General features: G+C 41.8%; 5 protein-coding genes across 5 annotated transcripts in view; 3 read left to right on the forward strand and 2 right to left on the reverse strand.

The window, feature by feature from the left end:
• The first annotated feature begins 2,951 nt into the window (after window positions 1-2,951).
• Window positions 2,952-75,218, forward strand: ITGA1 (integrin subunit alpha 1). Its single transcript, XM_053407661.1, has 30 exons — window positions 2,952-3,234; window positions 20,377-20,497; window positions 20,919-21,031; window positions 23,429-23,517; window positions 24,542-24,656; window positions 29,228-29,355; window positions 32,613-32,761; window positions 33,873-34,023; window positions 35,002-35,167; window positions 39,930-40,003; window positions 41,208-41,352; window positions 41,544-41,686; window positions 48,167-48,310; window positions 49,577-49,834; window positions 50,335-50,465; window positions 51,715-51,878; window positions 52,760-52,896; window positions 54,534-54,644; window positions 55,609-55,694; window positions 56,207-56,342; window positions 57,478-57,558; window positions 62,689-62,765; window positions 63,575-63,664; window positions 64,775-64,877; window positions 65,738-65,851; window positions 66,538-66,642; window positions 68,036-68,140; window positions 69,845-69,937; window positions 70,871-70,987; window positions 72,097-75,218. The coding sequence occupies exons 1-30, from the start codon at window positions 3,165-3,167 to the stop codon at window positions 72,139-72,141; spliced, it is 3,561 nt and encodes a 1,186-aa protein (XP_053263636.1). The 5' UTR covers window positions 2,952-3,164; the 3' UTR covers window positions 72,142-75,218.
• On the forward strand, window positions 9,943-14,797 carry PELO (pelota mRNA surveillance and ribosome rescue factor). The gene is made up of 2 exons (XM_053407662.1): window positions 9,943-10,971; window positions 13,210-14,797. Exons 1-2 carry the CDS (start codon window positions 10,246-10,248, stop codon window positions 13,639-13,641), a joined length of 1,158 nt encoding a protein of 385 aa, XP_053263637.1. The 5' UTR covers window positions 9,943-10,245; the 3' UTR covers window positions 13,642-14,797.
• A 5,035-nt stretch (window positions 75,219-80,253) lies between the features above and the next one.
• On the forward strand, window positions 80,254-135,791 carry ITGA2 (integrin subunit alpha 2). Its single transcript, XM_053408238.1, has 30 exons — window positions 80,254-80,737; window positions 99,268-99,391; window positions 102,370-102,479; window positions 103,709-103,800; window positions 109,641-109,755; window positions 109,868-109,995; window positions 110,332-110,480; window positions 110,769-110,919; window positions 112,112-112,277; window positions 112,542-112,615; window positions 112,868-113,006; window positions 114,416-114,561; window positions 114,783-114,926; window positions 115,716-115,919; window positions 117,037-117,173; window positions 117,488-117,627; window positions 118,352-118,503; window positions 119,500-119,610; window positions 121,191-121,273; window positions 121,690-121,831; window positions 122,083-122,175; window positions 123,089-123,165; window positions 123,301-123,384; window positions 124,064-124,166; window positions 125,425-125,535; window positions 125,875-125,979; window positions 126,945-127,058; window positions 129,748-129,837; window positions 133,743-133,859; window positions 134,590-135,791. Exons 1-30 carry the CDS (start codon window positions 80,659-80,661, stop codon window positions 134,677-134,679), a joined length of 3,570 nt encoding a protein of 1,189 aa, XP_053264213.1. The 5' UTR covers window positions 80,254-80,658; the 3' UTR covers window positions 134,680-135,791.
• A 3,070-nt stretch (window positions 135,792-138,861) lies between these two features.
• Window positions 138,862-141,106, reverse strand: LOC128423360 (molybdopterin synthase catalytic subunit-like). The gene is made up of 4 exons (XM_053408437.1): window positions 140,986-141,106; window positions 140,317-140,470; window positions 139,918-140,041; window positions 138,862-139,290 (listed from the first exon to the last, which is right to left on the reverse strand). Exons 1-4 carry the CDS (start codon window positions 141,104-141,106, stop codon window positions 139,222-139,224), a joined length of 468 nt encoding a protein of 155 aa, XP_053264412.1. The 3' UTR covers window positions 138,862-139,221.
• Window positions 141,107-142,929: 1,823 nt separating this feature from the next.
• LOC128423361 (molybdopterin synthase sulfur carrier subunit-like) overlaps window positions 142,930-144,179 on the reverse strand; it is a 6,976-nt gene continuing 5,726 nt past the window's right edge. Inside the window, exon 3 of the mRNA XM_053408439.1 lies at window positions 142,930-143,056. Within this exon, the coding sequence (XP_053264414.1) occupies window positions 142,930-143,056 (127 nt within the window). The remainder of the gene's footprint in view (window positions 143,057-144,179) is intronic.

Below are 144,179 nucleotides of genomic sequence, written 5' to 3' on the forward strand. Positions count from 1 at the left end.
CGCCAGTCCCCTGAAATGTATCTTTGTTCCAGTCGATAACTTCTCGTTTGTCTCAAAGGTCAGTTTATCATGATTCTAACATACCCCATTTAAACTGGGTTGGGAAGGGTTGTGTTCACCCAGTACTATTCCCTTGATGAGCTTTGGCTTCTCTTCACTTTTGTCCTTTGGCTGAATAGAATTGTTGTATGCTTGTGTGTGATTCCTGATGCTTGGCAAATGATCTCTGGCTACATTTCCATCATAATCATCTAAAAATTCCAATCACATTCTTTGGTCTTTGCCAAGGTCTCCCATCATGCATTGCAGCAGGCATCTCCTTATGCCCAAAAATCACAGGACTCCTCTCATCTACTCCAAATAGGGTACCTCTTTCTTTCTCCTGCTGCTCCTGAACTGATTCCCAGGCCAATCTAACTCATACCCTAAAGCCAACTGTAGATCTAAGGCAGCCTTCTCAAAAACTGGTGTGTCCCCCAGATGTTTCAGCTACAACTCCGATCAGCTCCTACCAGCATAGTCAGGAATGATGGAGGTTGTAGTCCCAAACCTCTGACATGTGCCTTGAACAATTCCTTGCCCCAGGGTATGCTGTGCCCAACTAGCAGGCCAGGTCCATTCTGTCCAAGCAATTGGAAGTAAACTCATTTTCTCTCCATTGTCCCAGTCCCTATAGGGGCAAGGGTCTCTGCTGAGGAAGATAGGCTTTGGGTCCCATTATTCTTGCAAAATTCATGATTACACAAAGGAGAGATACCAGCTCAGTCCTATTCAGAACTGCGCTACTGAAATCAATTGCTTAAGTTATTTAAGTCCATTCATTTCAGAGGGTTTGCTCTGAGTATGACTGGCATTGGATATCACCCTGGGCACCTGCCAGTATACATGAGTTTTAGGGAACTGATCCCACACACTAAAATACTCATAGGAAACAACTGGATTTTTTTAATAAAAAAAACTCTATATGGTCTCTTTCTTCAGCCAGGTCTGCAGTCTGTAGCTCAGAACTTGTGGCTCTCCAGATGTTGCTAGACTATAATCCCCATTGTCCCTGACCATTGGACATCCTAGCCAGAGCTGTTGGGTGTGAATCCAACAACATATGGAGGGCCACAAGTCACCCATTTCTGCTCAGCTGGTCCCTTCTTCCTTGCCATTCCCTTAATGAGTGGGCTGCTAATCATTTATCTCTTCCTGTAATTTGATTTCCTAGCAGCTTCCATTTCCTGGGATTCTTCCACCACCTTTGCATTCCCACCACTGTTGGCAGTCTCCTGATTAGATACTGGCTGTAATATTCCACAATCCAAGCCTATCAGTTGCTGATCCGCCTCCTGGAATTCCCCAGCCAGGCACAACTGGAATCTCTCTAGCTTAGATGTTCACCCTTCTCTTTAATCCCTCCCCCAATCTCCTTCACTTTTATTTTAGGTTCTTCCTCAAATGCCTTACTTGCTTGGTTTCTCAAGGATGCTCAGATTTATGTTGACTGCTGTGATTCACTCCATCCTGCCTCACACACCTGCTCAGTTACTTTCCAAGGTTCCAGAGCTATGTGATCCACAATCCCCAGTGGTAAGAAGGTCTACGTTGCTTGTTTTGAATTATTTACGGATACAGTATACAAGCAGTACATATTGGAAGTGCATACTATCCATGTGCCAGATTTCCAGGCAAAGATTCTGAAAAAGGCAGCTGTGTTGATCCATGAGGGACTCCACCCCCACCCCAAAAAAATCCATAGTTGGCCCATATCTTTATTAGGTCCAACAAAAATGTCACACAATAGTGAGCAAGTTTTTGAGTTCACCAGACTTCTTCCTCACATCTAGCCTCAGGAATAGATCTGGACAGTTCAGAAGCCTGCTTGCTGTTTTGGTTGGTTCCTTAATCCCAAGGCACTTCATCTGAAGGCAAATCACACCTCTCTGCCCATCTCTCTGCCAAGAGGGTGCCACCTTCACAAACCCCAATGTGTTTTTCATTCTAGGCTGTGCAGGGACTCCCAGCTGTCAAAGAACACTGAAGCAATACAATGGCAAAACCAGAATGACAAATTGGTACAGAAGTGGATCGAATGTTGCTGGTCACTGAACGATTCAGAATATATGGGCTGTCATGGGGGGTGGGATAGTCACCAAACAGGAGACTAGAATTTTCATTAATGATATAGCACTTTACTTGGTCTCACTATAGCTCTCTGAGAACTGTCTCTGTTATTCCCAATTTACAGCTAGGGTAACTGAGGCTGAAAGATAGCAGCTGGACTGCAGATTTAAAACTGTATGTGGCAAGGCCTGTAGAGCAATTTATGCTAACACGAATGATCCAAATAAGCAGTAGGTGTTAATCTTAAATACAAATTGCATGAGAGAATTTGCAGTCTCCGCCACTGCCACCGCCTTCTACAAAGGCTTGATTTAGTATATATGCTACAATACAGAACAGAAACATTTTTAAAGAGTGATGTAAGTGGAGGAAAAATTAGACCCACAAAGGGCAGCTTCAGCATGTAAGTGTCTTGAAATCTGAATTTGACACACACACACTTCTTAATAGGGACCTCTGCAGTCTTGCAAAGAAGAGAGTATTATTTAGGACGGCGGTTTGGGAAGGAAGGTGGGGATGGAGGGAGAGAGAGAGGGAGAGAGAAGAGGTTGTTCCCAAAACCTGCCTTCTCACTGTCAGCATTTGGTAGAAGCTGGCTGGTAGCTAGAGACACCCATTAATTATAAGCATGCAGATGTCCCTTTAAGGTTTGCTTCGCAGCCTGCCGACTTCAGCCTAAACACGAGCTGTTAAAGATCTGACTTTATTTGTACATGTCTCTGAGCTCCGGGATCCAGCCACGTGGGGGTTTCAAAGGCTCAGAGCCCACTTGGAGCAGGAGAGGGAGGGGGGCTGGGGAGAGGGGGGTGCAATTCATCTTGATGTGTAGGGGGAAAGAAACTTAAAGGGCTTGAACAACAAACAGGAAATGCCTGGCTGGGCTGCCGCTGCTGCTGCTGCTGCTAATGCAGAAGGGACCAGAAGCAAGAGCGGCAGCGGCAGCAGCAACAGGACTGTGAAGTTAGCAGCCGAACAAGAGAACCCCTGTTGTTAACAAGCTTGCCTCGTTTCTTTCTTATTTTTCCCCTGCACGGGTTCCTTTTGCAATTGCAACCATGGGCTCCTGCTCCCTCTGTCCCAGCGGCAGCATTCCAGGTGTTGCTGTCCCCTGCTTGGTACTGACAGGTGAGAACATCTTTCTCTTCTTTCCGAGGGCTCCGCATCTGCCAAACTCTCCTTCTGCTTTTGGATTTCCCCAGAATTGAGCAATTCGTCATTTCCACTTCTTTCAGTCTGTCTGCTTTTCAGCCAATTCCACACACACCCCACCCCGAGTTTTAAGTCAACTTTACAACCAGCGATTCAGTGATTTTGGCTGACAGAAGCCTTAAAACTAAACAGAAAGATGCAAAGAAAGAGGAAAGTGGGAATCATAGAACTAGGCAAGCAAGGAAAGGGGCGACCGGGTTGAAATGTACTGTTGTGCAAGCTTGATTTTCACTTTTGCAAATCATTTTGGACAGTGAAGCAAATTGCGCCCCCTTAACTGCACAGGAGATAAGGGAGCTGATTTACTCTTACTTAGCATAACACTGCCAATGAAACATGTGGTGTTTCCATTTCAGGATTCCCTGTTCTCGAGGATTTCTTAGAGCACCATAGACTCAGGGGAGTTCAGCTTTTCCTGACACAAACCATTTTCTGTTTTGGGGTGGTGGAATGGGAGGAAATGGAAATGGAAGTGGGGGTGGAAGAGGAAATGAACACAATTGCAATTGCTCAATGCTTTGTGGGTCTCGGAGGGATGGCTTTGCTGAAGTATGTGGGCGAAGCAAAAAAAATAATAAAATAGTGGGGAGGGGAACATCACATTGACAAAGGCTGAGAGTAGCCAGGAAATCTTATAGTAATCACCCCAAGGGGAAATGAAAATATTATTTTCTGTTGCTTGTGTCTTTTGTAATGTTTGGTTCTAGTTTGTAACTCACTTTCGACAGGCTGGTTTTATTTATTTTTAATGAGACAACTTTGGGATGAGTGGTTTAAATTTTCAACTTTTTGTCTTTGCTTTGGGGGTTGTTCTTTGGAAATGTGCACTGCAGTTGCAGCAATGCCTGATTATAGTGATCCCAGCTTACCAAGCAATGGCAGCACAAGTCATATGATTATAACATCCAAAAATTATAGCATGGTTCTATTCTCCTTCCTATACACAGTGGTGGCGATGTTTAAGGATGTTTTTCATACAGATAATGAACTGTTTTGTTACTCCGTTTCTGGATTTCTTTTTCAACAAGCTCTGCAACACCTTCCAGCCACTAGTAGTTGAATAATTTACTGTTGAATTTACTCTAAGCTCTCTGAGCTGAACATCTAAATACAAAGGTAGGCCACTTGGTTGAAAGGAAGTATTGGACCTGTACAACAGCAGATAGTCAGTGCATAGATTGTTGGTCATTAGATACCATCCAAGCTCCTGGAAGATAGCAGAGAGCAAACACAGGGTGGAATATTCCATTATTGCTTTAGGTGGTTGGTTATTTTCCTCTTCAGTATACAGTGGTACCTCGGGTTAAGTACTTAATTCGTTCTGGAGGTCTGTTCTTAACCTGTAACTGTTCTTAACCTGAAGCGCCACTTTAGCCAATGGGGCCTCCTGCTGCTGCCGCGCCACCGGAGCACAATTTCTGTTCTCATCCTGAAGCAAAGTTCTTAACCCAAGGTAATATTTCTGGGTTAGTGGAGTCTGTAACCTGAAGCGTATGTAACCTGAAGCATATGTAACCTAAGGTACCACTGTAGTATCCATTTATGTTGTTGTTGAAGACAGGATGGAAGTTAGAATTTCTAAGAATTGTGAACTTCTAAGAAGTGTGAGGTGCCGCACGCCATGCCCTTCTCATCACTTGATTCGTCAGTTCTTGATAACTTGCAAGCTGGATGTCTGAACTGTTTACCAGATAATGTTTAACATAATGTGAATACAGAAATTTAGGCTGGTGTCTTGTCTCATTCTTACACGCAAGAAGCTGCAGGCTTCAACTGATGAACAAAAGTATGAATTGACCTTCAGGTTAATTTTTTGCTTGTTTGTTTTCTCTTCTGATGCTTTGCCTGGGTTCAGTTTTTACGTTCCTTACATGTAGAACCGAAACTGATCTAGCTTGAACATACTGAGTAAGAGATGGATATAGGGTAAAGGAAGTATAGAGCAAGATACCCTTGTTGATCATACTGAAAGACAAAATCTGATAAAAGCCAGCTCTTATCAGACCATCAGCTCAACAGCAACATCATAGCCATTGCCAACATCTAACTGAACAAGAGTTGAAGCTAAGATTACAGATCTAAGAATGCTTCATAGTAAGCGGGTCAAATATGTCTAAGGATTGAGCTATAGGCCTGATAGGGCCACTGCCTTCCAATTTTCCTCCCCCTTTTTGGAAACCGAACAGAATATAAAAGTTAAGGATTTGCAGGATAATTCTGCATACTTGCCATGGTAGTTTCTGAACTGAAGCTAAGCAAAATATAAACATGAACTTTAAAGATTTTCAAATGTGACTGAACAGGAAAGGGTACACAGCAGACATAAATGAAACTTTTTTCATAAGGCCAAATTCTGATCCCAAATACAGAAACCCCATTGTGTCTTTTATTAGGCCAAAATTATAGTCCAGTAGAAATCAGCTATTTGGCATTTTTGAGGATTTTATTTAAAGTTCTCCAATTCTTTCTTTTTAACGTAGGCTCATCAACTTGGTATCTTTCTCAGAATATTTATTTCCCTTTTCCCTGTGCATGTGAAGAACTGAGCTACAGGTGATGAAAATCTGTGTTTTTCTGTACTGAAATAGCATATTGTTGCAGAGGTTGCATGCCACCCCCAATCTCTGCTGAGCAGTAGCCAGATTCCAGGGGGTTCTAGACATTTACCCAGGGCCATGTTTCCATTGGGAATTCAGGCTTGTCAGAAACAGTAGTGTTTCAAGATGTATGATTTATTTTACACCTATATACACCTGGGTCTAGGTGGAGGAAGAGAATTCACAGCATTATATCTCGAGAGGGGCTTGTTCCCCATAGCAGCATAGCATTGGGGTCCAAGGCATTTTGTACACCATTACTGTGCCTCTAACCCAGCCTGTTAAGATGGTTCTACCCCACATGCCCTCTGCCTCCAGTTCTAGCACTTATCTTTCTCCCTCCCAAGAACCTTTGCCCAAGAACCTCCCTCCCCTTCTCCAAACCTGTTTCAAAAGGGACACATTTTTCCTGTGTGGCACCACACACACCCCGTAATGGCAACCCCCATTTTGCACAGACCCAGGGTTATTTCTTCAATGTGTTGATGACTCACCATTGCTTCATCACCATCATAATTTATTACTTGTACCCCACCCATCAGAATGGGTTGTCCTAACCACTTCCAACAGAATACAAAAAACACACGATACATCAGACATTAAAAGCTTCCCGATACAGGGCTGCCTCGGTCCAGTATACCTGAAGGAGCGTCTCCACCCCCATCATTCTGCCCGGACGCTGAGGTCCAGCGCCGAGGGCCTTCTGGCGGTTCCCTCATTGCGAGAAGCAAAGCTGCAGGGAACCAGGCAGAGGGCCTTCTCGGTAGTGGCGCCCGCCCTGTGGAACGCCCTTCCAGCAGATGTCAAAGCGATAAACAACTACCTGACATTCAGAAGACATCTTAAGGCAACCCTGTTCAGGGAAGTTTTTAACGTGTGATATTTTACTGTATTTTTGGTTTTTATGGAAGCCGCCAGAGTGGCTGGGGAGGCCCAGCCAGATGGGCAGGGTATAAATAATAAATTATTATTATTATTATGCCTTCAGATGTCTACGGAAGGTTGCATAAATGATTATCTCTTTTGACATCTGATGGGAGGGCATTCCACAGGGCGGGCGCCACAACCGAGAAGGCCCTCTGCCTGGTTTCTTGTAACTTCGCTTCTCGCAATGAGAGAGCTGCCAGAAGGCCTTCATAACTGGATCTCTGAGCGGAACAATGGGGGTGGAGATGCTCCTTCAGGTATACAGGGCAGAAGCCTTTAAAGGTCAGCGCCAACACTTTGAATTGTGCTCAGAAACATACTGGGAGCCAATGTAGGTCCTTTAGAACTGTTATTATATGGTCCCAGCAGCCTCTCCCAGTCACCTGTCTGGCAGCTTGCATTCATCTAGTCTGGCCAGGCTAGTCTGTAGGAGAATTGCTGAAGCTTGTATATTCCCTTCAATATCCCAAGTTTTAGCTAAATTCTGACATTCATTAATTTATAACATTCACTGACTTCCTAGAATTATGAGCGCCTTTGCACCCCCAGACTTGTTTTAATAAGTATAGGTGGCTGAACTGCAGAAAATGTTACAAATTTCTACCGTAAGACCATCTGTTTCTCAACAATCTCCTTTCCTATCTTATTTGCTACTTATCAAGTATTTTCTATTCCTATACTGTATAACAAAAGAATAGTCTAATAATTTGTTGCTATTTCTCCCTCCAGCAATTGTTTCCAAGTTTGGGTTTCAATTGAGATAATATCATGATGTATCTCCATAATAATGGCAATAGTATTTCATATTAAGCCTCAGTACTATTATTGTTTTGAAAACACGATCCTCTACTTCTGCCTTTAAAAGCTGTTTTTTTTAAAAAAAAAAAGTAAGCTAAATGACAAAAATGGCTTTTGAAATGGCTGACGTTACAGCTGTAAAATAATGCCATCAATTTAAATATTTGTCAGACTAGGAGTTATAATAAAAAGTGGTGAACAAAGGGGCTGCCATATACTGCAATGGAATAGCTTCACTGTTTATTACCTGTTTTTAAAAAGAAAAGATGTTAAGGCACATCATTTTCTATTCAAATGTTCTTAGAACTGAAAAAACAACGACTTGCAATGAAACCAATTACTAATATATTTTGAGACTGTTGTTTTCAACTGAGTCCTCTTTTGCATAGCTGGTTTTCCTAATAAATAAACCAAAGTTATTGCAAAAGTATTTCCTAATCATTTTCTGAACATTGCACAAGGGTCAACTGAACATCTTCAACTGAAGACTGCATAACCCACTTCTTATTAAAAAAACAACCACAATTTTCTGGGTTACAAAGTAGATCAGAAACCTAATCTATTACCTTGAACAGGAGGGCTAGTCCTGCAAAAAAAATTTACTTATTTAGTTTTTATCACAGATTGTTGATTGCACCATTCTAAGAGTTAGAATGAAGTCACTTGCAGACTACCTGTTTACTGGGCACTGATCCTGATTTGTTTGCACAAAGTTTGTGGGGAGGTTATATGATGTCGCCTCAACTACCTGTCTTCCCACACTTTCCCATGCATTCATTGCTGCAAATGTCTGTTTTTAATTTTTTAAAACAGGATCCGTTGTGCAAGAGCCCAAATCTATTTTAAATGCACAACCTGAATTTGCGGATATGCGTGGAATCCCACTAGCAAAAAGCAAGTCAGGAAGCACACCGAGACTCACATAGAGCTTCAGTTCTGGCTTTCAAAGTAATTTATATAGGTAATTTATAGCACAGGATGCTTAAGACTGGCTGTTTCTATTGCCTTTATATGGCAAGCAAGGCACTATGCAGAAACAGTGGCTCTGCCTCAGTGGTTCAGCAGGTTTCCTACTAATGTCATATCTTCCCACAAGCAGGATCTGAGCACACTGGAAAGATGGTGCAAAGCATACGGCTGCTGTGCATATAACATACATTTAAAGCACATGGCTTCTGCCCCCTACCAAATTGTAGTTTGTTAAGGGTGCTGCGAATTGTAGCTCTGTGGTGGGTAAACTACAATTCCCACAATTCTTTGGGGGAAGCAATGTGCTTTAAATGCAATGGTGTGTATGCAGACAGTTTTTCCAGACCAGCGGTTAACAGATCATTTAAATATGGCAAACAGGATACTGGAAACCAGTTTTGGGTTTTTTATGGATTTTCCATAGAAAGGATGAGGGGGAATATGGTCTAAGTTTGATGCTATCAAAGTCACGCGGACACTGTGAAAAACGTGCATGCATGAGCAGCAACAATCCCTTATTAAATACCAGTCTTTAAGCATCCAGCGGCACTTGAACCAGCTCCATTTAAATGTTTTGCTGTTCAGGGGCTGTTAAAGCAAGAGATCAGGAGCTGGAAATGTACAATAGTTCCAAAAATTGAAATCGGGTTTAAGACATAGCTGTCAACGTTCCCCTTTTTTTAAGGGAAATTCCCTTATTCCGAATAGGATTCCTCGCAAGAAAAGGGAAAAGTTGACAGCTATGGTTTAAGAAACAGCTATGCTAGGAGAAGTGCCGAACAGCTGAAAATCACCTTATTTTAATCATCTTTTTGGGAGGGGGGGGTCACAGCCCGCTTCTCCTGCGCATATTTGCGCGCAAGCAATTCTAACTGAATAGGGCTTACTCCCAGGAATGTATGTATTGCAGAAACAAAGTCTTTCTGGAAATTATGAGGCAAGAAGAAACTCCACGGCATGTAACGGGATCCACTCGCCTTGTGGGCGAGCAAAAGCTCGCAGTGTCACGCAGCTCGAGCGCATTTCACTCTTAAAACTATTAAAACCAGAAATTTGCGCGGCGGTGGGCAAACGACGCGCATGCGCTGTATAGCACAAACTCAGCGAGCCGCTCCCAACTCTGCTGCGACCGCGATTCCCGGGCAGAGCCGGCTGGCTTCTCCACGCATGCGCCGCGGGGCGCAGCTGGCGGAACGTCCGGCCGCCTTGCCAGCCGGCGACTTTCCTCTGCCGGATGACGCGACGCGAGGAGCAAGGCGCAGGCGCTCCTAAGGCGGCGGGAGCGCAGTGACGCCTACGCGCGTGCTCGGAGGGAGGGGAGGAGGAAAAGCCGCCGACTCTTGGCCTATCAGGACCCGGCGGGCGCGCAGGCGCAGGGGAGAAGCGGCCGGAGCGCGGCTGTTGGGCCGCCGATGCTGAAGGGATGGGTCGCTGAGGGGAATTTTCTCTCACACGCCGCATCGGGAGGCCTCGCCCTCGGCAGCCCAGTCATGAATAGCTGACCCCCCCCTCATCGTTTACACTCACTGAGAGGAACCAGGCCTCTGAGGCGGAGGCCTGGCGTGTTCCCCTCTTCCCGGGGTTTGAGCGGCGGGTGCGGCAGGGCCGCCCGCCTGCCCCCTGAGGCGCCGGCAGGATGAAGCTGGTGCGGAAAGACATCGAGAAGGACAACGCCGGGCAGGTGACGCTCATCCCCGAGGAGGCCGAGGACATGTGGCACGCCTACAACCTGCTTCAGGTCGGGGACAGCCTGCGGGCCTCCACCATCCGCAAGGTGCAGACGGAGTCGGCCACGGGCAGCGTGGGCAGCAACCGGGTGCGCACCACCCTGACGCTGTGCGTGGAGACCATCGACTTCGACTCGCAGGCGTGCCAGCTGCGCGTCAAAGGCACCAACATCCAGGAGAACGAGTACGTCAAGATGGGCGCCTACCACACCATCGAGCTGGAGCCCAACCGCCAGTTCACGCTGGCCAAGAAGCAGTGGGACAGCGTGGTCCTCGACAGGATCGAGCAGGCCTGCGACCCGGCCTGGAGCGCCGACGTGGCGGCTGTGGTGATGCAGGAAGGGCTGGCGCACGTCTGCCTGGTGACGCCCAGCATGACCCTGACTCGGGCCAAGGTGGAGGTGAACATCCCTCGGAAGCGGAAGGGAAGCTGCGCGCAGCACGACCGGGCGCTCGAGAGGTTCTACGAGCAGGTGGCGCAGGCCATCCAGCGCCACATCAACTTCGACGTAGTCAAGTGCGTGCTGGTGGCCAGCCCGGGCTTCGTGAGGGAGCAGTTCTGCGATTACATGTTCCAGCAGGCTGTGAAGACGGACAACAAGCTGTTGCTGGAGAACCGCTCCAAGTTTTTGCAGGTAAAGCTCAAGGCAGCGTGTTCCGTTTAAGTTCAAAGGAGGGGTGATCGTTATTCGATAGTAGAATAGATTATATATATATATATATATGGGCGGGTGTGCAAACATGGTTTTCCAGAACATGCAAAATATCAGCACGTGTCTACATAGAACTAGGTGAATGCATCTAAGACAGCCACACACAAAAATGTTCACAGTACGTTAATAGCCATCCTATAATATTCACTTGTTTTAAGTAATGGTAATAATAATAATAATTTATTTATACCCCACCCATCTGGCTGAGTTTCCCCACTCACTCTGGGCTGCTCCCAATCAAGTGTTAAAAACAGTACAGCATTAAATAGTAAAAACTTCCCTAAGCAGGGCTGCCTTCAGATGTCTTAAAGATAGGATCCAAATCCTTTCACAAATGCTTATTCAGCCAACTTGGGCATCCCAAGTTCAATACTGTGGGTTGGATGTGGATGCAGGCTTATCTGGGAGTAAGTACCATTCATTTAATGGGGCTCACTTCTGAACAGATATGCATTGGATTGGGCAATTATTTAAAGTAGACCTGTCAAGATAAATGGGACTTAAAGTCCTTTGAAGACTTTCTTCCCATCCACTTGGGATAAGTATCTGTAAGACTGATGCTTTGAATCCCTTTCTCTGAAGGCTTCAGCCCTAAGCATGGTTACTTTTAGGTAAGTTGACTGGCTTTTGTGGAACTTATTTATGAAAAAAGCATGTTTAATCGGCTGATATACATCAGTTTCAGATGCCAGTCTAATACAATCTCATCTTGTTACTTTGGTTGCAGTCCTGTGTCCCTTTACCTGGGGATAAACACCATTAACCTTACTGAGACTTACTTTCTCAGTTGACATGTGTAAGATTGCACTGATAATCACTTCTCCAGACCTTTTCCTTTTTTGATGCCAGTTCCCTTGGAACTTGTATTTAGTGTACATTGGTTGAAATAACCAGAAAACCAGTTTGTGCCTAAAGCCCTGTCATGAATGATGTAAGGAGACCCACTCTTCAACATTTATTTGATACATAAATCTGTAATATTTATGCATGCTAATATAAGTTGCATTGCATTATTAGATTGCTCAGATTTATTAATTTCTGCTATGCAGTATTGTAATTGGTAAACTTAATATCTTTCAAACTGTATGCATGGTCCTCTGGAAATTAATGTACTTGTAGGCTTACATGACAGAGCTGAAACTTTTGGTATAAGAAGTAATAAGATTAAAACAGCTTTAAAGCATGGCTGAATAAATACTGCTCAACGAAAAGAACAAAATCTGGTGGGTTGTATGTAAATCCATCAGAAGTATTATTTAACTTTACATGTAGCTTTTGGAAAGGAGAGGTGCAAGCATACTTCTAATGCCAACGAAACCTTCCCAAAATTTAAGATTCTTTAACTATATATGTGAAAGGAGAGTGGCAGTATTAAATACCAGTTTTTTATTCTATATTTTAAAAATGCCTGCATGAACATGAAATGTTTGAGCTTTTTGAGGCAAATTCTCATGCTAATGAAACTGTGTCCTATTGTGCTACTTGCACTTAATATCGAGGATGTGATTAAGAACTCTTCCTAGCGGGCCATAAAGTTTGTGAAGTAGTGTATGATCCTACACAAAAGTTATCCTAAGTTCAATTGCACTTAAAACTAGTAAGCATGCTTAACATGGCAGTCCTTCTGATGGTTGTAAAAAGTGAAATGCTCTGCAACAGTGTTAGAGAACCTGCCACCTTCCAGATATTGTTGAACTACTATAGGCCCAGCCAGCATTGCTAGTGGTCAGCTTGTGATGGGAGGTGTCGTCCAGCAACATCTGAAGGGCCATGCATTTTCAACCCTTACTCTATGTGGTATGTGCGTCACTGAAATTTGTTCACAAAACCTTATTTGTAGGAGGAAGTCACCAGTAACACTGTTGTTTTTAATATATCTAGCAAAACTAAGCATAGGGCAGTTACAAATGGTAGGATGTAATCTCACAACTTTCCAGTAACTCAACATAAAAACTTCCTTGAATGATGTAAATAGTTATCATTATCGTCAGTCATCATGTCTCACCACAACAGACAATTCTGTAACTTCAGGGGCTTTTGCCTGACCTGTCTTTACCTGACCTGAAAACAACTCAAATTTAAGGAATTCAGTTTTCAAGAGAAATAAAAGTCATTATCAAAGTTGTTTCTTTCTTTTGTTTCTTTCTTTTTTTGTTCTAGGTACACTCTTCCTCTGGACATAAATATGCATTAAAAGAAGCTCTGTGTGACCCAGCTGTGACTAGTCGACTTGCTGATACTAAAGCAGCTGGTGAAGTCAAAGCCTTAGATGATTTCTACAAGATGCTACAACATGAGCCTGACCGGGCTTTTTATGGTCTCAAGCATGTGGAAAAAGCCAACGAAGCCATGGCTATTGATACCTTATTGATCAGTGATGAACTTTTTAGGCATCAGGATGTGGCTGCACGCAGTCGTTATGTCCGGCTAGTTGATAGTGTGCGTGACAACATGGGCACTGTTCGCATCTTCTCCAGTCTTCATGTGTCTGGGGAACAGCTTGGACAACTAACAGGTGTGGCTGCCATTCTGCGTTTTCCTGTTGCTGAGCTCTCTGATCAGGAAGAAGATTCCAGTTCTGAAGAAGATTGATGATGGTGTACTCATTCACCCTTCTCATGTAATGACTGCTTCAGCAGGGAAGGGGGTGTCTTTGTCCCAAATATTTTATGCTTCTGTACCATGCCTTACCGAAAAGAAAAAACAATGGGAACACTATTTTTTTAAGTGACTGGTAAGGTGAGCATTTAGTGTGCTGCTCTAGAATATTGCATATTTATACATTTTCCTTGTGTGAGTGGTAATGATTATGATAGTTCTCTCTTAGCAAAACTGGACTGACATAACTAATTGGAAAACATTGCTGGTGCTTTGTGGAACATGTGGAAAACCAATAAACTGAAACCATGAAAGAAGAGAATGTTTTGCTCAAGTATTTTCTGTGTTTTGCACACACACAAAAGTTTCTCTCCCCTCCCCCCTGTTATCATGGGAACTTGTTTAAATGCTAGGATGTTATAACTGAGTGTTGTTGAAGTGTTTATTAAGTTGAGTTGGTGTGACATACTGTAAGTGTAATTGTGTTTTATTGTGTCTGAAAGATTGTGGCTGATTTTGCACAATCCTTTCAACTTACCACTGAGATGGGCACAAGCTACAGGCACTCACATGTAGCTGTTTTATTCCTTTCTTCACATGAGTGACAAAACAAAGGTTAATAGCTTCCAAACAAGCCAGTATACAAAGCCACAATTTAAAATGGTTTGGAAGCCATTAATTATAGATTCAAGTAACAGGAAGCTATGGGTAACTGGATTCCAGTCTTGTTTCCTAACTTACATGAACAGAGAAGTGAAGTGGGAGCAAAGGGGCTGGATATGGGTGCATGATGCTTGCGTATATATTGCTTATTAAGTTGTGATTTGATCATGCCAACACGGCCATTGATTTACTCTGTTGTTGAATTGAGAATTTTAGTTGCAACAAACAACTATTTTAAAAAATGAAAAGCAAAAATAATACTTGATTTATTAAAAAAGGATTTTAAGCAGAACTCCCATGGACACTGTTAATGCATAAGTGGGTCATGTGTGGCCTACCCATATTTTATTAAATACTGTTATTGCTGGGTTAATCATAACAATGGCACATTTCTCATGGCCACCTAGATCATAAAAGGCAGTTTTCATAGAATAGCGTAATCACTAAAAAGCTAAAACATATGTTTTAATAAAATGTTGGCAACAAACTTATTTTGTGAGGATTTTACTAGTCTTGCTCATGTGTCCTATTAGTTTGTTTTATTAGGAAGTAAGCACGGATTCAGTAAGTGAACAGCTAAACAAAATCAGTGAAAGAATGAGCTGGGAGGTGGTTGGGTTTGGGGAACCAAGTCTTTGTTCCCAGTGTGCAGTCTACTGATCTAAGGCCTCAGTTCTAGGCACCTTTCTCTAAAGATAAGTTCCATTGAACTCTGTGGGCTTACTTGCAAGTCAACATACATAAGATTGGGCTGTTATTCAGGAATATTTTCTCCTCCTTGTGGGATTGGATTCTCCAATCCCAAAACTTGTTATTGTGTGTGTCTAATCTTCTGGATTTGGGATTATAGTCTCTTTACTTGCGCTCTAGACCTAAGACCACCAGAGGAATACTGATAGCCATTTCCCTCTCTAAGATGGGTTCATTTAAATATTCCCACAGTATTGAGTATTTTCAAGGACCAATTAGTGTTTTTTATGAGAGATGAAAACTTTTACAACACATAGTTAGCCCCTTTGGACTAGAACAATGTTTACCTTGTGCTAGGTGAGTTTTCACCAACTTGGCACTTTCCAGATGTTTGGGATTACAACTTCCATTAGCCCCAGCCAGCCTCAGTTTGGTAAAGACTGGGCTAGATTATAAAGAAGGATGTTGCTGTGCCAGGTCCATGATATTTGTATTTAGCTATATTATTTATATTACTTAGCAATTACTGAGGTCTTAAGTTAGTCATAACTACTGATTTCAGTGGGCCTACTCTGAATTTGACATAGTTGATTCCTGTAACTTGTGGATGTTATTGCAGTTAATGATCAATTAACAAACATACTAGTATTTTAAATGAAATATCTGTGAATGCAAGACCACATGCAGGCTATGCTAGTTGCGTTAGCATGACAAGATAGTTGAGATACGGCTAGAAGGAATAAAAACAGTATGCAAAATATCTTCCTAACATTTTGTGCAAAACAGGTATTTGCTAAATATTCCCAAATCTTTTTTACTTTGATTTTTGGGGAAATAGCATTGGGTTAAGAAAAAGTCTAACTTAACAAGGCTGCTTTTTGTGGTCCTTTAAATTTAATAACCTGTCGTTGAGGAAATCCTTAATGAATTTACACTCTGGTGCATTTATTCTTTGATGTATACATTCTTTGATGTATTCCGTATTTATTAAAACTTATTTGCTGCAAGTAGTTGGATATGTGGAAGGTGATGTAGGCCACAATCCAATGCACACCAGAGGGAGAGTGGTCTCCATGGAAGGAACCCTTGCATGGCTTAAATTTATAATTGATATTTATTTATTTTGCAAAAGCACTGTTAGATAACTGCCCTTAACCTCCGCTTTATCTCTTTGATAGTTATCCATTTATTGTTGAGGCGTATACTTGTATCAGTTTCTCAAAACAGTTTTTCAGATAATTCCTTCCCTTATTTATTGCACTTGACCACCTTGCTTTTAAGGAGCTCAAGACAATGTCTCATAATTTTTCTCTGCTCCTCCCAACCTTTATATACCTTTAACAGCTCTGTCATACAGTGTTCATCACCTTCATGCCTTCCATCATCCTTGACTATTGACCATCCTGGTTGGACCTGATAGGAGTTTTGGTCCAAAACATTTGGAGGGCCACAGGTTGGGGAAGGCTGGTATAGGTCAAGAGACTGGTGAATATTCAGCTAACTTCATTGCAGAAAAGCTTTCTTCACTGGCTTATACTGTTATTTGCACTTCTCACTGCTCACCAATGCTTTGTTAAACTGATAAATGTACTAAATCAAGTCTTTGTATCTTTTCCCAAGCTGAGAAAACTGGGAGACTTGTTTTGTGGGGGGCAAAGGAGCTCAAGAAAATGGACTCAATTAACTGTATACCAGGGCAGTATGACCTAGTGCCTTTTACCAGTTGCTTGACACCACAGGAGAGGAGAGTGCTCTTGTGCTCTGTTTCTGCCTGCAGGTTTGCCACAGGCATCCGTTCAGTAACTGTGAAGATAGGAGGCTGTACTACACAGGCCACTGGGTTTATGCAACAGACTCTTAGGTTGAGATGAATTAGAATTAAGGTGCCCTGGGTTTGAATTCCCATTATTTGCTGTATTTGAACAAAGCCTAGTGTTGGATCTGAACAAGTATTAATTATGAAATCTGAGTCATCTGCAACATCCTTAGCTCTGTTTTGCTCTAGTAGACAGTTGTCTACTTTTTTACAAACAGCATTCTAATTCTTTTGTATAGTTTACTGGAAATTCTCCAGAATCTTAGTTTATTATTCTGCAAAGGTTAAAGATTAAGACAGAGAAGCTTAAACAAAAGTTCTTTTATGGTCTTGGGGGCGGGGGAATTGGCAGATTTGAATTCTGAGCTAGAAAACTGAAAGATTTGTATAAGGTTTTACCTGAAATACTGGTGTTTAGTCACAAATGAAATTAATTGCCATATGAATTTCAGTTGCAGCATTTTGAGAGAGTGGGTGTGGCATTTGCCCTCCTAGGTGTGTGACATCATACTGGTTTCATAAGGAAAGGATTAACTTACTGTAAAATGACTAACCAATGGGAACCCCAGGGGGCAGAGTTAACAGCGTATAAGGTTTAAGCACAGAGGGTTTTTGGAGGAGTTAAGAGTTAGGGTGGTAGAGAAGACAGACTGGAGTTAGAAGAGACAGAAGATAAGTCTGTGGGTTGGGCTAGTCTGGTGTGAGTGAGGGAGAGAATTTGTTAAGAAGAGTCAGTCAGACAGTCTGGTAAAGAAACTAAAGTTAAGATACTGACAGGAATATTATCTGAGAAACCATAAACTTGTTAATGTTTGTATAATAAACTTGGTTTTTTGGTTCACTTTTAACAACTGTCTGGACTCAGTGTTTTACCAGAGAGTAACTGGTTGGTGGCAGCGGGGAAGCGAGCACAGTGGTGGCACAGGGATCAATAGACCGTTAAACGTCCAGGGACCCTGTGTAATTGCCACAGTGGGGGTTATAAGAGCTCTGAAAAATGCACATATTCTGTATGTGATGTACATTTTGCTGGAGGAAAGCTGGGGTTAGAGTAATATGTGACAACACAGAAATGCTTGCTGTTGCATTATTGCATGTTGAGCATCCCGCCCCCCCGCCCCCCCCCCCCCCCGGAACTGCAGTGTGCTGTGAAGTTGATTGTATCAGTGGTGCAGTTAAGGACTGGAAGAAGAATTAATGGTTTCAGTGTTTAGGAGATGTGTGGATGCCAGGTGTAACAATGAAGGAGTAGATTTAGTGTACAGGAGAAGGCCAGAGCTCAGTAGTACAATATCTGTTACACATGCACAAAGTCCCAGGTTCAATCCCTAGCATTTCCAGGTAGTGTTAGGAATATCCTGTTTGCGACTGAGTAGTTGGGTTGAGCTAGTGCAAACAACACTGTTAGATGGACCAATTCATTACTGTTGCTAAAAAATAAAAATCCTGCAGATGTCCCTGGGTGGACACACTGTTGCCCAGCTGACAATTGCAGACGGCCCTATCTTTTATCCCTGGGAACAATAGTTTTTCAGTATGAAGCAGGAAATTCCCTATCCAGGCATGGAGATAAGTTCCTCTCCCCTTTTTATATCATTGTCTTTTCTTCGCCCTTCAGGTTGCTCAAATCCATTGCCTCCTCTCACCCTTTTGACAGTTCCCCATGTGGTGTCTCAACATCTCATGCCATTAAGTTCTTATGCAGCTGTTTTGGAAGCTCTACCCCAAGGGGATTTCTTCAAATATATATGTGTGTATTTCTGAACACCTTAAGAATACCCCAAATTTGCCGATGCTTCCATCTTGTTTTGGCTGCATAAGCATTGGTGCTTGGGGAAAATTAGTTGGCAATAATATATAAGTAACAACAAGAGACTTCACTTTTTCAGTGGCTTTTTCTCTCTAATGACAATAGTTTTCTTTGCATTCGGGTTTTTACTTCTACAGCCTTCTAGCGGGCTGCCACCTGAAAGTATTTTGTTAGAGAATACAGTAAATAACACAGCAGTGTGATTCATTTTCCTTTTATTTATTGGTCAAAAGAGCAGAGCCAACAAAACGTCTCTTCCTCTCTCCTTTACTGACATTAACTTTTAAAACTACTTTTTTGCTATTTTCTGGGGATCATAAGAGCACTAATGGAAGCAACGAGACTTTTACAAGCAATAATTCTGTTCTTTTTATCGACTTCAACTACTGTAAAAGGCACTGGAAAGCTTGATCATGGCCTCATAAAATGCATTGTGAATCCTAGCATCACTTAATTATCAACAACTTTTTATGAGATGCACTCTTCTTCTCCAGAAAACATAACCTACAAGAAACACCTTCATTACAAGGCCCATTAAAAGTAAAGGGAGGAGCAAAATAAACGTGATCATACTCCTTTTGCATCTCTTCTTCATTTTATTTTGGCTTACATAAGACAGGGCCCTTTGACTCTTAGCCTTTACTTGAAGATCCTGTAGTCCTCTAGAAGTTTTGCACTACAACCCCAGAGAACCAGTGTGGTATTGTGGTTAAGAGCGATAGACTCGTAATATGGTGAACTGGGTCCGCATCTCCGCTCCTCCACATGCAGCTGCTGGGTGACCTTGGGCTAGTCACACTTCTTTGAAGTGCTTCAGCCCGACTCACCTCACAGAGTGTTTGTTGTGGGGAAGGAAGGGGAAGGAGAATGTTAGCTGCTTTGAGACTCCTTCCGGTAGTGATAAAGCGGGATATCAAATCCAAAGTCTTCTTCTTTAATCAGCAAGGCCATCATTTGAAGATTGTAAGAGTTGCCGTGCAAAACATCTGGAGGGCACCAGGTTGAGGAAGGTAGCCACTGAAGAACAGAGTCTGTTGTTTAGATAAAACACCATGTTAGGCAGTGTGGTCTTACTTTGTTCCACTTGGATCAATCCTTGGAAACCTATGATGCTGAGCTTCTCCCATCAAGCCCCTCCCCGCCCCAGCCTCATGCTGTTTTCCCACTGGGTAAATGAAGCACTGGGCTTTGGGAAAGGGATGTAAGGGCTCTGACAGTCCTAAAGTCCTTCATCTTCCTTCCAAAGCCTAGTTAGTGCTTTCCCAGCTTTGAGAAGGAGGTAGAAAAGTTATAGGACTCAGACATGCCCTCACTTAGCCAGCTTTGGGAAGACAGCATGAAGGTTGGTGCGGACACCAAATTTTGGACTCGCTTCCCCCCTTCCGACACGACAAGGCAGTGTGCAGCCCACAGGTTCCATGTTGAAATACTCTTGCAGCCCACTTGGTATGCAATGTTGGACCACCCTGGTCTAGCCACTCGATAAAACTGGCCATAGGCTGTCAGAAAGGCAGAGTAATCACATTTGCACATACACTGAACACACCATGTGTCATCTGGTTCCATATCCTGCTCTCATGGTGGCCAGCTGTGACTACGATGACTGTGGGAAGCCACCAAGCAGGACATGAGCACAACAGCCCCCTCTCTACTTGTAATTCCCAGGAACTGGTGTTCAGACATTGACCCCAACAGTGGAGTCACGGTGATTCATATTCTCTCCCCTACATTTTTCTTTTCTTTTACACAGTGCTGCTGCATCTTGTTCTGTCGTTCAATGTTGATGTGAAAGATACAATGACCTTCAGTGGCCCAGTGGAAGATATGTTTGGATACACTGTTCAACAGTTTGAAAATGAAGAAGGAAAATGGTAAATTTTGGTTTTTTGGGATTCTTCCCCTGCCAGAAAAACATACACACACATACATAAACATAAACCTTTCTCACCTATGTTTTACTCTGGGAACTTAGCTCTGCATATTATTTGTTCTGTGCAACTGATCACATTTATTTCATTTTATTTAACCTATTTATACACTGTTCTTCATCTGAGCAAAACCAGAGCTGTTAACAGTATGTAAACGTAAAACAACAGCCCCACACATATTAAAATATTTAAAGCCACATTAAAATTACTTCCATTGTGACACAATATATATATATGAAGCTAAGGAGTTGCAGTCCAGAAATATCTTCAAGACCACGGACTCCCTGTTCCTGCTTTATAGGGAACAACAGTAAAATTACCTGCTATATTGAAAAGATGACAGGCTCTTTTTTTGTTTTTTCAGGGTGCTTATTGGTTCTCCTTTAGCTGGCCAACCTCAGAAGAAAACAGGTGATGTTTATAAATGCCCTGTGGGACAGGGCCATGGTTTGCCATGTGTAAAACTAAACTTACCAGGTAAGAATGTAAGTGGCTGGCAGAAATTTGGAGTAGATCCAACATAGGAATGTTTAAGACCTTGTCTGTATTTTCTTTGTAATTCTCTGCAGCATCGCAGGGTTGCGTCACGTATGGCATTCTTCCTCGATCTATATTTATCCATGGAAAATATTCTCATGTGCATCACTACATGTAAAATATGATGTGAATGTTTCCTCTCTCATGCAGGCCCATGTTTGTTTTTAAGGCCGGTTTGCACCTTGTCATTTTCCCATACACATGCAGATTATCTGACGTTGTGAAAAAGTACAAAGCAAAGCATTATATGGGATGAACCAGAGCAATTTGTGGAATGGGGTAGCTTGGGGATAAACGCAGCTAAGATTACAGAGGAACATCTCCATGATGCTGCAGTGTTAAAACTAATGTGCCTCCTTACATTCAAGCACCTGAATACAATAGTGTGGAGAAAAATAAGCAGGCCTTGAACTAGTCTCTATGAGATACACACAGTATAAACAAGACATTTTGTGGTTCGTGCATTTTGCTCTCCCTTTGTTAGATCCTTACTTTAGTTTCTGTAAACAACATGCTAAACCTTACCTTAATACTGCACACAACTGCTGAAACAAGCCTGAGCAAAGCTTTGGGCTTGTGTGTTCCCCTTACTTCTCACGGGCAGCTGGGAGAAGCACTTTGGCAAAGTTTAGTTTCAGTTTTTGCAGAATCCTGATGAGGTTCAGTGAAAACAGAACACTGAAAGTTCTCGCTTAATACTAACGGGCAGGGAGTTCCAGAGCATAGGTGACACCATACTAAAAGATCGATTCCCTGCAAGTGCAGAAAGAATATTATATGGAAGTTGTAAAAGTGCCACTTCAACATATCAGATCAGTCCAGTGGGTACGTATGGTGTAAGGCGATCTTTTAAGTAAACTAGTCCTAAGCTGTTAAGGGGTTTATATACAAATAGTAACACCTTGCTCAGCCAATGCAGATCTTTGCATAGAAGTGTAATATGCTCTGTACCCTGTTGACAGTCCTGCTGCACCATTCTATACTAACTACTTTGGCCTTTCTTCCAGAGTGTGAAAAACGTTTAGCTATCAGGCAGGCCTCTTAGTTTTCAAATCATACATTAAATTGCTGCCTGTTTCTTTTCTGGAACGTTTGCAAAGCTGTTGACAGTCCCGACTTCACAGGACTTTTATGACTGCACCGTTATACATAAAAGCAGGAGCAAGTGTTTTGGGTTTTTTTTAAAAAAAAACTTTTTGACACCTTTATACATACCTGGCTCTAGAGTGAAATCTGAATCAACTCTTGTGGAGGCTCAAAAGGCAGATTGCTTACTATGCTTTCAGACTGCTCCCGCCAAAACATGGGGTGCCAATCAACTAATTCTTACTAAGTCCTACTCTTAATTTTAATGATCATGACTAAGTGGGGTCCATTTCAATGGGTCTCCTCTGGGTATGATGTCGTTGAGTCCAACCCATATGACAGCCAGATAGTTGCATAATATATGTGGGCCCAGCACAGGCTGAACATCTTAGAAATACGAATTTATTCTATCCAGAGCTGAAATCAAAGCTCTGGCTCTCCATCCCAGATTCCATTAGCCTGGAGGCTGTTTTCTCCTGGACATAATGTCATTAGCACACCACCCTCTTCCGTGGATTGAGAACAAAGACTCACACAAAATGGATGCTCACAGATTAACATATGCATAGGGCTGAACTTCAGTCTTTTTCATGTGACTTAAGTTAAACACCTTGTGTCAGAGCAGCAGAGATACATTAACGGTCAATAATTAACCTGTTAGGCGCTCTGCGAGATTTTGTTCAGCTCAATAGATGTTTCCATTTTATCCCTCTAGCAGTACACACACAGTTATTTTCCATTTCAACGTACAATTAAACAATCGTACTTAAGTGTGTCCTTACATGAGTCAACTTACTAATAGGGGGACCGGTGTGAATTCCAATACATTTCCTGTCCAATAACTATTTCACCTTTCTACCCATTGAACTGTCACGAATGCTGCTGACCTTTTAATATCCTATCAAATAATTTAGTAGTTTTACAAGAGAGGAGTTGGAAAGGTTTGATTTGTTCTCATTTGTAATGTATGTGAATGCTTGTCTCCTTCTGTCACTGCATTGCTGTTTTGACATCCTCTTTGAGGATCAAGAAAACTATGTGAAGCAGTGTCCCAGACAAAGTTTCTGGGATGAGGGCCAGGCCTTTGACTTGTTCATCAGAATCTGAATCAAGAGGGAGGAGGAAGGGGAACAGAAAAAGACTGTGTTTTATATATAAAAGGTTGGGTGTTTTAGTTTAGAGAAACTGCTACATGATTTAACGTCTTGCTTGCACGTTTCCACATATTTTACATTTCTGATCTATTTATAGATGACATCTCCATTCCTCACGTTGCGGAAGTAAAGGAGAACATGACCCTTGGAGCAACTTTAGTGACTAACCCAAATGGAGGATTTCTGGTGAATGAATAAAGTATTTTAAGGAAACAAGTGACCAGCAGCCTCATACCCAGCATTGCTTGGCAATTTTGAGCGGGGGGAAATCAGGGCAGTTTTGAAATGTTCAGTCTGCCATATTTATTCAAAATGGTGTCCAACTGTATAGACGTATAGATGAAAATCTACTCCTTGATCTCATGAACCCACAGACAAAACCTTGTTACAGTATCTTAAGAAGTACCCAAATGCACCACAACCAGAAAACTGCTTTCCAAAATATTTCGTAGATGTGTTTATATAATGGCTTGGACCAGCAGAGTCCTTCTATTAATGGAGGGGGTCATTCAACTTAAAGAAATGTCCCTTCTCTTTGCAGCATGGGCTTGGATCCAATAGAGTTTCTGCAAAAAAAATATTGGAAAGAGGCAATTTTCACCAATACTCTCTTCCCCCTGCCCCCTTTGTCACCTCTGCGTGGTCCCCCAGCCCAGGGTTAACTGTGTGATACAAATTTGTTTCCTTGTGCATATTAATAAGCTAGCCTAGCAGGTCTGTTGACTTCAGTGGGTCAGTCTGAGTGAGGCAGATACAACTCAAAGCATAGAACATCTGTTTCTTACAAGTTGAGTTTTTATATAATGTTGCTGGTTGTGTTTCCCTTATAAAAATCTGGTAGAGATAAGAGGGTTCCAAATTTTGTATATATATTTTTAAAATTAATTTTATTTTCACAAATTGTTATGGGGAACAGATCTGATTCATGGGTTGTCTATTAGCCAGTCCAGCTGTAGTTAAGGTCATCTCTGCCTCGCAATTACATTTATTTTATGTTTTCATATACCATTTTTCATCACCAGAAGAACTCAAAGTGGTTCACATAAGGATATATAAATCATAGCACTGAAGCAACGACATGATCCTTAATGTGGCATCACACTGGTGTTGCCATGTGTTTTCACTGCCATTTTGTGATATCCCCAGACCTTGAATTATTATAAAGTAAGCGGACTTGTTTAAACTGTAACCTTTTTCTCCTTTACTTAAGGCATGTGGGCCTCTTTATGCTTACAAATGTGGGCGCTTACATTACACCACTGGTATCTGCTCCAATGTCAGCTCCACTTTTGAGGTTGTAAACTCCATCGCCCCATCTGTACAAGGTATGTATATGAGAGTGCTGCTCTTCTACGTGCTGAAATTATTGAGCACCGAGGGAGACAAATGTATACACAGAAGGCAGCAAAAGGCAGAAACCGAAGCATAGCAAAAGGCAGAAACTATTTTTCAAGGCCACCAGCATTACCAAGTTAAGTAAATGTTATCATTGTCTGTATATTACCTAACTGCTTGCTGCTTCTGGCTGCTGCTTAGCATAAACAGAGTTTGGGATGCTATGTCATGAGCAAAGATCAGGCTAAAAATAATCTTTATGTAGTCACAGTGAACTGAGTGCCTCTTTAGATTAAGAAGACAAATGCCCTCATAAACTTGTTTTCTTGACTATTGTTTGATATCTGGAGTGCGAGAGGTCCTCCTCAAGTTTAGATCCCAGAATAAAACTCCCTCAAAAACAAGGGGCAGTGTCTAACTCACTTGTTCCATCAGTTCAAAGATTTCTGCTTGCAAAATGGAACTTCCACTGCCTCTCCTACTCCCATGTGTCCCCTAAATCTCATCTGGGGTTTTCCCCACTCCCCTGGAGCAGATTTGGGGAGGGTGCAGGAGCAAAAGGAGAACGTAAGTTCTGTTGCAGAAGTAGAAATCCTTGTGCTTACAGAACAAATTGGTTCTGGTGCAATTGTGTGCATTTGGGTGATAAGAAGGTCGGTGGTTCGAATCCCTGCAATGGAGTGAGCTCCCGTTGCTCTGTCCCAGCTCCTGCCAACCTAGCAGTTCGAAAGCACGCCAGTGCAAGTAGATAAATAGGTACCACTGTGGCAGGAAGGTAAACGGCATTTCTGTGTGCTCTGATTTCTGTCACGGTGTTACGTTGTGCCAGAAGCAGTTTAGTCATGCTGGCCACATGACCCAGAAAGCTATCTGTGGACAAACGCCGGCTCCCTCGGCCTGAAAGCGAGATGAATGCCGCAACCCCATAGTCGCTCTTGACTGGACTTAACCGTCCAAGGGTCTTTTACCTTTACCTTATCTACCATTAGTAGTAGTAGTAGTAGTAGTAGTAGTAGTAGTACCCACCTTTTCCCTTGACAGTAGTCCATAGAAAGACATGTGATTCTATCTAGAAAGCTGGACTAGACGGCAAATACATATTTTCAGCTGCTATAACTCACCCATCATGAAACATCATAGCTATATCTCAAAGGAAGCTTTTACATTTTTTGTTCCTAAGATTTATATACCACACTTTTGCCACCAGGTAGCAGGGCAACTTATAAGAGAAAAAGTCCAGAATATATATAATAATGATACAATACTAATTTACAGTACAGCAACAATTTAAAACAGCAGTGGAATGCAGCACATAAAACCCAACAGAGCATAATAAACATGTTAGTTCTCAACAGCTTCAAATAATTCAAAGGCCTGGGAAAATGTCTGCGCCAGACACTGAAATGGCATCTTCACAAGGGGCCAGGCAAGCTTCCCTTGGGAAGGCATTCCACAAGCTGCAGTATTTTTGCATAAAATGGCCTGGCGGCTGCCACTGCATTCTCATTCTATCTATTTCTGATGTTCAGGCTGTCAGCGTCATTGGTTTTGTTGCCAAAAGGGCACCCCATGCACAAAATAAGATATCAAGCAGGCTTGGGGGAACCCCAAACTTTGCAGAGAGATGTGAAACCTTTGAAAGAAAATGCTAGGTGAGGATTAGGAATGGGGAAGAAATTTGGAACCAAAACACAGCCATCTTTGGAAATTTGCATTTGCCTGAATTTTGAGGTGCGGTTCTCAAGCCAAGCAGTGTGTACAAAAAGGCATATAATGGAGCAAAATGTCCATGAAAACAGATATTTTAGTAAGAAATAAATAAATACAAAAATGCATTATTGTAGGGCAGGCATCCCCAAATTTGGCCCTCCAGATGTTTTGGAACTACAATTCCCATCATCCCTGATGAAGTATACTCCGAGTCGCAAAGTGATTTCATGCTCTTTATTCAGCTCATAGTGGTGAGGAGGAATGAATGAAAGTCCCCTCAAAGTATCTGCTTTATATACATTATTTACACAATGGGCTGCACATGATTGGCTAATTCCGGAATTCTACTGTAAGCCAATCAGGTTGTGGATTCACTTCTATCTGGAGCATGATTGGGTAGTTCCTGCCAACCAATCATACTGCTGCATTGTTCTAGGACCAATCAGACTGCTGCATTCTGAATCCTATTGTTCTAGGACCAATCAGACTGCTGCCTTTTGGATCCTATTGTTCTAGGACCAATCAGACTGCTGCAGTTTGGATCCTATTCAACTCAGTACATAACACCTGACCACTGGGCCTGTTAGCTAGGGATGATGGGAGTTGTGGTCCCAAAACATCTGGAGGGCCAAGTTTGCGGATGCCTGTTGTAGGGGGAACTGCTTTGGAAAAATGTGCTGGGCAAAACAGGATGCAGACATTTCTATTTTAGGAGAAATTCCCAGTAAAATACTGGTGAATTTTCTTGGGAACAAGAGAAAAAAAATCAGGAACCGATGTGAAACACTGAACTTTAGATTGGAAAAAAAATGAGAAAATGAAAGAAACAAAAATTGACAGTTCCATCCATTCCTAGCGAGGACCCAAAAGAATCTCTTTGGGAATGGGCATACTCAATGGCCATGGAACTCTGACTGAATGTTGGAGGTGGAGGAATTCACAGGTGGCGCTAGATTGGAGTGGCTGGAATCCTAAACAATGGTACTTCATCCTGCAACAGTACATTTCAGATCCCACTCATATAAACCCTACACTACTAGAGAGGTTTTTAGGTTTCTCCTGGACCTTTCCAGTATGTGACTTGACTGGTCTGCCGGTCAAGATGTTTAACACATTACCAATCTATCCTACTGTTTTTTTGATGGCATTCCATTATTTATATTGATTCCCAGAGGTAGATCCCATTGAAGAAATGCACTGTCTTGCTTTCAGAATTACTTTATGATCCGTTTCCCAGAGAGCATGCTGTGGGAACATATGGTTTTGCTTCTCCTTTCTCCAAATTCTTCTTCTTGCTCCCTGGCTGAGGACAATTATAAGTAATGCCAGACTAACCATATTTCTTTGGTTTTGTCTGAGTCATAACTGAGGAAGCCAGAACAGTTGTTTTCTTGACTTAGGGCCACTTTGAATGTTGCATACCTCGCACCCCCCTGACATATGTGACCCATCCCAGACATTTTTGCACATGTCAAAGTACGTGAGAGCCAGGAAATGCTGGATGTTATTAGTTGCTGCAATTCCTGTGATCTTGGAGGCATCCTTTCTATTGGAAATCACAAACATTTCAGCCAGCCAGTAACAGCAACTTGGATCACGTGTTTTATTTATGTGCATAATCACATGCTCTGGGATAGCCAGCAACTGAAAAACTTGTGGCAAGTGTAAAACATCTGAACTATCTATTGAGGATGATCACTAGTGTAAAATGCCCTTCCTGAAAGAACTGGGAGTCAGAATCCTTGCTGATCTACTGCCAAAACAGTCAGATGCCAACATCACCTTTGCAGTTTTGTGTTTGTCTTGGTTTCTCCCCCCCCCCACACACACACAAAATGTATGTGTTTTTATGCAAACATTCCCTCATATACACATTTGTGAGCACATTATTTGGCTGCAAAATAGCGTCACAAAATTTGGGGAAGTGTGAATTTCAAAGGGTAGCTCTGCTTCAGTTCACATATTGGCTCAAAAAGTGTGAACTGGGTAGTTTCTCATTTGGAATGCCAATGAAATCCTGAGCTGTAGTGCATTAGGGATAAGGCCAGCTGTTCCCTCTGCCTGCAACACAGTTCAAGTAGCATAGTGTGCCACTGCCAAAGTGTCTGGGTTCACACTTCCACTGCCTTAGAGACATCCCAACAGAAGTATCCTCTTCTATGTACCACTAAATGCCACCCTCAGCTGTATGTCCACTATCTGGTTGGCAAGCGTGCATGTCACGATTATTGCACACAGTGACATGCATCAGAATATAATCTATCAGGAAAATGGGATATTAACTTTTCTACTCACCTTTGTCATCCGAATGCTCTTGGCCAGCAACAAGGCTTCCCAGGCTGCTCTGCACTGACTTTAAAGGTCAACAACTGAGGATCTTCTTATTCGTTAGCTCTGGGATGGGAAACCTGTGACCTTCCAGATGTTTTTGGATGCCAACTCCCATCAGCCCCAGTTAACACAGCCAGTACTCGGGGGTGATGGAAGTTGAAGCCCAATAAGACCTGGAAGGCCGCAGGTTTCCTCCCTATACTCCTGCTTTCAGAGTTCCCATTTAGAGTCTCAGCAAGTCTCAGTTGTATAAATTATCTCCAGAGGAAGAAATGTCAATGGATGCAGAAGAGGTACTGTGTAAGTAACGCCATCAAGACCGAACAATTAAATGTTGCAGCCTGTGATTTCAGCATATTTACCTAAAAGTAATTTCTGCTGAAAGTAAAGGGGAGGGGTCCTTGCAAGTAAAGTATTGAGAGTGCCAGCTAAGATTTAGTTTAGATTTTTTTTAAGGCCTTATTAATTTCCTCCTGATGCATTGGGGCACTTCTTTAAGATCCAACAATTCACATTGCAGAATGCAAGACCCAGCTGGACATTGTTATTGTTCTTGATGGCTCCAACAGTATTTACCCATGGGAAAGTGTCACTGCTTTCTTGGACAGCCTGCTGAGAAATATGGACATAGGCCCCAAAGAGACACAGGTATGGCGAAAAACACGTTTTGTCTTCCGTTTTTGATTGGGGGTGAAGGGAAAAGAGTAAGGCTGAAGTCCTGAATCTACTTATCTGGAAGTAAGTTTCAATGGACTTGATGAAGCTTACTTCTGAGTATTTGTTAAATTTCTAGCTAAAAATATGCAGCATAACACTGTAAGCTAGATAACCAATGATATTTATGTTCCAGGCATATAGGGTTGTATCCAATGAAGTCGTGTCATTAGCGCAAGGACTTCTGCTTATGCAACAGAACTTCCTCTCCCTCTCCTTCCAGCCCCTCAAATCTGTTTTGGGAGAGAAGAGGAGAGGGAGGGGAGTCCTTATGATAATGCTATTAAAAGTGTTTGTTATGGCTGAAAATATCCTTCACCGACCTGAAGGACACTTTTCTCCAATATTCGGCAGCCTATGTCCTACCTCTATCTAAGGTACATGGTGAGGACTTAGAAGAGGGCCTTTTCAGTGGCTACACCCAGGGTCTGGATCTCTTTTCCTAGAGAGATTCATCTAGCCCCTTTACTGAATTTGTGTTGTTATTTACATTTTTAGCCACCTTTCTTTTAAAAAACAAAACCTAAAAAAGGTGTCAACGCAAAATTTGAGTACATAGAAACAAAGATCTCAGTAAACACCAGAACAAAGGTTATGTGTTGTGGGTCTCAAAACTACTACTTTTTTGTTACTGGTTCACGCAATCCTGAATTCTAGTATAACTGGTGGAGGAAGAATCTTTGTATCTAATTTCTTTTCTGCAGTCATAATGTGAATTTACCCCTTCTCATTTCCTGCACCCCGGTCTTCAGCCTGCTTCCTTTTTCTTCTAGCTGTAACACATTTGTAAAGGCATGTCACACCTGAAACAGAAACCTCATAGTCAAGGGTAGAGGTTGGAATGACTGCAACTTGCACCAGGAGTTTCAGATTTGTAATAAAATAACTATGAAGTGTCATACTAACATTTTATTTTCATAACTGTGGTTTTCATGTTTCCTTCAGGTGAAACTATATAATCGCAGTAATAACTGTGGTATCATTATTTTAATTTTTGCAACCGTAAAACACCTGTGCTTCCGTTTACATTCTTTGGTTCAAATGGCACCAGTGAGTGCCAGTAAACAAAGATGTTTTTTACTAAAAAGAGATGGGTTATAAAACTGATTGGGAAGCACATCTGCAAAGCCTAAACTAAAAATGCAAACTGGCCCGGCTATAAAAGAATACGATTAGATAAAACCTGTAGAGGCCTTATTGATATTCAATCTGTCAGTGTTACAGGGCTTTTAATAATAGATGAGGAACAGATAAATATGCCAAATCAAGGTGCATTTTCACCCCACAACTGAGCGGCGTGTACTCAAAATATCGAAGGCAAACATAAACTTGAAATATGCTAATGGAACGTTGCACAGATCACCTCTAGTCAAGAACCTCCCATAACATCAAAGCAAGTGGAGATGAAGAAAGAGAGTGGGGAGAGAGTTGTTTATCTTTCTTTCTTTTCTGTTTCATGTTTCTTTTATAAGCGAAGTTGGGGAAATTAAGGGACTTCGCGTACAGTGTGCGTTTGATGAGCACGCACATGTGCAACTATGCTGCCAAAAGCGCAAGGGATCAGCTGCCACCAGCAGCGACTTCCTGCCATGTGTTCATGTGATGGATATGTAAGGATTTGTTACAAGTATGATCCATGCTAATGTCCTACCCAGAACAGGTTTTCCATTAGGAAGCTTTTGCCAAGTGTGGATCAGTTTTCGCATTTTAGATGGCTTCTCTGTCTTGAGCAGAAAGCAAGAGGAACCCACTATAAGCTCATAGATATGGGCTCTGCACAACCCCATTCGGGGCCCAATCTGGTGCTCTGCAGTGGCCTTGATTTGAAGGCCTTGCACTTCTTTAGTTGGGACCCTCCAAGTGTCCCTATTTTCCAGGGACATCCCTGTGGTGTTTGCCTCCTAGGTGGGTCATAAGGAAAGGGTTAAAATGAGTGTGATGTGATTGGCCAGTGAGAATGCAAGGGGGGAGTAAAAGTTAGAGTGGGAGGTTTTGAAAGTCAGTTGAGGTTTGGGAGTTGAGAGTTGAGGTTTGGGAATTGGAGAAGGAAGAGGGAAGAGGGAGGAATAGGCAGTGGGTTGGTCAAGTTGTATTGTGAGAGAGTGAGAGGAATTGTTAGGGGGAGTCAGATAGATAGTTGGGATAATCAGTTTGGAGTTGTTAGGAACTAAGATTAAGAAACTGACAAGAGAAAAATAAACTGAAACCTGCATTTAAAGAAGCGGGGTGGTGGCAGCGAAGAAAGCAATCACAGTGGTGGCACAGGGTCAATTGACCGTCAAACGTCCGGGGACCCTGTGTGTGATCGCCACAATCCCTGATTTAGAGAAGCCATCCCGGTTTCTGATTTGATCTCAGAATGTCCCACTTTTCCTTAGGATGTCCCTATTTTCATTGGAGAAATGTTGGAGGGTATGGAGATATCCGAACCCTGAGCCGCCTGAAGGCAATCCTGTATAGGGAAGGTTTTTTATGTTTAATGTTTTATTGTGTTTTTATATAAGTTGGCTGGGCAAGCAGCCCAGTAAGATGTGTGGGGTATAAATATTAAAATTATCATTACAGATTCAAGATGTTTAAAGATAAATTAGAAAGAATGAAAGATGTTAAGTGATCAAGTTCTTTTTTTGAGAAAACCGATTTTGGAAAACTGTTAAAATGATATATAATGAAATTCAACCAAGGGGATTTGAGGAAGTCACTTAATAATGTTACCAAGATTTAAACAGGATGTATGTATGTATGTATGTATGTATGTATGTTTGTTTGTTTTGAATTTTTGGAAAATCAATTAAAATTTTTGGAAAAAAAAATATTATTACGGAGTGGGACGTCCCTATTTTCATCAGAGAAATGTTGGAGGGCATTTGCATAAAGCATGCAGCTTGGAGGGCAGGAGAAGGAGATGCATGCAGACTGCCACTGTGTGACTCCTTCTCTCCCCCACCCCCCATTTTCAGAGCAGGTGCCAAGAATGGTTCTATTGTGTTTTTGTATATTCTGTTGGAAGCCACCCAGAATGGCTGGAGCAACCCAGGCAGATGGGTGAGGTACAAAAAACCAACTTCTTCTTCTTCTTCTTCTTCTTCTTCTTCTTCTTCTTCTTCTTCGTCTTCGTCTTCGTCTTCGTCTTCGTCTTCTTTTTCTTCCATCATTGCAATGCTTACTTTAGCAGACGTTATGTGTTATAGGTTGGGATTGTTCAATATGGAGAAAATGTCACCCATGAATTTAACCTCAATACATATACAACTACGGAAGAAGTGCTTGTTGCAGCAAAGAAAATTGGTCAGCGGGGAGGACGCCAAACCATGACAGCGCTTGGAATTGACACAGCAAGGTAAGTACTGCATGCAGTGCAATATTTATCAAGGTTAAGATGCTATACCAGCCCCCATGAGCTACCATGTTGGTTTTTCATATGCTCGCCAATTGTCACCAATTTACAAGTTGGTTTTGTGCAAGTTAATATTTGTAATGTGGTCCTGTGATGCTGGAATTAACTTGGCCTATCTGCCTGAAAGGAGGGTTGCAGGATCTGGAGGACTGTGGTGAAAGGAAGGGGGAGGGAAAATTCTGATCCACAAGTGGAAGTACTTGCACAAATGGGATGACTTTGTTGGATATAACTCCAAGTTTACTTATTTAGAACATTTGTTTACCATTCTTCATAATACAAAGTGGGTAAGGAAGGGTGACTGACCCAGTGAGCTTCATGTATGAGCAAGGATTTTAACCCAAATCAAACACCCCAACCCAATGATGGGGAGACTGTGATCTTCCAGAGGTTTCTAGACTACAACTCCCATCATCCCTGACCAGTGGTCATGCTGGCTGGGGCTGATGGAAGTTGGGAGTCCAACTACACCAAAGGGCAACAGGTTAGTCATCCCGATTGTGGAGACTCTGGTTCAGCCAATATAATTCTATTGGTTCTTGGTTCTACAGATGTAGTATTAAAGGTAAGGGGACCCCTGACCATTAGGTCCAGTCATGACCGACTCTGGGGTTGCGGCGCTCATCTCGCTTTATTGGCCAAGGGAGCCGGCATACAGCTTCCGGGTCATGTGGCCAGCATGACTAAGCCACTTCTGGCGAACCAGAGCAGTGCACGGAAACGCCGTTTACCTTCCCGCCGGAGCGGTACCTATTTATCTACTTGCACTTTGACGTGCTTTCGAACTGCTAGGTTGGCAGGAGCAGGGACCAAGCAATGGGAGCTTACCCCGTCGCGGGCATTCAAACCGCCGACCTACTGATCGGCAAGTCCTAGTGCCACCTGTGTCCCCAGATGTAGTATTAGGCTTTATTACTTATTGCATGTTATACTAGCTGCTATTGATCCTGCTTAGTTTGGTACTTGCTGCTTATAATTGGTTACAGCCGTTAGCTGGGAGAATGCCTGCAGCTCCTTTTCTCTTTTGCATCACTCTCTTTCTCTGACTGTTTAGGAAAGAAGCTTTTACAGAAGCTCGTGGAGCACGCCCAGGGGTCCAGAAAGTCATGGTAGTTGTGACAGATGGAGAATCTCACGACAACTATCGATTAAAGAAAGTGATTGAAGATTGCGAAGAAGAAAATATACAGAGATTTTCGATTGCTGTAAGTGGCACTTTCAGGAGCCTAAAGATCCATAGAATTTTCTCTTTCCATTCTCCTCAAATTTATCTGGAAACATGCTGCATTAGCTGCATGACCATCTTTTCAGAATAATGATGTAGCACTTTGCCTACATCATCTCAGTAATTCATACCACATACAAGGTAGATCTAAATTATTTTCTTCACTTTGCAGATGAAGAGCTAAGTGAGGGAGGACTTGTACAAACTGTGCACATAAGTTTGATTCTCTTTGTTTGGGTGTGAATAGAGATAATGGCCAAGGAGATCTGTTTGGCAAAGCTTAGCTCCTCCTTGGGAAATGGATATGTTTAGCTTTGGGCTTCTCCCAGTTCCCACCATAATAAATCCATGTAGCACATTTCTATAATATAGATCTTATGGATGATTTCCATAGGCATCTGGTTGGCCACAGTGAGACAAGGATGCTAGACTAGATGGGCTGTTGGCCTGATCCATCAGGTTCTTCTTATGTTAAATGGCCAGCTCCCCTTGTACAATCACGTATTTGGCACCCACAAAGCTTTTCCTTGCTGGGGTATATTGTTTCTCAAAATTACAATGGCCAGTGAAGCAATAATGGTACAATATGGTTGGCTTTGCAACCTTGGACAGTGCTCTCTAGATCATGGTCAATATCAACAGATGGCATAGCCAGGCATCTACCAAGAACACATATCCCAGCAGAAGGTTCAGTGATGGGAGCCTCCCAGACTTTCTCCATCGTGCAACCTGATTGCTGATCTCCACAGGCCAGGTGCAGACTTGAGTGGTATTTCTGTCTGGGCTGGTCACAGCAGGGCAATTTATATAGTTATATAACATCCATGGCTAAGCGATCTCCCAAGGCAATGGTTCCTGTATTTGCTTCTTCAGTTTTCCATGTGGTACCACTTGTGAGCTACAGGAATGTCTTTTTGAAACCTTGCAACACTAGCATGTCTTTTTGGAAATGCCATAGATTCTTGGCCACTACAACAGAGGCAACCTAAGCACTGAAAAATTGGTTGAGGAAATAAAATCGATTGCAAGTGAGCCAACAGAAAAGCATTTCTTCAATGTCTCGGATGAATTGGCCCTGCTTACTATTGTTGAAGCTCTTGGAGAGAGAATATTTGCTCTGGAAGGTATGTTTGGTTGCCTCTTTTCTTTAATTTGAATGTGTTCATGCATTATATTCATGAGGGAGAAATGGTTTCCTGCTGCTGGAGTTTTCCATTATGCAGTTGAATCAAGAAAGGGCAATTCTGGAATTCATCTTCTTTTCACTCCAGGGTCAACAGTGAAATTCCCTTTTTTCATTTTTCAGGAATAAAATAAAATAACAATTGCGGCATGAGGTCAGACTAATCAGAGCTGGTCCTACCATTAGGCGGTTTGAAGCATCTGCCTCATGTTGCACAGTGTCTTGGCCAATCCTGTGACCAATGGTCCATTCGGTCCATTTGAACTTTCATGATGTGGCAGCAGGATTCAACATTGGCTAAAAACTCTTTGTTTTGGACTACAAGTCCCATCAGCCCCAGACAGACTTCAGCTAGTAGGGAAGATGACACAGGGGTTTTCTGCCACAGATTCAATGACTGTTCTTAGGCTAGTTGGTTAATATTATGCCTCAGTGTTCCTCAGCTGTTAAATGTCAACTTAAGTGACATAAATGCAGTTTAGTGTCTGTGCAGGATCTGCTTGCAGCTTGCTTTCCTGCTTTTCTCTTCTGTAACCGTCTTCTCGCATGACTTTTAGTTGTTACTTTCTACTCAGGGTGCTGCTGAGTCTGGATTATGTCTTATCGGCCCCTTGACATGGTGCTGGATTCGATACTAGCCCAACCTCTTTATATAGATAGTCATCAATCTACTACATTCCAGAAGCCAGAAAAATAAAAGCATCCAGTATACATACCTTCATCTTAACAACAGAGCAAAAAACAAAGCAAACCATATCGTAAACACCATCAGCTCAAATATTCACATAATGATTATTCCAGCTTCAGATGGTTAATAGGTTCTCACTACCGTTGCTAGAAAATTGGTCGCTGCTAACACCCATGGGATTTTATTTCCCAGCAAATATTTAACATAGCATTGAGCTGACCTTCCTGCTAGTTGGGACAACAAGGGGAAATTATTTGATGACGAGCTTCAGCATTAAAAGGGCAAAACAATATAACATGTTGTACAAATTCCATCTCCTGGTTATACAGGAATGACCCTAATCTGTGAAAAGGTGGAGGGTATGTACTTTTTGTCATGCCACCCTTGCCCACAAAGCTACGTGGTGCCTGGCTCTACTCAGACTCACCCCAATGTACCTGTTTACTCTTCGTAAGATGCACGGATCTGAGCTGGGTCTCTGATAGAAAACCTGTTACTGCTCCTCCACAGTACCTCGACATTTCCCACTTCTAACCATCATGTACTATAATCCAACAATTTATTAAGACAAATTGTCAGGGAACTGCCATCGGCTCAGGGGCGAGGGGGAAAATGAGGATGGATTACAGAGATCCCCCAAAGATCGTGGGAAGCAGCACTTCCTCAGCGGAGGAAGGAAGCCACGCCTGTAGTGGAGAGGAGATGCAGGGCTCGGAGGAGGCAAGGCAGTGCCAGGACACATTGACCGAGCAAAGCGGGGAGGAGGGAGGTCCTCCTTTACCCAAGCCGTCCGTGCGCAGAGAGGGGAGGCGCAGACTGGGGGTCAAGAAACTACTCTGCTGGGGAAGATTTAAGCACCGCCCACTCTCAGATTATGCCAGTGAATGAGCAAGACACGGAATAGAGGCACTCTGCATTCTAAAGGTTTTTACCACCAATAAGAAAGCTTTAGAACAGACTAACTGGACCATAAAGAATCGCCAAAGAATTGATGCTTTTGAATTATGGTGCTGGAGGAGACTCTTGAGAGTCCCATTGACTGCAAGAAGATCAAACCTATCCATTCTTAAGGAAATCAGCACTGAGTGCTCACTGGAAGGACAGATCCTGAAGCTGAGACTCAAATATTTTGGCCACCTCATGAGAAGAGAAGACTCCCTGGAAAAGACCCTGATGTTGGGAAAGATGGAGGGCACAAGGAGAAGGGGACGACAGAGGACGAGATGGTTGGATAGTGTTCTCGAAGCTACCAGCATGCGTTTGACCAAACTGCGGGAGGTAGTGGAAGACAGGAGTGCCTGGCATGCTCTGGTCCATGGGGTCACGAAGAGTCGGACACGAATAAACGACTAAACAACAATTGAGGCATAGTGCCTGATTGCTCTCGAGCAACCAACCGATACATCTAACACAAATAAATAAGCATTTTTAATCAGTGTACAGAGACATATGGGGTCAGTTCTGTATTATTTGATTTGTTACTTCTTATCACAAAAAACAATGACTGATATAACAATGCTGATGCTACTTATCAAACCTGTCCTGCTGCCATCCAAATGCTCTCTCCATCTATAGCTTTCACTGCAGCTACCACCCATTCCCAAACTCAGCTGACTCTTAAACTGTCTCCCACCAGGATTCAAACTTTCTAACCCTTATCCAGTCACTTCCAACTTTCCCAGATACCCTCTCCCACCGCCCCGCCCCAACCTACACCTACATGTTATACTTACCCACACTTTTACCCTAAAGTCGCTTGTATTGTTACATATTGTTGTCATCCATCTGTCTCGAGAGACAATGGAGTGTGCCTCCAAGGGTGAAGTCAAACCACTGCATAGCAGCATCAAAATGACCTCCCTGGACGCAAACCTGGGCAGTGTGTCCATACACTCTGGGCTGCCCAGGTGACCTCTTGGCTTAGCTGATGTGGTCTAAAGGAAAGCAGAGCAATGCGTTTGGCACCAGCTTGGCTTCAGGAGTTGCCAGAAGGAGGCATAACAGGGGTCATCCAATTGCCTTAGAGACTCTACTCTGGATTTGTGTAGGGTTTACTCCTTAGCCTTTTTTTCTCCTGAAAACATCCCACAAGGCAGCAGAAATGTTATATATGCACACAATATTATTTACAGAAACACCAGAAGATCACAGTGTTGCACAGGCTGGGTTATTGACAGATATCCTTTGGAACCAAGATTCAGGGCCTGCTGTGACCCAAAGCCCTGGCATGTTAAATATCAGTCAAACTTCTGTTCTTGTTAATCTTTTGCAGGTCTCTGTTCTAATCTGTTCGTTGCTTTCTAAGCCATCTTGGCAGGAACAGTGTTGCTTCTGTGTTCTTTCTAGTGCTTAATGTGCTAGTGGTGCTTTAAAATGTTAGGCAACAGTACAAGTAATTTGTAAATGATTATATTTCCTAGCAGGGAAAACATCTGTGGATACTTCACATTTAAAAAATCTCAGTCTTTCCTGAATAATCATTATAGACTTGCTTGTGGGTGACATTTGCAGCAGTGTCAACAGAGAGCATAAATATAGGAATTCACTTATGAAAACACACAAATTAGCATTTCATTGCTAACAAATAATTAGGAACCTCATTAGAATGATTGGATTTGTACAGAAACAATGTTTGGGCACAATGGCTTCTCAGCATTGCAGCTTGTTTCAATTAAGGGGGATATATATATTCTTGGCTAGTGAAAAGTATTCATTTCCTCACTTATAAATTGGTTGTATTCCAACCGAGCTCTGTGTATCTGTATGTGCAAATGGAAAACAATCTATACAGCCAGATATTTTGTTGCCATTTCCACAGCAGCAGTTCATGCTGCTGAAGAGGACAGCTGCATTTTCTGCAGAACCAAGGCTAGCCTCTTCAGTGGTGTGACGTGGGGATTAAGCAGAGGCTGGATGGCCAACTCTGAGGGATTCTGCTGAAGTAGTAGAATTCCTATAGCAGGTGATGTCCTTTGAAGTCCCTGTCAACTCTATGAATAGCTGGCATAGAAATTGAAAACTGTAACATTTTAGTATTGCATTTTATTTTGTAAATGACTTTCAGCTTCTTGACTGGAAAGAAGACTATTAATGATTTTAACAAATAGCTAGATCCAATATTATATTCTTCCTCTCAACTTAATGAGGCGGTCCTTAGTTCAATATACCAATGCCTATGAGTGAATCTTCCACTTGGATTTCTTTTGATGCCATAACTTCCAGCCCACTGCAATCCATAGATAATAATTGTGGTAATACATGTGGTGTTCACTCTCAACATTTATAGTCTGCTGTTAAAAAAAACAAAATTGCAAAAAAATCCAGCTGCATGATATTCCTATCCTCTCGTCCTACATGTAATTGGAGATGTAAGTCAGCGTAATGACCTGATAAAAATAAATTTCAAACAGAGAACACATCTGTTACTTATTATTCCTGATTGTACTTTTGAAAATTAATAGCTTTTGCACTTTTAAAGAAGGGAGACAGTTTGTGAGTTGCCAAAAAAAGTGCATCCTCCCCAAAGGGGAAGACAGGGCACAGATTTGCATAAAATGTTTGAGTTGTATTCAATTAAGTTTAACTTTGAGTAGACCCTACTCAATGGTTCTGAGTTAATCATCATGCTCTCCCTTAAATGACTATGTTTAAACCAGACTTGGACAAGACACCTTCAAACATTTTATTTTCACAGCAACCCTGTGAGGTAGGTTAGTCTGAGAAGTAATGACTAGCTCAAAGTCACCTAGTGAGCTGCGTAGGGATTTGAAGACATCTGATGGATGACAAGGCACCTGATGGGAAGAATTCAGGATTTTGCTGCTTGAGAGAACTGGATAGATTTTTGACATTTCTTCTAATAAAATATATCTGTTTGAAATATTTCTCTCAGTGTCCAAGTTAAGGTGCTGGTAACTCTTAATAAACGGTCTAGTCTTTCCTCTACTTTGGAATTATTTATAGTCAGCATTTTGATCCATTTGCATTGAAACAATAAGCATTTCCTGTTTTATAGCTACGAAAGACCAGCTGGCATCCTCTTTTGAAATGGAAATGTCTCAAGCTGGAATCAGTGCTCATTATTCCCAGGTAAACTAACCAGTCATCTATGGATATAGCTATTCTTTAAAATAAATTGTTCTTCAGAAGGAAGATCTTGAATATCCTCAAACAGAAAGATCACTGTAATGCTTTGGCCAGCTGTGTGTTATTTTTAAAAATTACCATTAACCCACAATACTGATGATACTTCCCTCCTTTCAAACTCCATACAATTTCTAAACACTTCCAAACAGTATCATTGCGCCATTCAGACACGTCTCATTGCGTTGCTGCACGGTACGACTTGATGCCTTTCTCCTTTTGGGGGGCTCACTTCATCCCCACATACGAACATGGCAAAACATTGGGTGTGTGCACAGACTGCATTTCTGATGATCTGGGGACACAAGTCCTATTCAAAACTAATGCTCAAGCAAGAAGAAGGGAAGCACTGATGGGTCCAGCCCCCAATGGCTTAGCATGACAATATGCAGTGGGGTAGATTTCCTGTATACATCTGTGCATGCAAAGTCATCCATGCAACTTGGAATCCTGTGCAAATGGGGTTGCAGATCACATGGACAATTTTGCACATACAGTTGCACATGTTGCTCCCTGCAGGCGTTTGTGCTGAATGTGCAGGTGCCAGGCATGGGGCAAGCTGGCATGTGCAAGGTTAGGGCTGGAGCTAGTTGGCATTTTGATTTACCACATGAGTGCTAATTGGGGGGAAAGTGTGGAATGAGAGATTATTAGCCACCTTGAAAACAGGGGCAACATATCGTAGTTGAAAATGAATAAATAAATAAATGAAATTTATATCTCATCTTTCTACCATCATGGAACTCAAGGTGGCATGTGCAGTGCTTTTTTTTCTGGGGGGACGCAGACCCCTAAACATTTTGTGAAGCTAACAGGAGAAGAAGCTTAAAATTTTTAATTTTTAATTTTTCTAACACAGTGAATCGTCAGTTCTGTTGCTTCCCCCTATAGCGGCCTCACTTCCTGTCACAGTGTTTCCTGAGTCTCAGATGGAATGAGAATACCCCTAAACATATTTTTATATATATAGAAAAAAAGCACTGGGTGTATGTACGTATAATTCCTATGAGGTCACCCACATAGGATTCCCATATATCCTCTTTTTCCAGGACACGTCCTCTTTTTCATGGATATGTAAAATGAGAGTCGTTGTAGAGATCCATAGTTAAAATTAGTTTATGTAACTAATTGATTTCTCCTCCTATGTAAGGACTGGATCATGCTTGGAGCAGTTGGAGCATATGATTGGAATGGAACTGTCGTCATGCTAAAGGACAATGCCTTTCAAATCCCAAGAAATGACACATTTTATAACAAGTCTTCGGAAAGAAATGAGCCTCTTGCAGCATACTTAGGTGACTCCAATATTCCAGTTCATTCTTTTCTCACAGCTAGCCAACCTGCTGTATACCCTTAGTTAGGATTGCACTGCATTGGCCCATTGGAAATATATTTATGCATTCTTTTTCTTTTTTTAAAGAGGTACAAGTAGTTATTATCAAAGTATCCTGAGAATGAATGTTGTCTCTCCCATTCTTTATTTTAGGTTATACAGTAAATTCAGCTTCAGTGCCTGGAGATGTGCTGTACATTGCTGGCCAGCCTCGATATAATCACACTGGTCAAGTTATCATATATCGAATGAGAGGAGCAGATATAGAAATACTTCAAAGATTAAATGGGGAGCAAGTAAGTAAGTGGGGTTATTGGAATTCACATACTTCAGAATGATATATATTTATCCCATACTGAATACAGTGGTGCCTCGCAAGACGAAATTAATTCGTTCTGCGAGTTTTTTCGTCTAGCGAATTTTTCGTCTTGCGAAGCACGAAATCCCATAGGAATGCATTGAAATTCAATTAATGCGTTCCTATGGTCAAAAAAAGTCCAAACAAAGCCAAATTTGGTACAACAAGAGTTTATTAAGTGCTCTTTAAAGTCACACATACTGTAAAGAGCATTTCAAAAACTGAAGGAACAATAAATTAAGTTTCTAAACATGACAGAAAAACATTTAAAAATCAACAAAGTGTACAGTACATTTTCTAAGACTCTGGGGGACAACTCGAAGGAGGTTCCTCTTCCACTCTTTGCTTCTTGCTGAAGAACCTGTCCATGGTCTGCTGCTTCATCCGCCTTTTCAGCACCTCCCTGAAAGGCGACATGACCCTCATATCAAAAGTGTTCACAAGGTCATGTGCCAGGTCCTTGTCAGGGTGGTGCCGCTGTGCAAAAGCCTGCACATCCTTCCACTTCAGGCAAATGTCCCTCAGTTCTTTGGAGGACAGCCGTTCCTCAGTTGCTTCCTCCTCTTCCAGCGAGGCCTGCTCCTGGGCAGCCTCTGCCTGCAGTTCAACCAGCTCCTGGGTGGTCAGCTCGTGGTCATGCTCCTCCACCAGCTCGCTGACGTCCTCCTCTGTGACCTCCAGGCCCATGGTCCTCCCCAAGGCAACAATGTCCTGCACCACTGTTGACTCTGGTGCATCAGAGTCACTTGGTGCCACACAGTCCGGCCACAGGCTGCGCCAAGCGCAATTCAAATTTCTCTGGCTGATCCCGTTCCAGGCTGTGGTGATCATCTTCAAGCAGGTGACGATGTTGAAGTGGTCCTTCCAGAATTCCCGCAGGGTGATGGTGGTGCAATCAGTCACCTCGAAGCATCGCCTGAAAAGCTCCTTGGTGTAGAGTTTTTTGAAATTGGCGATGAGCTGCTGATCCATCGGCTGGAGCAGTGGCGTGGTGTTAGACGGCAGGAGCATGATTCTGATGAAGCTGAACTCCTCCAACAAGTCCTCCTCTTTTTTTTAAAAAAAGATATTTATTAGAATTTTCAATATTAATACAAAAAAGGAATCAAAAAGAAAAAAAGAAAAAAGAAATAACAAAAATACAAGAATAAAAAAAGTTAAAAACACACAAAATTTCTAATGCTTATTTTTCATTAACATGTTTCCTCGACCTCCTCATACCTCCCTTTTATGTATTCCAATTCCAATTATTAATTCAACAAATCCTTATGTTCCAGTTCAAATTGTTAGTTCAACAAGTCCTTATCACAAAGACCTTAATTTTACCATATTTTTTCTTTATATAAACCACTTTTTTACTTTATCCAGACTTAATTCTCGTCCAAATCTATATAACGGTGCTTATTCTTAAAACATTTCCCTAAGGTCGAAAGAAAGTTCCCTTCCACAAATTTCCAATTCTCCTAAAAATAAGACAAAAAAAAAAAAGATTAAACAAAAGAGCAACTTGTATTATGTACACTTTAAATTCCCATTTTTCTTTTTTTTTTTATAATTAAATATTTATTAACATTTTCAAATAACACACAACAAACAAAAACAAAAAATAAACAAAACAAAAAACACAAAAATACATAACATTCAAAACTAAACAAAAAAAAATAGAAAAAACACATAAAGTTTCTAATACTTATTATTCTTAACCTTATTTCTCAGACTTCCTCACACCTCCCCTTCTTGTATTCCAATTTAAATTGTCAGTTCAGCAAGTCCTTAACTTATTTCTTTACCTTAGCTTAAACATTTGTTCTAACATACTATTGCTTTACTTTACTTCTTTTTTCCATTTCTTCAATTTATTTTTAACAGCCTTATTTTCAATTAATTTAAAAAGAAAAGAAACCAATTTTACCTTATTAAAATTACACATCAATACTTATACCTCATTGATTATTCTTAAACCTTTTTCCTAAAGTCGACCAAAATTTCCCTTCCACGATTTACCCAATTTCCTTACCACTAACAAAAAATATAAAAAGCAAATTATCCTTATGTACCCTTTGGATTCCCAACCTCCACCCACCCTTTTCCCGGTTCCAGTCCCCAACCAATATCCATCAGTCTTTATATTATTTATTTAGCCTGGAGATCTCACATCCGAGGCCCTTATATCTCTCTCAGTTCCTTTCTGCCGGTCTCTTTGATAGTCCTTGATGTTAAACCCCAAGTCTCGGAGGGGCTCCGGCCCAACAGAATCCATGTCGCTTCCAGCCAGTCCTCCATACTTAAAGGCAAAGCCTATGGGGTGCTCCAACTCTTGTTTCAAATTTCTTTCAAATCCAGATGTCCCCAAAGCTCCAGCTTTCACCAACAAATTTGTAATCCTCAGGTCTTCAGATCTCCTCCAAAAGGGATCTCTCCATTTTCCAGACTCCCATTCAGACCAGGCTTTCCACATCCACTTTTTATTATCCTTTTTTATCATCATGTCAGGCCTCATATTGTAACTCTCCTTTGACTCCTGCAAATCTCCTGCTCCTCCTTCATTTTCTTCAAAAACAACATATTGCTCCATCGTATCTACACTTTCAGTTTCATTTATTTGTTCAGTTGAATGGGCTTCCTGTTTCAAGTCCTTATCAGACTCAAAACTGTTGTTTACTGTCCAGTGTAGTAGTGATACCTTTGTAGACAAAGCATTGTACTCATAAATTCCCATTTTTCATTCCACCCATCCCCCTTCCCGGTTTCAGTCCCCAACAGATCTCAAAATAAAACCATCTAACCTGGTGATCTTATGTCCGAGGCTCTTAAGTCTCTCTCATGGCCCCTCTGCCAGTCTCTTTGATAGTCTTTAATATTCAAGACCAAATCTCGATGGGACTCCCGCCCTGCAGCATCCAGGTTTCTTCCAGCCAGGCCTACGTACTTGAAAGTAAGGCCTATAGGGTATTCCACATCTTGTTTCATTCTCCTTAGGATTCCAAATGTCCCTATAGCTCCAACTTCCAACTGAATCAAATTTATAATCCAAGTGTCATATGATCCCCAGATAAGGAGATCTCTCCATCTTTCATTTTCCAATTCAGGCCAGGCTTCCATCTTCAAAGGTTTGTTTCTTCTTGTTACCATCGTGTCAGGCCTCAGGTTACAGCTCACCTTTTGCATCTGCAGGGTTGGGTCCCCCCCCTTTTTTCTCTTCAAAGGCAACATTATTCTCCTTCCCAATTTCCTCTGTTTGTTCAGTTAAGTAGAATTCCTGTACCAAGTTCTTATCAAGTTCATTGCTAGTACTGGCTCTTGTGCCCAAAGTTGTAACATTTGTAGTCAAAACACTTATTTGACCTTGCAGCTTTCCCAAGAGAAAGAAAGTCTTGTTCAGTTCAGACTGTATTTCTTTACCAACTGCCATTCTTAAACATATCAAGGTCAGAAAACAATTTCTCAGCTGGTTCTTAATGCAATGTCCCAAAACTCCCTCTAGGGGAATTTAAGTTTCTTTTTACTCCTTTCAGCACAAAACCAAAAGTTCCATACGTTAAATTGTAGCAATCCTTCCTTCTTTTAAAACATAGATTTGTAACCAATATAAGCAGCAGAGACAAAGTCCTCTTTTTGTATCTTGACAGCTAACTTAACAGCTGTCAAATTGTTGAATTACTCCTCAACCGGCTCTCACAGACCACTCCCGGGTCCGGGGGGGGGGGCACGTCAGTTTTTAAATATAGTTCTTCTCCCGGAGGTTCCCCTGCTTCCAAATAAGTTTTCTTGTAATCTCAATCGGTAGAATTAAAATCTTTTATAAAAAGTAAAGTTCTCCACGACCTTAGTTGGAGGTTCTTTGCTTTTAAATATTTACAGAAAGGGGAGGCAGACTTCCTGTTTGGACCTTCCCCGATCAGTGCCGAATTTAAGAATATTTAAAAGATCCAATTTCCGTACTACTCACGGGTTGTTGTTTTAAAGTCCCAATTCTTCCAGGAAAAAGGCAGCGCTCTCTGGCAACAGCAATGCGGCTTCGCTCCACGGAAATAGCCGGTGACTCTCAGCACCACGCCGCTTCCCCCTCTTCACTTCGGAGCCCGTTGGCGGGTTCCTTAGTGGGTTGGGGGGGCGCTAAAGGTGCCCGCCGAGTCCCATGGTCACAGGCTTCATCCGCCTGTGATTTTTAAGAGGGTCCCCGCTTCGCCGCAGCGGATATGACCCGTTTCGCGTGGAGCTGGTCCCTCCAGTTCAGAGGGAGGCAGCCATTGCCGAAGGCGCCAACAAGTCCCCAACAAGTCCTCCTCAAGGCCTTTAGGATGAGCAGGAGCATTGTCCATCAGAAGCAAAGCCTTCAGCGGCAGGTCGTTGTCCAGCAGGTACTGTTTGACAGCAGGGCCAAAAGGAAGATTGACCCAGTCCACAAACAGCACACGTGTGACCCAAGCCTTGCTGTTGGATCGCCACATGACACTCAGCTGCTCCTTGTCGATCTTGTGTTTCTTGAAGGCCCGTGGGTTCTCTGAGTGGTACACCAGCAGGGGCTTGATCTTCAGGTCGCCGTTGGCACAGAAGAGCAGGGTCAGACGGTCCTTCATGGCTTGTGGCCAGGCAACTTGGCCTCCTCCTGTGTGATGAAAGTCCTTTTGGGCATCCTCTTCCAAAACAGCCCGGTCTCGTCGCAGTTGAAGACCTGCTGTGGAATGTAGCCCTCCGTCTTCACAGCCTCCAGGAACTCCGCTGCAAAGTCTTCAGCCGCAGGAACATCAGAACTGGCAGCCTCTCCATGCCTGACCACGCTGTGGATTCCAGATCTTGCCTTGAACTGGTCAAACCAACCTCTGCTTGCCTTGAAGACTTCTGGCTCGCCTGAGGTTCCTGGCTGTTCCCGGACAAGGTCTGCGTGCAAGGCCTTGGCCTTCTCACAAATGACGGCCTCAGTCACTGTGTCCCCTGCACGCTGCTTCTCTTCTAACCAGATGAGCAGCAACTTCTCGACCTCCTCCAGAACAGCTGGGCGGTTCTTCACGATCCTGGTGAAGTCTTCTTGGGTGCCATGGCAGCACAGCTCCTACCTTCGCAAACTCAGGGGGGAAAAAGAATCAGTGCTTCACATCCAAAAAATTCAAAAGCACCCAGCCACCCACCACACAGAAATTCAAACCCAGAACCAAGTCCTTGAATTCCAAACACCCCAACCCAAAATCCAAAAACCCCCAAAAAAGTTTTAAAAGTTTAACTTACCAAATGGCTGCAAAAGAAGTTTTGGAAAAGCTTCAAAAATCACCAAAGTCTTCAAAAACCTCAAAAAAGGCTACCACACCGCATGCTATGAGTTGCTCCTTGAAGTCAAGTCGCAACTGCACCTCTTCAAGCAATGCACCCTGGGTATTAATGGTTTTACGAAAAAGGAAACAAACTTGCAAGACATTTTCTTCTTGCGAAGCAAGCCCATAGGGAAATTCGTCTTGCGAAGCACCTCAAAAAACAAAAAACTCTTTCGTCTTGCGAGTTTTTCGTCTTACGAGGCATTCGTCTTGCGAGGTACCACTGTATTGCCAGAAAAAAGTGTGAACAGTAGAGAAAAACCAATAGAGCATGAATCATTGCTGCAGTTCTGAACAATTCTACCCTGTGTCTGAAGCCACTTATAAATCAGTAATGCTGAATGTGTGACTACACAATGTTCATTTCAAGTATTGGATGCAGTCGTGTATTCAGATAATAAATTCAGCAACAGATAATTGAAGGAGGTGGTGCCCTGGTGGTGACTCTCTTTGGGATCATACCTCCAGAGTCCCTACAAATTGTAGGAATTGAGCCTCCAGGGTTAGGCCAGCAACAACCTACCATACTGCAGCAACCCTCTTATCTTTTTTGTGGGTGGCGCTGTGGGTTAAACCACTGAGCCTCTTGGGCTTGCCGATCAGAAGGTCAGTGGTTCGAATCCCCACTACAGGGTGAGCTCCCGTTGCTCGGTCCCTGTTCCTGCCAACCTAGCAGTTCGAAAGCACATCAAAGTGCAAGTAGATAAATAGGTAAGGCTCCGGCGGGAAGGTAAACGGCATTTCTGTGCACTGCTCTGTTTCGCCAGAAGCGGCTTAGTCAAGCTGGCCACAGGACCTGGAAGCTGTACGCCGGCTCCCTCAGCCAATAAAGCAAGATGAGCGCCGCAACCCCAGAGTTGTCCGTGACTGGACCTAATGGTCAGGGGTTCCTTTTTCCTTTACCTAGGCAAGTCAGTGGCTGCCGCTGTTTCCACTCTCCACTTCTAGAACCAGCAACAGCATCCTCCTTGTTTTATTTGTACTGAGTATCTCTTCATTTTTGAACACACTGCTTTGGCATCTTTAACGATACGTTGTTTATGCATTAAATAAGAATAAAATGCATATTGATTACAAACATGAGGGGATCCTATTTTGTACAATTACAGATTGGCTCCTATTTTGGAAGTGTTATCACAACCATTGACATTGACAAAGATACATTTACTGATATTCTTCTCGTGGGAGCACCTATGTACATGGGGACCGAAAAAGAAGAACAAGGCAAGGTGTATGTTTATTCATTGAACCAGGTAAGGAAGAAATGAACTGTGTTGGGATTTAAACAGCAAGAGCATAAGACAAATCCAGCTAGATCAGGCCAAAGACCTGTTATGTTAGGAATCTTAGGTGAGATACCCATGCAGTGGAAGTTGCTCCCAGTACTAGTCAGAAGCAGAGGAAGGTTCAGATAGTTTACTATTACAGAAGATAAGGCTCAGTAAAACAGTTCTGAATGTAGATATATATAGCTTGTAGGCTTTTGCAAGGGGACTAGGGTGGCGCTGTGGTCTAAACCACTAAGCCTAGGACTTGCCAATCAGAAGGTCGGCGGTTCGAAACCCACGACGGGGTGAGCTCCCGTTGCTCGGTCCCTGCTCCTGCCAACCTAGCAGTTCAAAAGCACATCAAAGTGTAAGTAGATAAATAGGTACCGCACTGGCGGGAAGGTAAACGGCGTTTCCATGCGCTGCTCTGGTTCGCCAAAAGCGGCTTAGTCATGCTGGCCACATGACCTGGAAGCTGTCTGTGGACAAACACCAGCTCCCTCGGCCTATAGAGCGAGATGAGCGCCACAACCCCAGAGTCGTCCGCGACTGGACCTAATGGTCAGGGTCCCTTTACCTTTAAGGACAAAATATCTCCGTTGCACTAAATAAGTTCAGCAATTCAAGACATATCACTGGAAAAGTAGTACCAATGAAAGCTTCAGTCTCACAGACTGACTCACCGTTGAGCTGACGTGCATTAATCACAGATATAGTTGGGGCCCTGTTCCATTACCATAGCAACTGGCTTAGCTGAACTTGCACCTGCAATTAGCTTATCCATGGGGAGATTTATACCCATTAAGCCTTTCTCATGTCTGATTACTCCAACATGTCCAGCATTCTTTTCTCACATTGGCAACCAGATGCCTATGGGAAGCCTGTACTGTAAGCCAAATTTGGGTACAACGATGTGCTCCCCACTTGTGATTCCTAGCAAGTGGTTTGAAGGTAGAACATTACTATTGTGGCTAGTAGCCATTAATAGCTTTATCCTGCATGAATTTATCTAGCCCTCATTTACAGCCATCCAACCCTGGTGGCCAGTCTTGGAGGGAACAGATTCCATAGTTTAACCTTGCGCTGTGGGAAGAAAAACTTCCTCTGGTCTGTTCTGAATCTTCCAAATTTGATGACTCCAAGTTGTAGTATTATGAGGACTTCTAGTATTATGGAAGAGATGCACTAGAAGAGCATCTACCAGGAAAAGTTAGCAAAGTAGACAGAAATCCATTGTAATTTTTTCCACAGAAAACATTTGAACATCAGATGACCCTTGAGCCTATAAAGCAAACATGCTGCTCGCTACTGAAGCACAATGACTGCACAAATCACAACAAGAATGAACCTTGTGGGGCCCGTTTTGGAACTTCAATTGCTTCAGTAAAGGACCTCAACCTTGATGGGTTTAATGATATAGTCATAGGTGCCCCCCTTGAAGATGATCATCGAGGAGCTGTGTATGTTTACCATGGCAATGGGAACACTATAAGGAAAGAATATGCCCAGGTATGGAAGAAAATTAAGAGTATGTCTAGATACAGGAGGGGGGGAGGTGTTGATGGTAGGAGAAATGGGGGGCTGTTAGAAACTTGGGAGTACTCAATTTTGCAAAATTCATAGATTTGTTTATAAAGTCACTCTGGACTGACTTTCTATGTTTAGATTAATTTAATATGTTAGCAAATGACACATTTTGATGAATATCAATCTGAACTTGGCTTAGATTCACCTCTGAATGTCAGCATTAACCAGATTTTAGATACTTCCTGTAATGTGAATATTTGGGTATTTATAAGGCTCCAAAATTCAATTTAAATAGTATTTTTGGGACTTGGTACCTGTCTGGTGTCATTCATTTTTAAATACAGGAAAGGATTTAATTCTCCAAGAGTGTTGAACAAAAAAGTAAAGAAATAAGTAGTATCCCTATCCACACTGCCATCTTGAAGTGTCAAACCTTCTGTATTTCCCTGTTGACTGTAATAAAGTCATTGTGCTTTCCACAGCGCATTGCATCAGGTGGCGATGGGGAAAAGATGAAATTTTTTGGCCAATCGATACACGGTGAAATGGATTTGAATGGAGATGGACTGACAGATGTCACTATTGGAGGCCTTGGAGGGGCGGCCCTCTTCTGGTATTTATGATACAGCTTTCACTTTAAAGAATGCTCAGTTTGTCAGTAATTGCTCAGTTTGTCAGTAATTGTTACCTGGGACTTTTAGTTAACTCGTTCCTTAAGTGTGTGGATCCTTGTCTCGCCAAAACAGCACAAACATCATTCATATTGGCTAGGACAGAGGCAAAATTATCTACACTATTTCTGGGTGGCAAAACTGCAGCGAGAGGCCAAATATTATGAAGGGAGAGGTGAAATTCTCCAGCAGTTTTGCTCCAGAGACACTCTTGTCTGATAAATTTCAGCTTGTTTAATTTTGTATAAAAAATTTATTGTTAGTTCATATTGGTAGATGAAGGAAGAACTGGGGGACAACTGCAGAAATATAGGACAAGCCCATTGCATTACATTCAGTGTTAATCCTACTCAGAGTAACATGACTAAGGGGGCAATTCTAGGGCAAAGATCCACTGGGATGAGTAGATTAGGAGGCAGAAGATTGGCTGAGCTGGGAATCAGCTAACTGAGCCAGCAATCTCAGCCAACATCTGCAGTTCTGGCTTAGCCAAAGATGCAACAGTGTAATTTGCTCATCCCAGCTCAGCCAGGGCTCAGCTACCTAAATTGAAGCTGGCTGATCCAAGACTTGTGAAAGTCCCCCAAAAGGGGCATTCTGGGGGTGTGGCAGGGCAGGACCAGAGAGGGAGGTACTTAGGTTGGATCCTAAGCCCATATTGCTTAGTCACATGACCTGGCGTAGAACACTATTCTAAACCAGGCATAGGCAAACTCGTCCCTCCAGATGTTTTGGGACTACAACTCCCATTGTCCCTAGCTAACAGGACCAGTGGTCAGGGATGATGGGAATTGTAGTCCCCAAACATCTGGAGGGCCAAGTTTGCCTGTGCCTATTCTAAAGCCTTGTTTTCCCTCTGCTGAATGGGGTTTGGATCTAGCATAGCTTTATGCCAGCTAATTTACACTAACTTGCTTTATGCTAGCTTCTTATGCATAAGATTGCTCTCTACCTTAGGTCCATTAATTTCAATGGGTCAACTGTAACTTAGATGGATGCAACAGTTTTGAAAGTGAGTCCACATTAGAAATGACAAAATTGGGGAGTCCATATCTGTTATAATCTGGAGGAGGACTGAAATTCACCAATAGGAGGGGCTCTAAGAAGAAAGAGCATTTTTAAATTAAAAAGTTAGAAAATGCTTTTCTGAGGGATCTCATGTTTGTGTTTCATGGACGGCATCTGTCTTAGGTCTCGAGATGTTGCTGAAGTAAATGCTTCCATGGAATTCACGCCCAGCAAAATTAATATCCAGAAGATAAACAATGACATGCAAAAGCAACGGGTGTTCATCAACGCCACAATTTGTTTTAAAGTCAAATTAAAATCAGAGGAGGCCACAATGAATGAAACAAGTAAGTAGATTGCACTGAATTTTGCTATATAGATTGTCTACCAACTTTTTTTAAAAAAAAAAACCTCTCACTTTAGAGCAGTTCCTCGAGAATTTTCTGGAGAACCTACAGGTAAATGACTGTGGGTCAAAGGCTTTACTGCATTTTCATTTGCTGCATGCAAAGATACAATAGAATCACTGTTTTATAAACTGTTCTTTCCGTTACAATATTGTATTTGATATTAGACTAAAGCAGTAATCAGGAGATTCCATCATCTAAAGCATGGTAAACATTAATAAAGAGAAGGTCAGTTCCCATGTCCTAAAGAAGAGAAATAAAGGAAACATTATGGATTTGTGTTTCCTTTTCCATGCTTGATTGAACCAGGACTGTGGGGTTTAAGCTTCACACAGGCATTCATAATTTAAGTTATTTTTCTACAATGTTATATAGAGCTCCCAGGCCTGGGTAGAGATTCTCTTAAGATGGGACACAGAGAAAGGCCTCTCCGCTAGATTCTAGGGAGCAGGCAGGTCAGCATGGAAGATGACAGCCTTTTAGATGGTAGGAGAAGAAGTGTTTGTTACTCATGCATCTTCTGTCACTCCTTCAGACTATCTGAAGTGGCCAAGAAAAGCAAGAAAGCAAAGGACAGCGAAAGAGACAATGGGTTGTACCCAATGTTGTCATTCCACTCTTGCAAGAGACTTCTGCTTCTCCAATGACACTTCGCCCTTGTCTCCTCTCCTCTTGCCTGCAACTTTCACATACCTTAATTTCTTGTCCAGGGAGTTGGGGGACCATTTGGAGCAGACCTGGGGGGCTTTCAGGGAGGAAAACTATTTGGGGGTCAAGCTCTACGAATGCAATTAATTGTACCTGTTCACACACCCCCTTAGGTATCCAGTATTGGATTACACTTGACGCCCAAAGAAAGTTGTCACGAAGCCTTTTCACAGAAACTCTTGAACGGAAGATGCAAAAAAATATCACAGTCAAAGGGTCAGAATGTGTTAACCATAACTTCTACATGTTGGCAAGTAAATCATATCAAGTGGCAACCCTCCCCTCATTGCCTTCTCTCTCCCTCCTTTTTTGCATTAGTGGACAGGATGCATACAATTAAAAAATAATGGTGGTTTTTATGTAATGGATTAATTAGAGAGAATTTATACTGTTTTTGTATGCGGACAATATTCTCTTTACTCTCTCATTTCATTTCTCTTTATCAGTGCTTGCAAACACCCCAACAAGTTTGCCATGTATTGATTTCTATATATTAGACTGATGATTTTTTGACAATTCCTGATCTCTGCTTGATTCCTTGTTAGTATGAAATGAAGCTGCATATACTGTATTTTTCGCTCTATAAGACGCACCAGACCACAAGATGCACCTAGTTTTTGGAGGAGGAAAACAAGAAAAAAAATATTTTGAATCTCAGAAGCCAGAACAGCAAGAGGGATTGGTGCGCATTGAAAGCAGCAATCCCTCTTGCTGTTCTGGCTTCTGGGATAGCTGCGCAGCCTGCACTCGCTCCATAAGACGCACACACATTTCCCCATACTTTTTAGGAGGGAAAAAAGGGAGTCTTATAGAGCAAAAAATACGGTAATTCTAAACACCCTATCTTATGCACACCTTTATAATATAAGCATTTTTATACAAATGATTCGACTGGAGGACTTAACGGTGTTATTTTTATGGTGTTCAAGTTCCCCAACTCACTGAGGAGTCTGATTTGCATCCCTGTGTGGGACAGGCAGAGGGTGACATGCTCTTTTCATATGCAGCTTCCTTGTGGGATGGGATGGCCTACTTTGGGAGGGGAGACCCAATCTGCTACAATTCTTGGACTTCCCAAGGCAGGTTGTGGACCAGACTGAAGACTCCATTTGGGCTGGCCCAGTTCCAGATTATAAAAGGGATTTTTCCTAATTGTGATACATACTCAATTGTGGTACACAAGTATTTTGTATACCATAAATGCAAACCGAACCAAATTTCTCTCCATCCCTTCTATATCCCAGACTAGCTATATCTGAAGACAGTGAGACCCTTAAGAGTATACTTCTATTTGATGATAAGGGTTGCTACCAAAACAAAACAAAATCATTACACAGGCACTTTGTATATGCTGGAGCCTCTTAGGACCCCAGCCTTAAAAAATTCTGTTGGTCTCTTACTGAGACCCAGCCATCTTCTTTGGAATGCAGAAAAAAGATCTGTGCTCCTGGGGGATTATTTTCCATTGTTGTCATAGCTGGCACACCAGACTGCATCTTAAATTCTCTCCATTTTTAAAAAAGTGTTTGTGGTCTGAGGCCTGCTATGATGAGCCTAGCTGAAAAACCCTGAAGGTTGCTTTTTATTCAGTGAAACCTGGGCTCTGACTCATAGTCTGCAATTTCAAGATAAGAAAAAGGGTCAGTTGGAGTCCATAGGGGAAAATCCTTTGGATATGTTGTCTAGTATGGTCCTTAAGCTCCCTGTTTTGTCTTGAATTTGCTGTTTGGCATGTTTCCTTTTAAGTGAATAATGCAAAGTGTAGACCACCCACCAATAGTCATTTTAAAAGCATGCCTCTTTTTTTTTTTTTTTTTAGTATTCTGACGATTGGAAGAAGGGGAAAGGTTGCAATGACTGTTTTCTTTGCCTTCCCTTTGTCTCTAGGACCAGCCTGACTTTCGTGATTCTGTAAAGGTTTTGTTGGACTTCAACTTCTCTGATCCAGAGAGTGGACCGATCCTGGACAGTGCAATGCCCAACTCAATATATGAATATGTGGGTCGCTACAATGTGGAAAGTGGTCTGGTTTCTTGATCTGATGTGTGAATTAGTGCTTCAATATATTTCTGTATTTATTTAATTTATAAACTCACATAAAAAATATCAAGGAGGTGGAGAACATAGGGTTGTTGTTGTTGTTTAGTCGTTTAGTCGTGTCCGACTCTTCGTGACCCCCTGGACCAGAGCACGCCAGGCACTCATGTCTTCCACTGCCTCCATCAGTTTGGTCAAACTCATGTTGGTAGCTTCGAGAACACTGCCCAACCATTTCGTCCTCTGTCGTCCCCTTCTCCTTGTGCCCTCAATCTTTCCCAGCATCAGGGTCTTTTCCAGGGAGTCTTCTCTTCTGATGAGGTGGCCAAAGTATTGGAGCCTCAGCTTCAGGATCTGTCCTTCCAGTGAGCACTCAGGGCTGATTTCCTTCAGAATGGATAGGTTTGATCTTCTTGCAGTCCATGGGACTCTCAAGCAAGAGTCTCCTCCAGCACCATAATTCAAAAGCATCAATTCTTCGGCAATCAGCCTTCTTTATGGTCCAGCTCCCACTTCCATACAACACTACTGGGAAAACCATAGCTTTAACTATACAGACCTTTGTCGGCAAGGTGACAATACAATACAAAATGATGCCATAGGATACCACAAAAGAATGCAAAATAATCACAAAACTGACTGGCTCATCTAAAAAAGAAAAGAAAAATAAGTGAAGAGGCTTGTCAACATTAAACATTAAAAAAAAATGTGTTCAAGAAACATCTGAGGGTTAAGATTGAGCTAAGATGGAGCAGTAATGTCCCAGATTATTAGTATGCTCTTCAGCAAGAACCTCTAAGGCATAGAGAAACTCATTGCACAGTCTAAAAACTGCTTTGTAAACCACTTTGAGGTTTTATTACAGTCAAGCAACATATAAAGGTTGTGGAATAAATGAATGAATGAATGACTAAACTTCTTGCAGATCCCTTTCACAAAGGATTGTGGAACCAAAGAGAAATGTATTACCGATCTACAGCTGACTGCCAATGCAGCCGTAGAAGGAAGCAGGTAACATGGACAAAGTTACCTTTTTATATACACACGTAAAATTATGCTTGTATAGATATCTTACATAACATTCAGCATGGTTGGGTCAATGAAACTATTGTTACAGAAATCATAAGCCAGAACTGTTTTAAAATTGTTTATTACCTAAAAATGTTTTGTTTTCGGCTGATTAAATTGATGGATTATGCTGAAATGGCAAAATTAACAGGTGTGCTAGGAAACCAAGGGGGGGGGAATTATTAAGGAGTGGGGAATATTTGTGGAATATTTAAAAAATCATGGTACAAGCTAAGTGCATTGGTATGGTTGACTTAATTGTCAGATAATTCAGAAATGGAATAAAGTGGAAAATGCAGTGTTAAAAAGTTAGGTAAGAGAAGGAACCACAAAAGGGGGGCCAGGGAAGTCTGATATGTATTTGTATTGGAAATATGTGACTGTAACATGAGTATTTGTATTCTTGAAAACTGAAAATAAAATTCATTTTAAAAAAAGTTTTGTTTATTTTTCAGTTCATCGCCATTCATCATCAGGTCGAGCAATCTGAAGTTCTGGGTCCGGATGCTTGTTAAGAATAAAAAAGACAGTGCTTATAATACCAGAGTCATTGTTCAGTATTCTCCCAATATTATTTTTGCTGGGATTGAGGTACATGCTTTAATTTAAATAATGATGATGATAATAATAATAATAATAATAATAATAATAATAATAATAATAATCCTCTTGTCTTGTTGTGATGGAGAACTAGTAGAGCCAGCTTGTCTGTTTGATGGAATTTATATGTATAATAATTCAGGTTAGAGAGCCAGGGATTCCTATGCAATTGTTGATTTTTTCCTAAAGGTAGATATTGGTACTTCGCTCTGCAAACAGTACTAAAGAAAAATATGTGTAATGTAAGAAAGACACATATAACTGTATATTATTGTGTTAGAGCCAACATGATGTAGTTCAGGGGCAGGGAACTCATGCCCCTCCAGATGTTGGCCTCCAACACCCATCAGTCCCCAGCCAGCACAGTCAATGTTCAGGGATTATGGGAGTTGTAGTCCAACAACTTCTGAAGGGACCTAAGTTTCCCAGCTCTGTTGTAATGGCTTGAGTGTTGGACTTGGACATCGGGCTGGGTTCAAATCCCTGTTCATGTATGAAGTTGACTTAAGTCAGTGTCTCTCAGCCCAGTTCATACAGTGTTGCTGAAAATACCTCTTCACAATGAGCTTCTGAGAAGAAGAAAAAGGTGGCACGCAAATATGGCTGTTACAGCCTTCTTTGCGGATGTATTACTGAATTTATGGGACACGGGTGGCGCTGTGGTCTAAACCACTGAGCCTAGTGCTTGCCGATAGGAAGGTCAGCGGTTCGAATCCCCACGACGGGGTGAGCTCCCGTTGTTCAGTCCCTGCTCCTGCCAAACTAGCAGTTCGAAAGCACGTCAAAGTGCAAGTAAATAAATAAGTACTGCTCCGGCGGGAAGGTAAATGGCGTTTCTGTGCGCTGCTCTAGTTTCGCCAGAAGCGGCTTAGTCATGCTGGCCACATGACCCGGAAAAACTGTCTGCGGACAAACGTCGGCTCCCTCAGCCAGTAAAGCGAGATGAGCTCTGCAACTCCAGAGTCGTTCATGACTGGACTTAACTGTCAGGGGTCCTTTACCTTTTTTAAAAAAAACAAACACCTGAGTTTATATCTTCAGATTTTGCAGGTTTTCACTTCAAAAATAAATCAGAAATAACTCACATTACATCAAGGTGAAATAATTTCTATCATTTTATGTGCAGAAAATATCAAAAGATAGCTGTGAATCTGGGCCTAATATCACTTGCAAAGTGGGCTACCCCTTCCTAACACCTGGCGAGGAGGTAAGTTGTTGTGAATGGACTGTTTTGGTTAATTACATTTTTCTAACGTCAGGCTCTTTTTGAGCCAAAGCTTGCTAATGTGTTATGAATGAAAAATGTGTATGTCCCAGTCTTCATGCCTCACCATTGGCAGCTAATGACATTTAAAACACCATAATGTGAAAACAAATACCATAGATCAAGCATTCAATAACAGTACAGAGCCTGAATTCTGACCCACCTAAAGACTTGAGTAAATAGAAATGCTTTCTATTTTACTTTTTATTCATACAAGTAATAAATACAGGAAAACGACACTTTTCAGTGGTGAAAAGGGCTGTAGATCTGTGGTAGAGCATATGTGTTACAAGCAAAAGGACCTTCACTGCCACGCCGTGGGCAGAATCCTGCTCTCTAATGCATGTTTAAGAGTATCTATGGTGATTCTTGAGCCACTTTCCCTATCCTATTTATCACCTGTTTTCATACCATCAGAACACTGGATTGGAATTTCCACTCTACTTTTAATTGTATACTGGGAGACTGATTGAATTTGTGTGCCTTTAGTATTGCTGCTTGCTAACCACCACAATTTTTCTCTCCCAGTTACTTTGAGTGGCACCCATGAACCGTGAAGCATACATTTGAGACACAGGAAGTGTTTTCACAACAGGGCTGAAGCAATAGCGTGTGATGTTTGCCTTGGACATTGCTTTGAAGCTCTAATTGTGCCAGAATTTGAATCCTAGGAGCATGGTGTACATGGGAATATATAAACATAGCTTCTAGAGTGGTCCTAGTATCTGACGGCACCATCCTGCAGCCAGCATATTTATTTATTGTTTAATCCCTAAGTCAGAAAGGGTCCTGTTGCAGAAGTCAGAGGACCTTGCAGTCTTTGCCTTGGGATCTTCTTAGTTTTGGCAGCTGCCTTTGCAACTTTTGTACAACGGAAGAGTCTCGTTTCTGCAGATGGACAAAGTTTATGCAAAAGATCCCTTCATTCAGAGCTTCCGCTGAAGACCAGAGATCTTATTTCAGTGTATGTAGGAGGAAAAATGCACTTTGGCCTACATGCACACACTACAAACTTTCCTTGCATAAGCTACTTCCCGGGAAAGAATGTTAGCAAGGCTTAGGTCACATCATTTATCCTGTGCAGAGGACATAAACCAAGCCCATTCGTCCAAGCAGTGGAAATCATATCCAGTGATTTCTCTTCATTAGGCCTTGCTGACATACTTCGAAGCTTATCTTCACTGCAGTAATGGCTAGAAAACAGCCAGTATGGATTTGGAAATGAATCCCTAAGGCAGGAATGGGAAGTCTCGGACCTGTGGGCCCCATGCAGCATTTGATATTCTCCCCACGGCACATACTCTCCAAAGCCACACCCTTCACAAATTGCCAGCATGGGGGCCCAAGCAGTTTCAGGATCCTAGCATGGGGTGGGTAGAGACTCCAAGCCTACAGTGTGGGTCGGGGAGCTACATACATTTCAATTCAGATGACTCAAATATCAGGTCTGATAAACGCTGACACCTTGTGTTTCTGTATTCCGCCTGAGGGTCTAACAGATGACCAATTAGAATCCTTCAGCATGTCATCTTTTTTTGCTCTGGGGGCACAAAAAAACCTGAATTCAAAGATTATAGCACACTGTATTGGCCATATGCAATAACAGGGGTACATTCTTAAGGTGTGAAAATACAGCCTGAAAAGGAGATTTGTGTAGGAGGTGAAACTACCTATTACTGTTGCTAATAGGATTTCTCACCTGCCCTCAGGTCCCAGGGCGAGTTACAACAATATTAAAATGCAGTATTTAAATCAGTAGGGTAGTTCGCAAAATATATTGATCTGAACACCCCAGAGGGTCTGCAGGGAAGGAGTCCGTCTTTCGGGTATTTGGGGCCTCAGTCATGTCGGGCTTTAAAAAGCAATGTGAACACAGGTGAACAATGCAGCTAGATCATGGAAGTTCTGGAACCCCAGCCAGCAATCTGGCTGCTGTGTTTTGGACCAGACAAAAATTCTAAGTTGTCTTCAAGGGCCATCCCACATAGGGTGTAATGCAGTCTAGAAGATACCAGAGCATGGAATAATACTGTGGCCAAGTCACCTCTGTCCAAAACAGGCCATAGCTAGAACCACACACTCCTGAGCCTCCAGTGACAATGGTGGAGCCAGGATCAAAATTACAATCTAAGAAATCCCCTGACCAGTCCACCAAAGCCTCTGCTGGAAGTCTAAAAGCACTAGGAATTAAAGTGCTCAATGTGTTAAAACGTTAAGTTTATCTGATTTTCTTCACCCTGGTTATCTGGAAAGGCTCTGAGGCTGAGCCTGACAGCAGCTCTACTCTGGTGACCTCAAATATTCAGCCTTTATATTAACCATGGAACTCATTGCTCTGTTTTTAAAAGTGAAATTCTAGACTTCGCCAAGGCTTTTAATAACCTTACAAAAACAACTTGTGTGGAATTTCAATTTATCCCCAGTTCCTCATTCTGTGACCTGGCTCTGTTCTCTTGACACTAAATTGGCTGACGGCAAACTTTCCCACAACTTCTTCTCCAGGGACTTAAAGGCAACACGATGAAACAATTGCAGTGTCTCTGTGCATTGTTTGCAAAATACTTCTTAACGGCCCCGATTATGCTGTGGTAATTCAGAGTCAATGCGAGGGAGATAATAGGTTCTATCCATGCTGCAAGAATGGAAAATACGCTGCCAATTGCCACTGGCCTCTGTATAGATCTAAAAGTCTCTCCAGGCAGTTGCAGGAGAACTACCAAATGTTGTGGACCATTAACTTATGGAGTAGTAGTGCAAGAGGGGAATTGTCGAAATTGGGCACCTGTGTGGTATCAGGCAGTTCCTCTGCTTACTGTAGCCTTGCAAGACACAGCCTATGATGTTTGGAGAGTTCCCCCCACCAGCCCGCTGGATATGCTTTCCCACTGATAAAGGGGACTCCAGGGGGAGAAGGGAAAGAGCCATTGTGAGCTGCCTTCCAGGACAGATAAAAGAAATCACGACTTCATGGATTGCATGGGTAAGCTATGCAATCCACAGACAAAAATTCTAAGTTGTCTTCAAGGGCCATCCCACATAGGGTGTAATGCAGTCTAGAAGATACCAGAGCATGGAATAATACTGTGGCCAAGTCACCTCTGTCCAAAACAGGAGCCGGGGTGACCACCAACTTGGATGGCTTTAAAAGAGAATTCAACAAATTCACAGAGGATAAAGGCTATCATTGGCTGCTACCCATGATGGCTATGCTCTGTCTCCACCGTTGAAAGCAATGTGCTTCTGAATACTAGTAAACTGGAAACTGCAGGAGAGGGCTCTGGTGCTCAGGTCCTGCTTGTGGGTTGGCCATGGCATCTGGGTGGTCACTGGAAGGACAGGATGCTAGGCCACTGACCTGGTCCAACGGGTTCTTTTTATGTTCTTAGGTTCACTCCTGCAATCTTCGGTACAACTCGCTATGCAGTGGTACCTCTGGATGCGAACAGGATCCGTTCCAGAGCCCCGTTCACATCCTGAAGTGAACACAACCCACATCTGTGCGTGTAGTGATTCGCCACTTCTGCGCATGCACATGATGTCATTTTGAGCATCTGCGCATGCACGAGCGGCGAAACCCGGAAATAACACATTCCGTTACTGCTGGGTCGCCGTGGAGCGCAACCCAAAAACGCTCAACCTGAAGCATATTTAACCCGAGGTATGACTGTATAAAATTGGAACCAATGTTTCAAGTTAAGATATTGTACTGATCGAAAATACAGCACAACATTATGCTAGAGTAATTTTCCTTCCCCTCCCTCCCTCTCTCTCTCTGTAGGTGGGAAGGTGGTAGAGTAAGGTTACCAGATTTTTTTCTATGATTCCGGGGACACTTTTCAACTTCAATGGATTTTGTATGGGGACTGATTTGTAAATCCAGGGACTGTCCCCGGGAAACGGGGACATCTGGTAACCTTATGGTAGAGGGGAGGGAGGGAGGGAGAGAGGGGGGCCACTCCAGTTAGGAACAAATGAAATGCATATTTTCCCCCTTGAGATCTTTAATGGGATACAACATTGCCCCTTCCATATTCAGATTTTAAAATACTGCTGGAAAGGTCTAGACACGCATCTGTAGTTGAGAGTCACATTTTCTTTGGAGTTTGTGTCCCTCCTTTCAGACCAGCACCCAATTCTAAATGATCAGAATTTGTGGCTGTATCTCCTGACAAGGTTCAGTGGCAGCATGAGGCAATGTTGGTGTGCAGCCCTCATTCTCAATGGGGTGGGTCTCCAGTCTTGTCATTTACAGTCATACCTCGAGTTATGTTTGCTTCATGTTGAGTTTTTTCAGGTTACGAACACAGCAAACCCAAAAGTGTTTACTTCCGGGTTCGCCACTTCGCACATGTACAGGAGCACTCTATCATGTCACGTGCACACGCAGAAGTGGTGCTCTACTTACGGACTTTTCGGGGTGAGAACGGCACCCCGGAACAGATCTCGTCCATAAGTAGAGGTTCCACTGTAGTTCCACTAATTTACCGTTCTGTGTGTCTGCACATAGGACACCTGATTTATTAATATTTTTTATTTCTTAAATTTCTATACCGCTTTATATTTTTAATAAAAATCTCAAAGCAGTTTACAGCATATTAAAACAATAAAACAATAGCCGGGCAATGTTGCTCTGGCCTCATGAGGAGCCTCTTTAGAAGGGCTGGTGAGTCTGGGCCTTGGAAAGGTGGAAAGGGCCTTGTGGAGAGCGTCCTCCACACTAACAGCCGGGCAATGTTCCTCCGGCCTCATGAGGAGCCTCTTTTGTAGAGCTGATGAGTCTGGATCCCGCCCCCCAGGCCAGGTGGGGCCATTTTTAGGTCCTATTTTTATCCTGTCTTCTGTCATGGAACCCAAGGCATTGTGCATGGAGTTACAAGGCAGTCATCCACCCACATCTGAACCCAGATCTGCTTAGCTTTAGCAAAGTGGTAGTCTCATGTGCTTTCAGCCCATACTCTGCATCTGGGAAGTGACTATAAACTGCATTCTATTTCTATTAACATTATTTTACAATTTAGACATTTTGTTTCAAATCATTGTGAACACCATTAATTCAATGCACTTTTCCTTTAGATCTTCTTCGATATAGCATTCCAATTCAATGTGTCTTCGCTTCTGGAAAATACTGTGATTCAGTTTTCTGTCACCAGGTTAGTTCTTGCCGTTATTTGTAGTGTATTGTTAATCTCCCCACCAATGCCCAGTTTTGCTTCCTAGGCTACTACGTGAGATACCATTTTCATATGAACGTTTATGAAGGCCCCATTTATAAATTGACAGTAGCTATTTATTACATGGATGGTAACAAATCAAGTAGGTTAAAGAAATAGATTCTGGCTAAATATTAGGAAGAACTTTCTGACGGAAAGAGCTGTTCAGTGATTGAATAGACTACATCAGAAGGTGATGGACTCCTCTTCAGAGGTTGGGTGGCCTTCCGAAAGGACTCTTTAGTTGTGATTCCTGCATTGCAGTGAATTGAACCAAATGATCCCTGATATTCCTTCCAACTCTACAATTCTATGTGTCTGTATTCTTGAGGTACAAGTGCATCTGGTTTTATAGCTGCCCCTTGGCAAAGTGTTCAGAAAAATGATTTATACTTTAACATAATTTAATGTCTCAGTCAAGTTGAGCCCTGTGGTTCAAACAACTGCTCAGCTGTAATCATTTTATTTCCTGGTGTAATATTGGTTGTTGCCAGAAATTCCAGAGAAGAAAATTATTGGGTAGTAGGACAATTCTATGTCTTCAGCAGTTTCTTACCTGAATGTGGAGCTTAGTCCAATATAACTTATTTTTGGACACATATCTCATTTTATGCTGAAAACTGCTGTAGCTTAAAGCAATGGACAAATAGATGTGTTAATCCACAACAGCAAGCATTTCAGTCTAGCAAAACCTGACCCACCTGTAGTGCATGAATTTCATATTTGATCTTAACCATTTTTCATTTCAGTGACAGTGAAGAACACGAAGAGACCCTCGCAGATAACAGAGGAAGCATTGCAATACCAGTCAAATATGAAAGTGGATTAATATTTAAAAGGTACCTCTATATATTTTGCCAGAGCAAAATTGTCCTACAGCGCAATTCTATACATATTTACTCAGAAGTATTATCAAATGGGGCTTGCTCCCATGTGGGTATAGGATTGCAGTCTGGTGGTATAATTTTATGCAATTTTACTTAGATATAACTCCCACAAGACTTACTAGAGATATAAGAAGCATTGTTTTCTGTCCTGCCCTGTATTGGTCACAAGCAGCACTGTTTCCATTCTGCTGCAGTTCATCTGACAAAAACTACATTATTCTACTTGGTGTCTGTTTTGGTGTATGTAAGTTACATCATTCATGAAATGAATTACATACGTTGCTATGTCATTACATGATTCCACCACATACTGTAAGTTTCAGTGCAAAGGAAACACAATGCAAGTACTGTACACATCAAACTGAAAGCAAATACAGCAAATGCCAAACATATTTGGTGATCTGAATTCTGTTCTAGACATGGGACACATAAGGGAACAATTTCCGCTCTCATTTCTGTTTTCAGCTGAATTCTCGGACAACCTTACTTCCTAATAATGTTTAGGATTTCAGCCTTAGAGATAGCTTCACCTGAAGCAAAAAGGCACATATCTATCCTTTTCTAAGAAAAGCCCTGCTGGATCAAACCAAAGGCCTATGTAATCCAGAAATCTGTTCCCACAGTAGCCAACCATATGCTTATGGGAAGCCCTCTCAATATTTTAATTATTTATTCCCTTTTACCCTAGGGTCCCAGAGCAGGTTACAACATTAAAACAAAATATTAAAAACAGTTTAAAACAATTTACAGTTGCAGAAATAAGGTGAGGCCTAAAAATACACATCTCAAGTGTCAAAAGCCAGGATTAAGAGGTGCATCTATTCTCCATGTTCACTAGAAGCTGTATTTGACATCTATGGCTGATAGTGAAAGAGCATGATTTTTGTTTAATTACTGCATTGTTTTCTCAGCATCAGCACCAGCCCTTATCTAAAAACATGGGTATATTGAACACTGGCCTACCTTTTGATTATTTTATGTTACTGTATTGGTGTATGTTGGATATTTTGAAAACTCTAAATAGCAGTATACATTTTTGTTTTGTTTTGTTTTCTTTTTCAGAGAGCCCAGTTCATTTCACATCATTATTGCTGCAAATGATACTTTCCCTAAATATATTAATTCCACTGAGAACATCGGAGATGAAATTAACATAAACTACATGGTAAGAAAAATCCTGCAAAAATTTACTGGCTGCTGTTCTTTTCCGTGTGTGTGTGTGTGTGTGTGTGTGTGTGTAAAAGCGAAATTTTGCCTATGTAAATCTACCCTAACCTCTGACAGTTGAAAAACAGGTTGTGGTGATCAGCTTTATAATTGTCAAAATGTGGGTTTTGTTTCATTCACTGTTTTGAACTATATCACTTGTGTTTTGTAACCCACTCTTAGGCACCTTAGACTGAAGGGCCATTTTCGATTTCAGTCAACGTGTTGGCATGGGGTGAAATAGATTCAGTGGGGGACTGATAGAGTGATAGCAAAGTCAAAATCCCCACTCGTGAATATATTCAAAATTTAATTGCAAACAGAGCCAAAAGTAAGATAATTAGTCCCCACTTACATTTTAAATAGATATATACATACATTTCAAGACCATTTGTCCTGGTTACATATTTGTACTCTGTGTATTAATCCAGGAGTAGCATATTCAGCCAGAAAAAAGAGCCGAGATACTTCTTGGCACATCTTTCTTATGACAACTGACAGTATGACAGTATGACAGCTGTTCTTCTTTATAATTTACCCTTTTATGCCATTGAATTTACCATTTATGAAATTATATAATTTATACAGAGTATACTATGATCTGATGTTGTAAGGCTTTGGGATTGCAAGAACTAATAATATCCTGTGGGCAGGTGCCAAACCATAGCTAGTATTCTGTATTCTGCACATTCAATAGGCATTGCCCCCCAGCTTATAGTTCAAAGAGGTCTGGAGTAGGATGGTGCTGGATATTGATGAGGTCCTTAGCACTGAATGAATGGACTAATCAAAGTGAAACTTCCATCCTTTTGTCCGTAGATTGAAAAAGGTGACCATTTTCCAATGCCACCGCTCACACTGCAAATCTTGTATCCTAACCTGACTTCAGTCGAAAACTATATCCTCTACCTGACCGCCATATCTTTCTCAGAGGTAAGTTAGTTATATGCAAACAGCATTGCCCAGTAACTGGAAGTTAAGCTTCTTATCTGCATTGTGTGGATTTAATATTGTGAATGACAAGAAGTTCCATGTCTCTTTCCTTTGACTTTTCTAAATGGAAAATGGAAAACCATCATCTTTAATATTTATTGTAAAACGCTTAGAAGTTTTTGCTACAATCAAGTGGCATATAAATTTTGGTAAATGAAATTAAATAAAAACCTTCTAGAAAGTTTAAGGGATAAGAACAGAACAGTCTGCTCTGTTCAGGTTAGAAACCAGAAAATCCATGATGTCGTCTCCAGCGTTGGGCCAAATACTGTATTGTGGTCTGGGCAAGAAATTTCTTTGTACATGTCCAAGCTCACTTGGGCATGTAAAACTATTTGTGCTCTGCTTTAGTTATAACAAAATGTGAAATAGTTATTAAAAATAACCTACCCTGTTTGCTGTATCCATTTCTGTTTATTATGGTATATTTTTCTTAGCACTGGGCTATTCTGTTCTTTCTGTTTAAAATTAATTTGCCTTTTAAATTACTATATTCTGATCCTTTATACAGCTTATAACAACTGCAGAGACATAAGCCAACTTATTTGTGAAATTAACATAAACATGGTTAAAACTGTCTTGGACTGCCAATAATATTTGTTTCCTGTTGCTTTCTCCGCTAACAGAATGTAAACTGCAATTCCAGCCACTCCACAAATCCGTTGAGAATTGGTGGTGGCCCTTCCTTCGAGACATCAGGAATAAGACACCCTCTAAAGGATCCAAAAATAGTACGTTTTTCTGAATATCTGTCTGCTTGGGATGTTTGAATATTATCACAGACATGACTAGTTTCAGTTTGGGTTATGTTAGGAAACATTTCCCAATCATATTTTTCTTAGCCTTTGCTGGGAATATTATGCACAGGAGTAAGAAATGCATAATACGGAGAAGCAGGTTAGTGGGAGGGGCAGGAGGGGGGCAGTGAGATGGTAGGGAGGTATGTACAGTGCAAATGTACATAGAGCCAATCCAGCTCTCCTGCTGGTGCATTTGCACCATGCTGACCTCACCTTTGCCTTGCCGCTTTCAATAACTCGTACCTACGGGACCGCCTCTCCTGGTATGTCCCGCGGAGGACCTTAAGGTCCATAAATAACAATACTCTAGAAGTCCCAGGCCCTAAGGAAGTCAGATTAGCCTCAACCAGGGCCAGGGCCTTTTCAGCACTGGCTCCGGCCTGGTGGAACGCTCTGTCTCAAGAGACCAGGGCCCTGCAGGATCTGATTTCTTTCCGCAGGGCCTGTAAGACAGAGTTGTTCCACCTGATCGCCTCCCCCTCTTTCCTTTTCCTTCTGTGATGGAACCCCTATTTGGGGACTTCCCTGGCTTTTTTCTGGCCCACATAGGACCAGTCTAGATAGTTGGCCTTGGTGAAGATTTGACGTTTTCTCCCCCCAAACAGTTTTTGATCTGGGCTTCCATTGAAACGAGGCTGCATTTTAAGTTGTATTTTAATCCTGTTTTTAAGTTGTATTTTAATCAATTGTTTTTATACTTGATGTTAGCCGCCCTGAGCCCGGTCTTGGTCGGGGAGGGCGGGGTATAAATAAATAAATAAGCAAAAGCAACTCAAATAAATAAATAAATAAATAAATAAATAAATAAATAAGCAAAAGCAACTCACCTGCCTGGAAACAAGCACTGTGACTCTGCTCTAACCAGTAAGCCACTTCTGATAACCAGCACATGCAATTACAATAGCTCCATTGACAGACGTTTTCACTTTATTTAGATATGGTGAGCATATACTCTTAGGAGTATAATTTTGAGTTTTGAGGGCCTTTATAGCCTTTTGGATCTGAGTTTCCTCCATCTTTCCATTGCAGTGAACAGAAATACGCACTGATTCTTTTTTCCATTATTTTATGAGTCAGAAATATGCGTACTGGTTTAAGTTGCTCTCTGTCTCAGAGTCTGTGGGACCCTTTTTCACCACATACCCTGTATGACTGCCACTCTATGTATTTCAATAGAAATAATATATAATAATAGATGTTGAAAGGCATTTATTTCAGTGGGGTGAAGAAAATGGCTGTCAGGATATCTGAAGTCAGGCTATTTGGAGCAGTCATGTTTGGCAGAGGTTTAATTAATAACGTCTGTCTATGATCCTTCAAACAGAACTGTGATTTTTATCGCTGTGAATCTATTAACTGTACGGTGGCCCCATCGAATATAACGCATGTGAACATTTCATTCCGAATCTGGAAACGTACCTTTAAAAAGGTAAGTGAACTGCCAACTTTGTTACAGTCGTGAGTCCAAAACGGTGTTATGCCACTGTCACAGTTCTATATGTAGGTATAATTGCCCAATGTATCTATTAGGGTTGCGCACTGGATTTGGCCAAGGCCTGAGTCCACAGCCGCCTCAGCTCTACCTCATTTGGGTGTCAGCTGCAGTGCCGGATTTATGTATAAGCTAAACAAGCTATAGCTTAGGGCCCCACTTTCTTGGAGGCCACCCCAAAATTGTGGTTTTGATCTTTTCTGTGAACTGCCCTGAGGCCTCCGGGTATAGGGCAGTTTATAAATTCAATAAATAATCATAATAATAGATACTGTTAGCTTTTAATAAATGAAGAAGAGGTTAATGACAGACAATCAGCCTGTTATAAAGCAGGACAAAGTAGCAGAGAATGTTTTGTTTGCTTGTTAAAACACACACACACACACACACACACACACACACACACACATTTGTTTAGTATTTAGTCGTGTCCAACTCTTCATGACCCCATGGACCAGAGCATGCCAGGCACTTCTGTCTTCCACTGCCTCCCGCAGTTTGGTCAAACTCATGCTGGTAGCTTCAAGAACACTATCCAACCATCTCATCCTCTGTCGTCCCCTTCTCCTTGTGCCCTCCATCTTTCCCAACATCAGGGTCTTTTCCAGGGAATCTTCTCTTCTCATGAGGTGGCCAAAGTATTGGAGTCTCAGCTTCAGGATCTGTCCTTCCAGTGAGCACTCAGGGCTGATTTCCTTAAGAATGGAGAGGTTTGATCTTCTTGCAGTCCATGGGACTCTCAAGAGTCTCCTCCAGCACCATAATTCAAAAGCATCAATTCTTCGGCGATCAGCCTTCTTTATGGTCCAGCTCTCACTTCCATACATCACTACTGGGAAAACCATAGCTTTAATTATACGGACCTTTGTTGGCAAGGTGATGTCTCTACTTTTTAAGATGCTGTCTAGGTTTGTCATTGCTTTTCTCCCAAGAAGCAGATTTCTTTTAATTTCGTGGCTGCTGTCACCATCTGCAGTGATCATGGAGCCCAAGAAAGTAAAATCTCTCACTGCCAAACCCCATTATACATCACTCATGCTGCAGTTAGTTTTATGGGAGAAAGGTATCATTGGAGCACACAGGGATGTTCATTGGGATCACAGCTGCGGGTTAAACATCAGTACAGTCCCAGTGAAAATTTCCTACCCCACTCTCTATCCTGGTGCCTGTGATTGAATAAAATAAATAAATTCGTGTAGTTCTGGTGGCAGTTCTGGAGGGGAACAGCTGGGGGCAAGTGTTACAAAAAGGCACACAACTGAAGGAACCACTAACTTGCTCCTTTATTTCCCGCATTTTACCAGTAAGGAAGAGAAGCTGTTCAACAAGACAAGAAGCAAAATGCCAAGGCAATCTCAGCGAGACAGCTGACAGTGGCAATGAATGTCATAAATCAAGGGTGGCCAACTTTTATCAGACAGAGGGTCAACACATGGCAAAGTTCTGTGCCAGAGTGCCAGAGACCAGATAGTGGGTGGGATAAGAACTGTAGTTCTCAGACCACCTCTCAAGCAGGTTTTCCACCTGCTGTTCTACACAGTTTTAAACAATTTCCTCTTAGAAGCAGAAATCATACTCTGTTCTGATTCATCTCTGGAAATCGATGCTTCCTCAAACTGCTTTTCTTCTGCTTTATTCTAGGCAAATCTTCATAGTGCAGAGGTCAGCGTAAGAGCATTACTCAGGAGTGGAAACTCATTACTAATATTGAAAAAAGAAAATGAAAGAATAGAGGTAAGTCCCACCAGACTCTTGCAAATACTGGAAGCTCAATCCACAAACCGGTTAAGGCAGGAAAAAAGGCTGCCATCCTAAGCTTATGAATTATGCCGTAAGGCTCACTGAATTTACTTCTAAGTAAACATGCAGACTGGCTGCTCATTTGTCCAGAAATATTTATCCAGATTCACAACTACAATCAAATGAAAAGGTAGTAAAAACATACTGTTCATTGGTTTTCACACGATGTGGAAAATTAGCCACCTAATTTCTTCTCTGCCACTGCACTCTTAATTAAATTAGTGCATCATGAGGGTGGTTATTTTTAACATTTGCAGCTTTGCAGCACAATTCTCTGCATATTTATCCAGAAGTAAGTCCAATGGGGCTTTCTCCCAAGTAAACACTTACTTCTGAGTAAACATGCCTGTGGTTGCATCACACAACAGCTGCTCAGATCTCTTGGGATGCAGTTCTTTACAAAGTTTATCGGAAGGAAGTCTCATTAAACGTATTTGGATTCACTTCTGAGTTAGCATGTATAGGATTGTGCTGCTAGTATGCCTTGTTTGTGAATTCAGCCTGAAGTGATTGGTAATTACATTTCATTGACTTCAGCAGTACTTGTATACACAAAACCTTGAGATCATTTGCAGCCGTTTTTATTTCAAAACACTTTTGGGGACGACACTGATTTGCACAGGTAACTAGTAGAAGCAAAACTCTCACACAGCTTTCCCCTGGATATTATCCCACGTAATAGGCTATGAAAAGCCTCTTTTTTCCCCTCACTTGCTTTTGTGTATTTGCATGAAAACTTCAAAATTAAATACAACTAAAAGTTTGTGTGTGTTAAGACACAATTAAATACAGATTAGATTAGACCTAGACCCTTGTTCCATCATTACTGAAATGTGATTTATTTGTGTGTGTGTTTTCAATTTTCAGACCATTATTAAAATTTCCAAAGAGCTTCTTCCTGGTCACGTGCCACTATGGGTTATTTTGCTGAGCGTTTTTGCTGGACTTTTGATTCTTACGCTGCTTATATTTGCATTATGGAAGGTATGGTATATGCATTGTTCGTTCCATGTTTGAGTTTAGTGTTTCAGAATTATTCCCCCCTCAGTGAAAAATCAGTGAAATTCAGAACAAGGTGATCAGTATTAAAGCAAAATCTAATTGTTCCCTACATATTATCTTACTGATAAAGGCTGCCTTGTGCCTCTGTTGTTGCAACAGGAATATCATATAAAGGAATAATGATCTCTGTTCCCCAAATGTTGTTTCTTATACAGCCAAAATCCATGCATAAGGAGGGAGGTGTTAGCGGACTTCAACAAACCTGAAGTTTTACAGAAGTTAAAAAACATATTTTAAGGGGGGGGGACCCTAAAGGGTGAGGAGGGCTCCTGAAACAGAATGCTGACAACAGCTACAGCTACAGAATGCTGACTAAATGTTACTCATACTCAGAACTGATTTCTAGCATTGAATATCATCACCCATAGTACATGAAGTGGTATCTGGTGACTTCCATTGCAGGAAGCATCTGGGTGGCATTAAGCATTTGACCACAAGTGGGAGCCCTTGTCAAAGCCAAAGAAGGAAAGAAAAGGAAATAACACAAAGCAGATTTAATATGTATACAGTGGTACCTCGGTTTAAGAACAGTCCTGTTTGCGAACGATTCAGTTTACGAACTCCGCAAAACCGGAAGTAGTGTCCCGGTTTGAGAACTTTACCTCAGTCTAAGAACAGAATCCAAACGGTGGAAGAGCACCGGCCACGGGAGGCCTCATTAGGGAAAGCGCACCTTGGTTTAAGAAAGGTTTCGGTTTAAGAACGGACTTCCGGAACGGATTAAGTTCGCAAACTGAGGTACCACTGTACACAATTTGAATCAAGTATCAGCGTCTTAGGAGTTGCACAATGATCGTCTTAATTCAAGTCTTTCTGTTCTTTGCGTGACTGAGTGCCCTATTTCTGAAGTTTTATAACAACTAATCAGTTATTCCAAACTGATTTTTGATGGCAAAACCTTTCTTGACAGAGAAGTGTATGTTAGGTAGATTGGCCTTAAATACAAACGGAAATGAATTTCTTCCCCATCCCTGTACATCCTTGCAAGTTTTCAAAGCTGGATTAAAATGTTGTTACCACTTTCCTTTCAGGCTGGGTTTTTCAACAGGCCATTAAGGAAGAAAATGGAGAAATGAGAAGTGGAAACCCTCCAGAAGAAAACTAGGAATTCTACAAGGACTTGTCCTCAGGTCTTCCTCAGAAATGTGACTGTAAAACACTGACTTGGAGCAATCAAGGTGGTCACAAACGTTTTCTTGAACACTAACAGAAAGTGCCTAACACTAAACACACACATACACACAAACACACACAAAAACACATGAAGCCAACAAATCAATGATAGAAAAGGGCACACAGCACATGTTGTGTGTCTACGGAGACTTTGGGCTTCTGCATCTCAAGCAACCCATTTCCATGGGGCATGCAGACTCCTTTTAAAACCCAGGAGAGCTTTAAAAGCAATTTGGGATATGGCCAGAATGGAGAGTGGTCTACAGAGGAAAGGAAACAACAGTGGAGTTGTGGGTTGGGACCAACTGGCTGAAGGTAGCTTAGCTTAGCTCTGCAGCTCTGTAGATCCCAGTCTTTTCCCTAACCACCTCCCAAAAAAGTTGGTGTTTGTTTTCAGAGCAGCACTCCTCTAAGGCTGTCACATTTATAGGGCAGTGTGTTCTATTGAACTAAATGGGATACATTTCCTAATAATACAGGTTTCCTACCCATCTGGCACTCTCCTGATATTTTGGAATACAGCCATGTTAGCCTCAGACAGCACAACCATCGGTCCCTAGGCTGAGAGAGAGTATTGTATTTGGGATCAGTCTCAAACATTTTGTAAAGTTGCTGTTTTGTTGTTCCAAAAGAGGGGCGAAGGTGCAGGATCATTTCCCATAAGTAAAGGAATTCAAAGCTTGGTACTTCACTGTAAGCCTGAATTTCAAATCCTGAACATAGCTGTTGGTTTGAGCGGCAAACATTTGCTTCGAAGAACAGCACTCAGAATGCATCGTTGTGAAAAGGAAAGTTTTCCCTGCTCTATTTATGATGTGACACGCAGATGTGTTTTGATCACTTTATTGTATGACCATCAAAATATATATATACAAGTGCAGTGCTGGTGCTGTCCATTCCTGACACCGCCCAAATTTTTCATTCATTCACTATTGTACACAAGGAGGTTTGTGTGCCTAGACAAACTTAGTTTCTGTGGTTTCACTAAGATTTTTGAAAGGATAATCAAATCTACACACACCTTTTTCAAACATTTAAGAGATGGGAACATATATATGGGTGGTTGTGAGCTCTATGGTGCTGGTGGGCATTTAACCGTGGTTGTAATATATTTCCTCCATTAATCTGGCAATTATATTGGGGGTAGGTAGGATTGTAGAAAATCCTGTTGCTTAAAAATAAAAAAAGCAGTGCCGGTCAGTAAAGAGCCTCTCATACATGTGGCTTGTAATGGAATATTTGCTTAAATATTTGTTTCCAATTTAACTGGCACATTGGAATTTTGAAAATGTGAGCAAGTATTTCGTGGAATGACCAAATATTATTATGTCTGTTGGAGGGAGTGGGGTCCAAACCCAAAACCTATCTATGTTGCCCTATTGCTACAAGGTTACAAATCAGCTGTATTAGCATATAACTACATGAAGATTGCAAGTGGCCATAATTGTGACGTGTGAGGAATTCACAGCATGAATAATCACACATATTTATTTGGTACGGCATACATTTCACACTGGAGATTCTGTTGTTTGCCATTTAAGACATTGTCAGAAAAACTCGCCAAGAATCATGTTATTTGCACATAAATTAAAAGGAATGGAAACTCAGATTTAGGATTATACACTGATTCCTACAGGGAAATGCATCACAGTATCAAGCAATTAAAAAGAAACAAGAGTCTAGCGCTACAATGAAGCAAGGTGACCTCCCTTGGTTTTCATTTTTTGCTATTTATGTGTCAAGGAATTATTTAAACAGTAGCTATGTTAAGTGTCTGTCTGAAACACTATTATGTACACTGTATCTATAGAAATACACTGAAATAGAAAGAATGTTTAAAATCCTAATAGAGCACAAAACACAGTGGCTCAAATCCCACTAAATTTAGCCACAGGTGACTGAAAACACAAGAAGGTTATTTAGATACAACTAACTTGTTCCAATTAGCCGCTTTAAAAAAGGGAAATCCATTCATTTTAGTGGAACTCAATTTAAAGGCAAACTTGCTTAGGATCATGGCCTGAAGATTGCACTCAATGGCCCATTTAGTCTAATTTAAGACAGTGGAGCTCTACTGGAGAAAGTTGGCTGCATATTGTTATCTAATATTGTTTAATGCGAGTCTAATTATCTTTCCCCAAATATATCACCTTTCTTCTGCACTATGAAAATGTTTTGCTGTACATTCACAATTTGATAAGCTTGGTGTGTATATAAATGTGGATATTTTAAATGTAAGCTTGGTACATATTGTTTAACTTCAAAAGTTTTCTCTCTTTTATGCTACCCTATCTGAATTTTTCACTATTCTTGGTTGGAAGGTTATTCCTCTCCCCAAGAATGAACACGTACATATGAGCTAGTTCACACATGACAGCAAACCACAGGAACCAGCCTTGTCCCTGTGCCCTTCTTCCTGTTGTGTTTTCAATTAGTTACTTACTGTTTGGCAATAAATAAATAAAAGCTTGCCATTACATCTGATCTAGGAAATAACAGTTTGCACTAATCCTTCAACCTAGGATTGTAGAGCCAACTTCAAACTGGCTTACGATCCTAGTTCAGAAGGAAAGCACAAACCATGGTTTACCAATCTGGGTGCAGCAGCAAGCTATGGTTCGCACTGAAGTGAGAATTAACTAATTGAAATAGAGAACACAAGGAGACAGGAAGAAGGGCAAAACAATGTGCTAGCTCAAGGTTTATTCCAGTGGTATCAAACCGTTAGCTTTAAATATATTTGAGTATACACAGAGTTAAATAAATTTTCATTTATTGTTTTAAGTGATTATATAAAATTGATGTAATGAGTCTGATTCATGCTTTATAGTATCCATAGCATTCATAAGTCTGAAGCAAACCATGAGTTCATTCCTGAAGGCATACTGTTTGTTTGTGTATGCTTGTTCCTAATACAATTTCACAATCCTGTCTGAAGATGAACAAAGCCCTTTGTTTAGTGAATAAAACTTAGCAGAAACCACAGACAGAGCCACAACTTGAGACTTCTGAATAATTATGACTCTGTGGGTTGCCTGTTCTTGAGCAATTCCTCAAGATCAGTCAGCTATGCACCTGGAAAGATGAGATAGTGAATCTTGACCTCATTCTATTTCACCCTCCTTATGTGTAATTTCTAGTATCGTAATGAACTAGATCCAACCTCACAATACTATCATTCAGTGTCTGTTCCGAAGCAAGTTCCACTGAATTCAATTGGGATTACATTTCTAGGCATGGAGTATATAGCACTGCAATCCAAATCAGTTGTACCTGTGACTCAATGAAATCAGTGGAACGAAGTCGTGACTTAATTTTACTGTTTGGATTTCTTCACGTGAATTATTTCATGCAACAACCCTGTAGGTGTAGGTATTGTTGATGGGGCAGAGAAAGTAATCACCAGATGGCCTTAGGCAAGCCAGAGGTGAGAGATCTGAACCACAGGAGAGGATACTGCTGTTGCACAGTGGTTGGCCACTGTGAGAACAGGACGTTGGACTAGATGGGCCTTAGCCCTGATCCAGTAGGGCTCTTATGTTCTTATCTTCAACTCTGCTTCTTCACCATAATGCTACAAGGGACATGGCTCAGTGATAGAAAACCTGGTTTGCATGCAAAATATCCCAGGTTCAGTCCCTGGCATCTATACACCCCTGTCTGAAACCCTGGAGAGCTGCTTCCAGTCAGTGCTGATGATACTGTGGATGTTGGATCTGTTTAAAGTGACATGATGATGCTTTAAATGTTGAGTGCAGATAGGGCCTCATGCTAGAGCTGAAGAAGAGGAACAGGTACGAATGAGCATTATGGCATTGGTGTTGTGCAACTTATCTGAGAAAGCTTATACCCAGAGCGAACTTAGTTGGTCTCTAAGGTGCACCTTAGAGTGGGTGGGACGCGGGTGGCGCTGTGGGTAAAAGCCTCAGCGCCTAGGGCTTGCCGATCGAAAGGTCGGCGGTTCGAATCCCCGCGGCGGGGTGCGCTCCCGTTGCTCGGTCCCAGCGCCTGCCAACCTAGCAGTTCGAAAGCACCCCCAGGTGCAAGTAGATAAATAGGGACCGCTTACCAGCGGGAAGGTAAACGGCGTTTCCGTGTGCGGCTCTGGCTCGCCAGAGCAGCGATGTCACGCTGGCCACGTGACCCGGAAGTGTCTGCGGACAGCGCTGGCCCCTGGCCTCTTAAGTGAGATGGGCGCACAACCCCAGAGTCTGTCAAGACTGGCCCGTACAGGCAGGGGTACCTTTACCTTTACCTTTAAGGTGCACCTGGACAATGTTTTGTTTTTATTTGAGATACACATTTTTGAAGATAGAGAACAGTAGAAAAGAAGAGCTTGCTTCTGCACAGGTTTTTTGTTTTTATTTTTGGTCTTTCTACATTCTTCTTGGCATTGCTCTATTAAAAAGAAGGAAAACACACTCCAAGTATTTGTGTGTCATTATATGTATATGTATATGTATATGTATATGTATATGTATAAATCCCCTCTTTCATGGAAAATGTGTTTTTCCAGGAACAAAACATTGGTGTTGGAGATTTCCCACAACAGAAGCAGCTTTCTTGATATTTCAAAGTGTATAAATTTGAAAGTGCAACACTAAAAATCTTTTGATCACAGGCGCAGAATATGAAAATGTTGACATAAGTAAAAGGACAAATGATTGTTGTTGCATGTAAGCGTCCAAATTCAAGATGATCTGTTGCATGAATTTCTAAGTTTCCTTAGTAGCACGGATCTAAATGACTCACTGACGTCTCCCACACTGCTTAACAATGTTCCTCAGAAGAAGTTGCAACATTCTGTGTTGATACAGGGTGAGCATGAATGGAGGGGGTGGCCTTATTAGATGAGACGCATATCTTGAATCACTGCATCTCCAGGATAACATCCTGCCCATTCACGGTGTGCATTTCCTCAAGTTCTTGCTGCATGAACCCGATTTTTAGAGGGCAGAGCCATTATAAAAAAAAGTAAATAAAATAAGTGGCTTGTTTCTAAAAAATGTCAGAAATGAAGTCCATTTGGAAAAAAATATTCTCTTAGCAAAAAGATGTAGCAAAAGTCCACAAAAGTGTAAGAATGTGTATTTCAAACATTAGATATACCCAGAGGAGACCTGTTAAAAGCAATGAATTTAAGTAACTTTATTTCAATGGATCACCGTCCATTATGATAACATGGTAAAACTGTACCTTTTTTTCTATGGAAATTGTCACTTGAATAAACACTTTTCTCCTTGTTGTTGGTTTCCACTCCTTTTTTGTTCATTCATGAGCTGGCGACATTAAGCCACCAGTGTTATCTTTCAAAATATTAATAAGTTCCTTCAACATTTGTTTAAAGATAAGCCAGAAATTATTTTGGCTTTATGTCTTGAAATAATCTGTAGAGTTTTTCAAACAGAAACTCCATCCTAAGATGAAAAATGCAAACACAAAACATTTGGTAAGACATAAATGACACTCGCTTCATGGTGTGCTAAGAGAGTCCCCACCCCAACCCAGCTATTTACTATGAGATTTTTATGGCACGTGTTTCTGAGTAGTCTATTGGCTACTGGAATTGTATCAAGGTTAACATTCAGCTAAATGTCTCCAATATGGGCAGGAAAATTTGTTGTTGCTGTTCTTTCTGTTCATCTATTTATACAATATGGGTTGCATATGCACCATACATTTAAATAACTATTAAAGGTAAAGGGACCCCTGACCATTAGGTCCAGTCGTGACCGACTCTGGGGTTGCAGCGCTCATCTCGCTTTATTGGCCAAGGGAGCCGGCGTACAGCTTCCAGGTCATGTGGCCAGCATGACTAAGCTGCTTCTGACAAACCAGAGCAGCGCACGGAAACACCGTTTACCTTCCCGCCGGAGCGGTACCTATTTATCTACTTGCACTTTGACGAGCTTTTGAACTGCTAGGTTGGCAGGAGCAGGGACCGAGCAATGGGAGCTCACCCCGGCCCAGGGATTTGAAACTGCCGACCTTCTGATCAGCAAGTCCTAGGCACTGTGGTTTAACACACAGCGCCACCCGCGTCCCTGTTCATCTATTTATACAATATGGGTTGCATATGCACCATACATTTAAATAACTATTACACCACTTTAATAGTCATGGCTCCCCCAAAAGAATTATGGGAGCTGTGGTTTGTTAAGGGTGCTCCGAGTTGTCAAGAAATGCCATTTCCGCTCACAGAACTACAATTCTCAAAGTTCCCTGGGAAGAGAGGATCGTTAAATCACTCTGGAAATTGCAGCTCTACAAAGGGTACTAGTACTGGTGTGCAAATTTCAGGGAACTCTTATTATGGTCTCTAGGGTGCACCTGTCAGAAAAACCTGAGCCATAGACACAGGTGGTGCTGTGGTCTAAACCACTGAGCCTCTTGGGCTTCCTGATCGGAAGGTCAGCAGTTTGAATCCCCGTGACAGGGTGAGCTCCCATTGCTCTGTCCCAGCTCCTGCCAACCTAGCAGTTCGAAAGCACACCAATGCAAGTAGATAAATACAGTGGTACCTCGGGTTACATACGCTTCAGGTTACAGACGCTTCAGGTTACAGACTCCGCTAACCCAGAAATAGTACCTCGGGTTAAGAAATTTGCTTCAGGATAAGAACAGAAATCGTGCTCTGGCGGCGCGGCGGCAGCAGGAGGCCCCATTAGCTAAAGTGGTGCTTCAGGTTAAGAACAGTTTCAGGTTAAGAACAGACCTCCGGAACGAATTAAGTACTTAACCCGAGGTACCACTGTACTGGTAGGTACTGCTGCGGTGGGAAGGTAAATGGCATTTTTGTGCACTCTGGTTTCCGTTATGGTGTTCCGCTGTGCCAGAAGCAGCTTAGTCATGATGGCCACATGACCTGGAAAGCTGCCTGTGGACAAATGCCAGCTCCCTCAGCCTGAAAGCAAGATGAGTGCCACAACCCCATAGTCGCCTTTGACTGGACTTAACCATCCAAGGGTCCTTGACTTTTTTTTTTTTTTTTTTTTGGTAGCATGTGAGAGCACCTCTTGTCCTCATTACTCTTGTGTCCCTCTAGGACAACACTTTCCATCTTCCCAACTGCAGCCCCTTTCGGAAAGAGATGATTTGGCCATGGTACTCCACACTCAGTTTACTTCCAGACTGGATTATTGTAAATAGCTGTGTGCGGGACTTCCATTGAAGACAACTTGGAAAACTGCAACTGGTTCAAAATGCAATAGCCAGATTATTAGCTAGGGGTCCGTTTAGAACTGACATAATAACCCTTGTTTTAAAATGGCTGCCAGTGCCTATCAGAACTTAATGTAATCCTCCCAGCACCCCTGAAAATTATAGGCCAGTATAATTATGCCTATAGTGCAGGTGGAAAAGGCGACACTGAAAAAGTATGGCTTGGAAGGCCAGCCAGCTTTGTGATGAAGGCAAAATTTCAGCCTTGGGACTTCCAGACTCACATCATAGATCCCAACACTAAGCCAGTTCTCAGACAGAGGAAGGAGCTTCCTTACATCTGTTTATGGAAGCTTAGGTGACGGATATCTCAAAGGGAACTGTGGTACAAAAATGGTCCTCTGCTGGGCGTCTCTTCTGCATGCAGTGGCAAAAGTGGGCATGAACAGGCAGGTACAGCATACTAGGAAAATTCTGTGGAGAAGCGGTAACAAAAAGCCCACACATTCTTAGTCATCCCTCCGCTCAAGAAGGCACTAATAAAATACAATACATTAAGGAATTTTACACGAGTCTTTGCCAACCTGGTGCCCTCCAGGTTGTTGGACTACACCTCCCATCATCCTTGACCATTGGCCCTGCTGGCAAGGGCTGATGGGAGTTGTAGTTCGAAAAGATCCAAGCTGCCACCTGTGTTTTAGACACAGAACCTATTTTTTTAGATGTTCACTTTGCTTTAGCTGTTACTTCACTGGCTTTAAAATATAGTTGCGCTGAATAGGGTCCTGGCCATCCGCCCTAAGGTTCTGCCCTGGCAGCCGCCCCTTTTCGTCACTTCTGGCCGGCCTGTGAGACGAAAAAGTTGAGCTTTCAGAGGGGGGCGTGCTCGGTGTTCGAGTTATGAGGCAGGTGAATGAAAAAAGCTCGCGCGTTTCTGGCGGGAAAGCGCGGGCCCTGAGAGACTTTTTGTCTCTGGGCGGCGACGTCGGTCCGCAGGAGGTGTTTGTTGGCGAGGGAAACGGGGAGGGGCTGCCGCCTTCTCTCCCTGGGGGCTCCTTCCACCAGCAGGAGCGTGGCGGGGGTGGCCGGCGGTGGGCGGAGCTGCCCTGCCCTCTCACGACTTCTCGTGGATCGCGCAGCTCGTTTCACTCGCCTGCCGCGGCCGAGCTGCACCTTGCGCCCTCGCCTTGACCCTCCTCCCCTCTCTCTTTCTTCTGCTTGGTACAGTCGCCAGCGCGGTCCCCTCTCCGCTGGGAACTATGGGCGCGAGAGGACGCTGCGAGAGCTGCCTGGCTGCGAGGCGCCTGCTGCTGCTGCTGCTGCTGCTGCTCAGCTCAGGTAAGTCGGCGGCTTTCTTGTCGGGCAGGTGGGAACTCGCCCGCTGCAGCAGGGCAGGAGCCTCTGCTGTCGCCTCGGGACGCGCTTCTTCTGCCAAGTCCTGAACTGCAGCGGGATGCGAGGCGCTTGCAAAGCAAGGGCGCCTCTTTGCTTAACCCGCCCCCCAAACAAACCCACCAGCATCGGAAAGAAAAGTCTCATTTTGCGCTCCATTTGTAAATCTCCCCAGGAGGAAAACACAAACGAACCTTCTCTTCTCTGCTGGTGAAAACTCAGGGTACCATTCAGCTAAGTTTTACTTAGAGTAGGCCTATTGAAATTAATGGGATTGACTTTCGGTAGATCTAGAAAACTTAGTCGCACTGCTGTCATGGGGTGTGTGAATGGCGCTTTTAACTCTCTTCTGTTGAAACCTGTGAGACTTGACAGTCTTTTTGCATTTGGACAGGATCTTCATAGACTATCATAGAATTAGTTACAGGTAGGTAGCCGTGTTCGTCTGCCATAGTCAAAACAAAATTTAAAAAATTCCTTCCAGTAGCACCTTAGAGACCAACTAAGTTTGTTACTGGTATGAGCTTTCGTGTGTACACGAAAGCTCATACCAATAACAAACTTAGTTGGTCTCTAAGATGCTACTGGAAGGATTTTTTTTTATCATAGAATTGTAAGTGTTGAAAAGGAACACGAGGGTCATCTAGTCCAACCCCCTGAAATGTAGGGATCTTTTGCTCACTGTGGGTCTTGAACCCACGACCCTGCGATTAAGAACTTCATGGTCTGCTGACTGAGTTGTCTTTATAACAACAACAATAACAACGATAAATTGTTGTGGATAATATATAGACCAAGGGTGTAGATGAAGAGGAAGAGATTATAAATCTTGGCAGCCCATGTGGATGCAGGGTTTCTTCTTGGACTGGGGAGACTGATCCCCATTCAGACATCACACTTGCTTGGGGACCTTATCCCAGACACTCTCAGCCTAGGCTACCCTGCAGGGCAGGTGTGAAGATAAAATGGGAAGAGAATTGGGTATGCTGCCTTGGACTCCTTGGGCGCAATTATTATTACTAATTTGCTTTTTGTTTTTAAAACAACCCCTCTAGCATTTCTGTACGGGCATTCAACTGTTGAAACCATTTTAGCTCAGTAATTATTACACCATTCTTGCAAGGTAGTCTGGTATGTTTATATCCATATTGCCATGTGATCCTTAACCTGTTATCTCAGGAGTATAACACCCATGAGACTTACACCCAGATAAGCATGTAGGATTGAGGTCCTAGTGAATTAATGGCTAAAGTGAAATTTTAAACAGGGACTTGATGGCTCATACTCTTAGCCACTACAGCAAACCAACTCTTATCTCCAGTTGATGGCCAAAAGTTTGGAATCAACCCTACAAGGGGATGCCAGGGATTGAATCTGGGCAATGCAGATGCTCCACCACTGAGCTACAGCTCTTTCCTAAGAAATAATAAAGCAACCCTTTGGTTATACTACTGAGAGCTAGATGAAGTGGTGTTGTTGCTTTTGACTTTGACATGTATGACTAGGCTTGCTTGCACCACTTGTCTAGACAGCAGACTCTGGGGTGTTCCTTCAGCTTGTGTTCCTCACCTCCTCGCACAGCAGCATTCAGCAGGGCAGTGATGCTTGCCTGACCTCCTGTCACCAGTGCTGCTGCAGCACACCAGGAGGCCCAAGAGTAGGGCTGAGACAATGGTGAGGGCAGCACAGTGTGAATGCACTGGCAGAGGCAATCCAGCACCCCCAGCAGTACATTTGCATCACGCTGACCTCACTGCCGACTCACTTCTCACCCTTTTGCTCCAGATACACCACAGTGTTGGGTGGTCATGTAAGCACTTCCGCCACGCCAACTGCTGCTGGTTTAACATCTAGAAGTCTCGCAATACCCTGTAGCCAATCATGGTGGGGAAGAGGCATTCTGCACAGGCTCAAAAAGATTCCTGCCCTTACTGTTATTTCATATTTTCTGGCCTGGAATAGGAGTTCATGTTGTAAAATGTCAACAACAACAAAGCTGGGAGTGATGGAGTCCAGCAAGATCTGGAATGCCCACCCCTAGCTTAAGCAAACCACTGTATTGTTTCAACTCCTAGTTCTGAAATATGGAGATATTGGTGTAGTAATGATCATGTAATTATAGGTTTAAGAACCTTAAGGTGGTTTTAAAAAAATCCTTTATAGTTGAATAACTTTAAATAATAATCTTAACTTGAAGTTATCTTACATGCCATGTTCATTCTTGGGCCAAGATGAATGTAAAGTTTGGAAATCTAAACTGCCTTGTGTTTTTGGATAAGTTTACCCATATTTTTATGGGAACAGCAGCTGCGATATTCTCATGTCATAGCATTTTCCTTCAACGTTTCCAGATTGTAAAAATCAGGGTTTTTTTTAATCTATCTGAGCTAATGGTGGAGTTGGATGGCATGCAAAAACATTTACCTGTAAGAAGTTCCAACATGTTATTTCAGTAACTATGGGAAACATTGTGGAATGCAGTGCCAGAGGGAATGAAATCAGATACAAAAGACATTAACCTTTTGGAAGAATTGTGGCATGAAAACCACCCTGTGATTTTTTCCCCCCAAGAAAGGATGAAGTCTCAGTTCATGAAATGTTCTATCTGCATTTTTGTCTAATCTGCCTTTTATTCTCATGGTGAGAGTATTTGGACTTTAAACAAAAGCACCAATTCACACTGTAAAAGCACCCAGCCTAGAGTGACAGTGTGTACCAATACTGTCAAAACAGTGTAGATCAGCGGTTCTCAAACTTTGTGTGTGCGTGGACCACATGGAAATTGCTGGGGGTCTTGGTGGACCACTGTTTTTGTTCTACAAAGCAAACCACAAACCACAAATTTTAACAGCCATAGCTTTTCTAATATGATGGACGTGCCTGTTTTTGTTGTAAGAAAGTTCTGTGAATTGTCAGCTTTCACCTCAGGTCAGGTTCAGCATTCACCCTGCTTTTGAATTTAGACTTGAGGGTGGCAAGTGATGAAAACCCAATCTTTCACCATTATGAGAAAAAGAAAATGTTTTTTAACCTTCAGAGCCAAGCGTTATAATTAAACCCATCATGGGAGCCAACTCCTAGAGGCTCAGGTCCCTTCAGCCCCCCAATAAAACATTTGAAGGGCCTGGGGGCCCCAAAATTAATGGGCATTGCCATTCAAATGGTGTGTGTGCCGCATCATGTGATTGGTTATGTGGGGTGGGGCTTATCTGTCCCCCCCATATTTTATTTAAGTTGGCACCCCTGAAACACATCACCATATTATGAAACCATGGACCCTAGGCCATGTCACTGAGGAAGACCCTGCCCCTTTCACTGATAAATGTTGAGGGGCAAGGCCTGCTTAGCCTGTCAAAAAGCATAACCCTGGTCAAAACAGCCACGATTTCCATTGTCAGTAAAAACAAATCCAGTGCAAATACAGATGTTCTGGGTTACTTGAATTAAGTGGTTCACAGACCACAATGGTTAACCAGATGGCTGTGGGAAACCCGCAAGCAAGACCTGAGTCCCCACAGCAGCATTCAACAACATTGTGCAAATAATATGTAAAGGACAAGAAGTACAGTGGTTACAGACGCTTCAGGTTACAGATGCTTCAGGTTACAGACTCTGTTAACTGGAAGTAGTACCTCGGGTTAAGAACTTTGCTTCAGGATGAGAACAGAAATCGCGCGGTGGCAGCACGGCAGCAGCGGGAGGCCCCATTAGCTAAAGTGGTACCTCAGGTTAAGAACAGTTTCAAGTTAAGAACGGACCTCCAGAACAAATTAAGTTCTTAACTTGAGGTACCACTGCATGTACTTTTAAAATGTATCTAGGCAAGCCCTTTTCAGATCATTTCTAAGCTGAATTGCAACTTTATTAGCAGGCAGATGTAAATATTAAAAAGGTTTCAAAACAAATTGAATGTAATTAAATTTGGGGGCAGAATGTGTGTGTGTGTATATATATATATATATATATATATATATATATATATATATATACACACACACACACACACATACATATACATATACATGTGTATGTGTGTGTATATATATGGGTTTCTAAGTTCTTTTTACTTCAGAAGGCTAGACCAAGCCATTAGCACTCTGAAAAGTCTTGAACACTCACAATTCCCTGTTGTCATTTTCACTTACTCATTTCAAGGTTTCCATTGTTTGGCTTTGTGCAGGCTTGTCCCCATTTCCATGGTTACCGTGTTGAAATGCAGACAGGACACAAGCTGCATTCCGATCAGAGTTCTACATGCTGCTCCATGCCAGCAGCATATGCTTCGGTTGTTTTGGGGCATATTGTTTAAGGGCCCATGTATGCAGAGCAGTCAACATTTCTGTGTTTAATCCTTAAATCATTGTTAGCCACTGAAAGAGAGAGGGTTGTTGCCGGTGTTTTGCTGGCAGAAAGCCCACGTAACTGATCTTCCCCGTCCCATCCTCCCCACTGCAGCCTCCTTCACCTTTTCCCCCAAGCAAGTCTCACAAGAGAGCTAGGAGAACCTGCCCAAACATTGTGGGCCAGGTCTTCTGCAGCTGCACTGGGAGAAGAGACTTGCTCTAAATCAGGCATGTCCAACTTAGTTTGCAGGTGGGCCATTGAGATACAGTACTGCAAATGAGCTGCTGGCAACAGTTTTACTTTTTACATACAAGATTTCCCATGGAAGGCAGGAATTGGGGAATATAGACAGGCATTCTCATGCCAGTGATGTTGTGTAGATGCTGAACAAAACATGTATGCATAGAAAGTGTCAATGTGTTACTATTAGTGTAAAGGTAAAGGGACCCCTGACCATTAGGTCCAGTCGCGGCCGACTCTGGGGTTGTGGCGCTCATCTCGGTTAATTGGCTGAGGGAGCCAGCGTGCAGCTTCCGGGTCATGTGGCCAGCATGACTAAGCCGCTTCTGGCAAACCAGAGCAGCGCACGGAAACGCCGTTTACCTTCCCGCTGGAGCAGTGCCTATTTATCTACTTGCACTTTGACGTGCTTTCGAACTGCTAGGTTGGCAGGAGCTAGGACCGAGCAACTGGAGCTCACCCTGTCTCGGGGATTTGAACCGCCGACCTTCTGATCGGCAAGTCCTGGGCTCTGTGGTTTAACCCACAGCGCCACCCGTGTCCCACTATTAGGATACAAAGCCCTTAACAACCCTAGAACTAGTTTACCTGTGAGCTGTATGCCTACTCAACTGCTTCGATCTGAGGAACTGGCATTGTTACAGGTGTAACATAATACCCATTCTGCATTTCAAAGAAATTGATATTTTAGTGTGACTTTAAAACTCCCTGCTTACTGATATCATACAGGTGCCTTCAATGTACTGTTTTTGGTGCTTGCCAAAACAGTATTTGTTTAAGTAAGCCTACGCAGATATCTAGAAAGTGGATGCATTTTTAGTTTATTGCTGTTTTTATTTTATTTTATATTCTAAATAGTTTTTTAAATCATTCTTACCAATAATTTTATTGCTTTATGCTTTTTGTAAAAGCTTTTGTTGCTTTTTTTTTTTACAATCAAGTGATATATAAATTTAACGAAATAAATAACAGCACCAATCTCACAATAAGCACCCATTTAGATGCACTAGGAAGTTGATCAGAAGGTAACATCATTTTAGCCTGTGCACTGTTGCAGATTGCGTGAGATTGTTTAGAGGGAAGCAAGAGCAGGCATGCAAAAAAGCCATTTTGCTGGTTTCTTGTGATGACTAAGATCAGGCAAGGGAACATAGGTGTAGTGGGGGATGAGGAAGTGTGGTTACTTCTTTACATTGTACTGTTATCTGTGGTCTTTTGGCTTTTGTAGACATACACACAAGGTTATGCATGGTTATCTCAGTACCCCTCCCTTTAATTCATTCTCCAAATGAGAAAAATCTTTTTGATAAATACTTTTATCTATCCTGTAGAAGAAGCATTCTAGATAAAACATTGCACAGGGATGTATTCTGGTTTGGGGATGAGGAAACACATTCTGATGCATTTGGTAAGAGCTTCAAGAAGCATCACCATTTAAAGGAGATAGCCTGAAGGAAGCAAGTTTGTGATGGGTGCGACTATGAGTACTCATATTATTATTATTTATCTACAAGAAACACATTGCATTTGTGTGTGGTTGCACTACTATTTTTGGAGCTGGCAGCAAAGCCAGCCTTACCAGGATATTTTATGCGTTTTGTTTTGTTACCTGTAATACCTGTATTTTCTTCCTCATTTTCTGAAGGCTGGCTTGGGGTTTAAGGCTGGATTAGAGGCAATACAATACTTCGAAATCCTTAAAGGTTTACCTAAAAGTATTTTAGGCAAACAATGTACAGAAATGTGGTTTTTTTCTGCTGGTTTCAGTATGATGAAACACATTTCCTTTACTTCCTTTTGAGGGCAATGCTTCAAAATTCCATGAGGTGCAGCATGAGGTTACAACACAAAGGGAACATCAGCAAATTATTATTATTATTTCTACCCTGCCCATCTGGCTGGGTTTCCCCAGCCACTCTGGGCAGCTTTCAACAGAACATTAAACTTCAAACATTAAAAATCACTTCTCTCTCCTTCCCCTGCCCGCTTCCAAGTGGACACTTGGAAATGCTTTGCATACATGTTCGGACTTCTTTGGACCCAACCATTTGTATGGCGGTGAGCATTTTGCACATGTCCAATTGATGCGTGGCCACTGACACATGGGTATTTTGGGACCTGGAAGGGAGTGGAACTGGGGCAGAATGGGGGCAGGGCATGGGCTCCACCAACGCATGCGGGAGCCATTAACGGACCAGCCCCGCAAAATGGTTGCTGCCTATACTATGACTTTATTGAATAGTATTAATCATTTTGATGAATGATTTCTGACATTTTGAATTACTACGACTTTATTGAATTGTATCATTTTGCTGAATTTGTTGTTGTTTTCTTTATTTGTGTTATTGTGTTTAACAGTATAGTAGTTGCAATGTTTGTTTTTAATGGTATTGTGATTATTCTGAGCTTCTTTGTTGGAAAATTGGAATGTAAATATAAATATTAAATCATATTTATATGCTTACCATTTTTAAATAAAGGTGTCGGGCTCTCCTTTGCCGGAACTGTTATTTATTCGTCTATAACATTTATATCCTACCTTTTCACAACCACTCAGTAAACCTTATGGCCAAGTGGGGATTTGAACCCTGGTCTTCCAGTCCAACTCTTAATAGCTATGCAGGAGGAGGGGATGTGGTCAGGGATGCTGTAGTTGTGAGATTCCTGCACCGAGCTGCTTTATCATTCTGTGATTCTAAGTTATTTTAGAAAGTTGCACATAAAGTCAATTGACTTTTGCTGTTATCCAGCAAAACAATGCCTTACTGTACTCTGACAACTGCCATTCAACAGTAGGAAATAGGAAATAAGCAGCTGGTGTTACTAACAGGTGTGTACAGGGTACAAAGTACAGGAAGGTAAGAAGGGAAGGTTGAGGAGAGAAGGATATGTAAATTCAATTGAGAGAAATGTCAGTGTCACAGTACTAGCAAAAAATCCTAGCTTGTAGATCTGTATAGTATTATTCCTTGCTTGAAATTCAGATGCTCAGTGACTTGGCACTCTATAAATGTAAATTAAAAAAGAAGAAGGCCTTATTTGTTTAGAGGCTAAAAATAAGTATGAAGCAAACTTAGCTCGCTTTTTTTTTAGTACAGATATTAAATATGATTTCCTGAGCATTGCAATTTAATTCAAAAGTACAAACCAGTTAAAAAATCCTAGAACAAAATATACCCACATTCCGTTTGCATCACATTTTGTGTACATTCAGCAAACCTACAGAGTTATAAATAATTTCTAGCAAACAGATCACTTCTGCACCATTACTGTTATTGATCTGTTTACTTAGGAAGGCAACCGCTGTCACGATGTTTCACTTCATTTGTTTGGATTCACTGGATCAGGTCATAAACAAAATCTTGCCAAATTGATTAAGAATGAGGACAGCTCTTCACCTCCAGTTGGTTTTTATAAAGACTAGTTTTCAAGTTGTGATTTAGCAGCACTCTCTCAAACCATTTGCAGCATGATGAATTGCAGGCAGACTCTCATAATAATCCATACAAAACTCTAATTCAGAGGAGACCTCATCTAACTTCAATGATTTTAATTTTTTAATTTAATAATTTTTATTGCGCTAGCCAAAGGCCATGGCAACATCCAAAGAATGAAAAAAAGCAGTCACTACATATGCAGTAGAACCATGATTAAATCCACCAAAAATTTCTTGTCACGCAGAATAAAAAATATATTTCAAATAAAATGTGCAAATTAGATCTCACAGTCCTCTTTGCAATTGACCACTAACCCATTCAGTTCTTAATCTTCCTAGCTGCCAAGGCATAGAGGGCCACCTTAAAAGTCACAGAGCCATCAGTATCACTCAACTGCTATTTCACCCTCTCCGTCCTGGTTAGATTTGTTTCCTTCATGAAAAGGGGTTTTATGAATCAGTTTCTTGGGTCTGTATATACAGTGGTACCTCGGGTTAAGTACTTAATTTGTTCCGGACATCCGTTCTTAACCTGAAACTGTTCTTAACCTGAAGCACCACTTTAGCTAATGGGGCCTCCCGCTGCCACCGCGCCGCCAGAGCACGATTTCTGTTCTCATCCTGAAGCAAAGTTCTTAACCCGGGGTACTATTTCTTGGTTAGCGGAGTCTGTAACCTGAAGCGTATGTAACCCGAGGTACCACTGTACTGGACATTGTAGTAAGTAATGGCAAATGTCCTCTGCACATGGTTGCCCACACAGACAGACTCTTTTCATAAGGTATTCCGTTGCATCACCCATCTAGAACCACTGAGGGCATAGATTGAAAGCGTAGTTCTGTGAAGGTGACTCTTAATGAGGCAGAGGGAAGATTTATCAAATATCTGGCTTGAAAGTGCATCGTTTTAATAAGTGGAAACCATGGTGAACACTTAGAAGAAGTAATAATAATAATAATAAAATCTATTTCTGCTTCAGTCATATAAAGGTACAGTGGTGCCTCGCAAGACGAACGCCTCGCAAGAAGTCTCCCCGCTGTCCCGGGGGCTTTTAAAATGCTGGTGGGCGGCAGCGAAGCCTTCGCTGCCGCCCGCCAGCATTTTAAGATCGCCCGGGACAGCGGCGAAGTCTCCGCTGTCCCGGGGGCTTTTAAAATGCTGGCGGGTGGCAGCGAAGGCTTCGCTGCCGCCCGCCAGCATTTTAAGATCGCCCCGGGACAGCGGAGAAGTCTCCACTGTCCCGGGGGCTTTTAAAATGCTGGCAGTCGGGAGGAAAGCCCTCCTGTCCCCGGAGCTTGCGGGGTGGGAGGTGGGGAGAAGGGCTTTTCTTCCCACCGCCAGCCTTCAGAACAGCCTTCTGAAGGCTGGCGGTGGGAAGAAAAGCCCTTGTCCCCCCTCCAGCCTTCAGAAGAGGTCGGGGGACAGACTGTCCCTGACCTGGTCTGAAGGCGGTTTCCCTAGGAACGCATTGATTGATTTTCAATGCATTCCTATGGGAAACCGTGCTTTGCAAGACGAAAAACTCGCAAGAAGAAAAAACTTGCGGAACGAATTAATTTCGTCTTGCGAGGCACCACTGTAGTCCATTAAATGCCTCTTCCCCATGTTCAGGGACACCTGGAGCTCTTGTAGGTGATATTGGGTCAAGTAGCATTGGATACCAACCTTCCAGTGTTGGGTCTGATCCAGTTCTTTGCAGCACGAGGTGGGAAATCTCTCATCTGAAAAGGATCTAGGTCCTTTCACATAATTTAAGCACAGATAGTTGATTCTAGCCTGTATTGTTGTCACAAACATCAATGAATTTAGAATGGGTCTGTGTGCACTGGTGACTGCTCTGATGACAACGGCTTCTTATTTGTTTGTGCACTTGCAGCAATATGCTATACAGTATACAGGAATGATACAGCTAACAGATTGCGGTTGACTCCTGACAAGACAGAAGTACTGTTTAGGGGGGACAGGGGGCGGGTGGGTGTGGGTTGGTGTGGGGGACTCCCTGGTCCTGAATGGGGTAACTGTGTCCCTGAAGGACCAGGTGTGCAGCCTGGGAGTCATTTTGGACTCACAACTATCCATGGAGGCGCAGGTTAATTCTGTGTCCAGGACAGCTGTCTACCAGCTCCATCTGGTATGCAGGCAGAGACCCTACCTGCCCGCAGACTGTCTCGCCAGAGTGGTGCATGCTCTAGTTATCTCCTGCTTGGACTACTGCAAAGTGTTCTACCTTTGAAGGTGACCCGGAAACTGCAATTAATCCAGAATGCAGCAGCTAGTCTGGTGACTGGGAGTGGATGCCAGGACCATATAACACTGGTCCTCAGAGATTTGCATTGGCTCCCAGTACATTTCCGAGCACAATTCAAAGCATTGGTGCTGACCTTTAAAGCCCTAAACGGCCTCAGTCCTGTATACCTGAAGGAGCGTCTCCACCCGTATCATTCAGCCCGGACACTGAGATCTAGCGCCAAGGGCCTTCTGGCAGTTCTCTCATTGTGAGAAGTGAGGTTACAGGGAACCAGACAGAGGGCCTTCTCAGTAGTGGCGCCCACCCTGTGGAACGCCCTCCCAGATGTCAAGGAAATAAGCAACTATCCTATTTTTAAAAGACATCTGAAGGCAGCCCTGTTTAGGCAAGTTTTTAATATTTAATGCTGTATTGTTTTTAATACTCGATTGGGAGCACCCAGAGTGGCTGGGGAAACTCAGCCAGATGTGTGGGGTATAAATAATAATTTGGTATTATTATATTATTATTACGATTTATGGAGGTAAGGAAGGTAGAAAAAGTCAGGGGCTGACAAGTGGTGGGGATGGAGCAGGGTTAAGTCAGGAAATCATGGTGGAGTCGTTAACAAGGTGGCAGGTGGCTCAGGAAAGCTGTTTACTTGCTTAGTTTCATTTATGAATTGCTTCCAATAAAACATCCCAAAGCAATTTAACCATAATAACAACCACAGTAAAAACAATTTCAGGTCTCGTACAGATACAGACTGGCATTGAAATCTTCATTCTAAAGTCTTGTTGGAAATAGAAGGCCCTAAATAGGCACCAAAAATATAATTGAGACGGTGACTGTTAGATGTGTGAACTTTTCAAGTGTTTAAAGTGATGGGTGATATGAATGTTCTTTCTTTGATCTCTAATGGATGCTTCACACATAAAAGACATAGCTGTTGTAGTCAGATGCACGTATGAACTTGACCTTAGCTGGTTATAGCTAAAGACAGCTATAAATTCAGCTTTTAAATTCAGGGTTTGCTAAGCAAGGGTCCATGCTCATTGAATGCTGGAAACATGGTGGGCTTGAAAGGGGGGGGAAGGCATTACTAATTGATAAATATAAAGGACATGAATATATTTTTAACTGTGTGCTGATGGGAAACAGGTCTATGATTTTATAAAAAATATGCTAAACTGTAGTCCCAAAGCCTCACTTACAAACAGGAATACATCTTAAAAATCAGCTGAAAGTATACCATTTGTTGGTGATAGCAGGCAAACATTGGAGCTTCATATAGTACTACCAACCCAAGACTGTAAAAAAGAGTTTACATCTTCAGTCCAGACTGTCAACACAGCATAGCCTTGACTTGCCTGGGAATGCCAAACATCGTTGTGTTGTCCAGGAAGCTCCTATATCTAAGCAGTTTGTGTCCTCATTTTAAAAAGTCCCCAGTTCCCACAACAAATCTGAGTGTTTCGTTCTTGGAAACACTAGTTGCTTCATCCGATCTCCCTGTTTTCATTTTATTTTCATGAGGTCTTCCTTGGCCACTGGGCGCAGCTTGAACCAATCAACATATAAACTGTGGGTGCCATGTGCATATACTATGCATCTTAATAAGGGTCACCACTCTTAAAAGAAACAAACAATTCTTCTCTGATCAGCTGCCCTTGTGTTATATTGAGTAAGGAAAACAGTGCCTGGCCTTCAGGGCTTTCAGCCTGAGCTGTACAATTCCCCACAGGAGCCCAGTGGTTATTTTCCAAGAGCTGCTCATTGACCAACCCCTTGTATCTGAAACGTCAGTAAAAGATTTGTAAGTGGTTGTGACTATTTCAAGGAGGACTGTTTGGAAAATGACTGCATTATTATGTCTCTTGCTGTCCTCCTACACAATTCCAGTCCAGCAGTTAATGAGACAGGAAGTGGGGTTGTGGGGGGTTTTTTGGTGGTTTATCTTTAGATGACAAATTATTTCACTCCGTAGCAATTATGTACGAGCCCATATATAGATATGCTTAGTGTTATTACTGTATTACTTCCTGTGGGCAATAAAAGTTTACATGCTCCAGCTTTGTTGAATTTGCTACCCGTGGGCTGAGTTCAACGTCACTCTGTGAAGAAAGGTCTGTCTGCACAAGCGTTGCAGCTTGCTGGAAGGAATTGCCTCTCTTCCCTTTCCCCTTCCTCCTACAAGCTGTGCTGGGAGTTCTGATCCCCTCCCCTGGAGAGAATTCTGGGAGAAAGACCCATTGAATGAGCACAAGCCCCTGTGGCTTTGTTTGGTGAATCCCACCCTATAACAGGAGTTTCATAGAATAGATGGTATTCAATGCTAGTCCCGCTCAAAGTAGGCCCATTGAAGTTAATGAAATTGGCTAAGAGGTTCCGTAATTTCAGTGGGTCTACTTTGAGTAGGACTTAGTTGACTATAGCCTCATAATTATGGGCTGAACTCAACTGACTGTTACTCAAAGTAGATCCATTAAGATTGCTGGCCATGTCCAACTTTAGACCCATTGATTTCAGTGGGACTACTCTGAGTAAAAGCAAGTGGACTATAACTCTGTTAAATAGTCTCAGAGACTTCCTTTAGCAGAGAAAGTGATAGCCTGGAGGGTGTACCATTTATTGTTAGCCTGGAGTGTTTACATTCTGATCCTTAAAAAGCATACTGTGTGCAAAGTGCATTCTGCTGTTATAACTAAGGTGGAATCTACACGCATATTAAAAGAACACTCTGAAAATGCTTTTAAAAAAACATTTTGAAAAATATGTTGAATTTGGCATAGCTGATTGTCGCCATCTAGTGTCACATTTGTATATTGGCGTTGTGGGTTAAACCACAGAGCCTAGAACTTGCTGATCAGAAGGTTGGTGGTTCGAATCCCTGTGACAGGGTGAGCTATTTAGAATATAAAATAAAATAAAGCCAGCAATAAACTAAAAATGCATCCACTTTTTAGATATCTGCATAGGCTTAACTAAACAAATATGGTTTTGACAAGCACCAAAAATAGTACAATGAAGGCACCTGTCTGATATCTATAAGCAGGGAGTTCTAAAGTCACACTAAAATATCAATTTCTTTAAAATGCAGAATGGTTATTATGTTTCACCTGTAACAGTGCCAGTTCCACAGATCGAATCAGTTGAGTAGGCATACATCTCGCAGGTAAACTAGTTCTAGGGTTGTTAAGGGCTTTGTATCCTTTTTTAAATTTTTTTTAATTGATTTTAATTCGTTTTACTAAATCAAACATTAAAACAAACGAAGAAAACATACATAACACATACATACAAAAAAAGAGTACATAAAAAAAGAAATAATAATAAAGAAAAAACATCTCCTAACATAAGACACCAACAAATTAACTTACATTAACTAAATAACATACAACATTAATTGACTTCCCTTCATCTCGGTTTCAGAATATATTATATGATTTTTTATCTGCAGTTTCTTTTCCTCAAAAAACTCTTTACATCACAGGTGTTACGTCACACCTACTGTGATTTTTAGATTTTTTACCTCTGTTTCCATGTATGTCATAAATTTATTGCATTCTTTATTAAACTTTATGTCTTTTTGATTTCTTATTTTCTGTGTCATTTTTGCCAGTTCTAAATAGTCAAATAGTTTGATTTGCCACTCGTTTATAGTTGGGATTTTTGATGTCTTCCAATTCTGCACTATTAGGGTTCTGGCAGCCACTGTCGCGTACTGAAAGAATGTTTGATCTTCCTTTTTGATTTCCTCTCCAATTATCCCCAGCAAAAAGGCTTCGGGTTTTTTTATAAAGGTATATTTGAGAATTTTTTTTAGTTTATTGTAAATAGATTCCCAGAATTTTTTGATAGGCTTACACAACCACCACATATGATAAAAATCGCCCTCCTTGATCTTACACTTCCAACATAATTTATCACCAGTTTTATATATTTTTTCCAATTTTACGGGCGTTACGTACCACCTGTACATCATTTTATACATATTTTCCCTGAGTGTTGTACATGCCGAGAATCTCATACCTTTATTTCATAATGCCTTCCATTTGTCGAACTCTATGTTATGTCCGAAGTCCATTGCCCATCTCACCATTACCTCCTTTACTTCTTCATCCTTCGTGTCCCATTCAAGTAACAGGCTATACATTTTCGATAGGAGTTTTGTTTTACTTTCTAGTATTTCAATCTGGAATCTAGATTTTTTCTCACTTATCCCATTCTTTTTATCCTCAGTCCATATAGAATTAATTTGGTGAAATTGGATCCATCCTGTCAATTTGTTCTTTATTTCTTCATAGGGCCTAATCCTCCAACTGGTCTCTGTTTTTACTAGCAAGTCTTCATAGGTCCATCTTTCTCCTTCAATGTTTGTTTTTTTTATTGTCAGGATATCAATTGGCGATAACCACCAAGGGGTCTTCTTCCAATAATTTTTTGTTTCTTTCCCACACTTCCAGCAGTGGTCCTCTAAAAATGTGGTTAGAAAATCCTTTATGAACCTTTCCCTTGTTACGCCATAGGTAAGAGTGCCAACCAAATCTTATATTAAATCCTTCTAGATCTAACAAGTCTTTATTTTTAATAACAATCCAATCTTTGACCCAACAAAGACACGAGGCTTCATAATACAACTTTTAATTTGGAACTGCGAATCCTCCCCTATCTCTTTGATCTGTAAGTAATTTAAATCTAATTCTGGGCCTTTTCCCTTGCCAGATAAATTTAGAGAGTATTTTCTGCCAATCTTTGAATACTGAGGTTCCCCTGATTATCGGTATATTTTGGAATAGGAACAACAGTTTCGCTAGTAAACTCATTTTAATCGCCGCCATTCTGCCCGACCAGGAAAGTTTTATTCTATTCCAAGTATCTAAGTCCTTCCTTATTTCTTTCCATGTGGTTATGTAATTATCTTCCATCAAATTTATATTCTTCATCGTTAACCAGATTCCAAGGTATTTTACTTTTTTTGTTACTTTAATACCAGTTTGAGATTCAAGATGGTTTTTTACCTCCTCTTTCACATTTTTAGTCATCATTTTAGTTTTTGTTCTATTTAATTTAAAACCAGATAATTTTCCAAATTCTTCTAACAGATCTAACACCTTACTAACACTCTCTTTTGGATCCTCCAAAGACAACATAAGATCGTCAGCATATGCTTTCAATTAGTATTCTTTCACTCCAATATTTATTCCGCGTATCTCTGAAGTTTTCCTTATCTTATTTGTAATTATCTCTAACATTATAATAAACAGAAGAGGTGACAGAGGGCACCCCTGCCTTGTACCCTTCGAAATTTCAAAGGGTTCTGTTAAGTTATTATTAATAATTAATTTGGCACTTTGTTGTGAGTAAATTGCTTTTATTCCTTCAAGGAATGTGCCCTCTATCCCTGTCTTTTCCAAACATTTTATAAGAAAACGCCAGGATACATTGTCAAAAGCCTTTTCGGCATCAATGAACATTAAAACTGCGGGGATTTCATTTTTGCATTCTAAGTATTCAATGATGTTTATTGTATGTCTTATGTTGTCTTTTATTTGCCTATTAAGTAAAAAACCAGCCTGGTCGGTATGGATGAGGTTAACTAAACACTTTTTAAGTCGGGTTGCCATTGCGTCTGCAAAGATCTTATAATCATTATTCAATAATGAAATCGGTCTGTAGTTCTTAATAATCTGTCTGTCCGAGTCAGGTTTCGGTATCAACGTAATGTATGCTTCTTTCCAGGACGCTGGTGTTCTTCCTCCTCCTAAAATCTCATTGTATCCTACTAGTGGGACACAGGTGGTGCTGTGGGTTAAACCACAGAGCCTAGGATTTGCTGATCAGAAGGTTGGTGGGTCGAATCCCTGCGACGGGGTGAGCTCCCGTTGCTCAGTCCCTGCTCCTGCCAACCTAGCAGTTCGAAAGCACGTCAGAGTGCAAGTAGATAAATAGGTACCGCTCCGGCGGGAAGGTAAACGGCGTTTCCGTGCGCTGCTCTGGTTTGCCAGAAGCGGCTTAGTCATGCTGGCCACATGACCCGGAAGCTGTACGCCAGCTCCCTCGGCCAATAAAGGGAGATGAGCGCCGCAACCCCAGAGTCAGTCATGACTGGACCTAATGGTCAGGGGTCCCTTTACCCTTTACCTTTGAGTCCTAATTCTGCATACTGTTGAAGACACCTCTTATCTTGCTTTGTTGCTTGCTGTTTCTCATTTATGACTGGACAATACAAACCCAAGATCTATTGGGATAAGGAAGTTAGGAGCTGGTCAGTCTTAAGCCAGCCAATCCCCTGTGTAGCTGAGCTATGCTAGCAGGAGCTAGCACAGCTGGAGCTACACAGATGCAACACCTTTGTCCCTGGAGAGCAGGGACTCAGCCAACTGATCTGTGATTGGATGACTTTATGCTGGTGTAAAATGGTTGGTGGAGGCAGGACCATGCAAGGGGAGATGGAGTTAACTCTATTCAGCTTGATCACATGAGAAGAGGAAATTACAGTGATGTCTTCATATATCTGGAGGGCACACAGAAGGCAGAACAGACTTCTATGTTTCTCCAGAGGTCAGGACTAGAACCAGTGGGAGGAAATGGAAAGGAAGCCACTTTCAGATAAACATTAGGACAGACTTCCTAACAGGAAGAGCAGTTTGACTGCCTTGGGAGGCAAGCTCATCTTTGTTGGAGATACTTAAGCAGTGGCTGGACAATTGTATTTCATGGATGCTATACACCCATCCTTCACTTACAGAGTCAGCATTGAGCAGGGGTCAGCTCTAACATTTTAAGATCCTATGTATGCAAAACCATCCCTTGAGGCAGAGTGCTGTCACTTCCGTTTTTCACATGAGGAATTGAAGCCAGTGTCTTTGACCATGTCCATCCACTTACAGAGGTTGTTTTCAGGAGTACAGTGGCTATTTATTCAGAAGTATATCAAACTGAAATAATGAGAATGACTTATGTTTATAGCCTTGGTAGGCCAGAATGATTCATACTGTATTTTCATTCCTTCGACACTGGTGATCTCTGCTTCTTCCAGTACACTGGCATGAGTCCCCTGAAGAACTACCACCAGACAGGTTATTCTAATCCAGTGCATCACAGCTCCCTGTGTCCCTGCTGCACTCATACACTTTCCATAAGCTTCATTTTATGGTACCTATGGGACCGCCTCTCCTGGTATGCCCCGTGGAGGACCTTAAGGTCCATAAATAGCAACACCATAGAGGTCCCGGGCCCTAAGGAAGTCAGATTAGCCTCAACCAGAGCCAGGGCCTTTTCAACACTGGCTCCGGCCTGGTGGAACGCTCTGTCTCATGAGACCAGGGCCCTGCAGGATCTGATTTCTTTCCGCAGGGCCTGTAAGACAGAGTTGTTCCGCCTGGCCTTTGGCTTGGAATCAACTTGATCCCCTTCCCCTCTGTCCTTTTTCCTTTCTGCTTCTGTGATGGAACTCCTACTTGGGGACTTCCCTGGCTTTTTTCTGGCCCACGTAGGACCAGTCTGGATAGTTAGCCTTGGTGAAGACTTGACTTTTTCATCCCAAAAAAAGTTTTTGATTTGAGTTTCTATTGAAATGAGGCTGCATTTTAATGTTGTATTTTAATCTTGTTTTTTAAGTTGTATTTAAATCAATTGTTTTTATACCTGGTGTTAGCCGCCCTGAGCCTGGTCTTGGCTGGGGAGGGTGGGGTATAAATAATATATTATTATTATTATTATTATTATTATTATTATTATTATTTTTAGGGCTAGGGTTTTTATTTTTTAGAACAATAAAAAACTCTGCTCCAGCTGCTTTATTCAGCCCCAATACCATTTGTGGGAATACACTAATGTGCCATGCCTTCTTGTGGGTTCCCCATGGGTTGGCCGTCTGATATGAACAGAATGTTGGACTAGATAAGCCTTTGGTCTGATCCAACGAGGCTCTTCCTGTGTTCTTATGCTGGTGCCTTTCCCAGTGCAGTTGTGGAAATGAGATATATACCCGCAGTGCTGTTTTTCAAGGAAACAGAGGTGCCGGAACTCACCATGACTGAGGCCTTGTTCTCTTATAATGGCAATGGTACTCACCTGAGTGGTGCCAGAACTGAGTTCCGGTGGGGGAAAAAATCCCTGTATACCCACATGCTGAGCAGAACTGGCATGAAGAACCAGGAGTACATTGGCTTATTTTCTTAATTGTTCTGTTATGGTCATATAAATTACTCTTCCTCTCATTAGGCATCTTTGAAAACCACTGTGAAGCATACAACGTTGGGCTCCAAGGAGCAAGAGTATTTTCTGGCCCCTCGAGTGAACAATTCGGATATACAGTCCAACAGCTTTTAAATCAAGAAGGCAAATGGTAAGCATTTCCTGTTCTTCATTCATAGTGCAGGGAGAAAAGCAGAGGGCAACTATGTTAGGAACACTGGAAGGTGCCTTATACCGAATCAGACCCAGCAGCCCATCTAGTTCACTATTGTCTACACTGACAATTTCTGATGGGTGTCTGGGGATCAAACTTGGGAACTTCTGCAAATCGGTTGGTTATGTAGGGGAGGATGTAATCTTTCAGGATACCTGAAAGATACCTGCCCCAGTGAGCAGTTGGGCTCAGGCCCAGGGGTTAAGTATGGCTTCTTTCTCTGAGGGCTCTCCCCAGACTACACATCTTGCTAGCTCATCTTGCCTTCCTGGAATGTGTCCTTGAACTATGCTGATGCCTCTTGCTTGCCTGAATAGAGGGAAGTGTGTGGGCATAGGCGTAGAAATTCTACTTCTGCATGGTGGAAATAAGACATGCTGGACAAAGGCATGTTACAGATAGGTAGCCGTGTTGGTCTGCCATAGTCAAAACAAATTTTTTTTTTCCTTCCAGTAGCACCTTAAAGACCAACTAAGTTAGTTCTTGGTATGAGCTTTCGTGTGCATGCACACTTCTTCAGATACGTACATGGACAAAGGCATGTAATGCTCCATCTGCTTTTGCCTCCGGCCATGCCAGGACTGGCTTGCAGGCCATGAGAGACAGTCCCTTGGGCTGTAAAATAATGTTTCCCACCCTTGTGCTAAGGCAAACTACCATTGGATGCAACCCCTAGTAATGCTAATCTGACCTTTTCGTGCTAATATTTTACCACATAAGAACAACATATTGAAAACGGGGGTTTTCAGAACTAGAATTGTTGAATTTAAAAGTCTATGCTAAACTTTTTAGGTGTTGGTTTTCTGCTTATTCAGTGAGTGTTTCCTGATTGGGCCACCCTGGCAATAGAAATTAACTGGTGCTTCTAAATTGCATCACCTTGGCTTGTTGATTAATTTCTTTGTCAACTTTCTTCTTTTAAACAATGCAAGGAAAAGAGAAAGGCGTGCCAACAACTGCAGATTGCAAAGGATTCAAATTCAACTTTGTGTTTGCAAAGGATTTAAAGTTGACTTTGTGCTGCACCCTTTTCTGATTCGGAGCTACGTCACAATTTGGCTCCTACAAGTAACTCATTGTACTTTCATCTTCTCCCTCCCACGGTCTGCTGTATGTTTGCAGTTGCGTCTGTTTAGTTGTTGACTTCCTAAAATCCAGACCCATTAAAAGAATATTTAGTGGAATGATGCTTAGAAAGGCGACTAATAGTACCCCACAGTAGTCTTGTACATTTAGTCATAGCATTGTGTAAGGTAGGACAGGAAGTTCATAGAACAGCAGAATCAGAGTATAAAGTAAACAGCAAGCAAGCCAAATTATATGAGAATGGGGAACCAGTGACCCTCCAGGTATTGCTGAAATGCAGCTCCCTACGTCTCAGACCCTTGGCTATTCTGTCTGTGGGTGATGGGCATTGAAAAGCCAACAACATCTGAAAGCCATAGGTTCCCCACCCTGAAATAAACAAATAAGTAAATTTAGCTTCTGAGATTAACTGTACTTAATTATCTGTATAGATATGGAAACTAAGATAGATGTTTCCATATTCTTTTGAGATCTTCTCTGTCTCTGTCTCTCTCTCTCTCTGTCATGTTGTTTTTAAAAATAAAGTTGACTTTCAAGGTATTTTATGTTCTTCTGTTCTGGATTTTAAAAAAGCTTCACAAACTGGAAATCATTTTAATCAACAGGGTCATGATTTGGTGTACTGCTATATAAAAATACCCTTTCAAAGCTCACTCTTCTGAGTGACCATGTGGTGTAGTGAGAGAACCTTTTTGGGTGTGTGTGGGGAGTTTTCTGGATGTTAACTTGGAAATAGTCACAGTGACAGATTTTCCAAGTTTCCACGACTGGAATAGTAAGTAACCTTTACTTACTACTGACTTCATTGTTTCCATAGCAAAGATTTAACCCTTCTTTGCAGAGAGGGAGGTGTGCCTCAAGTAATAATTATATTGTCACTAATGCCTACTCACTAGGGTCCCAAACCCTTGGTGAATTAGGGACTTTCCCTGCATGTGAAGACAGGCTCTAGTGCATTGAGTGGATGAGATCAATAGTGGGTCCAATGGTCAAGAAGGCAGTTTCTGCATATGCTATAGAGGGAAGTAAGGGGCAGGTGGGGCTCATCAACCTGGAAAGGTAGCACATCTAGGAGAAGGAAAACTCTGATCCTAAGCCTCCACAGCCTTGTGGGATATCTTCATGAGAAGAAAAGGCTAAGGAGTAAGCTACAGAAATTGAGAGTAGAGTCCCTAAGACAGTTGAATGGTGCCTTGTTTACCCCCTTCCTGCAACTCTTGCAGCCCAACTGGTGCCAAATGTATTGCTCTACTTTCCTTTGGACCACATCAGCGAGGCTGAGAGTTGGGTCTTGCCATCTAAGCAGCCCAGGACCTCCACACACACTGCCCAGGCTTCTGCGCCAGAGAGATCACTCTGGTGCTGTTAACACAGTGGTTTGACTTCACCCACGCAGGCACACTCCATTGTCTCTTGAGGTGGATGGATGCCAACAAGAATGCCTACTCTTTAGTTGACGCAAGTCACTCACACAAGTGAAAATGAGGCAGTAAAATTGGCTAGATGTTACCATGTAAAAAATGAATTGGCCAGAACACAAAATTATAAATACATTTCTGCCATATGATGAATACTCAGTATGTTGCATGACAGATGTTATTGACTACAATTCCCATGATTCCTGACCATTGGCTGTGCTGTTGGGAATTGTGGCCCACAGCATCTGGCGTGCAGCATGTTAACTACCCTTGTTTTACAGAGACCAAAGAAATAATCATAAAGATAATTATTGTAGTAACCTTGAGCTCATACTTTCAATTACTGTTTTTAGAGTGGAGTCTTTCAACTGAAATGACCATACAGTTTGTAAAGATATGTCTGTTTTCCAGGTTGCTTGTTGGTTCACCCTGGAGTGGATATCCAGGAAACAGAATGGGCGATGTGTATAAGTGTGAAGTTAATCAACCGGGAACCCAATGTTCAAAGATGAACTTGCAGAGTAAGTTCTAAATTCAGCAAATAAATTAAAGAATAAATTGTATTTCCTGCCCTTCTTCCCATGGACCTCAGCATATGTCATCATCATCTTGATTATTGTACTTCTTCTTATTATTTCTTATCCACCCAAAGTTGGTTATAGCATATAAAAACACAATGCACCACCCATAATTGCTAAACAGGGATGGCTCTGCTGTCATCTCTACATATATGTAGGCTCAGTTCTATTTAGAGACTGAAAACCTACATTTTGTTTTGTGAAAGATCTGTACATAGCGTGTATGGTCATATATTTTGTTCTGCTGAGTGCAGGAATAAACTTTGAGCACATCATCGCAACTGCTTGGGGTGCCAACTCGAATTTCTGCACATGGCAGAAATCTATGACAATTTGCAACAAGTTGGGAAGAAATGCACATGGACTGTGTGATAGAATTAGAGTCCCTAGATAAGAAGTGAGGAACATTTATTTGAGCTTGTGTTGTGCTCAGTAGCTCAATGTGTTTAACGCAAACCAGGGCATGGTTTGGGCACATGATGCAGCTAATCAGGATTGAGTCTGGTTGGTGTCTGGTTGGGAGATTCCCTGGGAACCTCATATTTGCTATCTTGAGTCCTGTGATGGAAGAATTGCCGGATCTAATGACTGTACTAAATAAATAAAATATGTAACATTCTGTTACTAAAAATAAAGCTTTTTACATGATTTATCCCGGCCTCAAATGGTAGTCAGAACAGTAAGGTCCTAAGCTGCTCCCTGTGCTGAGTTTCTGGGGAAAAGCAACTTCATGAATGGAGGATACTTGCCACAAACAATTTTTGAGAGCCAGTGTGGTGTAGTGGTTAAGAGCAGTAGACTCGTAATCTGGTGAATCGGGTTTGATTCCCTGCTCCTCCACATGCAGCTGCTGGGTGACCTTGGGCTAGTTACACTTCTCTGAAGTCTCTTAGCCCCACTCACCTCACAGAGTGTTTGTTGTGGGGGAGGAAGGGAAAGGAGATGGTTAGCTGCTTTGAGACTCCTTCGGGTAGTGATAAAGTGGGATATCAAATCCAAACTCCTCTTCTTCTTCTTTTTCTAATAGTTCACAGATGATGCTTATTAAGAGAGCATACATGTATTGTTTTAGGGACATAGGTAAGAGATGTACAGGGTTCTGGCTGCTTACATTTAAAATGGCAGCTTTGATTTTTCTTGATTGTGTGTATTGTTGTATTGTGTCTTTTTAGCTTTCGCAAGTGTCCCAAATGCTACTGAGATAAAGAAGTATATGAATCTAGGATTAACCCTAGTAAGAAACTCAATAACCGGAGGATTTTTGGTAAGTGCTGGTGATGCAATATAAAACATAGCTTGTTTTGCAGTCAGTGGGGAAACTATAACCTTTTCTTGGGTCCTTTCTTCAGTGCAGTTCATCCAAATGAGTTAAGATATAAATTACAGTGATAAATGGGTTTGCTTATACGTACATATAATGTCAATCCTGGTCCGACTACTCTGGCTGTTAATTAGTTTCTGGGCTCAGTTCAAAGTGCTGGTTTTTGCCTATAAAGCCTTAAATGGCTCAGGACTGCCTCTCCGCTTGTAAACCGACCCAGAGCCTGCAATCATCATCTGAAGCCCTTCTTTGTGTGCCTCCTTGTGAGAGGTCCAGAGGGTGGCAACATGAGAACGGGCCTTTTCTTCGGTGGCTCCCCACTTTTGAAATGCTCTCCCCAGGGAGGCTCGTCTGGCGCCCTCGCTACATACCTTCAGGCACCAGGCAAAAACAATCCTCTTCTCCCAGGCCTTTGCCTAATTAAGCAATCTATGGCCTTTTAAACTGATGGGGAGGCTATTGTTTTTGTATGCTACTAGGTTGTGCATTTCTGTGTTTTTATATTGTTTCCTTTGGAGGAAGGACGGTATAGAAATTCAATAAACAAAATAAATAAATAATAGATAACATTTCCCTCTAATTTATTGTCTTCTAGTCAGTTCCAAAGAAAGACTGGAATTTGATTGTTGTTGTTTCCCTGTTTTTGTAGGTGTTGTTTCCTTAGCTCATTGTTTTCATATTGTAGCATTGCAAGCGGCTGGTATTTTATTTAACATACTTTTGTATGTTTCATTGCATTCATGTAAGTTGCCTTGAGATCCTTGGAGTGTACGGCAATGAAGAAAGAAAGAAATAATAATCATTGACCTAGTCTAAAATTCCATATATCTTGTAGTGGAGGAAGTGATTAATAATAATTGCTCCTCTTAGTGCTTTGCTGCTTTTCAGAAGGATCATCAAATTGCAAGGTACTTATCTAACATTTCCTACCCACAGTTGAGAAAAGCTTTCATGGAATTAAGATTTCAACAGATGCTGTCTGCTTATTTGGATGGCAGATATAATCATGAAGAATGCAGCTGTTTAGGCTGGTAACTGGGACAACCTGATGAGACCATTTGCTACCAGTCCTGTAAACGCATTGGCTACCAATGAGCTACTGGACTCAATTCAATTCAATTTCTTCTTGGAATTTCAGTTTATTGTTTCTGGTGGTTTTCTAACTGGGATCAAGCCTTGCAAAGCTAATTGTCCTTAGATAAGAGAAAATAATTGCAGCTAAATACTTGGAGTTATTGTTGGCAGGGAAGAGTTTGAGTTAAACTTCTTTTTCCTATATCTAGTCTAGACACTAATATGGGATTTGTTCTTTGTTGTGCATATTGCACCATATAATGCTGACGCACAAAATTTACAAACATTCAAAGTTGTGATCACTTTCAGAAGCATTCCCTGTGCTTGTTGATAATGAGGTCTGAAATTATATTCCGAGAAACCTTTTAGTGCATGTTATTTGCATAGTCTTGAGAAGCGTATTCAATGTGTTGAGCTTGCATGCTGCAGATGCAACAAAAACAAGTCCCTAATGACTTGTTTGCATTATGCACAATGTTTCTTATGCTATAGAGACCAGTCTAAAGCTGCTCTAACATTTGTGGGAATTGTTTTTTGAAAAAAGCAGATGTACCAAAGAGTTATGCATATTGCAATACAAATACTTTAAATTTTGAACACAAAGGGAAAGGGCTAATGTGCTGATGATATAGGAAATCAAGACAAGGCTGTAATGTTATCTGTGGCATGGATGAAAAATAGCCATTTAAATAAAAGTTTTGCAGGAGGCATACTATGAAGGCTCTGTGTTCCAAAATTCCTATCACTGCTATGTGCCAACTCCTCCATGTGCCTGTTCAGCAGAAATCATCCGGAATGCAAGGCGCTCCAACACACCATTGCTGTGCACACATCTGAACTAACAGACCTTTACATTGCAATCCAATACCCATTTATTCAGAAGGAAGGCCCATTAAATCCAATGGGACTGCCTGCCACGTAAGCAAGTATAGGATTTCAGCTATAAACGTAATTATACTGCCTACCCTTCCCATACTGTTGTTGCCTCTGCTTTTTAATTATTAAGATATTATTTGAAAACAAGTTATTTGAGCTATAACATTGCAACTGAAATACTTTAATAGAACTGCAGTCCAGAATCTGAAGCAGCTTTCAGCGCCATGCCTCATGGAAGGGTTGCCTCTATTTTATCTCGCAGCCAATGCAATAAATAACTAAAACATTATTATGCTGTTTCTTGTGCTCCAGATATTTTAAAAGAGGCCTGGGGAACCTGCGGCCCTCCAGGTCTTGCTAGACTACAGCTCCCATCATCCCTGACCATTGGGCATGCTGGCTGGGGTGGACGGGAGTTGGGGTCCAGTAAGTTCTGGAAGGACGCAGCTCCCCATCCCTGTGTTAAAACAACAAAAGAGCTTAAGGACACGGTCCTAAATGTGCTTAACAAGGGAGTGACCCCCACGGAACTCAGTGGAACTTACTTTGGGGAACAATACCATAGGATTACACTGTTGCAATGCAGTCCTATACAGTGGTACCTCGGGTTACAAACACCTCAGGTTACAAACTCCGCTAACCTGGAAGTAGTATCTCGGGTTACAAAAGTTGCCCCAGGATGAGAATGGAAATCGTGCAGCAGCAGCGGGAGGCCCCATTAGTGAAGCGTGCCTCGGATTAAGAATGGTTTCGGGTTAAGAACGGACCTCCGGAACAAATTGAGTTCGTAACCCGAGGTACCATTGTAAATGAACATACCCTCAGATTGTTGAGGATTCTTCTCACGTTCTGCCATCTATTCCCTTCCATTATGGTCCTAGTGCTCTACAATGCTCAGCCCACCATGATGCACCAAAGCCCACTTCCACGGGCATTCACATTTGCTTTATAAGTCCAGTTATAAGATAGAGTTGGACAGGAAGGCAGTGGAACCTTTCCATGGCATCTCTCTACAGATCAGACGCTTCAGGTTGCAGGCACTTCAGGTTACAGACTCTGCTAACCCAGAAATAGTACCTTGGGTTAAGAACTTTGCTTCAGGATGAGAACAGAAATCAGTGGGGTTCACTCCTTTGTAAGTGTAACCTAACTGATCTGTTAATAAGAAATAAGTATATTAACTTCCTTTCTAAGGAAAGAAGCAGGACATTTTCCTGAAAGTATTGCTGCACAGGAAGGAGTAAATGTAACCCATTCTCCAGCAGAGCAGCCTTCCCCAACACATTGCCCTTCATCTGTTTTAAACTACAACTTCTATCAGCCCTAGCCAGCATGATGGAAGCTGTGGTCCAAAATATATTGAGGGCACCCAGTCAGGGAAGGCTGAAGGAGAGCTATAGAAGAATGTCAGACTTGCAGAACACTTTCACCTAATAATTAATTACACCCCTTATTGTAGATTTGATTTTTTTTGGGGGGGGGGAATGTGGCTACACCTACACCTGTTCCTGGGCTTTTACAAAGCATGGCTTGATCTGAAAGGTTAGGGCTGAACTTGTTTATTGCTGGTCCTCATAAAAGAATGCAGTGAATTGGAAGTAATGGAGAACTTACTAGTAAAAGCTCACTAGAATGATGCCATCTTCTGGCCAGTTCCAGTTAATGTGAAATAAATTTAAGGAGGGGGAAACTATCTATGGCTGAGACAAACAATTTCAGGTGACTTTTACTGATCTGAAATGGATTTGGGGTGTGGGAGTGTGAAAGATTTAATGGAAGGGCCCTTGCTGGTTTTTTCTGCTACCTGCTTGGGGTTCTGGTGGTGGCAATAATCCTAGTCTCCACCGCTGATGGGCATTTCCCACCCTTTGCCTACAAGGTGCCAGAATTAGGGCAGGAACTGTTGGCCTCACTCTGATTTGGCTTCATGCCAATACTATCTGGACCCAATTTGAATGAGGACAATGTTTTCTGGCCTCACTCTGTGACTTGTGAGTATGATACAAAATCGTGCCCAGCAGCTGAAGGAATGTCAGGGCTGCTGGTGCTGGTAAGCAGAGCAAACATAATGCCCACTTGCAGAGTCAACTAGAAATCATTAAAATGGGGCATCACCTTTCACAGGTCTTGAACAGGGTGCTGAAGTTGTGAGGCAACAGTACAGCTTAACCTAATATCTACTTTGAGATGCATAGCTTTTTACTGCTCTGCAAGTGCATTAGACTTGGTATGTAGTACAGAGATTGTAGCTATTTTAGATTCCTAACATGTGTGAGCAAGACCCAAGGGCTGTGTTATTTGCCACTAATATACTGTATTTTAGGTTTGAAAGGATAAGGCTTCTGATTATCAGGGATAAAAAAATTCTGAAATTACTCTCCCAGGAACTGCTGTGATAAGAAGGAACCAAATGGTTTTCAACACAGGCTTGGATTGATTTCCAAAGTATTTTAGCTCTATCGTGATTTGTGAACACAGCCAGTATGCTAAGTGGCAAGGATCTCCTTTATCAATGTCTTGAAATATGCAATGTTTATAGTGTTGAACTGAGAAATGTGTAGTGTCATGCCATAGAGGCAAGGACTAGTGCACCAAGCTACGCATGGTTCAGAGCCATTTATCATGCAAATTGGTCCACTAGATGATCATTGACAAGGTGCAGAAAATACTAGCTTAAAGGCCTTTGTCAGCCATACAATCCTGCCTATATGCTAATATCTGTTTCAGGGGGTCCTTCTCAAAAGCCCACCATTACATTAGACTAAGCTGTTGGTGTGACCTTCTTGGTGGTGGCCCCAGAGCTATGGAATCCCTTCCCATTGACTTGTGCACATCTGTACAGGCATTTAGGCTTTCCTCTTCAGTGTTGCCTTTAACTGAGATTCTTATTAACAGGGTTTTACACAGCAGCTACTTAAAAGTATACCGTATGCTTGGTAATTGAGACTCCTGCATACTGCCCTGCTCTTGCATGCTGAAGCCTGAAAAAAGTGATAAAACATATTTTAAATAAACAAACAGCAGGCATCCAATGCTTAACTGAACCTGGAACCACTAACTGATTCAAACCTACACTCTGGCTTAGGGCTCAGATTTTGCCCTCACAGGAACTGCAAAACCAGATGCAGATTCCTCAGTAAATTGCACTTTGTTTACATTTGAATCATTTGTTGCTTCGAATTGCAGAATGTACAAAAGCTATGCATTTCTTACAAAAGAGACACAAAACTTTTGATTCCTGAGTATGCCAAATATTAGAAACTATCCAATATACATGTCAAGAGTACATGTGGAGATGCAGGTGGTCTAAACTACTGAGCTTCTTGGGCTTCCTGATCAGAAGGTTGGCGGTTCGATCCCCATGACAGGGTGAGCTCCCGTTTCTCTGTCCCAGCTCCTGCCAACCTAGCAGTTCGAAAGCACACCAGTGCGAGTAGATAAATAGGTACCGCTGCGATGGGAAGGTAAATGGTGTTTCCGTGCACTCTGGTTTCCGTCACGGTGTTCCATTGCACCAGATGTGGTTTAATCATGCTGGCCACATGACCCAGAAAGCTGTCTGTGAACAAATGCTGGCTCCCTCGGTCTGAAAGCGAGATGGGCGCCGCAACCCCATATTCGCCTTTGACTGGACTTAACTGCCCAGGGGTCCTTTACCTTTACCTAACATGCGGAGCACTTGTGCATGGGTGGTCCAGCCTTGTATTGAGAAAGAGACTGCACAATGCACCTTCTAGCACAATATTTCTGTCCCACATTGTAAGAGGGAGATTAAATGCTTTGTTGTAATAGGTACTTCTAAAGGCTTATTCTTCTTCCTCTTCTTTTTAAAGACTTGCGGCCCTTTGTGGGCACAACAGTGTGGGAGCCAGTACTATGCAACAGGGATCTGCTCTGAGTTCGGCCCAAGTTTCCAGATCATGAGAAGTTTCTCCCCTGCTGTGCAAAGTAAGTACTTAAGTATGATTCAGTAAGCAGTTTCATTTGCTTTAAATACGAGACAAGGGTCTATGCTGCTAAAATAACTGGCTCAGACTTTTTCTATCCCCTTCTTTTGCAGAATGTTCTTCTGCCATAGATGTGGTGGTGGTATGTGATGAGTCAAACAGCATTCATCCCTGGCATGCTGTATCGGATTTCTTGAAAAAGTTTGTTCAAGGTTTAGATATAGGTCCCACAAAAACTCAGGTGCGTAGAATTGGGGCACAGGGGGTAGGGTCAGCAGAACTGAAGCCCCATGCCTTATTGGGGGGGGTGTATTTCCTGTTACTGCAAAGCCACCATTGGATACAGCCCATTATGTATGAGTTGGCAGTGTAAAGCTTCATTTTTTAATGTTAGGAGTGGGGGACATGTGTCCTGCCCCTGCCCCCCAGATTCTGCTGAATTTAGAACTTCTATCTTCCCTGGCCATTGGCAATGCTGGCTGGAGCTCATGGGAACTGGAGTTTATAGATGTATTGCACTGGTTTATTTAGTTAGTACTGTAACACTTTTTCCTCTTAATTTTATCTGAAATTTTAGGTAGGCTTGATTCAGTATGGTGTCTACCCAAGAGTAGTGTTCAACCTGAGTACTTACCAAGATAAAGGAGATGTTGTACAAGCAATGTCAAAAACCTTTCAGAACGGAGGGGTCCAAACTAATACATTCAGCGCAATTGAATATGCCAGGTAAAGCACACCGAATAGCAGCTGATTCTCAGCTAAACAGAGATCCTCTTTTTTATTTAAAACAGAACAACTCTATCACTGACAAAAAATATATATCTGTATGTGAGGGTAAATTAAAACAATGTTTGAATACTACTTTGAATGCTAATGTACTTGATATCAGCTAAGGATTTTGTGGTGATGCTGTTTTTCTGCATCTTCACTCTGTTGGTGGTAAAAGTACTACGTGAAAGCATGCATAAAAAGCAGTATTTGTATATAGTAAATCACACATGTTGTTCATTACAGACGTAACGCTTTCTCAAAAGAAGCTGGTGGGCGGCCAACAGCCTCTAAAGTCATGGTTGTTGTGACAGATGGTGAATCACATGATGGCTCGAGTATGCAAGAAGTGATAACTAAATGTAATGAGGACAACATCACTAGGTTTGGCATAGCAGTAAGTAAGGCTTTCATTATTGTGACTGTAACTTTAGCCCTTGCTATCTTTAATGCATGGATTACAAGGGGACTAAAATAATTGTGACAATGAGTCTAGAATGTAGCTCCTCTGTGAGGAATATACATAAGGGATAGGGAGCGGGGGCGGAGGAATTGTTTGAGTCACATTTTCATGCAAACCTGCCTAGTTCACACTTCCCAAACCAATAAACAAGATGGACTACAGCTATCCATCAGATTTTGAACTTCTCCAAATTTTGGGATGCAGTTCTCCAACCCAAAACTGTGCAGAAAGATGCATGTATCAGTGAAACTATTGTACAAAATTGCATTATATTAGGAGAACTTGCTTGTAAACGTGTATATATTTGAGGGAGTTGCATCCATATATGTACATATTAGGAGAAATGGGCATGAAAATGCTTTTGAATTTTCACGTAGACTTTTAAACCAAAAATTTGCAAATTGGTCCGGAAATGGAGTGAACTGTACTTAAGCTTGGAAAAATGGGAAGCACAGAGAAACTGAAATATATGTTCATCCCCAATATGCATTTTTCAAGTTCATAGCTCTATAGATGCTGCATTCTTCATACAGAAGTCTTCAGTGTGATCTTCTATATCCATTTAAGTCAAAAGAGATGCTTTGCGTATTCATCTCCACACTTGTGTGACCCACCTATTTGTAACCTCGCCAGCTGATGGTAACAATGTTAAGTCTAACCACATCAGGAAAATGTCACATTTTTAAAAGTTTCCCTGATTGTGGTTTACACAAGGAAATAATTTATAGTGAGGCACACATGAAGCAATGTCTTATGTGGGCATCATTGAGAACTGCTGAAATGCCCTCAAAATGCTACCCCCCCCCAGTATGACCTTAGCAGAGAAGTACACAGTGCTGAGACAGAAGTAGTAACAGGAGACAGAGGTAGTAAGAAAAGTGTGATTTCCTTTAGCAAGTCACTTGCCCTCCAAATGCATGTACCCTCCACCCAACATGCTCACCACTGGGTTAGCATGTGGTGACTGGGTAGACAGCCCTTTTCACTTGATCTGCTATGCCCAGTAGAGGTTGTGTAAAGGGACAAAATGGAGGCAAAAATGTTCTGTAACAAGTACGTAATACAGATGTATCTGAATGCTTCTTATTAAAATTCACATGATCATTCTTCCCCCACCCCCTTCAAGGTATTAGGATACTTAATTAGACAAGACATGGATACTAGAAATTTAATCAAAGAAATCAAAGGAATTGCCAGTGTTCCCACATCAAAATATTTCTTTAATGTGTCATCTGAGGCGGCACTTTTAGAAGAAGCAGGAACGTTGGGAGAGCGAATTTTCAGCATAGAAGGTACTAAAATAAAGAGTTTCCCTTTCTACTAATCAATCCTATCCAGTTCTAGCTAACCTGTTACTTGCCAGATGTTGCTGCATTACAAACCCCCTATCATCCTTGGCTTTTTACCATGCTGGCTGGTTCTGACAGGAGTTGGAATCCAACAACATCTTTGAGGGGGGGCACAGGTTTCCCACCTACTGAAATCAGTGTGTCACAAAATTTATTTGTAACTGGGGTGATAGACATATGAGTAAACATCATTTTTTCCCCCACCAGGTACTGATCAAGGTGATTTATTCCAGATGGAAATGTCACAAGTGGGATTCAGTGCTTCATACCTGCAGCAAAAGGTAATGAACAGCTTGTAAACCAGCACTGCATTTAACTTACTTTGCCAACAATACTCCATTTTTTTTCTTGAAGAAGAAACTATTAGAATGGTAGAGAATCACAAAATGATAGAAATGTATAAGTAGAAAAGTATATTGAAAACTACTTGTGTTGAGGATGTGTCACTGCCTCTTGTGTCATTGAAAATCATTCACTGAAAACACCTGAGTATATTTTAATTCTCGTTTGCCTTTGTTTTGCTTTCTCTTAAGGAAGTTCTGATGCTGGGTGCTGTGGGGGCCTATGAGTGGACTGGAACGGTGGTGCAGGAGACAGCAAAACAAGCTGCTATATTTCCCAAGGAAGCATTTGAAAAAGTTTTGCAAGACAGAAATCATACCTCCTATTTAGGTGAGGGTGGTGGTTCAAAGGGCAGAGTGAAATATTTCTCAAATGTTCTTGGGTACTCTTTATCACATTCCTGATTTAGAACTGTGGAAAGCCAATTAAAGATTTATCATTCCAGAGCATTTTCTTTTCTTTTAGATACTTGAACTTGAGAACTGTTGCCAGAAGTTTCAAGCATTTGCTCTCTTTAAATGAACAGTAATTTGTCTTTTATCTAATTTATTGGTTAATAAAATACAGTTTTCTAAAAACCAATATGGGTGTTAGGAACTTGTTTTGACTCTTATCTACATGTCTTTTGAAGGGGAGAGCCTGCAGACTCATGGGGGTCCTTGAATATTCATGTGGTTTACAAGTACGAAATGAGTCTCATAAGGCAGTCACTTCAGAATTATATTGGCAAGTGATGGAGAATTCTTTCTCCTGATTTCTATGATTAAATATTCTAATGGGGAAAACATTATGGACTTCAGAGCTATTTTCTTGAGATGTTACCAAGCCCTATATGCATCCATAAGCTTGCTAAAACTCTAAAGAGTTCTCAGACCAAGACTCTGGACAAGAAATAATCAAAATAGAAATAGCTGAGGCAAAAGCTATAAAATGGATTATGTGGCAGCTAAGTAAGGGCTGTGTCTGGTGGATAACTTTGCTCTAGCAGAAAGCACTTCCACTCACAAAAAGCAGGACACCGAATTCTTGCCAATCCCTCTTACTGAATGCAACCCCCCTCCCCAAGCCAAGTCCTGTACTGTTCCAGAGGATTTCAAACAGCCAGAAACAGCTTTTCAGTGGGTACAATGGGCTGCAGGGAGTAGGAAATATTGTCAAAATTGGGTACTTAAGGTTCCTAAAGCCCAGAATCTGGGAAAGAAAAAGACCCATAAAATCATGGGGTAGTAAATTGTCTATTTGTCAAACTAGAAATAAAGTGGCACTCCACTTCCTGGTCCATTCAGGACAAGAACGGAGGTCCCCCAGTGTCTCACCTGAGGGCTATGCAGTCTTCACATGTGTGTTAATAGTGCCGCTGTGCATGTGTGTCTTGACATGGGTTTTTCTGAATGCAGCTGTGTTCCACATGACAGAGAACATGAAACTGTATGTAGGGGGAGCATTGTTCCATCTGTTTCAGAGCCTGGCATTTAATGTGAATGGTCCCAGATCATCACTTGTCCTAAAATATATGTATCAGAGTGGTTAGGTCACAGGGAGCAATGCTTTTTTCAGCATAGGTTGCAGCTAATCAGAACCTCCTTTCTGTAGCTGGACCAGAAGTCATAGGACCTTGGCATGCAGCAACCAAAATAGAATCTACATTTCACTTTTAGAATACTTTTCATGCTCGGTTGCCTTTTTGAACAACTTCACCACTGTTACTTGATAACGATAACTATGACTTTGCTTTTCAGGTTATTCTGTTGCTGTTCTTTCAGCGGAAGACACTGACTATTTTGTTGCTGGTGCTCCACGGTCCAGCTACGCAGGCAGAGTGGTGGTTTATGAGATTGATGTCCACGGCAATGTATCTATTGTTCATTCTCAAAGAGGAGAGCAGGCAAGTGCAGAAGTTGGCACTGAGTTTTCTTGTTTGTGTTATATATGTATAAATGTCACAGGCACCAGCTGTCGCAAGTAGGGTTTAAAACTGATATTTACTTGCATTATGAGTTTGCCTTTCCAAAGTTGTGTATCTTGTCTGCACAAATCCAGCTACAATGTATGGCTGTAACTGGCACTGACATGCGCCGTCTGATAAGAAATGTTCTGTCATTTCAGATTGGTTCCTACTTTGGTAGTGTACTATGTTCCGTGGACGTTAATGGCGATTCAGTAACAGATGTGCTCTTGGTTGGCGCACCAATGTTCATGAATGAGTTAAAAAAAGAAGAAGGGAGAGTCTATATGTTTTCAGTCAGAAAGGTACATAAAATATATTGGGTTGCCAAGAGAGCAGCTCAAAGCTGATGTTTTCCTAAATACTTGGTCTATGGAGAATCCAGAAATTCCATTTGGCTCTCATCCATCCAAAGCATGTATATGGGGTAACTACATGCATGGATATCTTTCAAAATGTTTGAAGTTCTACTAATTGGTCATTTGATGCACAAGGGAGAATGGGGAGATGAAATCCACTCCTTGTTACCCCTTGCAAATAGCTGATAAGTGGTGTTGTTGGTTTTTTTAAATAAATAAATAAATAAATAAATAAATAAATAAATAAATAAATAAATAAATAAATAAATTTCAAGCTGTCTGCATATCTTGGTGAGCTCTTGGAATGAATGGAATGGCAAGAGACCCATTTGAACACAGTATCCTTCAACCCACTGAGGATGACTTTCATTTAAACAGTCCCCTTCGTTGGATCAATTAGCCTGATAGAATGACTGCGCTATTTAAGCAGACAGCAATAATTACTGATAATATTGGGAAGTATGCAGAAGCTACTTACCTTAGCAATAATTCCTGAGATGCTTAATGGAAAGTTTTTATTACTTGTGTCTGTTTTTACGACTTCCTATATAGTTGGCACAACAAAAATAGACAAGGGAATAAGATCTTCCACATCTGATTTTTCTATTTTGTAAGAACTAGGAAATTCCATTTCTTTTTCAAAGAATTGCATTCAGGTTCAAGAAAATTTGTCTAGTGTGTTTCATAAAACTCTAATGCAAGACCACCCCCCCTTTCTCTGGCCTTTTCTCAAAGGGCATTTTGGGCAAACAAGAACTTCTAGAAGGGCCTCAAGGGACTGAAAACGCTCGGTATGGATCTGCTATCGCTGTTGCCTCAGATATTGATTTGGATGGTTTCAATGATGTGATAGTTGGAGCGCTACTAGAAAACCAGAATGCTGGTGCTATCTACATTTACAATGGTAAACAGAGGACAATACACACAAAATATTCCCAGGTAAATTACTTTTTTTTTTTACAGAATGCTATAAATTAGGTCTGAACCTAATTACCCTGGTCTGAACCGTTCTCTGGTCTGAACAGTCATACCCAGTCATTGGCTGTGTTGGCTGGGATTGAGGGGAGCTAGAATCTAGCAATATTTGGTGGGCCACAAATTCCCCAACCCTGATTTAGAGTTTTGTCCAGGCTCTGAGCATGGTTATTTGTCCTCTCTTTTTGCTGGTATCTTGCATGTTTTATGGGGCCTTTTCTGTCATTACAGTGGTACCTCGGGTTAGGTACTTAATTCTTTCTGGAGGTCTGTTCTTAACCTGAAACTGTTCTTAACCTGAAGCACCACTTTAGCTAATGGGGCCTCCTGCTGCCATTGCACGATTTCTGTTCTCATCCTGAAGCAAAGTTCTTAACCCGAGGCACTATTTCTGGGTTAGCGGAGTCTGTAACCTGAAGCGTATGTAACCCAAGGTACCACTGTACACTGTATGACTCTGAGGAACAAAATCTTTCATTGCAAATCCTAGTTCCTGTTCCCATGTGAACCTCCCTGTAGTTTAAGATCAGATGAGGAGGCCCATCCAATAGGACCTCAGATCTGGTGGCGCTCAAATGATCTAATAATCCCCAGCCTCTCATTAGCATTGCTTGATAGGATTGATTATTAAGTTTATTGTGTGACTTGGCTCAGTTTCTGTCTTTCAGCCTAATGTACTTCACAGAACTGTTGAAAAGATAAAATGGGGTGGGAGAACAATGTACACCAATTTGAGCTCCTCAGAGGAAAATGGAATATAAATGTAGTATAGTAATTTTAAAAATGTGGAAATAATTAACCATACAGCTACTGATTATTTATTTATTTATTTATTTATTTGCTGTTAAGGTCTTGTGGCACTTTAAATGTGAATACATTGATTGTGGAATTATGTTTGCAAGACTAGATACTACTTTGTCAGATGCATGTGCTTTTCAAACTAACTCAAAAGCCAATGATGAAAATCAGTAACGATGACTTCATTGCTAATATGAAACATTTGAGCAAGGGAGAATCCTCAAAATAACCCATATGTGAATGAAAACATCAACATGCCTGATACAAATATTTCTCTTCTCAGAAAATTTTGGGATCAGACCCTGTGTTTGGACAGCAGCTCCAGTATTTTGGAAGATCAATAGATGGCCATAGTGATTTAAATGGTGATGGGATCACTGATGTATCTGTGGGCTCTGATGGAAACGTGATTCAACTCTGGTGAGACATGGATTTTTTTTTTAAGAAAGCAACAAATATCTTTAATGGCCCTTCTCCCACTGCTTCTCTTCCAGTCCCTAACTTAATTCTGAATGAGAGAAAGAAATTCAGGGTGGTATTCAACTCAGTGCTGAATATATGTTTAGCCTGAGGTCCCACTATATTCTATGGGACTAGCTCCCTATTGTGTATACGAATGCAGCCTAATTAACTGTTGATTTTGTAAGTATAAATTCTAGATAGATGCCTCCTCAGAACAAATCTCCCTTTTTTGCAATTAAGTTTACAGGCAAATCTGCCTGTTTGTATTTCAGGTCTCAGAGTATTGCTGCTGTGTCCATCCATGTATCAGCTACACCGAAGAAGATAAGCTTGCTAAACAGGAATACAGAGGTAGTTCTCCACATATGTTTCAGTGCAACCTTTAGACCTGCTCACAGGACAAATCAAGTGGGTAAGTATTTCTACAGTCTTGTTTTACATGATTATTATTTTTTTTTAAAAGAGTATTACTTGTTGGGGCAAGATGACCTACTACTGTAAGGCTGCAATTGCAAGATCCCCTTATGGGCATAAGCTTCACTACACTCGGTGGGATATACTCCCGAGTAGACATGTATAGGGTTGCATTGTTGATTTAAGTAAAATTCTTACTTCTGATTAAGGCTGGGATGAAAATATTTTCAATAATTGCAAATAAAAGAATAAAGGAGATATGTGTGGTTGTGCCACTGAAAAGCTGTATCAAAAATGCAAAATTTCTTGTCCTTCTGTGGACAGCACCAGTGCATCACCAGGGTAGGTATAGTACTGAATATTCCAGTTATTTGTGTATGAACAAATATATGTGAACTTAGGCTCCTCCCCCCTCACAGTAGGGTAACCAGATGCTCCTTGAATAATTGTGTAGGAGAGATAATTTTATCTGGTTTCATAATAGCTGAAATTCCCTTTCCTTCACAACTTTTTCTCTTGTCTTCTTTTTCACTGGGCTGCTGAAGAGCAGTTATAAAGGATCATGAAGATATGAAGTGTTTTTCAACTGATGTTTGAAGTTGTGTTTTTTTTATTGTTGTAAGCTGCCCCGAGTAATACATTTGCATTAGAAGGGTGCGATGTAAATTTCTCAATGAACAAACAGATTCCTTTAAAATATGTACCTTTTTTTTCCTTTTTAGATATCAGATACAACCTGACATTGGATGCTGATCTCTTGTCTTCTCGAGTGACTTCCCGAGGATTGTTTAAAGAAAATAAGGAGAGGTATCTACAGAATAGTATCCTAATCCACTCCAGGGAGAACTGCAAGGAGCATGTTTTTAATGTTCAGGTAGATATTAGCTAACTGATCTATATGTTACGCATATTTGTAGAAATGAATGGTTGTGGCCTGGCCCTTACAAACAGCAGATAACAGTTCCAGCTTGCAGCTAGTCTGCCTGTCCAACTTCAGACAGCCATTGAGAGATCGTATGATGGAATGTTCCATTGGCATCTGTATATAAACTCCATCACCTATCAATAACAACCATCACAGACCTTAGGATTGGCAGAGGAGGTGCTGCTGCCACTGGGGGCTGCCCAGTTGGTGTTGACAGGGCCTTTTCAGTGGACGTTGTGGGATGCTGTTCCTGGTGTGGTGTGCCTGTCTCCCTAATTGTTGACTCAGGAGGAATATAAAGACATCCCTGTCTAGGCATTTGGTGGCTTAAAAACACTGCTCCTGGTAACCCTGAGGTAGCTAGCTGAGATAATGTTTTTAACTGCAACAGCTTTTATTTTTTATTTTTTATTGTGGAGGTGTTAGCCACCTTGGGCAGGGCCATCTTTAGCATATGCGGCGCTGGGAATTGTAGTCCAGAGTGTCATCTCTTTACTAAAACCGCCATGTGTTCAATCACTCAGCCACTCCCCAACCATGGTTTGGGTAAATGTAATTAGGAAGGGGTAGTACTGTGATAAGTTAGTCTTGTACAAAAACAAAATGTTTGGCAGAATGCAGTGGATTTTAAAAAAAATTCAATATTATTTATCAGAGCCAGAAACTCCTGTCTTCCACTGCCTCTCGCAGCTTGGTCAAACTCATGCTTGAAGCTACCAGCATGAGTTTGACCAAGCTGCGGGAGGCAGTGGAAGACAGGAGTGCCTGGCATGCTCTGGTCCATGGGGTTACGAAGAGTCAGACACAACTAAACGACTAAGCAACAACATCAGATCATTTGGACCACTGAATTACAGGTATTCTCAGCCAGCAGTTGTGTATATGAGAAATATTAACTGAACAGATTTCAGTTGGTGGTTTGTATTTCTATGTTTGTGTTTATAGGAGCCTTCTGATGCTGTCAACTCTCTTAGTGTGCGTGTTGATATTGGCCTCAATAATCCTGGTTCAAGTCCTGCTCTTGACAAAACTTCCCCTGCATCTGTTACTTACAGTGTAAGTATATTAACACACATTACTCTTGCTGCATAATCAATAAGTTGACACGAGATCAATATGAGTCCCACTATAGTAACAGAAAACTAGGTTGTTTTAGTGGCACTGATCGGCTAAATCTATCAGTGCCATGACTAGACTAAAAATATAGAATTTGTTAACAAGCACAGGAATCAGCATTCTTTGGACCCATATACAAGGTTCAGGGACTAGCAATGCCTCAGTTGAGAACAGCTTTACAGGCCCCCAAATCCTGACTCACATTGAAAATTTCATCAGAGAATACTTCCTGACTTACCATCCATTTGCAAAATGTCTGGTGGGAGCAAATAGCAACCTGCCACTGTCAGAAAAAGACGGCCTTCAATGGCGAGTTTCTGTCTGCTCAGCAGCAGCAGCATGTCAACAAAGAGAGCTGTTAATCTCCTTAAATCGGCGCTGTGGTCTAAACCACTGAGCCTCTTGGGCTTGCCGATCAGAAGGTCAGCGGTTCGAATCACCGCAACGGAGTGAGCTCCCGTTGCTCTGTCCCAGCTTCTGCCAGCCTAGTAGTTCGAAAGCATGCCAGTGCAAGTAGATAAATAGGTACCACTGTGGTGGGAAGGTAAACGGCGTTTCCGTGCACTCTGGTTTCTGTCATGGTGTTCTGTTGCGCCAGAAGCGGTTTAGTCATGCTGGCCACATGACCTGGAAAGCTGTTTGTGGACAAACGCCAGCTCCCTCAGCTTAAAAGCGAGATGAGCGCCACAAGTCCATAGTCAACTTTGACTGGACTTAACCATCCAGGGGTCCTTTACCTTTTTACCTATTGAAATGTATAGAGAGATTGATTTCTCCATTGATTTCAGATTGGCTCAGGAAAAGGCTGGGTTCTTTCCTGCCTTACCCACCCACCTACCCACCCAGGGAGGAGTTGGGAAGTTCAGGTTTTTTCCGAGTGTGAATTGAGATCTAAGTGTGAATTTAGATCCAGTAAGATCCTAAGTGGAGCCTTCCCATCACTAATCCCAAAAGTCTCAACTTCCATTTAAAGTTGAGGTTTATTTATTTAATTAATTAAAGCATTTTTAAAAAATGTAATAGTTATATTTTCAGAAAACAAAAAAACAAAACCTCATGATACACTTGAAAGCAGACCAGGTGAGGTCTTGGAAAGATACTGGGAGACAGGGAAAGGATTTGGAGAGGGTGGTGTGAGGCTTAAGTACATTCAACATCTCTTTGTCAGCCTCATTGCAGTAAAAGCAGAATAAATGATACGAAGAAAGGTGAAGCAAGCATATTTTCTTGAGCTCACATAGTTCAAAATATTTGAGTATTCTTCTGGCAAGAGTTGGGTTACAGAATTATAAATGTGTTAATTTTTTAGCATAGATTATAGAGAGAACCATATAGAGACCCTTATTATGAGACTTGGGAACTAATAACAGTTGTTTGGATTTTTATTTCATTTTTATTCAATAAATTTCTTTCCCATTCTTCCTCCCAAAGAAGAAAGACCAAAAAGAAATATGGATATTCCTACCCTGAACTAAGAAGATTTTAAATTTTTAAAATTTAATTTAATTTTTATTTTGTAGATACCATTTGTAAAAGATTGCGGTGAGGATGAAGTCTGCAATACGGACCTTGTGCTTGATGTTCAACAGAAAGGAAATAATGGGTAAGACCCAATTTTGCATCTTGGTTCAACATTTCAGGTTGGGCTTTGTAGTACACACACACACACACACACAGTGGTGGAACTTCATGCTCTGGCACCGGGGGGGGGTGGAGACCAGGCGGGGGTGGGGCTGGCGCACGTCCCGGGGGCATGGCACCCGCAGGGGCATGGTGCACATCCTGGGGGCGGGGACGCCACCTGTGGGGGCGGGGCACCCAGCACGGGCGAGGGGGCACCCATGATGGCACCCTACCAGGATCACACTGCGGGGGGAGGTGCGCTCCCCCCGCACTCCTCTTCCTCCGCCAGAGTGTGTGTGTGTGTGTGTATATATATATGTATATATATATTGTAGACTCGAGTTCAACCACATTAACTGTGTGTTTCTGTTCTTCCTTTTTCCTCCCTGGCAACAGCAAACAACACTTTGTTATCAGCAGTAAGAACAAAAGATTGATATTCAGCGTGAAACTGAGAAACCAGAAGGAAAATGCATACAACACCAGAATTCAAATTGCTTTTTCCGAAAACTTGTTTTTTGCTTCATCTTCTTCACCCGTACGTGTAATGTTTATTTCAGTTTCTACCGCTGTCATTGGTGGTAGTGATACAACTTAGTGGATACTAAGTTGTACTTAGTGGTACAGCTTAGTGGAAAAATCAACTGACTTGTGTACTTTTTCCCACGCCAGTGTGCAAACCTCTCAGTGTTATAACCACTTACTTCAGAGTAAGCACTACATAATGCAAGCATCCTCTGTTTCTGTTCTACAGTTTAATGCTGAAAAATGTCTGCTTGTTACTTTTAGGTAGACGGAACTGAAGTTTCATGTCAGATGACCACTATCCAACAGCTTGTCATCTGCCAAATCAGCTACCCTGTGTTTAAAACAGGACAACAGGTATCTCTTAGAGTTCCTATGTATTTCTAGGTTTTGCAGAAACAACCAGCTTTGACTTCATGCATGTGTATTGTAGCTCTGCTGATGTAAACAAGCATCCCAGAACTCTCTATGCCTGATTCTAACCAATTGAATTTCCTTTGTGAAAAATTGGCTCCATAAGATTCCCAGTGAAAGAACCATAGTCTCCTTACGGTGTGCATGTCACAGGTGAGGGGGGATAGCTGCTCTTATCCACCTTAGGATAAAATTCAGAGGTATAATGCGCCTCTTGGCCTACCAGTTACAGTCAACATAGTAAGTATTAGGAATCAGTGTGGTTTTCATTGCATCAGTGCCAATGCTTCTCATTTTGTGGTGGTGGGAAAGCAATGCATATTTACAGCTGATTCATCAATATTTCTTTAAGACAGGCCCCTCGGTGTTTAGCTTCAGCACAAAGTAACTTGCTGAAATATTTGATGGCTAAAAGCTGAACAGAAACTATTGCAATACTTTTACTATTAATAGTTATAGGTGAATATTAAATTTTGATTTAACAGTTGTGATACTTTTATTTCCATGGATAGCCCCTGCTTTATAACTAAACTAACAAGTTGATACTAGTATAATATATAAACCTCAGATCAGCTGAAGCACAGAAACCAACTGTAGTATGTACAGGTATATGTGCTTAGAGCGAGACAGACAGTGAACCTGGGTTCAGGTGTAATGCTAAGCCAAACAATGGCTTAGCCCCAGGCGGCCTGGCAGCAATGGGACTGGAGAAGGTGCTCTGAGAACTCACGTTTGCTCATTCATTCCAAGCCATGATTTGGCTTAGTGCTATCTGCAAACCGGGTCACTGTCATAAATGATAATTGAAAGCAGCTTTGCTTATTTTAATTTCATCTTTTATCTCTGTTTTTCGTAGGTAACTTTTGATGTTCATTTTGACTTTAATTTGAAAAATCTTCAGAATCTGGCAGTTCTGCGTTTTCAAGCTCTGAGGTATAGTATAATATTTCGTATAACATTTTTAGCACGTTACTTGCAGCTTATAGCAACAGTTAAGGTATTATTATCAGCCTGTGTTTATAAATGCATTGGGCGTTTAAAATATGCAGTTCTTTTTGTTATTGATAGTGCAAGCAATGAAGAGGATGATAGCAACAATCAGGTCAACCTAACTGTTCCACTTCGCTATGATGCAGAAGTTCACTTAACAAGGTAACTATAAATGACCAACGTTTTTTGCATTAACAAGACTAGTCAAAATTCTGGGCAACTGTAAAAACTAGTGATCCCACTTGTGATTCTAAGCAACTGGCATATAGAGGCATAGGTAAAGGGACCCCTGACAGTTAGGTCCAGTCGCGGATGACTCTGGGGTTGCGGCGCTCATCTTGCTTTATTGGCCGAGGGAGCCGGCGTACAGCTTCTGGGTCATGTGGCCAGCATGGCTAAGCCGCTTCTGGCGAACCAGAGCAGCACACGGAAACACCATTTACCTTCCCACCAGAGTGGTACCAATTTATCTACTTGCACTTAGATGTGCTTTCGAACTGCTAGGTTGGCAGGAGCAGGGACTGAGCAATGGGAGCTCACCCCGTCACGGGGATTCAAACCGCCGGCCTTCTGATCGGCAAGTCCTAGGCTCTGTGGTTTAGACCACAGTGACACCCGCGTCCCTATATAGAGGCATACTGCTGCCAATACTGGACACAGTACACTGCCATCATGACTAATAGCCACTGATAGGCTTATCCCCCATGATGGTGTAATAAAAAGAAACTAATATATAAATAAATCTCTTCCAGATATGCTTCTGAACTCAGTGCCTCTGATTTAATACAAAAACATTAAGATTTCCAAAAGAATGCTTATTGATACTCTTATTTCTACTCAGGTTTACCCAAATGAACTTTTATGAGGTTTATTCGGATAACCACATACCTTCAACGGTGAACACTTTCAATGAGATTGGACCCGCGTTCAATTTTTCTGTTAAGGTTGGTAAAGATTTCTGCTAGCTTTTAAGTGCCTAAAAAATATTTAGTTTTTGTGTTTCCTCCTAAAGCATATTGAACTAAGCACTAAGCCAGGGGCAACTTATTGTGCTGGAGAGAGAATAAACAGGGCATGCCAGTCCCAAGGACAATGGGGCCATGGGTAGGTTGCCACATATCTGCTTCTGCACAGCCCTGGGCAAAGGTGGGAGGGAGTAAACTTGGAAAGTCAAACGTACACTATCTGCTCAACATGGTTTACTTTTGCTCTAGACTTAAAGTCTTCCACCAGTAGCACTGCTATTTTATGTTTAAGAAGGTAATGGGACCCCTGACCTATTTTATGTTTAGGTTCTTAATTTATCTGCATTTATTAATATCCCGCCTTTGCTGCAAGTATCTAAAGACCACATACATGGCCTCACCCTGTTATAATCTCACGACAATTCAGTGGGGTGTGTTGCACTAAGAGAGAAAGTGACCAAGGGTCCTCATCATCTGACACAATTGATGATGGGTGTGTCTGACAAGACTGTGCTGAAAGGACTCACTGAGTTTCACTAGTGAACATCTGGGATCCTTTCCACATTGCAGCTGTGCATACAAAGCCCTGTGCCTATGCTTTGCCTGAAGGCTTAATGTTTTGGAAACTTTGCCAGTTTTAAGCCAAATGCACACATGCCACCACACCCTGACTTCACACCCAGAAAACCCAAACATTCTATGCTTAGAATTTTTTGTTGGCATCCAAGGGTTTCTGAATTTTGTTTTTGAGCATCCAATGTCTTAACAAAACAAAAAAAATGACATGTTAAATAATGAGGAATGAGAGGGTATATGGGTCAAGAGAAGCATTATAGAGATAGAGAAGAGGGGCTAGGAAAATTGTATGGAGCACTGAAGTCATATCCCTTGGCTGCTGGAAGCTTTCTGCAATCCGTGTTCTGAATTCAATGCCTTGAGAAAATACTCCCTGCACATCTTCGTAGAATTGCTTTGACATTGAGAATTAGAATGCTGTTTTTCTTTTTCTTTTTTAAGGTTAAGTGAAAGCTTTTAGGAAGGCAAATTCTGCCCTAGAGTCCAAATTCTGCACTGTGCTTTGATTGTGCTACAAGTTCAGTTCATAAGCACATACATTTTATAGTAGTAACCATTTTTAAAACTTGCACTTTCCCATTGTTAGTAATAACAGAAAACAAGTCTTACAAGATAAGCCAACATCTGCAGGAGGTTATCCAGATAATTCTTTGTTTTTCAGGTCACAACAGGAAGTATTCCAGTAAGCATGGCATATTTAAAGATCCGTATTCCAGAGCACACCGAAGGGAACAGTCCATTGATGTATGTGACAGCTCTGCACACCAGTCAGGTGAAAAGATAGTCTAGATATTTTAATTACAGTTTACAACACAGTAATAAAGGTGACATGAATGCAGTGCAATATGGAAAGATTAACAATGCTAGGACATCCTGCACCACCATTCCATTGTTTTGCCACTGATTAAGACTGCAATTCAATACATACTTACATGATACATATTTCAATAATACATTTTTTATTTGTCACATGCAGTAAGGCCATTGCATAGATAAAAGCAGTGGGCATGAGCTAATCAGCTAGATAAAATCTCCATGTGTTCCTTCACACCCATTATTATTATTATTATTATTATTATTATTATTATTATTATTATTATACTCTTTCTAGGGTACTGATATTAGCTGCGATGCACGGATCAATCCATATAAAATAGGACAACAAAGCTATACTGTGTCATTTAGGAAGGAGAACTTCAAAGCTATGAAAGAACTGGTGAGTGGAATTTATGACCCCAGGGGCTGAGACCCTAGTTATTTCATTGTTATTTATAGAAAGTGAATACAGATGTACCTCGGGTTAAGTACTTAATTCGTTCCGGAGGTCCGTTCTTAACCTGAAACTGTTCTTAACCTGAAGCACCACTTTAGCTAATGGGGCCTCCCGCTGCCGCCACGCCACCGGAGCACGATTTCTGTTCTCATCCTGAAGCAAAGTTCTTAACCCAAGGTACTATTTCTGCGTTAGCGGAGTCTGTAACCTGAAGCATATGTAACCTGAAGCGTATGTTATCCGAGGTACCACTGTACCTGGACACCTCATAGTTCAGTTTAGGGGCTCATCATGTGGTTCGGATTAACCAGCTCTGTCTTAACTAGAAACTGTCCTGTCTGAAAGGAAATGGAAAATTCAGGGTGACTGTATGTCAGAATTTACAGGTTGCTTGTAGTAACCCATAGAAAAATTCTTGCAGCTTGAAGAGTTGGTGCTTTGGGTAGCAGACTAGACATGAAATTATATATTTTCCTCCTTTGCTATCTCAGGCTGTTTACCTGACACAGAAATAGGATTGTAAAACTATACTTTGATATATTTATTTGCCATTGATTTTAAGGTGTTGCTCTAAGTGCACAGTTAGATTTAAATGCACACTTGGAATTGTAAAGTGTAAATGAAACGAACATAAGTTTTAAACACCTGTGTCATACATGCACACTCATCAGGAGCCAGGATATTGATAGCATGTTCAGTGGCAACCCAGATCTGTTACTGTTTAATGTGCAGAGCTCTTCAAATCAGCAACGTAGCTTTATGTTCTAAAACGCTGCAGGTTTCTGCTGAACTATGGAATAACTTTTAATGAGAAAGAATGAATTCCTAAAATAGAATAAAATTAGTGAATTGCTATACTGACGCATTTTAATGTTATATTATCATCATCCCCCCTTTTTCTGCAAAAGAACTGCAAGAATGTCCGATGTGATACAATTACTTGCACACTAAAAGACATCACACTGAAAGCAGAGTATTATGTTAATGTTTCTACCAGAATCTGGAATGGGACGTTTGCAGCCGTAAGTAACATCTATATTTTAATGAGTTAATGGATATTTTCTGTTGTTTGATATTTATGGAGCTAAAAAAAAAAAGAAGGTAAAGGACCCCTGGACGGTTAAGTCCAGTCAAAGGCGATTATGGGGTTGCTGCGCTCATCTGGCTTTCAGGCCGAGGGAGCCGGCGTTTGTCCACAGACAGCTTTCTGGGTCATGTGGCCAGCATGACTAAACCACTTCTGGCGCAATGGAACACCGTGACGGAAACCAGAGTGCACGAAAATGCTGCTTACCTTCCCACCACAGTGGTACCTATTTATCTACTTGCACTGGCCTGCTTTCGAACTACTAGGTAGGCAAGAGCTGGGACCGAGCAACAGGAGCTCACTCTGTTGTGCAGATTCGAACCGCCAACCTTCTGATCGGCAAGCAGTGGTTTAGACCACAGCGCCACCCGCATCCCTTTCGAGCTAAGCACTAAAACACAAAGTAAAACTATTTTGTCTTCTGTTAACTTTGCATAACATTGTAAAAAGAAAACATAAATGTAAATGGAGGCTAAATTAGGTGCAATTAGGGGGGAAACTTTGTTGCTACTTTAAAACGGGAAGAGATGCTTTGAACTGCTAACTTGGAGACATGAGCTACACAAGCCGTCAAATGGGATGTTGGAGTGCAGAAAGCAGAATGGGTTTTGCCACTTTAGTCTGCGATTGAGAGACATCACTTTTAGATTCAGTCTCATCTTAAAAGCTTCCTGCATGTTGGAAGATTGCATATCAGGGAGAAAGGTTCTAGCCTAGCCCTTTACTAATTATGCTGGCTTTCTCATTTACAGGGAGAGTTATTTATTTTTTTAATGTAGCAGGTGTGATTTCCTGCACGTGCAGTCTGAAGTGGTGCTGCCAATTTTATTTATTTACTACATTTGTATACTACCCATCCAACCAAATTCTCTGGGTAGTTTACACACACAAAAAATAAAACAAAATGCACATTACAAATACAATATAAATTGCAACAGCCGAAAGTCCAACCAAAAAAAAATCCGACAACTGATATTAATTAAGCACAGAAGCTAAAACAATGTGAAACAATGTAAATTAGGCATAAAATTCAGCAAGGAGAAACTTAGTATAATAACATAAGCATTGAATAGATTCTGCTTTAAAGGAAGAACAAGAAGACCATTACCTAGTACATGAAATACCACCTGCAAGTGTAAACCAGGCCAAGATGTTCAAATGTTCTTCCACAGACAAAGCTGCCCAATTTGTAATTGCTCAGAATGGGAAAGATGTCTCGAATGTCACAGTGCGACAGTTAGCTTAAGAAAGTACTATATGCATCGCTATCCTGGAACGAAAGCATTAAGTGGAAACACAGATCCTGAAGACTTTGCAGCTGTTTGGTGGACTTTTATGACATATATGAGCAACTGTCCCCATATGAATGTTGCAGCTGCCAAATATGACTGTATATGGAATTATCCACGATATGCCTTGATGTGCAAACAGCCTTTAAAGCCTGCTGTCTCTTTGGTCTTCTCTTGGATCATATGGTGACCTCTTGCCACTGATGTCTAGGTGTTCTCTTTTCTTCCTTTCCTTCCAGAACAAGGGAGAGGGGCAGTTTTAATATCTCATAGCTTTCAAAGAGGTTTAGACCAGTGTTTCCAAAAATTGGGTCTCTAGCTGTTTTTGGAGTACAACTCCCATCATCCCTAGCTAGCAGAAACAGTGGTCAGAGATGATGGGAACTGTAGTTCATAAACAGCTGGAGACCTACAGAGGACAGGGCAATCAATAGCTTCTATCCCTGCTGGCTGTGTTTTGCCTCTACTGTTGGAAACAGCATGCCTCTGAATGGCAGCTTGGAAACTACAGGAAGGAAGAGTTGCACTCAGGTCGTGCTTACAAGCTTCCCATAGGTATTTGGTTGGCTGCTGTGAGAACAGGGTGCTGGACTAGATAGGTCACAGGCCTGATCATAGCTGTCAACGTTTCCCCTTTTTAAAGGGAAATTCCCTTATTCCAAATAGGATTCCTCGCAAGAAAAGGGAAAAGTTGACAGCTATGGGCCTGATTCCCAGGATCTTCTCATGTTCTTATCAGGTTTACAGTGCAATCATATAAATGGCTACGCAGAATACCACTGAAGTCCCATTACTCCCAGATAAGTGTATATAGGATCGCAGTCGGATCTTTGACGGACTCAGCATGGAGCTTAAACGAGAAGCCAAGTTACAGGGAACCAGGCAGAGGGCCTTCTTGGTAGTGGCACTCACCCTGTGGAACACCCTTCCACCGGATGTCAAAGAGAAAAATAACTACCAAACTTTTAGAAGACATCTGAAGGCAGCCCTGTTCAGGGAAGCTTTTAATGTTTAATAGGTTATTGTATTTTAGTGTTTTGTTGGAAGCCGCCCAGAGTGGTTGGGGAAACCCAGACAGATGGGCGGGGTATAATTAAATATATTATTATTATTATTATTATTATTATTATTATTATTATTATGCCTCCTAAGATGGAACAATTAGCACTATGACTGCTTTATATAAAAGTTGAAAGTCGGGAGGTAGTTGTGCATGCCGTTTCTCTAATACCATTGTGTTCCTTTTTAAAAAGGCTCTGTGCATTAAATAATTGCCTACACTTTATGAAAACCATATATACTTTAATTGAGATATGCCACATTTTTCTGTTGCAGTCAGCGTTCCAGACAGTAGAGTTATCGGCAAGTGCAGAAGTGGATACAAACGATCCAGATCTATTTGTGATTGGAGAAAATGCTTTATCAGTGAGTGACTGTTTTATGCTCCAGTCTTGCCACGCTAAAAGCTATTATGTCATTTTCACGCTCATTTAAAAACACATGGCACGCTGTATCTTCCTCTTATAAATAGGCTACACTGCTGTTACTGACATGTATAAATTGTTGTGTGAGTTTTAAAGTTACTGGAAACTTAACAGTTTTATGGCATTTCATCTGGCCAGGTTTTGGCTCAAAGGAAACCTAAAGCTATCTATAAAACTTTAAAACTTTGTTATTCAAGACAGTTTTATTCAAAATGGATGTTTGCATGGATCTGATAAAAGTTGGTACAAAAGCATATTTTTTTATATTAAATTAGGAGCTTGCAAACCTTCAGAAAAGAAGGTGGCTTTAGATGAATAGATAGAAGGGAAGCAGCAATGGGATATGGAAGTTTGATTCCCAATGCTGAGACGATGTATGGTAAGGTCTACTTATGGAAAAGGGCTAACTTGTATTGATGCCTCTCCATTCTGCCAGATCTTCAGGAGAGACTGTAGTCTGTCAGGTGTCTCTCTCTATGTATTATTGGGATATATTATATAATATACTGTATAATATACTGCCACACTGGGAGTGGCAAGGTGAGCCTGCTGTCCAATGGTGTGATGGAAAATGAAAATGAAGAAATGATGGGTGTGTTGATTTCAGAGCAGTGCTTAAAGGTTTTATCCAGTTGTTTCTCTCCACTCAAGGAAGACACTTCATTCTAATGATGGTTCCTTGAATGGAAGGAAAAAGCACGGGTGGGCTTTGGTAATATGGTAATTGGAGTGGTGAGGCCATCTACATGCCCTCTTGATCCCTGTCTATCAAGATTCGGGGACGCTAGTTGGATGGGACTGGCAGGACGGGCTGGTGTATCATTACACAAGAGGCATCATCCTGAAGCAGGGAGTAGTGTCCCCACTCCTCAGAGTCCTCCCAGGACCTGGAAGAGCTGAATAACTACCACCCAGTCGTGAATGCCCCTATTTCTTGCATAGGTGATTGAAACTGCTACTGTGGGAAACAGCCCACCTCCTCTGGCAGATCCCTTTGCCCTAAGGGTCTGCCACAGGAGGTAGGCTTTTGCCTCCAAGTCCCAGTTTCCCTAGGAGCAGCCCTTCGTAGCAGCAGCTATCAAAAGCGATGGAGGCATTTGAAATGCTGCAGGAGGGCAAAATGTCCTGCATGGACGCCGTTGCCACACGGGTCTCCTGTTCCCCAGTGGGCAGTCATTGAAAGCAAGCCTAGGCAAAGCAACAAATGTTGATTTTGTTTTGCATTTGGTGCTGTGTTGAAGGGCTGTCTCCCCCAGCATCCCAGTGAAACTGGGACTGCTGGATAACTGACTTTCTCTTCCATTTGCCCCTGATGCCTTTTCCTTGCCTGGATGGAGGATATGGAGAGGCAAGAGACTGTGTATAGTAACTAGCCTAAAATTTACATTAATTGCTGTGCCCACTTTTGCCTCTGAACCCCTCCTTACTGGCATGTCTCACACACACACACATGCAGAAGGGGTTGAAAAATGTTTCCAGCCCCTGCTCTATATAAACCAGGCATAGGCAAACTTGGCCCTTCAGATGTTTTTGGGACTACAATTCCCATCATCCCTGACCACTGGTCCTGTTAGCTAGGGATGATGGGAGTTGTAGTCCCAAAACATCTGGCAGGCCGAGTTTGCCTATGCCTGATATAAACCTTCTCATTTTTAGATCTGCATCAAGGCCTCACTCCCAGTGTCTTCAGAGCCGAGCAGGGACTTTTTCTTGGTGGCACCCCGGGTGTAAAATGATTTCACCAGAGATGCTCAGCTGGTGCCTATTTTCCTGTCTTTTCAGCAGTATGTGAATACAATTACATCCCTCGCTCAGTATTTTAATAGATAATTGATTACATTAATGCTGTTAAAGCTGTTTTTACTGCAGCTTTATAATTATATGGTTTGTAATATTAAATGCTTGATTTTATTTTTATTAGCCACTTGGGAAGATTCCCCCACCCCCAAAGATGGAACAGAAATCTCTTTAGCTAAATTTAAAAACAAATAATTTTCAATTTATTGTGATTTAATTGAATGTAATTGCTGTGAGAGAAGTCTTGATGCATGAATCAAATTAAGGAAATTGTTGTGGTTTCCCACACAGAGAGAGCGAGAGTTAAAATGGGCTATTTGCAGACTGCAATAATGAATGATTCCGCCTCTGCAAAAATCATTATCATGGTCATTTTGTTGCAAAGTACTGTATGTAGAAGACAGACACAATGAAATGTATCAGTGTGTCCACACCCAAAACAGCAGAATAATCATAACAATAAAGCTCTACTGGCAATACATCTGAAATATCTAAGTGGTTTACAGGGTGGAATTGGCCATAAGTTATGAGATTATATTTCATCAAGCAATTTAATTGTAACTTTGCCTTTGGAAGTGAAAAATACATTAAAATGTCCTTCCAGATTTTCAGAGCTAAACTTGAATTCCCATAGATCTTTGAAAACCCTAAATATATTTCGAAGCCAACAAGATCATCTGTATTTATAATTATATTCACTTTATGGAAAGGCTGCCAGCTCCTTGGTCAATGTCAGGATATATTGGATGATGAAGAAGAAAACAGCACATCCTTAAAGTTATATTCTTCCAATTATCCAACCTGTGGGTACAATGGCTGTGCCTACAAAATGTTTAGGAAGGATTTATTCCATATATTTGATTTCATTCATTAGGTGCATCCTAAAATATTCTCTAGGTGGAATACATTGAAACAAAATGCACTGGCTATATCAATTTGGAAATTAAATCATTCACCACCCAGCAACAATTCAACAACAACAAAATCCAAGCAGAGCAAATTCTGCAGTCTCCCATTTTCCGTTTCCCCCCTCAAAGGGAAATACTGATCCCAGAATTTCTGAGTTCAAGGAAGCCTGTTATGTAGGGATGCTGCTGGAATCTGCCTTCACTGAAATTCCGTCATGGAGTCTGGAGTATTTTAATGGGATAAATTTGCATAGGTGAAATGTAAAAAGTTGGAGTATCTTATTCCTCCAAAGGTGCATTTCTAATACTTTGCAAGATATTTGAAAGCAAATAAAAATGATAAATGGCATACTTTTAAGTAATTTTCAGCACCCAACATAGTTCCTTCTTTTGTTCTTGGCAGATTAATAATAATAATAATAATAATAATAATAATGTGTGCTTTTTTTGTTAAAAGTTGTGAGTGTATGTGACAGTTTCTGCTTTCTTCCTTTTTAACTTGTTTCAACAGGAACACACAGAGACCTGGTTCACACTACATAAGCCAAGCTATCTGGAGATGAGCTTGCAGTAACTTTGCTGTTCCTTTTTACTGCCACAGAGTTAAGACACACTAAGTTTAGCTTAGCAGGTCATCTAAACCCAGTCTCGTGGTTGACCTTTCTCCTCACTAACTACAAACTGTAGCTAAGAACACACACACACACACCGATACATTTTGTGGTTAGTTAGAAGAGAGCTTCTTAACCGGGTTTGAACAACATGATAAGCCAAACCTTGGTTTAGCTCAGTTCAGTGTGGTGGTCAAAAGAACCAGTAAAGAGGGATGCTATTGCAAGCATCTCTCCTGCACCACGCATATTCCCAGTATGCTGAACTTCGGCTTGCTGTATCGTGTGAACCAGGACACAGTGAAAGATTTTTGTTTCTTAATTATTATGAAAGTGCAAGTGCAAAATTTATTACCAATGTTCTGAAACCCAGAATTTCTGCTGGAATTCAAACAAAGCAGAACCAAAAGGCGAGAGCACAATTACACTCTCCGAGTGGCCAAAGAATGCATGCAGAATGCATTGATCACTTTTATTTGAGAATTGCTGCTGCCTTACCTTGTCTAACTACAACCATTCTTTCTTTTAAGATTCCGCTCACAATAACAAAGCCCGATGAGAAAGCAGACGTGCCGATTGGAGTTGTGATAGCAAGTGTCCTGGTCGGTCTCCTCTTGCTGCTAGCTCTAGTTGCTGCCTTATGGAAAGTAAGTTAACGATTCGAAAGCAATCATTGGGGAGAAGGCAAATTGCCACAGAACTCCCACTCGTGAGGTGAGAGGCATAGATCCACCACTAGAGGCAGAAAGCTCCTGCACAATCCACTCCGCTCTAGTGGTAAACAACTGAGCTGTGCTGCTTTTATGTCTTGTAGTCATTTTCTCAAATATATTTCATTTTGTGGTTCCTGCTCAATAGTAACCCAGTCATTCCTGGCATAGCAGAACTTAAGAACTGCTTTCCAAAAATTTCCAGAAACCACCGTGCCTATCTTGAATTCACATACTATAGCTTTATCTGTGGCTGGATTTGAGCATAATGCTAAACTAAGGTTTAGGATTATGTGCATGGAACACCCTTTTTCATGGTTTGCCATTATTTCTGAACCCAGAATTGTGATTAATCTTAACCTTGATTTAGAGAAAGAAGCAAAGGTCAGAAACCAGAGTCTGATGTTGGCTTGTTTCTGTAAGCCATAGTTTTCTGTGACAAACCAAGGTTAGTTGAAAACGAAAACAAAATCTTCCATTCTCATAGCATGCTGTAGGGAAACAGGTGCCCTAGTCTGAGGTTCATGCACATAGCACTAAGCCTTTAATTAAATGTATGAGCTAGCCTTAAGTATCATATACCATACATAAGGAAATTATTTTAAATAAATGTATTTCAGTGGTGTTTGCTAATCTCCTTAAAAACATCTCAAAACATTTTCTACAGCTCGGTTTCTTCAAGCGAAAATATGAGAAGATGGCAAAGGATGTGGAAGATGCGGATGAAATTGCAGAACTTACTAAGGACAGAGAATGAATATAGCAGGAATAGCACTGTGTACACCAACCTTCTGATCCTCAAACATTGCTTGCAATCACACTGGTTCAGCAACTTGGGAGTGCCTTACGGATTTTATTTTAATTTCTTATTTTTTTTAATGAAAATGTCATTTTTTTATAGTTGGGGAAAAAAATTTACAGGTACTATTTTATTTTAGCAATAACTGCTGGTCAGTTTGGGGTTTTGTTTACAAGGGTTTAAAATATTTTTATTTTTCTTGTTTGTATTTTTTGTATTTTATTAATAGCTGTTCTGAATCAGCAGGACCAGAAGCAGTAAACACTGAATTGTGCCAGAGATACTATGGTTTATATATTTATATATACATATATATACCATTGATTGACTGTCAGGCTAGTCTTTGTTAAAACATTAACCATAGCTGTCAACGTTTCCCTTTTTTTAAGGGAAATTCCCTTATTCCGAATAGAATTCCTCGCAAGAAAAGTTGACAGCTATGCATTAACACAGCTGCAGTCTAGAGCTGCTGGATGTGTACAAAAGGCCTACAGCAGCGTACTCTCCAACCTATTCACACCTAACACTAAGCCAAACTTAATATGAATAAGCAAGAATAGTGTCATACTCAGATCCTGCTGATGGAATTCTTGTAAGCCTCTGATTGGCCGCTATGAGAACAAGATGCTGGACGAGATGGGCCACTGGAGTTATCATGCAAGGCTCTCTTTATGAAGGCTGTGGCTGGAAGCTCTGAGGCAGCAGGAAGTATCCACTCCTTCTGCTGCGGCTATTGTCTCTTGCATTTGTGGGTGACCATTTTTATTATCACCCACAAATGCAAGAGAGACCATTTTTATTATCTAGACAGCATCTTAAAAAGCAGAGACATCACCTTGCCAACAAAGGTCCGTGTAGTTAAAGCTATGGTTTTCCCAGTAGTGATGTATGGAAGTGAGAGCTGGACCATAAAGAAGGCTGATCGCCGAAGAATTGATGCTTTTGAATTATGGTGCTGGAGGAGACTCTTGAGAGTCCCATGGACTGCAAGAAGATCAAACGCATCCATTCTTAAGGAAATCAGCCCTGAGTGCTCACTGGAAGGACAGATCGTGAAGCTGAGGCTCCAGTACTTCCGCCACCTCATGAGAAGAGAAGACTCCCTGGAAAAGATGCTGGTGTTGGGAAAGATGGAGGGCACAAGGAGAAGGGGACGACAGAGGATGAGATGGTTGGACAGTGTTTTCGAAGCTACATACATGAGTCTGACCAAACTGCAGGAGGCAGTGGAAGACAGGAGTGCCTGGCGTGCTCTGGTCCATGGGGTCACGAAGAGTCGGACACGACTAAACAACTAAACAACAACATCAACAACATCATTTTTATTATGTATTTATTAAATGCTTGCTGGGGCAGAGTTCCATGGCCAAAAAGACCGTGTTTCACCAAAAATGCATGAGAGCCCATGATAGATCTACATCTGGGGCTATATTCTAGAAGTATTTAGGCTACTATTGGGCTATTGTTATTGCAAAAAAACATCTGCCTGAAAAACTGTTGGACCCTTTCAAAGGGATACAGCCGCCCACCCCCCAAATTTGTGTCTTTAAGATCAGGGAAATAACTTTTGTTGAATATTTGAAATGATAAGTTTTCCAGCCCTCGAAGCTGGAAGTTTGCAATCCTGCAGCTTTCATTCATTCCCATTAAGCCACATGTTGCAATTTACACACTCCATAGTTTCTACCGCCAATACTAATTTTATTGCACTTTTCAAACTGGCACGAATCTGCAGTCCTGCTGTAAATCGAATGTAAATATATAGGTTTATAAACATGCACACCTTTTAAAAAAAAGGTATTTTAAAATGTGTTTTTGTACTAAAGAATTCAGTAAGGCATTATTTTAGTGGAATTTGACGCAATGTTAAGTGTCACAACAGAATCAGTACTGTTCTAAGAGATGTTCCAGAGGCAAAGGTCACTTAACTGCACAATTGACTTGTAGCTCCTCTTTTGTTTCTCAGGTGCAAATTCTTCCACCTTCCTTTACAATGGCTTGTTAAGGATAATCCTATCTAACCAACTTTACCCACCCAGAGAAAGCAGGGCATGTTCTGAACCCTATTTAATGACAAAGCTAGGATTTCAACTGCACCAGCACTGTTCATTTCAAACTAGTGTACTGAATACAGCATTTCATTGGAAATTGTAAAGGAGCCTGGCTCTACTAATATACATTCTGCTGTGTCAACACCAATTGAAATTACCAGGAAGCTGTGAGCAATTTTCATAAAGGCTTTATTTGTACAGGGCAAAACTTACCTCTGTGAAACTACTCTAGGGTCTTCTGCAAGTAACCTGAAAGATGGTGCTGGCACAAGCTGAACTCTCTGCATTTGGGGTTTGTGCAGAAGTTCAAAGTAAACCTTGTCCTCCCCACATTGTTATGTACATTTGCACTACCTTTTAAATCCATTGTATATAGCGTGTTCTCTTTTTTTATATGATGAATCCAGGTGTAATAGTTTGCCTTTGTGTATGTATATTTTGCACTTTTATTTCAGAATTTCAGAACTGAAATAAAAACGGATTTGCCTTGAGTAAAATTGAAACAAACCTGGTGTAGACTACACTGAACTCTTATTTCATATGCCTGCAGTTAGTTAGTTTCTATTCACTGTGCTGGGCATGTAGCTTAGAAAGACTCAGCCCAGCTCTGCCTGCAGATAAATGTGCGCTCCAAGTGGCGAGATTAAGTTATACAAGTCAAAACTTAACTGTAAATTGATAAGCTGTCCTTAATCCAGAAGAAAACATACTATTTGCTTTAGTTATCATGGAAACAAGCATCGTTTTACACCTTACAATGGAAACCAAAAAAATCCGCTTTTCTTTTCCTTTGGTAAACATAGAACGTATGTACTGTATTGTCACAGGCTTGTTGGCATAGCAGTTTCTCCACTGACCCCTACTGGTTGTTCCCAGTACAGGACCAAGTACTGCTCTTCCAGATGTGTATTGCAAATTCTCTTAGAAATGTTGCAGGAAAATTCAGAATATGTCTCTTTACAGCAATGTACAGAGTGGTGCTCTGTTGTATCAAAAATTCAAAAGTCTGGATATGCAAAGCCTGGCAATTCTTCCCCTTTTACTATCATTTTAATGTAATTCAATGTATTTATAATTTAAATATAAATATTTACCATTCAGATCTTAAATAAGATATATATTTTCACCCTCATTTTTAAATTTAGGATTCTTAAACTTCAATAAAACATGCTGATCACCCAACCAGGGAAAAACTGTAAGCCTGTGTGGCTTTTTATCCCACTGAGTGCAGTAGCTCTTTTAAAGTGCATACCCATTTACCCGGGAGTAAGGCCCACTAAATTAAATGGGACGTATTTCTGAGAGGACATACATAAGACAGTGGTTGCCTGCATTACTGCAGGTCCACAACACATTTACACATGGCTTCACAAAACGTATTGGTGCATCAAATAAATAAACAAACGTAAAATCTGTTGCAGGCTTTTGAGCACAACTGAGTTTAATCTGCTAAAGAAGAGTCCATATTTTCAGAAATAAAGGAAGGGGCTGAACATAAATAATGGTTGAACAAAAAAATTAAAATTAATTCAGTGCTTTTACATGACATTTTTAACCATCTAAATCTGTCCACAACTCCCAGCAGTCTTATGTTTGAAACCAATAATCAAAACATGAATGCATGATGACAGAAGTATTATCTTCAGACACTACCAAAAGGCACTTAAGTTTATTCTGTTATGAGGCAGCACTTTTTAAAAACACACACACACCTTTTTACTCCTTAACTGTTCCCACTGATTGTTATTATCAGCCTAACCCTTTTGAGCTACACTACTTCTAGGGTTACAAACGCCTTGCGCTTCTGTAGCTGCATATTATCCTACACATAGTCAAAGGAGCCAAAGTCACCTTCCCATGGCCACTGGTATGTACTAAACCCATCTGAGAGTTATGACACAATTCGGAATCTAATAAGCCCCAAAAGCTCCACCCAGTGCTGGAAAAAGTCCATATGCTGCTAGCAGCATGGCAGAAGTAGTTGCCTTAATAACTTTACAGGGAGCGATGGCTCAGGAGTGCCTGTGGCTTGTGTTCAGCAAATGCAATTCAGTCGAACTGCAACTATGAACTATGATGAGCCCCGGTAACCCAGAACAAATCCGCTTTAATGAGCAGGTTTGAAATAAGAATTTGCTAAGTGTGAACAACTCCATGGGGATAGTAACTTTTATGTTTACATACCTTTGACCCCTAGAAGAAATCACTAGAATAAAAATATATATATTCCACAACCATTAGTGTATTTCCAATTAAATGTTTGACAATCTTTTTTTTAAAAAAAATTGACTGTGTAGGCTATGAAGCTGCCTTACTCAAATGACAGAAAGTGGCTTAGGGTCCAGTTGTCATGTGAAAGAGTTTTAATCTGAAACAGAAGCTTCTGATCTTATCCTTGCAGCCATGCTGTATTATTTAAGCACAGTTGGGTAGTCTTGTCGGCAGAGCTTTATTTCAGTGTCTTGGCCCAAAAGCACTCCTTGTTTTCTTTCCAAGAGGATTCCTCTTCATAGACCTCCTGCAACCAGAGAGCATCATGGATGATAACTGTTGCAAAGCTGATCACACAGATCAGCAAACACAGATGAGGAGAGAGAGAAATGTTCCTGTGACTGCAACCAACCTGAAGCATCTAGATTTTTAAACTTCCTGTTGATGATGGGTTCTATTAAAACCTTTGAAACAACAACCCCACAGCACAATTCAGGAGAACAGCTAAATGATCAATTTACAAAGGAGCCCTGGAGGGCAGGAAAACTGAGTGCATATATGGATGAATGCATAGACTCCCAAAAGCAAAGGGCAGTGTCCTTCAGTGAACAAGCCTGAAAGGCAGCTCTCGTGGGGCCCAGAATCTCTGCCCCATTACATATCCTCATTCACAAAAGATATATTTTATATATTTAGATTAATCAAATACCTGGATCAAACTGATGGGAGCTTTGGTGTGTGTGTAGCACATGTTTTCAGAAGTCACAGCAAAATTTGGCGGACACGTGTAGATTGACACTTTTGTTTGTTTGTTACATAACTCTTGGAGAAACTTCACCCTTCTTCCCAAACTGTCCCTACCAGGCACACATGGAACACATGTAGTTTATTGTATTAAAAAAAGAAAGATGGGAGAAATGACACATACACATACCTTTTTCCATATAGGGACGGTTGCTTTCAAAGCATTGATGCCATATTGCACAGCCTCAAGAGACTCCGCTCTGTGAGGCGAAGAGATTGCGACCATCACACTCGCTTCACTAATGGGAACCGAACTACAGAGAAAAGCGAAAGGAAATATTAGTTGTTGTTTTCATCCATATTCACTTAATCTTCAGAGGGCTAAATAAAATCCACTGTCTTTCTGCTAATTACTGCACACTCTCACACACTGCAGGCAAGTTATATCCTAGGAATCTCAAGTTAGAACTGTCATGTCCCTCTCTTATACTTTCTGAGGCAGGATTCAACAGGAAAATTAAGAAAACAAGAGACAGAAATTACAAGAGCAACTTGATGTGACAGTAATTGGATCATTGGTCATACATACCCAAGTCTATGGTGTATAGCTATGTGTTTCACTGAAGGCCATTTTAATCTAATATCTGTGCATATTTTCTTGATTTCCGCTTCTGCCATCGGTTCATATGCTTCATATTCTAAGTGTATGACCTTTCTCCCCTCAAAGTTATTCCTGGTAGTGCCTGAAATGAAAGGACGTGTTCAACTGGCTGGTTGGAAAAGGTCAGCAGGACAAAAGCATTCACTTCATGAGTTTTGTTAAAGCTGGTTAACAAGGTTATCAGTGATTTCCCAGACAGTGGTCCCAGGTCCAAATGAGACCAGTCACCTGAGGAGGGTCCACAGCACACTAACAGAACACAAGTTCTGTACATGCAAGCCTAGTCCCCAGCCCTGGAGAAGTTGCGGCACTTCTGCTTGTGGCTGCAGACATGAAACTGGCACACTGTTGGAAACCGATAGGGTTCACCATGAAAGGCTATTTTGACAGGGTTTGGGATATAAATGTTCACATGCTTAGAGGGGTAACTAAAAAGGACAATTCTGACAGAATATGGACGATTCTTTCTTTTTGGGAACCAGCTGCAACCACCCATGTAAGTTCTGTAAGGGTGATTTTAACAAGTTTTTTTAAAAAAATAATAATTACTGGGTTTCTCTCTTATTCCAAAATTCATACTACATGCATCAAACCTACCTATAAATAAAGACACAGCTCCACAGCAGGGGGAAACCACCAGTGCTGATATTTCATCTGCCGAGAGCTTCTCGTGCTTCAATTTTATCAAGTCTTTGGGCTCATCCTCACTTACGCTCATGACTTCTCTAGGAATAAGCAGTGGTGAAATGAAAGTTATTACCGTATTTTTCCATGTATAAGACGATATGTTTTCCTTAGAAATAATATGCAAAAAATGCAGGTTGTCTTACACACGGATAGCAGAGGGGGGACAGGCAATTGGTGGCAGCAGCCAGCAAGAGTTTGGCAGCGGCGATTGGGCATGCGATTGGTTGCTGACAATTGGCTGTGGCTGCAGCAATTGGGTGTGCTATTTATGACAGAGGTGAGGTGTGCATGCACTTGGCTGTTGTTGCGTCGAGTGGGCAGGTGGGCTTTTGGCGGTGAGCGTGCCGACAATTAGTGGCCGTGGCGATGCATGCTATTTGCAGGCAGGTTGTAGAGTGATTGGGGGCGGTGCCCCTCCCCCAAAAAGCTGAACAACTCTGGGCAATCCACCCCTTTTTTGTGGTCCAAAAAAAGAGGGGGCGTCTTATAAATGGGGGGGTGTTATACATGGAAAAATACAGTAGTCTAGTTAATGGGATCATTTGAAAAAATGCTTCTTGACCTGCTACTAGAATAATAGAAATTCCAGGTCAAAGCCTTAAATGAGTGTATTTAGAGTGTGGATGCTGGAAAGAGAGATAAACCAGCATCACAGTGTATCTGGCATGTGCAACTTGGGCCTCATCTGCACGGTACATTTAAAGCTGTGTCATTCCACTTTAAATAGTCATGCAACCAGTGTGCTGTGGCACCCTGGGGTGCCTTGAATGATGGTCAGGGGTGCACAGCTGTTTCTTGCAGCAGCCCTGGCTACAAGCTCCCTGGGCGAATGGTGCCTCTGGGGCTAGATAGGGGGTGCTGGCTGCCAGGAGCTGAGGCGGCCTTGGAGTAAGCAAGCAAGCGGGCGAGGGAGCCCAGCCAACCAGTCTGCCAGCTCTTGCTGGGGAATGGACAGACAAGTCCCAGTCCCCTGTGGGGCAGTGTGAGGAGGCACCTCTCTTTGGGGCAGGGGCAGCTCAGAGTCCAGGGGCAGCGGCTGCCCAGAGGACTTCTAAGGAGAGGGGAGAGGAGAGGAGGCTGAGGGAACCCTCCACAAGGGAGGGTGTTTGAACAAGGATGAGAGGCTGCCAGCATTGCAGGCAAGGGGTGACATAACTGGGCTCCTGAGCCCCACAGGGGTGCCGCAGAAAGAATGTAGTTGGTCAAGGGAGCCATGGACTCAAAAAGGTTGAAAACTTCTGTTTTAGATTTAGAAATTCAGGGATTTCTCCTCCTGTGAAATTGTGCGGGGAGCTCCATAATTAGAACTAGCTTCCTACTCAGAAATTCATCCCCAAAATGTGGAAAGTAGAAGGAACATGGTTGAAGAGGGCAAGTCTGCCTAGTGGGACTTTGTTTCCCTGCTTCTAAATCACACAATTGGAAACATATGAAGAAGATCTGAACAGAGATTAGGTTATTCTTAATTACTTCCATAGGACACAACTCCTGTTTGTGTAGAGAATCGTAATTTTGGCACCTGTACCCATATCATGTGTGCAGACACACCATTATTCATACCTCATCGAGTGCCGAGAGGCTCGTTCACATGTTACACTGAACACAAGAAAAAACAGTCTCGACACATGCACAAGCACTGGTTTCCAAGGGTGTACACTTGTTGATTTGCACAGCTCAACTACTGTGTATACACGGGACACAGACTGCATACCCACTGAATGTTACCTGTGAATAACTGTACCAGTGTACAGCACAACAATTTCTGTACACTCATTTAACGTAACATGTGCACTCCCCTAATCAAATCGCCCTTTAGGAAGACAAGAGCACACACCTGATGCCGTCTTTCCAGAGCTAACCTCCACTAATTGGGGGGATAACAGCAACCTCGTCCCCTGGGTTGAGGACCACCAGTTGATCCCCAAGAAGCACGTATTCCTGGCGGACAGCAAAGACGACTTGTTCCTGTATAGCAGCGAGCCTAAAGAACGACATCAGGAGAAAGAGTAATGTTTCCTAGGACACCACAGGCCTGAGGCTAAACAACTCAAACCAGCTGAAGAGGAATCAGGTATCCCAAATGTAAAACCAGTTCCTGAAAAGAGCTAGTGGCAGAAAAGATTCACAAGGTGGGACAGAGCTGCTATACTAGCTTTCAGGTGTTGCTTACCAGTAGGTAGAGGGTTAATGCAGTCAAGAAATCTGAGCTGCCTTGCCCTTCCTGGTAAGCAACAGGGAACCACCTGCCAGGAAGCCAGCATAGCAAATCCATACGCCCCACAGGCTCTGTGACACTCACTTATCAAGACCAGTTCCTGAACTCTGATTTCCCAAGCAACCAAGAATTCAAATGTTTGCCACTTGTTTCTTTGAGGAGACCATCCGCCTACAAGGAAATAGAAGGACCACCACTACAAGTGGTGGGAAATGGAAATCAACTGGGAAATGGAATCTCAGTGTGATGGTCACAGTAGTCATTTCTAACCTGGTGCATGGGCGTAGCCAAGGGGGGGAGCAGCTGCCCACGAAAATCAATAAAAATATGTAACTAATTGAGGTTCTGCCCCCTCCCTAACATGAAGTCTGCCCCCCCCAATAAATCATGACCTGGTGCCCTCTGAAAACTAATAATAATAATAATAATAAATTTTATTTATATCCCGCCCTCCCCAGCCGAAGCCGGGCTCAGGGCGGCTAACAACAATCAAATAATCAAACAATCAAATAAACCAACATTCTAAAAATATTTCATTATAAAAATTAATTAAAATCAAGTTAATGGCAACCATTAAACAAAGCTCTGTGCAGGTTGCCAGAGGAGGGAGTCAGGCTGCGCCCTGACCAAAGGCCTGGTGGAACAACTCTGTCTTGCAGGCCCTGCGGAAAGATGTCAAGTCCCGCAGGGCCCTAGTCTCTTCTGACAGAGCGTTCCACCAGATTGGAGCCGCAGCCGAGAAGGCCCTGGCTCTAGTTGAGGCCAGCCTAACCTCTCTGAGGCCTGGGACTTTCAGGATGTTTTTATTTGCAGACCGTAGGTTTCTTTGTGGGGCATACCAGGAGAGGCGGTCCCGTAGGTACGAGGGTCCTAGGCCGTATAGGGCTTT

This window comes from Podarcis raffonei, chromosome 11 (assembly GCF_027172205.1).
Source record: "Podarcis raffonei isolate rPodRaf1 chromosome 11, rPodRaf1.pri, whole genome shotgun sequence".
NCBI lineage: Eukaryota > Metazoa > Chordata > Lepidosauria > Squamata > Lacertidae > Podarcis > Podarcis raffonei.

Coding starts and splice junctions, on each gene's coding strand:
- ITGA1 (XM_053407661.1), top strand. CDS start 3,165: ATGGGCTCCTGCTCCCTCTGTCCCAGCGGCAGCATTCCAGGTGTTGCT. Junction 21,032..23,428: donor TGTAAAACTAAACTTACCAG/GTAAGAATGTAA, acceptor ATCTATTTATAG/ATGACATCTCCATTCCTCAC. Junction 63,665..64,774: donor AGTGGATTAATATTTAAAAG/GTACCTCTATAT, acceptor TTTCTTTTTCAG/AGAGCCCAGTTCATTTCACA.
- PELO (XM_053407662.1), top strand. CDS start 10,246: ATGAAGCTGGTGCGGAAAGACATCGAGAAGGACAACGCCGGGCAGGTG. Junction 10,972..13,209: donor ACCGCTCCAAGTTTTTGCAG/GTAAAGCTCAAG, acceptor TTTTTGTTCTAG/GTACACTCTTCCTCTGGACA.
- LOC128423360 (XM_053408437.1), bottom strand. CDS start 141,106: ATGAGCGTAAGTGAGGATGAGCCCAAAGACTTGATAAAATTGAAGCAC. Junction 140,471..140,985: donor AGCTGTGTCTTTATTTATAG/GTAGGTTTGATG, acceptor CTTTCATTTCAG/GCACTACCAGGAATAACTTT. Junction 139,291..139,917: donor CCGTCCCTATATGGAAAAAG/GTATGTGTATGT, acceptor CTCTGGTTGCAG/GAGGTCTATGAAGAGGAATC.
- ITGA2 (XM_053408238.1), top strand. CDS start 80,659: ATGGGCGCGAGAGGACGCTGCGAGAGCTGCCTGGCTGCGAGGCGCCTG. Junction 80,738..99,267: donor GCTGCTGCTGCTCAGCTCAG/GTAAGTCGGCGG, acceptor TCCTCTCATTAG/GCATCTTTGAAAACCACTGT. Junction 110,481..110,768: donor AGCGCAATTGAATATGCCAG/GTAAAGCACACC, acceptor TGTTCATTACAG/ACGTAACGCTTTCTCAAAAG.